Here is a 119,337-nt window from a genome sequence, read left to right on the forward strand (position 1 = left end):
GTTGCGCTAGAGTACGATCACCTTGTGGAACGGGGCCTTGCACCTCAAAGTTTACAATGACGTCACAATACCCGATGACGTAATTTGTTGAATTTTGTTGCAAGATCCATCGGCGAAACAATGCCATGTGACGTCAGCCTAGCAACAAGGTTGCTGGGGTCATCGAGTGTGCATAAGCTCCTCCCAATGATCTATCATCTCCACACACAATGTCGTTGAATACGCCAAGGGATGTTGAGAGCTTTCAATATTTGTTCGTGAAACGTGTTCCGAGAGTACATAAGCACGCGTTTTGGTATTAAACAATGTGTAATAAAGCTGTATGTTTATTAAACGGGTGATCTCTTCACGGGCAAGTAATAATAGGTTTAAAGCAACCCAGCTTGCCGTAAGGGGCGACTGTGCTTGTCGTAGGAGGCGACCAACAGGAACTGCTGTTCAGACTCGCTGACTTGGTTGATGCATGTCATCGTATCCTATTTGCGTAGATCGATGCTCATGATATCAATCACTGGATTGTCTGGTCCAGATTCGATTATTTACAGACCGGCAACATATAGCTGGGATATTGCTGAGTGAGGCGTTAAACAACAAACAAACAAACAAAAACCGTAGGTTACACACTGATCATGTACTGCTGAGGCTCAGTTCAGCCTTCTGGGTGTAGGCTCCGGAATAGAATAATTCCCCACTATCCACGTATGTGGAAAAAACCAACAAAGGGGATCGGGGGGTCATATTCTGGGGGTGATTTGACTGGGTTTCGGATGTATAATCTTTGCTGATCACGACATTGGTTTGTCTGGACAGTGATTATCAGGTATACTACTCTCCGCACACTTGTACTCCCAGTGAACTGCAATTGCGTTCATATCAATGTTTTCGAAAAACCTAACATATCAAATAGTAGGTCGTCTTGAACGAATGTCAATGTTACAAAGAGTGACGTGCTGATGCTCCATTGCTCAGTGTGCGCCGCTTTGTAAATTAAATACACATTATATTCTTCATCCGCTTTTAAAATGTTTCACGAACAGTTTTGAAAAAGGAGAAACCGCCCTTCCATGACTAGCCTTACAAATCTCATCAAAATAAAACCGCAGGTATTCAGTGGATAATTATGTTAGCATGTTCTGAAGTTGCACTGGGGTGGAGAAGCCTGTTATGTTTGTTTGTTTATTTGTTGTTTAACGCCGCACTAAGTAATATTCCAGCTATATGACGGTAGTCTGGAAAAAATCGAGTTAGTCGCCCTTTACGACAAGCATAGTCGCCTTGCCTGTTATGTACCCAAAGGGGCGATATAAGGTAAACATCTTAACAGATGAAACCAGTATTATAAACAAAAGGGTTATGACTGATTGGCGCCTTTGATGAGTTGATGGTATATAGGGGGTATGTAATAGCCATGGTCACGGTTCATTGGAGTCTTTTGATGTTGATCAACTGTATAAACACTGCCTGATACCTGTACATAAGCTTGTCAACCATACTCTGTACATCACTTGATAACGGTGTTAGAACCTACACCGAAACGTCGCTCCGAATTGTAATAAAGAAGTTGTTCATCTATACAGCTTATCCTTACTTAGTACTCCAACTTCTAAATGCCTCTGAAAGAAGTTATACATCCAGCGTTGATTGGTGTACCTGGTATCGACCACCTGTGTTTTGTCAAGATACGGGTACTGTGAGTTAGGAAGTCTTGTGAGTTGAGGTAAAATTGGGTTTAACGTCGCGTCCAAGATTATTGCACTTATATAGCGAAGTGCATGCACGTGTGTGTGTGTGTGTGTGTGTGTGTGTGTGTGTGTGCGTGTGTGTGTGGCTGCTTGTACTAGTCCGGACTGATGCCGATTTATAGTGCTACCTCACTGAGATACCATGCCGCAGTTTAACATGAATACCCCACTCAGACACAGTATACTGACTCCGAGCAGACCAGTCCTTGTTTTAGCCCCTTAATGACGAGCGCCAGACAGGGTAACAACAAGTACCATCTTTAAACGTCTTTTGGTAAGACGCGGCCGGGGATCGAACCCCGGACCTTCCGCTTTCCGGGCGGACCCTCTACCACTAGACCACGGAGGCGGTCTTAGGCAGTCTTGTTAAGCTCTGCGTTTAGCAATGCTCACACCGCAAACTAGCTTCAAACATTGACCCGTAAAGGTTATCAAAGCCTAGTTTTCGGCGTGACTAGAGAACCTTTAACCACTACGCTACTCCACTGCCCCGTATTCGGTCGGGTAGCCTTGTGGTTTAAGCGTTCCCTCGTCACGCCGAAGACCGGTTCGATTCCCACATGGGTACAATATGTAAAGTCCATTTCTGGTGTCCCCCGCCGTGATATTGCTGGAATATTGCTACAAGCGGCGTAAAACCATACTCACTCACTCACTCATATTCGGTTTAAAGTGATACAGGTGCCGTATCGGCGTATGATACCCGCCACCCGCTCTCTCCTTCAAGAATGTCAGATGAACGAAAAACAAACAAAAATTAGTGTCACTTTCATTAACATTAATAACAACGTGATACAAAATGATTGTGCTTCGGTTGTTGTTGGTTAGAATGAAAACAGAAAACAAAATGTGTAAAACATTTGAATAAGTAACATTTGCAGTAAGACAACACATGCTGCACACAAACAGAAACATGTGGGTTAGCCATGGCAAGTGAGTGATTATTGTTTTACGCCGCGTTCGGCAATATTCCAGCAACATGGGCCTCAAACATTGTACCCACCTTGGAATTGAACCGGGCTTTTGGCCTGACGAGCCAACGCTTTATCCACAGCGCTATCCCACCGCCTGTCAGGCAAGTGTTCACAGAGCAACACACCAGGGCAGCTGGACGCAAGACACAGCTGACGTGTCATTTTCCAATCGACTATATTTTTCATCTTCCCGAGGCAAGGTAGTTAAACTGACTTTATCATCCAAAACTGGCTCCTACAGGCGATATCGCATGGATTAGATCAAGCTATATCTACACTGTAGATATCGATGCAATAAAATTACATCACAATGCTTTGCAGACCATTGTGACGTCACAATTAAATGACATCACTACTGAAGCTGTTAGCAGTACTTTTTACACTGAAGACACTGCTAATTACTGCCTACAAATTGCAAAAGTTGGAAGAATGATATTGGATGATAAATTAAATCTCACCCCGTGTCTTTTGATATCAAATATATCAACACTCGTTGATAAAAGTGGCAAAAATCCTCGGCAAGCCTCGGAATGTTTCCACTTTTATCAACTCGTGTTGATATATTTGATATCAAAAGACACTCGGGTGAGATTCTCTTTATAAAAGTCCAGTTTCCACCCTTGCCGAACTAGGAAAGAAGTCCAGAGTTACATTTTGGCTGGACTAACGAGTCCATGCATTTTCCAATCAAAATCGCGAAACGAACTAGACATCCGGTTCGTAAACAACATGGACTTCAACGTGCACATTTCGGTCGACTGCAGGATTTGAAAAGCATTTGTACCGTCAACTGGGCGTCGACAGATATTTTGCAAATATTTTCATGTATTTAATCAAGGTGCTCAAGTGATCTGATGCACTTCGCGGGGTAAGACCCGTTTTATTACAATATAGATCTTCATTATCGATCAGATCGTCTTGACTGGTTGCCGCAAGTGATGGAATCTGATTGGTCAATAGGAGGGACATACCTCGGTATAGCCACTGGTGGCGCAACGATCGAGCCTGGACATTCGAGCGTAGTCGGCAAGGGTGGAAACAAAACTTTTATTGTCAGTTACATATATGTAACTCCTTTACTTCGCGAATATGGTATTTTGGGGATCTAATCATTTTATATACGCAAGACACTGTCGGCCGGCAAAATATTCAATTACTTGTTATTGATAGGGGTGATAGCACTTTTTTTTCAACGCGACGTTTCGTAACTGATGTCTATACCTTTCTCACGCAAGTGATCAACATCGAGGCAGGACATGGTGATATAAACTGCCAGGCAAAATGTCTGATAGTGGCTAAAATGAAACAAACAAGAAATGGCTATTCGATGGTAATATATGCTCATCGACAAAAAAAACGCGAATACCATACATGTTGGTTAATATATGAAGACTTACTCATATTCAAGAGACATTAGCTTCATTCGATGCACAAACGAACATACTGGTATGTTGTGTTAACCGACGCTCATGATCACATCACATGTGACGTCATAGATCCATAACTCGAGATGCACCATTTGCGTGTAAAGTTTGGAAATCACGTGCAGCATATTGTGGTAAAAATAAAGACACTCTTCGGTAACACTTGACTGATTGTTAGTTTTTTCATTAAATGATACACATTGGAAACATCTCTTATTAACGTACATACTTCTCTAAATGTTTCTGTGGTTCGCGTTTCTTTTGGCGGTGAGTATATATGACACAGATATCATAGGCAATATTAGACCTTACGTTCAAAGTTTCGGGGACGGTTTTCAGCCAAGTAACCTTTTGATAAGGTTTATTTATTGCTGGTTAAATCCAATTTTCAAGGGTATACTTTCCTTTGCCAGGCAGTGTAGGTCAAATTGCAGAGAATAAAAAAGGTTACAGTGCGTTGTTACAGTGCTGACAACACGTGATTCAAGTTGATAGCGTGTGGTAATCTGATGGGGAAAAGTTATTAATAACACGTGAAGATCCGGGTTAGAATAGCTCTTCAGCGAACCAGTTGAAAATATCAAGTAAGACATGAACTGAACTGGCACTTAGTCAACACTCCCACGAAATTCTATTTTTTAAATATAATTATATTAGAAACTTTTAAAGATGAAATTGGGTTTTTTTCATAATTATGCTGATTGGTATCTTAGATATGTTATCTTAAAAATCAATAAATCTTCATTTTTCGGCACAAAATTAAAACATTTCGAACATTGTAGGAGTCATGTGGATGCAAATTCATTTCATATCCAAGTCGTAACTGAACACACGTATTTTTACACAAAATTACCCAGCCACAGATTACTTTTAAAATTGCTGTTGCAGGAATAAGTAATGGTTAAATATTCGTAATCAAATTGAACAGTTATTTCACTTTTCAATTCTAAAAAAATTACAAAAATTAAACTAAATACTTATTTTGACCCTCGGTTTACATTCGTCACCACTCGCCCCTTTCCGTAACCTGCAAGAAGACTTGTCCCCCTATCGATGGATGTTATGTGCGAAAATACGACAAACCAATCAAAATGCGCGTATGATTTCAAGTTCTTCGTCAAAGAATCCCTCAGAAATAATTTTTGATTATACATATGTCTTGCATCTAAATATATACCCAGGACACAGTTAAATGTGTTTAATCATACTGTACAATACCGCATGTTCCGATGTGCTTTAAATTGCATCTGAAATATATAAAGAACATGCGAAAATATATGTGACCCATTATGTAACAAGTTGACAATTGTTTTAGGTATGCCCGTTTGCGCTAAGACGGAACCCGGTCGCAAAAATGGCCACGAGAGAGGCACGAGTCGCTATTCGGCTTGTCCCGGAATAACACGAGTTGGTCACGAATGCCTCGGTTTATACTGAAAAGATATCACGTGACGTCATGTCGTTTCGTCTACAGCTGCTTGGGAATGTCCATTTAGAAATTCTCCTTTGAAAAGCCGAACCCAAAGGATTCACACTGTTGTTTGATAGTTTTGGCCAGGGTGGGGTTTCCGCAGAAGAAGACGTTAACGTGTCCCTTCTTCTCCGCGGCAATCGTTCTGAACAGCTGAAAAATAACAATGCCACAGATTATAAAAGGCATACGTAAGGAGACAACTACCAATTTGACTTTGTGACAATGAATAACAAAAAATAAACGTCATCAATAGACTAACATGTAGTTTGTTTGTTTGTTTTTTAACGCCACACGCAGCAATATTCCAGCTTTGTAAATAATCCAATCCAGTGATTGACATCATGAGCATCGATCTACGCTATTGGAATACGATGACATGCATCAACAAGTGGGGGAGCCTGACCACCCGATTCCGTCAGTCGCCTCACGATCCCTGACGTCAGTCTTCAAGAGACCCACGGGAGTTAAAGGAACTCTCAAGTCATTGAATGTCAGGAGCTTAAAAGTTGATGAGCACATTGTACATCCTGTTAGAGTGGAGGGTGAATGCCACATAACATACCAGCACTGGGTCTGTCGAGAAGCTATCAATTTCTAGCTCTCGTCCATGTTAAGCACAAACTTAAATATCTATATTTGTCTCGTTTGTTTGTTGTTATGGCTAGGTTACGGCGGCAGAAGTCCGTCTCCCCCCTCCCCACCCATCCCAGTTCGCCCCGATTATGTTTCTAGGTTTGTCAGCACCATACCCGTGCAACCGAAGTGGTAAACGTCTAAGTATGTTATTTTCAAACATGTCTTTCAGAAAACATACTGCACATGAAGTTATTACACTTTAGTTTGTCTCCATTGACGTATAAATATTTAATTTCACGTCTCACTACCTTTCTGAAGTCGGGCCTCCCTGGCTGTGTGCGTGTTTTCAGCCCCGTCAACAGGTCTTTGTCTTGTTTCTTATGGATGAGGTCAAGGGCCATCTGTAAGCCGATTCCTTTCAGGTCCGTCTTGTTAAGTGCTGCAGTCATATACATGTGCATCTCGATCATGTTGCCCAGCCCGCCTTCCATAGTCTGTTCCATTTCTAACTGAGTGAGAAGACTGACGAACCACTCGAAGGACTTCTGGTCACGGTTGATCCAGATGAAGTCGACCTTGTAACGACACCAATGGAAGAAATATATTCGCCATATGCTTCAGTGTTAAAGACTGAGTTTCTAAAGTTGGGAAAATGATATTTTCATAGTAGTGAATATAACCTGTGGTATTTCACTGCAGTGAACAAAACACTTTGAAGGGTAATATTTTCTGTAAAAAGTTACCTCCCTTAATTATCTCCGCTTAATCAGTAAGTTTCTTCTGCTAGAAATCAGAGGATATTTCGGTTTACGTTAGTTTCCCCATTGAGTGAGTGAGTGAGTTGGGTTTAACGCCGCTTTTAACAGTATCATCATAATAATGATCTAAAACGGTCCACCCCCAATCACTGACCTTCTTGAGGTTCATGACGTGTGGCGGTACTTCATCATACCAGGAGTGGGTACAGCTGGGGCAGCATCTCTTGTAGGCCTTGAACCTGTACATGATGCTCTGTAGGATGGAGGCGTAGGGAGTCACGCCGATACCGGAGCCAATCAGAACAGCGTGCTCGGTTTCAAATAGTGCCCTAGACGAGGTTCCGTAGGGTCCGTCGATGAAACACTGCAAAAGAAACATTTGTAACAAATGTTATACAGTAAACTACGGTTAAAACGATCTCAAGGGGGCCACTAATTTTAGTTCGTTATAACCGTAGTTCGTTATAAGCATATACAGTATATGTACAGCAAATGGTCGGGACCAAAAAATAAGTTCGTTTTATCTGTCAGTTCGTTATGAGCGTTTTCGTTATAAACGTTGTTTACTATTTTTTGGATGACACTTTCTTTGTAAAGTACAGATTCTAATTCTGTTTGAGGTTCATTCCCGTCCGGGATTCCTACACACACTGCCAGAGTGAGACACCTAATCGCCAGCACACAAAGTCAGCGATCTAACCCACTCAGCCACCGAGGCTTCCACAAAAATGAAAGTGCGACTACTGGTATTCTAGATCACATACTTTGTGTACCCCTCTCACAAGTGAAAATTGGCACGGATCCAATGGCCGAAAGTTATGAACACAATGCCATTTAAAAAACGGTCAAATGTAACAAATGTTATATTTGGGATAACACTTTTTTTTCTTTTCTTTTTTTTCTTTTTTTTTTTTTTTTTTTGGGGGGGGGGGGAGGGGAGGTGACTCCCGTCCGTTACTCAAACTGACACTGCCAGAGTGAGGCATCTAATCGCCTGGTCGGGAATCAACCCCAAAAAGAACGATAATCTGTACTTTACTGAGGCGGTGTTATCTCAAATATAACATTTGTTGCATTTAACCACTCTCTAAATGGCATCGTGTGTTCAAAGAAAAAAAATGGCATTCAAACTCGCCAGACTGTTTAACCTGGGGTCTCTTTCACGTTAAAGTGAGTGAGTGAGTTGGGTTTAACGTCGCTTTTAACATTAATGCAGTTATATCACTGTGTGCCAGCTTAATGTGTGAGGCAAGCCCGAAGTTATTGAGGTCTCAGACGTTTACTACTTTGGTGAAACCCACGAGCACGGGTATGGTGCTGACAAACCTATAAACATAATCGGGGCGAACCGTGATTCGAACCCACAATCATAGGTTTCTGGCGTGCCTAAGGGTCGCAACTCTGAAGAGCGAATCGCGGCGCCTTAGACGACTGGCCACCCGTGCCCCCGTCACTACGGACAACACTATCCGTGATATTACTGAGTTGTAGTGGGTAACTGTTATAGGTATGGACAACACTATCAGTGACCGGATTGAGTTATTTTGGGTTACTGCTATGGGAACAGAAGGGGCGGTCGGGTAGCCTAGTGGTTAAAGCGTTCGCTCGTCACGCCGAAGACCCGGGTTCGATTCCCGACATGGGTACAATGTGTGAAGCCCATTTCCGGTGTCCCCCGCCGTGATATTGCTGGAATATTGCTAAAAGCGGCGTAAAACCATACTCACTTACTATGGGAGCAGACAACACTTTCCCTGATATGATTGTCTTGTATTGGGTATCTGTGATAGGTACGGAAACACTCTCCGTGAACTGACTGGATTATCTTGGTTAACTACTTATAGGTGTGGACAACACTATCAGTGACCTGAAATAGTTAAATTGGGTATCTGTGATAGGTACGGAAACACTCTCCGTGATCTGACTGGATTATCTTGGTTAACTGTGATAGGTATGGAAACACTCTCCGTGATCTGACTGGATTATCTTGGGTAACTGTGATAGGTACGGAAACACTCTCCGTGATCTGACCGGATTATCTTGGGTAACTGTGATAGGTACGGAAACACTCTCCGTGATCTGACTGGATTATCTTGGGTAACTGTGATAGCTACGGAAACACTCTCCGTGATCTGACTGGGATATCTTGGGTAACTGTTATAGGTATGGAAACACTCTCCGTGATCTGACTGATTTATCTTGGGTAACTCTGACAGGCACGGAAACACTCTCCGTGATCTGACTGGGATATCTTGGGTAACTGGTATAGGTATGGAAACACTCTCCGTGATCTGACTGGGATATCTTGGGTAACTCTGACAGGCACGGAAACACTCTCCGTGATCTGACTGGCTTATCTTGGGTAACTGTGATAGGTACGGAAACACTCTCCGTGATCTGACTGGATTATCTTGGGTAACTGTGATAGGTACGGAAACACTCTCCGTGATCTGACCGGATTATCTTGGGTAACTGTGATAGGTACGGAAACACTCTCCGTGATCTGACTGGGATATCTTGGGTAACTGTTATAGGTATGGAAACACTCTCCGTGATCTGACTGGGGTATCTTGGGTAACTCTGACAGGCACGGAAACACTCTCCGTGATCTGACTGGGATATCTTGAGTAACTGTTATAGGTACGGAAACACTCTCCGTGATCTGACTGGCTTATCTTGGGTAACTGTGATAGGTATGGAAACACTCTCTGTGATCTGACCGGATTATCTTGGGTAACTGGTATACATGTGGGTACGGAAACACTCTCTGTGATCTGACCGAATTATCTTGGGTAACTGTTATAGGTATGGAAACACTCTCCGTGATCTGACTGGATTATCGTGGGTAACTGTGATAGGTACGGAAACACTCTCCGTGATCTGACTGGGATATCTTGGGTAACTCTGACAGGCACGGAAACACTCTCCGTGATCTGACTGGGATATCTTGGGTAACTGTTATAGGTACGGAAACACTCTCCGTGATCTGACTGGCTTATCTTGGGTAACTGTGATAGGTACGGAAACACTCTCCGTGATCTGACTGGATTATCTTGGGTAACTGGTATACATGTAGGTACGGAAACACTCTCCGTGATCTGACCGGATTATCTTGGGTAACTGGTATACATGTAGGTACGGAAACACTCTCCGTGATCTGACTGGATTATCTTGGGTAACTGGTATACAAGTAGGTACGGAAACACTCTCCGTGATCTGACTGGCTTATCTTGGGTAACTGTGATAGGTACGGAAACACTCTCCGTGATCTGACTGGGATATCTTGGGTAACTCTGACAGGCACGGAAACACTCTCAGTTATCTGACTGGGATATCTTGGGTAACTGTTATAGGTACGGAAACACTCTCCGTGATCTGACTGGCTTATCTTGGGTAACTGTGATAGGTACGGAAACACTCTCCGTGATCTGACTGGATTATCTTGGGTAACTGTGATAGGTATGGAAACACTCTCTGTGATCTGACCGGATTATCTTGGGTAACTGGTATACATGTAGGTACGGAAACACTCTCTGTGATCTGACCGAATTATCTTGGGTAACTGTTATAGGTATGGAAACACTCTCCGTGATCTGACCGGATTATCTTGGGTAACTGGTATACATGTAGGTACGGAAACACTCTCCGTGATCTGACTGGATTATCTTGGGTAACTGTGATAGGTACGGAAACACTCTCCGTGATCTGACTGGATTATCTTGGATAACTGTGATAGGTACGGAAACACTCTCCGTGATCTGACTGGATTATCTTTGGTTACTGTTATAGGTATGGAAACAATCTCCGTGATCTTACCGGATTATCCTGGGTAACTGTTATAGGTATGGAAACAATCTCTGTGATCTGACCGGATTATCCTGGGTAACTGTTATAGGTATGGAAACAATCTCCGTGATCTGACCGGATTATCTTGGGTAACTGTGATAGGTACGGAAACACTCTCCGTGATCTGACTGGGTGATCTTGGGAAACCACTTACCCGCACATGTACCTTCTTCTGCTTCTTCCCACCGTGTAAATAGGTCGCCCGTCTCGACTGGAACGGAGAACGAAATGACATCAGCAAATGCGGTAGACATGACCCTGGTGTACCCTTGATGACACATTGAAGTTAATGTGCTTGAACTGTATCAGTAAACTGATTTGGAATCACAATTTTCCAAAACATGGCAATAACAACCCCAACTTACCTTGAAGCAGTGCTTGGGGATGTCAACCTTGCCAGAGTCTGAAGCATCAGTTTCAGCTCTTCCTTCCTGTTTATAGCTCAAGAGATGAACTGGATCGCGGAAGCCTGCAAACATGGCACCATCTTATACAGTAAACTAGTTTGTTATTCGCAGGAACAATGACGTCCGATCACATTACAATCAGATTTTTTTGCAGATACAACACCTCTCTGTATGACAGGTGCCACGGGTGCAGAGTTACATGTCTTGGACAAGCCATAAGCCTTTTACTGTGGGTTTAAATGCCTCTTCATTCTGTTGTTAGGTGTGCCAGCACCATAGCCGTGCTCGTGGGTTTCACCATAAAGGTAAACATCTGAGACCTGCATCACTGTCCTTCCATATTAAGCCGACACGCCGCGATATAACATGAATACTCTTCAAAGTGGCGTTAAAACTCATTCCCCTCCTCTGCTCCGAAGATCTCATATCCCTCGCAACAGATACACTTTCCAATAATCGACACCAGAAAGAGACCGGATATATGTATTCTGTGTCAGTTTCCTTTTCATCAAATCGAATTTTCTAAAGGTAAGGAACAAAGCCGAATTGTATGGGAGCAGGCTCAAGAGCCCACCATCTTTAGTTTAGATTGGGCGGCGAACATCCACTCAGGGGTCACTGTGCGCAGCCTTCTATTTAGGGGTTATCTTCATGCAAATAGCTATCGTATCAGGAAAAAAGAACTGAATTTAATGAGATTGTCTAACGTTGATCAAAAGTTGGTTTTACTGTTCTTCCTATATCTGGATTGAACAGAGTTCTCTTTAGAATACACAGAGCAACAGTTGGGGACTTCTGCGAAACGTCTGAGTGTATAGGGTTTGTCAGCCTCGGTTGACCCTGGGTATCAGTCAATGGACTGTGTAGTTCCGACTCGAATATGTAATTGTGAAATAGGTGGATTGTTGCTGTACATGTGTATCTGGATGGTCGGGTAGCCAAGTGGTTAAAGTGTTCGCTCGTCACGCCGAAGACCCGGGTTTGATTCTTCCCGACATGGGTACGATGTGTGAAGCCATTTCTGTTTTTTCCTGCCGTGATATTGCTGGAATATTGCTAAAAGTGGCGTAAAACCATACTCACTCACTCACATGTGTATCTCAAGCGACAAAGAACAACAGAACCCCTACCAGCGTTAACGTGTCCTTTGGACTCCTCTATTTCGGCGTCTCTTTCTTCCTCAAAGGAACTGAAGTACTCGTACAGCCTGTTGGTCCAATGTCCGGCCGATCGCACGTGTACCCATAACCTGTCTGTATTGAAAACGTAGGTGTAAAATAACACAGGAGTATCTTGACTCGGGGAATATAGGGCAGGGCAAACATAATATGCACCTTCTACCTTGTGTTTGTTTGTTGTTCAACGCCAATCTCTACAATATTCAACCTGTAGGACGGCGGTCTGTATGTAATCGACCCTGTCCACCCGATCCTGTTAGTCGCCACTTACGACGTGGGTTGCTGAAGACCAATTCTCACCCGGATTTTCACCGGGGAACCAAATGTTGCGCATCGTTTATGGGGTCCAGTTTCTCGAAGCAGTATCAGGTTGTTGACTGTAACTGTGAAACACATCCCAGTTTAGGCTACCTCAAGGCCAGCAATGCAGCTGTCATACTGTTAACAGCGAGCCAATAACTCGATATGACGAAACACAGGGAGAGAATTAACATTTGTGTTGTACTCCAACCCACGTTCCTCACTGGAGACACTGCTTCATGTATAGAAGGACCCAATTTCAAATTCGAGGGCGCTGCTTCATGGAGAGACCTACCTTCAGGTTCGGGGGCCCTTCTTCATGGGGAGACCTACCGCCAAGTTCGGGTGCGCTGCTTCCTGGGGAGACCTACCGCCAAGTTCGGGGGCACTACTTCATGGAGAGACCTACCATCTAGTTCGGAGCCACTACTTCATGAGGTGCCCTACCGTTTAGTTTTAGGGGCACTTATTCATGGAGAGACCTACCACCAAGTTCGGGGGCACTACTTCATGGGGTGACCTACCGACTAGATTGGGGGCACTTCTTCACAAGGAGACCTACCGTCTAGATCGGGGGCGATACTTCATGGGGTGACCTACCATCTAGTTTGGGGTCACTTCTTCATAAGGAGACCTACCGTCAAATTCGGGGGCACTACTTCATGGGGAGACCTACCTTTTAGTTCGGGCCACTACTTCATGGAGAGACCTACCGTCTAGTTCGGGTGCGCTGCTGATGGTGAAGGGATGCCACTCATATTTAGCGATGTCTGGGATCTGTAGGAAGAGGTAGTCCCCGGGTCGGAACTTCATACTGGTAGGTTTTGTTATAACAAGATGGGTCACCTGTAACATGGGAACATGACCAAGAGTCAGCATTGCAAACCTTTTAATAAAGTCAAATGTATTGAGTACTACAACGATGAACGATTTGTTTTCAACCACATATCGTGTTGTCGCATTGCGCATTGTTGCCCTTCCAAAACGAAGCTAAGAGTGTCAAAATTAGCCAAAGCGCGACATTGCGACAATGCAAATTAGTTCATATATCGTTATTGTCTGTGTCGGTTGTTATAAACCAAACGGGGTTTTTTAACAGCAAGAAACAACACTTAAAATACAATAAAAAAATTATCTAAGCGCTACAATGCAACAAATGGCCAAAATGTCACATTGTCGCAATGTTGCGCTTTGGCTAATTTTGACACCCTTTGCTTGTTTTTAGAAAGGCGACAACGCGACAATGTCCCATGTAGTATTCCATACAAATGGCATCAGCACACGATTCTTTTTTACACGAAAATAGTAACGTTTTGATAGGACAATCTTTATTTTCAAATATAATTCTCCGGACACTTATGATGACAAACTATCTGAAACCCTTTATATTTCATTATCAGATATTCACATTCTTTTAATCTAAAAATAAGGACCATGCAGGTCTAAAATCTTACCTGAGATGGTAGAAGGTTGATTTCTGTTATGAAGGTGTTCCCGTAAGTCATTTTCCCGATCAGTTTAGACCTCGACAATTTTTCCACTATAAATACAACGCCAGGAACCAGGAACCACTTCCAGAAATGGCGCCCGTGAAGAATTAATAAGATCCAGAAGACCACGTACAACATGTGGGTCCAGTAGAACACCTTAACAGAGAGGATGGATCATGCAAGTGTGGCAAACAGAGAGGATGCCGTCTGTTTAATGACGGGGGTCTTTTACCTTCAGCCTTGAATCATTTATGACAAAGTACATCCCACTGATCTTGTAGCTGTTAGTCGTTCACCTACCACATATAATAATCTGTGTAATCATTATTCATTATTGAGAAAGGTCTTACACCGAAACGTTGCTATCACAGCACATTAACGAAGCTTCTGTCCATAAAGTGTGCCTACTGTTAATTTGTTATCCGTCAACTTTTAACAAATACACAGCTCTCATAAGTAATAGTGTCGATACATTCTACAAGTTTTGGTCATCTTGTCATCTTTTGTTTTCCACATAATAATTCTGTCCTCAACTTTTGTTTACTGCCTATGTATTACATTGTATAGCCCATGTGTAAAAATGCAACAGAAATAAAGTTTTAAAAAACAAAAACAAATGCCCATCAAACACATTATTTATGTCAAAGAAAGACGCCAATAGCATGTATTCGTGATAAATATTACACCCCGTGTCCTCACGAATGCACGCCTTCTCGTTCTTTCTTCATTATGTGGTGAGGGTACATTGTTCACGAATACAAGCTTTTGACGTATTTCTTTGACTTAAATAATTTGGTAGATGGGCATCTCTTATAAATTGACGGATAACCTCTGAACAGCATTGTCTTATGGTTCATGAGACCATCTGCTGGAAAATATCATTGAAAATCTTCACCAGTTATCACGTTACCTGAAAATGTCCGCTCTTCCTGACGAAGGGCATGGAGCAGATGAACATGATGACGAAGACGACGACAAGCAGAACACCAGAGAGAGGAGCGAAGCCGGCCACCCAGCCAATGTCCGCTTCTGTGGTGAAGATGAAGGCAGGCACTGTCAGGTTGTACTGACTCTCGGCTACCATGACTGTAACAAAGATAAATACAGACACTGTCAGGTTGAACTGACTCTCAGCTACCATGACTGCAACAAACATAAAGACAGGCACTGTCAGGTTGAACTGACTCTCGGCTACCATGACTGCAACAAAGATAAAGACAGGCACTGTCAGGTTGTACTGACTCTCGGCTACCATGACTGCAACAAAGATAAAGACAGGCACTGTCAGGTTGAACTGACTCTCGGCTACCATGACTGTAACAAAGATAAATACAGACACTGTCAGGTTGAACTGACTCTCGGCTACCATGACTGCAACAAACATAAATACAGGCACTGTCAGGTTGAACTGACTCTCGGCTACCATGACTGTAACAAACATAAAGACAGACACTGTCAGGTTGAACTGACTCTCAGCTACCATGACTGCAACAAACATAAAGGCAGGCACTGTCAGGTTGAACTGACTCTCGGCTACCATGGCTGCAACAAACATAAATACAGGCACTGTCAGGTTGTACTGACTCTCGGCTACCATGACTGCAACAAACATAAAGACAGGCACTGTCAGGTTGAACTGACTCTCGGCTACCATGACTGCAACAAACATAGAGACAGGTACTGTCAGGTTGAACTGACTCTCGGCTACCATGACTGTAACAAACATAAATACAGACACTGTCAGGTTGAACTGACTCTCAGCTACCATGACTGCAACAAACATAAAGGCAGGCACTGTCAGGTTGAACTGACTCTCGGCTACCATGACTGCAACAAACATAAAGACAGGCACTGTCAGGTTGAACTGACTCTCGGCTACCATGACTGCAACAAACATAAAGACAGACACTGTCAGGTTGTACTGACTCTCAGCTACCATGACTGTAACAAACATAAAGACAGACACTGTCAGGTTGTACTGACTCTCAGCTACCATGACTGTAACAAACATAAAGACAGACACTGTCAGGTTGAACTGACTCTCAGCTACCATGACTGTAACAAACATAAAGGCAGACACTGTCAGGTTGTACTGACTCTCAGCTACCATGACTGCAACAAACATAAATACAGGCACTGTCAGGTTGAACTGACTCTCGGCTACCATGACTGCAACAAAGATAAATACAGACACTGTCAGGTTGAACTGAGTCTTGGCTACCATGACTTCAACAAACATAAATACAGACACTGTCAGCTTGAACTAAGTCTCCGGTATAATGGCTGGGATTGAAGTCAGAGACACACTCAAACACAAGGACATGACAAAGTACTACCTCTTTCCAAATCATCCCGTCAAATAGAAAATCGACCGTATTTCAGTCCTTTCAAAAAATGTCATTGCATGGGTCTATTTTGTTTGTTTCAAAACACCAAATGGATCGTATAAATAAAATGAGCTATTTTTCTGAGTTATGTTTTTTTTATCTAAATGTTGAGAGAATTATGTAGTGTTGTTTTATCAACTTACTTGCATTTCCAATATGCATGGCAGTATGAAGAACGGTAAACAGCATTATCAAGATGCCTGTCAACTTGTGGAATAAAATGTTCTGGTCCAGCGGAAGCAGGTGACCAACAGGCGTCGCACGCAGCCAGGTGATGCACTTCCGGAGCATGAGAACAACTATGAAGGTGCAGTCGAAGTTGAGACAGAGGCCGCATCCTCTGGCTACTATGATGCACCAGTTGGATGTCCGGTAGTTCCAGCAGCCCACAGCAAACAAGATGCAGTTGAGGAGCATCAAAAAGGCAAGGAAGGCTAGCTTCCGGAGGTTGTTGAAGATGTATGACTTCGAGAAATAGTGGTCATACCATGAACTTTTCTTTTTCGCTGGCGGGGGTAGCAACCATTGTTCGACACTGTAGAGGAAATAGCTAGTAGAACTGCGATCTTCAAGAATTATTATACTGATGGAAACGAATAAGGAAACAATAAGGGAAGTAAGTTTTACTGTCAGTACGTTTCTGAATCAAATGTTGAGATGTGTTTGTGTGCATTGTTTCAATCCCCAAATGTGGAAGACAAGGTTGGGAACCCATGATAGCTATAATTTTACTGTGTCTGAAACTATTTATTTCCATCAGTATTTCATGCATACAGGCCTCACATATTGTGAAGCTAGGGTTCCGGGACAATATGACAATATGACAATATATATATGTTTTCACATGCATCAGACATTCAACAATGTATTGATATATTTATTGTTAAGCAATCCCGACCATTTTATCACAGAACAGACGTTGGGGTAAGGTTCAATTGTGAATTTGTGAATATAGGTCTTTCTTTTAACACCAAGCTGACATGCCCTGATATAACTAATTTATAGTCATTCACTCACTTACTTACATGACATACAAATGATAAGGATGTGTGCAAATGTCGGATTCGAACTCGGGTCAATCTGATGAAGGCACGGATTTGCAATTTCGACCAATGGGCCATTCTCCATCCTCATCATTTTTTTATGTTAATGTGCATGTATTAATAGTAGTATAACAGACATATGTGTGATCATTTGTGACAAGGGCTCCTACGTGTGACACCCTCTCACCTGAGACACAGGTTTTCCTTCACTCCAGGATTCTTATCCATAACAGATTCAAGTTCTTCAAACGAAATTTCTCCGCTGTTGTCTTCATCTGCGTCCTCAAATAATGCCTGAGTCAGCATGTCCAGTTCCTCCTCTCCCAGTTTCACCGAGCTCTCCACCATACACGACCGCAACGCCGTCCGTAACTCCTCGATGTCGATAAAACCATCACCTAAAAGGAAGAACAGTGTATACAACATGTCGATATAACCATCACCTGGAAGGAAGAACAACGTATACAACATGTCGATATAACCATCACCTGGAAGGAAGAACAGTGTATACACCATGTCGATATAACCATCACATAGAAGGAAGAACAGTGTATACACCATGCCGATATAACCATCACCTAGAAGGAAGAACAGTGTATGCACCATGTCGATATAACCATCACCTGGAAGGAAGAACAACGTATACAACATGTCGATATAACCATCACCTGGAAGGAAGAGCAGTGTATACACCATGTCGATATAACCATCACCTAGAAGGATGAACAGTTTATACAGCATGTCTATATAACCGTCACCTGGAAGGAAGAACAACGTATACAACATGTCGATATAACCATCACCTGGAAGGAAGAACAGTGTATACACCATGTCGATATAACCATCACCTAGAAGGAAGAACAGTGTATACACCATGTCGATATAACCATCACCTAGAAGGAAGAACAGTATATACACCATGTCGATATAACCATCACCTAGAAGGAAGAACAGTGTATACACCATGTCGATATAACCATCGCCTGGTAGGAAGCACAGTATATACACCATGTCGATAAAACCATCACCTGGAAGGAAGAACAGTGTTTACACCATGTCGATATAACTGTCATCTCGAAAGAAGAACAGTGTATACATCATGTCGATATAACCATAAGCTAGAAGGAGGAACAGTGTATTCACCATGCCGATATAACCATCACATCGAAGTAAGAACAGTGTATACATCATATCGATATAACCATCACCTAGAAGGAAGAACAGTATATACACCATGTCGATATAACCATCACCTAGAAGGAAGAACAGTGTATTCACCATGCCGATATAACCATCACATCGAAGGAAGAACAGTGTATACATCATATCGATATAACCATCACCTAGAAGGAAGAACAGTCTATACACCATGTCGATATAACCATCACCTAGAAGGAAGAACAGTGTATACACCATGTCGATATAACCATCACATTGAAGGAAGACAGCGTATACACCATGTCGATATAACTATCATCTAGAAGGAAGGACAGTGTCTACAACATGTCGATATAACCATCACCTAGAAGGAAGAACAGTGTATACACCATGTTGATATAACCATCGCCTGGTAGGAAGCACAGTATATACACCATGTCGATATAACCATCACCTGGAAGGAAGAACAGTGTTTACATCATGTCGATATAAGTATCACCTCAAAAGAAGAACAGTGTATACATCATGTCGATATAACCATAACCTAGAAGGAAGAACAGTGTATACTCCATGTCGATATAACCATCGCCTGGTAGGAAGCACAGTATATACACCATGTCGATATAACCATCACCTGGAAGGAAGAACAGTGTATACACCATGTCGATATAACCATCACCAAGAAAGAAGAACAGTGTATACACCATGTCGATATAACCATAACCTAGAAGGAGGAACAGTGTATTCACCATGCCGATATAACCATCACATAGAAGGAAGACAGCGTGTACACAATGTCGATATAACCATCACCAAGAAGGAAGAACAGTGTATACATCATGTCGATATAACCATCACCTAGAAGGAGGAACAGTGTATACAACATGTCGATATAACCATCACCTAGAAGGAGGAACAGCGTATACACCATGTCGATATAACCATCATCAGAAGGAGGAACAGTGTATACATCATGTCGATATAACCATCACGTTGAAGGAAGAACAGTGAATACATTATGCCGATATAACCATCACCTGGAAGGAAGAACAACGTATACAACATGTCGATATAACCATCACCTGGAAGGAAGAGCAGTGTATACACCATGTCGATATAACCATCACCTAGAAGGATGAACAGTTTATACAGCATGTCTATATAACCGTCACCTGGAAGGAAGAACAACGTATACAACATGTCGATATAACCATCACCTGGAAGGAAGAACAGTGTATACACCATGTCGATATAACCATCACCTAGAAGGAAGAACAGTGTATACACCATGTCGATATAACCATCACCTAGAAGGAAGAACAGTATATACACCATGTCGATATAACCATCACCTAGAAGGAAGAACAGTGTATACACCATGTCGATATAACCATCGCCTGGTAGGAAGCACAGTATATACACCATGTCGATAAAACCATCACCTGGAAGGAAGAACAGTGTTTACACCATGTCGATATAACTATCATCTCGAAAGAAGAACAGTGTATACATCATGTCGATATAACCATAAGCTAGAAGGAGGAACAGTGTATTCACCATGCCGATATAACCATCACATCGAAGTAAGAACAGTGTATACATCATATCGATATAACCATCACCTAGAAGGAAGAACAGTATATACACCATGTCGATATAACCATCACCTAGAAGGAAGAACAGTGTATTCACCATGCCGATATAACCATCACATCGAAGGAAGAACAGTGTATACATCATATCGATATAACCATCACCTAGAAGGAAGAACAGTCTATACACCATGTCGATATAACCATCACCTAGAAGGAAGAACAGTGTATACACCATGTCGATATAACCATCACATTGAAGGAAGACAGCGTATACACCATGTCGATATAACTATCATCTAGAAGGAAGGACAGTGTCTACAACATGTCGATATAACCATCACCTAGAAGGAAGAACAGTGTATACACCATGTTGATATAACCATCGCCTGGTAGGAAGCACAGTATATACACCATGTCGATATAACCATCACCTGGAAGGAAGAACAGTGTTTACATCATGTCGATATAAGTATCACCTCAAAAGAAGAACAGTGTATACATCATGTCGATATAACCATAACCTAGAAGGAAGAACAGTGTATACTCCATGTCGATATAACCATCGCCTGGTAGGAAGCACAGTATATACACCATGTCGATATAACCATCACCTGGAAGGAAGAACAGTGTATACACCATGTCGATATAACCATCACCAAGAAAGAAGAACAGTGTATACACCATGTCGATATAACCATAACCTAGAAGGAGGAACAGTGTATTCACCATGCCGATATAACCATCACATAGAAGGAAGACAGCGTGTACACAATGTCGATATAACCATCACCAAGAAGGAAGAACAGTGTATACGTCATGTCGATATAACCATCACCTAGAAGGAGGAACAGTGTATACAACATGTCGATATAACCATCACCTAGAAGGAGGAACAGTGTATACACCATGTCGATATAACCATCATCAGAAGGAGGAACAGTGTATACATCATGTCGATATAACCATCACGTTGAAGGAAGAACAGTGAATACATTATGCCGATATAACCATCACCTAGAAGGAAGAACAGTGTATACATCATGTCGATATAACCGTCACCTTGAAAGAAGAACAGTGAATACATTATGCCGATATAACCACAACCTTGAAAGAAGAACAGTGTATACATCATATCGATATAACCATCACCTAGAAGGAAGAACAGTATAAAAATCATGTCGATATAACCGTCACCTTGAAAGAAGAACAGTGAATACATTATGCCGATATAACCACAACCTTGAAAGAAGAACAGTGTATACATCATATCGATATAACCATCACCTAGAAGGAAGAACAGTGTACGTTAATATAACCGTCACCTAACTATCACACAGGACGTAAACCAGTGTACACATCATTTTGATATCACCTGGAGGGGAGGGGAGGGGGTTGATCGTTGCTGGAGTGTTTATTAAGGAATGTTATGCCACTACTACAACCACTTTCACTGCCACTACAACTACCTCTGCCACTACCACTACGACGACGACACACGTTAGAACAGGAGAACAGGCGACTTGATGGATTGGTTTGTCAGACTCGGTGACTTGGTTGAGGGCGTTGCATCGTATCCCGACGTAGTGTGTCGTTGTTCGCAATATCAATCACGGGGTTTTCTCGTCCAGCCTCGATTATTTACCTTTTTCACAAACACCTGGTATCATCACTAATTTTCAATGGTCCATTCATACAACTGTCACAGCTATTTTGCACTTTGTGTCACATGGAATCTGTTTAGGGGGATAATCTGGACAAGTTCTTCTCTTGCATTGACAATTCATATTCAAAAGCCCGCCCGTGTGGCTGGAACATTGCCGAGTACAACAAGTTAAGACACATTACAACAAATGACACGTACATCAACATGGTAACTCAAACTCATTCAGGTATGAGCAAGATATAATTCCTTTCAGCTTTTTTTGTTTCGGTATTAATATCTTAAGTTACCGATACTATATCCACAAGATGAACTGTACTGACGCTTAGGCAGCACTTAAAGAATACTTCTACATGGTTGTATATTTTATTTATAGCTTGATTTTTTTTAAAGTAGTAAAAAGTAAAAAAAGGCTCACACTGCACAACTGCCGATGGACATCGTAAACGTTTTATCTTATCTATAAGAAAATGCTCTTTTCGGCACAAATTTGCAACACTTCAAACATAGTAGAGATATCGATCATGTGGTTACAAATTCAGTTCTTACCGCAGTCTTCATTGAAGATATAATTGTTATACACAAAATTACCCAGCCACAAAATATTTTTTACAAACTGTTGCAGGAATGGGTGATGGTTAAATAGACATCATCACACTTTGCAACAGTTCTTTTGTTTTTTGACGAACATGAAAATACAAAGTCCGTATGCTCATCTGACCCTAAGTTTAAATCGTTTTAAAAGGCTACGATTAATGTTATGATATCAGTTGACAAATATGATAAAACTATTTCCTTTTCTGTGTCTCTTATACAACAGCATCATACAGTAAACAACGGTTATAACGAACACGCTTATAACGAACTGACTGATATAACGAACTTACTTTTTAGTCCCGACTATTGGCTGTGGTTATGCTGTATATCTGCTTATAACGAACTACGGTTATAACGAACTAAAAATAGTAGTCCCTTTGAGTTCGTTATAACCGTAGTTTACTGTATATATGCGTCACGGGAACCGTTACTCAACGTAAGTAAATCTTATTACTATCATCAAAGGGAGGTACCACTCCAGTCAAAGTGGTGTCACAGCTATCTTATCAAAGGGCGATACCACTTACATCTCTAATCAAAGGGAAGTTACACCTACCACTCCAGTCAAAGTGGTGTAACAGCTATCTCATCTAAGGGAGATTACACTTACAACGATTTCATCAGATGTCGGATACATCGAGTCAACACTTATGGCTGCAGTCACAGAGAGGTAACACATACCACTTTCATAAAAAGTTTCGTCCACCTACGAGGGGGGGGGGGGGTCAATAAGTTTTGCAACTTCAATATATGACCAAGTCGCAGAATATCTTTTGCACTTTTATTTTTGCAATAAAATCTCATTTCACCTGAATACACTTATTCCATTTGTCCTCCAAGCTTTCAATACCACTTTTATAGAAATCCGCAGATTGGTCCTCTAACCACGCCTCTGTGGCTGCTTTATGTCCTCGTCATCCTGGAAGCGTCTTCCACGTTGGGCAGATTTCATTTGCCGGGACAGGAAACGACACCGGGGGCTAAGTCTGGGCTGTAGGGTGGGTGACTTAACTGTACAACATCATCTACGAAAGCACTACCTTCATTAAAGGGAGGCTTATTGCTCTCATCGAAGGGAGGTAACACCTACCACTCTCGTCAAAGGGAGATAACACCTGCCACTCTCGTCAAAGGGAGATAACACCTACCACTCTCGTCAAAGGGAGATAACACCTGCCACTCTCGTTAAAGGGAGGTAACACCTACCACTCTCATCAAAGGGAGGTAACACCTACCGCTCTCATCAAAGGGAGATAACACCTACCACTCTCGTCAAAGGGAGATAACACCTGCCACTCTCGTCAAATTGATGTTACATCTATCTCTGTCTGGTAAAACTTATCTCATCAAAGGGAGATAACACCTACCACTCTCGACAAAGGGAGATAACACCTACATCCTCAATCAAAGTGATATAGTAAATCTCATCTCAAGAAAGCAATGATGCCTATTGCTCTAAGTGAAGGTAGGTACCGCATACGACAGCCCTCAAAGTGGGTCACACCTACCGCTCTCATCGTAAACGTCAAAGAGAAATTTGAGCTTTTCTGTCGATGTTCCATCCCTCAAGCGTCTTATAGCACCCAGCATTTCTGCCACATCCACAGTCTCGCTCTTGTCAGTGTCAAACAACTTGAAGAACCGTCTGGCGAAGAAAGACTGAAAGAGGAGACAACGCCAATAACAGAAACATGAAACTCCGCCTAGTCAGCCTAGTCAGCAATTAATATCAGTTGTTGGACCCGTGAAGATCCGGGTTAGAACAGAACAGAACTTTATTACGCTAAGGGCGAGATCCTCGGCATATGAGGTACAAAATGACAGCAAAATACACATTATAATAGCGGATATGCGGTTAGCCGGAAGATTTTACAATTTGCATTACATATTTACAGAATTTACTAAGGTTTTTTAATACAGATATCTCTTTACAAGTGAAAAGTCTTTGAAATTTAATCATATTAGGTCTTTTAGAATATGTAGGTGGAATATACAAAATTCTTTCTTTAGTAAAATATGGACATTTAAAAATATAGTGAAATTCATCTCCAATATCATCAATAAAACACAGTTTACATTTTCTTTCACAAATAGGTATCCTATTCCATCTTCCTTTTTCAATTGGTAAGTGGTGGCATGAAGTACGAAATAAAAGAAGAGGGATAGCTTTATTTAGGGGTAGGGACGTCAGATAATTTTCTAATTCAAATTGTGGTTTCAAGAGAGAATAGACTACACTTTTTTTGGAATTTTCCACCTCAGAGCTCCAGGTTTGTTTAGAATAGGTCTTCAGCAACCCATGCTTGCCGTAAAAGGCGACTATGCTTGTCGTAACGGGATCGAGTAGTCAGGCTCGCTGACTTGGATGATGCATGTCATCGTATCCCAATTGCGAGGATCGATACTCATGATGTCAATCGTGGGTTCGAATCTTGGTTCGCCTTGATTTTGATTCTAAGTTTGTCAGCACAATACCTGTGCTCGTGGGTTTCAATAAAAATGGTTTGTTTCTTCAACACGTCGTTGTCTCTAGCTAATTGCAAAGGGGATTGTTTCATGATCTGGATTACAAATCAATTCAATGTGTGTTTCCCTCTTTTGTCTGTTAACCATTTCAGGGCGGAATTGGGGGCACGGGTGGCCAAGTCGTCTAAGGCGCTGTAATTCGCTGTGCAAAGTTGCGTCCCTTGGGCACGCCAGAAACCTATGATTGTGGGTTCGAATACCGGTTCGCCCCGATTGTGTTTCTAGGTTTGCCAGCACCATATCCGTGCTCGTGGGTTTCACGGAAGTGGTCCTGGACCTGCATCACTTCGCCCTTTTCTCCCACATTAAGCTGACACGCCGTGATATAACTGGAATACTGTTAAAAGCGGCGTTAAACCCAACTCACTCACTCACACACTCAGGGCGGAATGTCACCGATCTATATTTGACTGTTGCTTTCCCATTACTATGGACGACTATATTATCCGCGGGTGTGGATGAGTTAGGTTTAACGTCGCTTTTAACAGCAGATAACAGCGTGTCAGCTTAATGTGGGAGGAAAGCCCGAAGTGAAGCCGGTCTCAGGCGTTTTCCACTTTGGTGAAACCCACAAACCGGTATTAACCCACACTCACTGGTTTCTGGCCTCTGTATTTCACGTAAAAGGAGGATGGGACCTTTTTGGGGATGTTTTAAAATGTGGACAAATTTCAGCGCATATTTTCGACCCTTAGGTGAGCATGAAATCTATGATCGTTGGTTCAAATCCATGTCAGCCCTGATAATGTTATCATCGCCATAGCAAGTGGTTTTCACCGAAGTTGTAAACGCCTAAAACAAATATAACATCATCGAAAATCTCGCACTCACTAACAGCAAAGGGAAAGCTGATTGGCTCTCTGACAAGGGAAAGCTGACTCACTCACTCAATCACTCACAGACAAGGGAAAGCTGACTCACACAATCACTAACAGACAACGGAAAGCTGACTCACTCAATCAGTCACAGACAAGGGAAAGCTGACTCACACAATCAATCACAGACAAAGGGAAGCTGACTAACTCAAAAACAAGGGAAATCTGACTCACTAAATCATTCACAGACAAGGGAAAGCAGACCCACTCACTCACACACAAACAGGGGAAAGCTGACTCACACAATCACACACTAGGGAAAGCTGACTCACTCAGTCACTCACAGACAAGGGAAATCTGACCAACTCCATCACTCACAGACAAGGAAAAGCTGACACACAATCTCTTACAGACAAGGGAAAGCAGACCCACTCACTCACTTACTGACAAGGGACAGCTGACTCACACATTCACTGACAGACAAGAAAAAGATGTCTCAAAGAATCACTGACAGACAAGGGAAAGCTGACTCACACAATCACTCACAGACAAAGGAAAGCTGACTAACTCAAAGACAAGGAAAATCTGACTCACAAAATCACTCACAGACAAGGGAAAGCAGACCCACTCACTCACACACAAACAGGGGGGAGGTGACTCACACAATCACGCACTAGGGAAAGCTGACTCACACAATCACTCACAGACAAGGGAAAGCTGACTCACACATTCACTGACAGACAAGAAAAAGATGTCTCAAAGAATCACTCACAGACAAAGGAAAGCAGACCCACTCACTCACTCACACACAAACAGGAGAAAGGTGACTCACACAATCACACACTAGGGAAAGCTGACTCACTCAATCACAAACAGACAGGGGAAAGCTGACTCACTCAGTCACTCACAGACAAGGGAAATCTGACCAACTCCATCACTCGCAGACAAGGAAAAGCTGACACACACAATCACTTACAGACAAGGGAACGCTGACTAACTCAAAAACAAGGGAAATCTGACTCACTAAATCATTCACAGACAAGGGAAAGCAGACCCACTCACTCACACACAAACAGGGGAAAGCTGACTCACACAATCACACACTAGGGAAAGCTGACTCACTCAGTCACTCACAGACAAGGGAAATCTGACCAACTCCATCACTCACAGACAAGGAAAAGCTGACACACAATCTCTTACAGACAAGGGAAAGCAGACCCACTCACTCACTTACTGACAAGGGACAGCTGACTCACACATTCACTGACAGACAAGAAAAAGATGTCTCAAAGAATCACTGACAGACAAGGGAAAGCTGACTCACACAATCACTCACAGACAAAGGAAAGCTGACTCACACATTCACTGACAGACAAGAAAAAGATGTCTCAAAGAATCACTGACAGACAAGGGAAATCTGACTCACAAAATCACTCACAGACAAGGGAAAGCAGACCCACTCACTCACACACAAACAGGGGGGAGGTGACTCACACAATCACGCACTAGGGAAAGCTGACTCACACAATCACTCACAGACAAGGGAAAGCTGACTCACACATTCACTGACAGACAAGAAAAAGATGTCTCAAAGAATCACTCACAGACAAAGGAAAGCAGACCCACTCACTCACCCACACACAAACAGGAGAAAGGTGACTCACACAATCACACACTAGGGAAAGCTGACTCACTCAATCACAAACAGACAGGGGAAAGCTGACTCACTCAGTCACTCACAGACAAGGGAAATCTGACCAACTCCATCACTCGCAGACAAGGAAAAGCTGACACACACAATCACTTACAGACAAGGGAACGCTGACTAACACAATCACCAACAGACAAGGGAAAGCTGACCCACTCACTCACTCACAGACAAGGGACAGCTGACTCGCTCATTCACTCACAGACAAGGGAAAGCAGACCCACTCACTCACTCACAGACAAGGGAAAGCTGACCCACTCACTAACTCACAGACAAGGGAAAGCAGACCCACTCACTCACTGACAGACAAGGGAAAGCTGACCCACTCACTCAATCACTCACAGACAAGGGAAAGCTGACCCACTCACTCAATCACAGACAAGGGAAAGCTGACCCACTCACTCACTCACAGATACGGGAAAGCTGACTCACTCAATCACAAGCAGACAGGGGAAAGCCGACTCACTCAGTCACTCACAGACAAGGGAAATCTGACCCACTCCATCACTCACAGAAAAGAAAAAGCTGACACACACAATCACTTACAGACAAGGGACAGCTGACCCACTCACTAACTGACAGACAAGGGAAAGCAGACCCACTCATTCACTCACAGACAAGGGAAAGCAGACCCACTCACTCACTGACAGACAAGAGAAAGATGTCTCAAAGAATCACTCACAGACAAGGGAAAGCTGACTCACTCAATCACAGACAAGGGAAAGCTGACCCACTCACTCACTCACAGATACGGGAAAGCTGACTCACTAAATCACAAGCAGACAGGGGAAAGCCGACTCACTCAGTCACTCACAGACAAGGGAAATCTGACCCACTCCATCACTCACAGACACACACAATCGATTACAGACAAGGGACAGCTGACTCACACAATCACTCACAGACAAGGGAAAGCTGACTCACTCACAGACAAGGGAAAGCTGACTAACACAATTACCAACAGACAAGGGAAAGCTGACTCACACAATAACTCACAGACAAAGGAAAGCTGACTAACTCCATAACTCAAAGACAAGGGAAATCTGACTCACACAATCACTGACAGACAAGGGAAAGCTGACTAACTCACTCAATCACTTACAGACAAGGGAAAGCTGACTAACTCACTCAATCACTCTTAGACAAGGGAAAGATGACTCACACAGTCACTTACAGACAAGGGAAAGCTGACTCACCCACAGACAAGGGAAAGCGGACTCACTCAATTACTCACAGACAAGGGAAAGCTGACTCACTTAATCACTCACAGACAAGGGAAAGCTGACTCACTCAATCACTTACAGACAAGGGAAAGCTGACTCACTCAATCACTTACAGACAAGAGAAAGCTGACTCACTCAATCACTCACAGACAAGGGAAAGCTGACTCCCCCACAGACAAGGGAAAGCTGACTCACTCAATTACTCACAGACAAGGGAAAGCAGACCACTCACTAACAGACAAGAGGAAGCTGACCCACTCAATCACTCTCAGTCAAGGCAAAGCTGACTTACTCAATCACTCTCAGTCAAGGCAAAGCTGACTCACACAATCACTCACATACAAGGGAAAGCTGACTCACTCACTCACACACGGGATGAACCTGACTCACTCACATCTCTAACTTTGAGGCTCCTCTTGAACGTTTTGTAGTCAATCTCTGTGTCAAGGCCCACCGTCTCTGAGAGCTGCTTCTCAAGGGAACGAACCATGCTGTCCTGACTAGAACAAAGCAATTAAGATTGAGTGCATGAGCTGGGTTATCAGGGCTGAAGTATAAGGAGTAATCACCCCCTTGATTTGTTTGTTTCGCTCCATTATCGGGGGTAGCAGTGTACCCCGTAGACATGTAGTCCTCTTGTTGTCATGCATGTTGCATGTGGCCTTTGAATATTAATACACGTGTGTAGCCTGGAAGGGCGACAAATAACATGTTCAGACATGTGTAATTAGATAGCCACAGACTCGGTAATGTCTATTGTCTTCTATTCAAAAAACGTAAAGGACAACAACCTGTATTATCAGTTGTAGTTATGCTGATACGATAACAACAATAATTTATCTTTCATTGTGATTATTGTTATGCACAGATTAAAATATAAAATGCCGCAAAAAGGGTTTGGGTGATCCTGGCACAGTCAGGCTGGTTAGGCTCATCATCAGCTCAGGGCCCTTGCCCCCTCTACACACAGCCCAGACAGCGAATGGGACTTCCCCCAGGAGGCGCTGGCAAGTCAAACCCACCGAGAACTTTTCGGAGAATGTGAAGACTCCCCAACACTGCAGCCTTCTGCATTACCCAGATTGTCAGAAGGGCTGTATTCCTGGTAGCAAACCCGGGTACGCTCCCAATGTCAGTCAACAGATTGGGAGGTGCCAAACCTAAGGCACCGAGCCAATGTGCCTAGGGTAACAAAGCTGGCAGTTTAGTATTCTTATATACCATAATGTTCGTTGTCATGTCAATATGGGTTTTTTAAGCTTTTGAATATCATTTGGTCGGTTGATTCTTTTCAATTGCTGTAAATTTACCATAGTCATCTCACCAACCATTTTTGTTCGGAAAGTGTGTACGATTTTATAGGACAAACACGTATCACACATTTCCAGAGCATAAAGGATGTACTGAGGTGAAATAATTGCAATAGAAATGTAGTCCTCTTGTTGCCATGCGTGTTGCACAACCGGGTGCCTTTGAATATCAATGCACGCATGTTACCCGGTAGGGCGACATATTTTTGTCATGAAAAAAAATGATAAAAAATATGAGATGGAAATGACAGAAGCAGTATCTTTATTCCCAATATACATGTTCAGACATGTGTTATTGAATAGCCACAGACTCGGTAATGTTTATTGTCTTCTATTCAAAATAACGTAAAGGACAACAACCAGTATTATTAGTTACTTATTATTTACAGATTAAAATAAAAAATGCAGCAAAGAGGGTCTGGGTGATCCTGGCACAGTCAGGCGGGTTAGGCTAATCATCAGCTCAGGGCCCTTGGCAGCGAATGGGACTTCTCCCAGGAAGCGCTGCCAAGTCAAACCCACCCAGAACTTTTCGGAGAATGTGAAGACTCCCCAACACTGCAGCCTTCTGCATTACCCAGATTGTCAGAAGGGCTGTATTCCTGGTAGCAAACCCGGGTACGCTCCCAATGTCAGTCAACAGATTGGGAGGTGCCAAACCTAAGGCACCAAGAAGAATGTACCTAGGGTAACGAAGCTGGCAGTTTTGTATTCTTATATACCATAATGTTCGTTGTCATGTCAATATGGGTTTTTTTAAGCTTTTGAACATCATATGGTCGGTTGATTCTTTTCAATTGCTGTAAATTTACCATAGTCATCTCACCAACCATTTTTGTTCGGAAAGTGTGTACGATTTTATAGGACAAACACGTATCACACATTTCCAGAGCATAAAGGATGTACTGAGGGGAAATAATTGCAATAGAAATGTAGTCCTCTTGTTGCCATGCGTGTTGCACAACCGGGTGCCTTTGAATATCAATGCACGTATGTTACCCAGTAGGGCGACATATTTTTGTCATGAAAAGAAATGATAAAAAATATGAGATGAGATGACAGAAGCAGTATCTTTATTCCCAATATACATGTTCAGACATGTGTTATTGAATAGCCACAGACTCGGTAATGTTTATTTTCTTCTATTCAAAATAACGTAAAGGACAACAACCAGTATTATTAGTTACTTATTATTTACAGATTAAAATAAAAAATGCAGCAAAGAGGGTTTGGGTGATCCTGGCACAGTCAGGCTGGTTAGGCTCATCATCAGTTCAGGGCCCTCTACACGCAGCCCAGATAGCGAATGGGACTTCTCCCAGGAAGCGCTGCCTTGTCAAACCCACCCAGAACTTTTCGGAGAATGTGAAGACTCCCCAACACTGCAGCCTTCTGCATTACCCAGATTGTCAGAAGGGCTGTAATCCTGGTAGCAAACCCGGGTACTCTCCCATTGTCAGTCAACAGATTGGGAGGTACCAAACCTAAGGCACCGAGAACAATGGGGAGTCGGACAGCTTGGTACTTAGGATGCAAGCGTGACATTTCGAAAGCGAGGTCTGCATATTTGCCATGTTTTTCCTCAATCTTGTCAATCATATTAGTGTCAAAAGGGACAGAAAATAAATTCAATGATATAAATGATTTCATTGGATTTATCAAAAAGGACAAGATAAGGCTTGTTGGCCTGGATATGTCCGAGGGTGTATACGGGCCTATTCCAAAGGATTTTGTATTTATCATTTTCCATGACGCCCTCATATTCCGGGTCGTACCATGGATGGACCTCTGTGTCAAAGTTACAAGCATGGCGAAGACGGTAATAAAATGATTCAGCTACACCACCATGTCGCTTACGATAGTGTGTCTGTGAAAAAGTTAGGCATCCACTCACAATGTCTCGTTAAATTCATTACATAATCTACATTTCATATTCACATTTTGATGCAAAATAACACATTGACGGTTTCGAGTTGGAAGTGACTGGTCCTGAGAAGCAAACAGAAAGCCTTCTGTTTTACTTTTCAGGCCAGACGACTTCATCCAAACGAAGGAGTTGATGTACTTGTCAACACACTGCACATAAACTCGATGCATGGGTAGTTCAGATAGCCTTCCCTTCATAAACCGAACCTGTGCCGATTTGATATGGCACGTAGTAGTAGTAGCAGCAGTCCATGTCCAGTACTCCATGAATGCTATGGGTGAGGTGAAATTGGGTTTAACGTCGCGTCCAAGATTACTGCACTTATATGGCGACGTGCATGCACGTGTGTGTGTGTGTGTGTGTGTGTGTGTGTGTGTGTGTGTGTGTGTGTGTGTGTGTGTGTGTGTGTGTGTGTGTGTGTGTGTGTGTGTGTGTGTGTGTGTGTGTGTGTGTGTGTGTGTGTGTGCTTGTACTAGTCCGGACTGATGCCGATTTTTAGTGCTAGCCCACTGAGATACTATGCCGCAGCCGACCAGTCCTTGTTATAGCCCTTTAATACCGAGCGCCAGACAGGGTAACAACAAGTACCATCTTTTAACGTCTTTTGGTATGACGCGGCCGGGCGGACGCTCTACCACTAGACCACGGAGGCGGTCTCTATGAATGCTATAAAACACTCAGATACGGCATGATGATCTCACATATTGTTGTTAACTCTCAGCAGCATTCACCATCTGCATCGTGTTGGGTTTGAGGTGTGTTTGCCATGATTACCAGGAGGGCTGCTCCGCAACAAAGAATACTTTTTTCGTATCTTCAAACTATTAATTTCATCTTCACCACAAGAGCCTTATTTCACACAACGCTGATACCCGAACAACTGCGAACCACACCTACATCCAGGGGATTCTGGACGGTGGCATGTTACGACCACATTTAATATCTCAGCCCCATTGGGGTCTACTCTTAAGTCCCTTGTTTGTCTTAAGGGCCGACAACGGTGGTTGGATGGTAAGGCTCAGATAAATGGTTGATGTCAAGTTTTCTGACGGGTTGACTCATGCTCAGAATTCCACTCACTACCTTGATTTACTCACTCCCATTACTCACACCCTTTTCTCACACCCTTTTCTCACACCCTTTTCTCTCACCCTTTACTCACCCCTTTACTAAAATCCGTTGTTAACCCCTTTACTCACCCATTTACTCACCCCTTTACTAAAATCCGTTGTTAACCCCTTTACCCACCCATTTACTCACCCTTTACTCGACACTTTACTAACCCCTTTACTAATCCCCTTTACTCAACCACTTAACTAACCCCCTTTATTCACCCATTTACTCATCCCCTTAACTCACACCTTTACTTAGCCCCCCTTTTCTCACCCTTTTACTTAGCCCTTTTACCTACTCTTTACTCATGTCTTTTACTCACCCCTTTACTCACCCTTTACGTACCCTCTTTTCTGACCCCTTAATTACTCACCCCCTTTACTTACCACCTTTCCTAACCCCTTTACTCATCCTTTTTACCCACCCTTTACTAAAATCCTTTTCTAACCTCTTTACTCACCCCTTTACTAAAATCCGTTGCTTACCCCTTTACTCACCCACTTTACTAACCCCCTTTATTCACCGGTTTACTCACCCCCTTAACACACAACTTTTACTCACCCACTTTACTTACCCCCTTTATTCACCGGTTTACCCATCCCCTTAACTCACAACCATTACTAACCCCCTTTATTCACCTGTTTACCCATCCCCTTAACTCACAACCTTTACTCACTCCCTTTCCCACCACTTTACTCACCCCTGTACTTAGTCCCCTTTTCTCACCCTTTTATTTTGCCCTTTTACTTACTCTTTACTCGCCCCCTTTTCTCACCCCGTTTTCTCAACCCCTTTACTCAACCCTTTACTCACCCACTTTACTCACCCACTTTACTAACCCCCATTACTAACCCCCTTTACTCGCCCTTTACCCTGCCTTTTACTCGCCCCTTTACCCCTCCCCTTTACTCGACCCATTACTTCCCCTTTACCCACCCCCTTTACCCACCCCCTTTACTAACCCCTTTATTGTCAATCTTTATTTCACGTACTGAAAAGGCCATAGGCCTATAGTGCATATATACATACAGTAGCAATGGGTGCTATAGGAATTACATATATCGTAACTAAATATCACGTGTATAATGCAGAGAATATGGTACATTGAATATACATTGCAAGATATTTTGGGACTGTTTCATTTTGAGATGACATGAGGATATAAAATTTGTCTATTCTTGGATTTAGATAAAAATATGTATGTATGTATCTTTTCTGATATTTGCATACAATGGACAGACTAGCAAAAAATGGTATTCATCTTCTATCTCATGGCAAGTACAATATTTACACAATCGGTTTTCCCTTGATTTCGCTAAATGTCTACCTTTTTCTATTAGAAGGTCATGAGAACTACATCTGAAACGGAATAGTGCTGTTCGGAATTTCTTAACATTTATCCAAAAGATATTTTTCAGTAAGAATGACTTATTTAAAACAGGTGTAATGATTTAACTTATTGTGTAAACATAATGAAGAGTACCCCTTTTGAAAATACATATCTTTAAACGATCTGGTACTGTTACATGTTGCTCTCTCCAAATGTAATCATACCCGCAAGATTGGAGTATCTTTTTTACACCGGAGGCCAAGTTATTTTTACCTCTGCTATCGTAAAGAATCATCATGTTATAGCATTTCTTTGGGAATCTGGTACTTAGCATTTTAAGCAATATTGTCCAATATTTCATTACTTTTATGTAACTAAATATATACATAGGGTATCTCCCACATTCCCTGTAAACATTTGGAGTGTTGGAATTTACTCATAAAAATCTTTTCCACGCAAATAGATGTGCCTTCTCTATCGTATCATAGTTTCCTAGACCCCATACTTCAGCACCAAAGAGTAGAATAGGACTTATCTTAGTGTCGAAAATCTTGAAAAAGTTTCATAGCTAATATTTTCAAGGGGTTTTAGGTTTTGTAAAATGCCAATTAAAATCTTTTTGCCTTGCAGTGCGGCTTTGTTGCAATGCAGTGACCAAGTTAGTCGATTTGTAAAATGTACCCCCAAATATTGGTAACTTCTTACAACCTCAAGTGTTTTACCTTTATATAACCATTTTTCTCGTTTTGATAGTTTCCCTCCATATTTTAACTTCAATTTCCTTTTGTAACAACGGTACTCAAGTTCAGTTATTAACTTTTTAGGTCCATGTACTGTTCTCGAGAAAAAAAAATATATCATCAGCAAAAAGGAGCAGAAAAAGTTTAATAGTTTCCGGATGGAGTTGGCTGCCCCCGTTACAATTTACAGATAGTTGTATCGAAAGTTCATTTATGAAAAACGAAAACAGAAATGGACTTAGAATTCATCCTTGTCTAACCCCAATATTACAAGAGAAGGAATCAGATAAGGTGTTATTGTTTCGAACACAAACCTTCACATTGTGATATATGCAACATACCAATATACCAATCTTAGTATTGATACCTTGAGTTTTGCAAAGGGACCACAACATGTTTCTGTTATTTGAGTCAAACGCTTCAGCAAAATCAACAAATATAGCATACATCTTTTCTCGTTTACGTTCTTAATATCTCTGTACAAGTGTCTGCAATATAAATACATCATCAATTGTAGAGTATCCATGCCTGAAACCGGCTCGTGCTTCATCTAGCTTATTAAAGGAATCGGTCCAAAATACTAAACGTTTGTGTATAATACTGGTAAAAATCTCACTGAAAACACTCAAAAGAGTTATACCCCTATATATAGTTGTTGGTGACATTAGTTGATCCCTGTTTGTGCAAAGGAATTACAACCCCCGAAATCCACTGTTCTGGAAAATACGTCTTTTCAAGCATAACGTTAAAAAGGATTTCAAGGTAGGAGAGGAGAATTTCGGACGAATATTTAAAAATTTCACTAGCTGCTTTATTACTTTTTAAGTTTGCAATGCTTTCTGAAATTTCATTTCTTATTATAGGCGAATCAAGAATATCTGAGGTTAACTGACAAAAAGAGTTATCAAATTACTCTTTCAACACCAGTCAACCAGAAGTGTTTACTGCTGGGACACCGAGTTCCCAGAGACTCTTGTGTGATAGATGAAGCCAACATTTATCAAAGAAAATATCTGCTTGTAAAATATATTTGCTACTACATGTTATGCACCATTTGAAAGGTCTGATCCTATGGTTTATAAATATGAAAGTTATGTTTTTCACATTATTTAAAATAATGCATTTACAACTTAATTAAGTTCGTTGTGAATGAAAAATGTAAGCTAACACGTTGTTAACATCCAGATTACGGACCAAGGAAGCGAAAACTTGACGATTTTCGGCAAATATAAGATTTCATAAAATCCACTTACCTATTTCTGTTTTATTTTCATTGTTTACGAAATTGGAAAATCATTTTAAAAAGAATTATAAATAGTATATGTCATCACCCATTTCCCCATAACAGCGGCTGTCCGCTCAGTAAAATGAAGAAATACCCCCGTTTTCGAAACTGCGTATGAATAACACGTTCGTCGAAGAATAGCATATGACACATCGCTCGAAAGCTTATTCATTCATCTATACGCTTGTAACATCGCCTGTTAGTTTTTTTGTAGTTATAACTAGCGATTTCACTGGATTAAAATTGGTTTCTAATGACGCTTTCTTGCCGAAATCTGCTACAAGGTTCGGGATTGGTCAAATTTGAGCACGTGATCTAAGGCAGCCAATCAAATTACAGCTGTGATAGCAAGTTCGTGTTTGACAATTTTCAGAAGTTGACGAAAGATTTTTGTTAAATCGTGTTATTCTGAACGTTTTAAGCAGGAAATCACCATATATGTTAAAAAATATGGAACTTCGTGAATGTATCGTGCTAGGTTACGAGCTGTAACAAAGATTTTTCATGCATATATTTTTGCATTAAACATCGTGTCCGAGCCGAGAATTCAAGGCGACGAAAGCCGAGATGTCCTTTTGACTTACATTATACGCGATCGCACGAAAAGATGGAAATAATAACTTAGATGTAAGTTTGATTACTTTTAGATATATTTTTGTTGATTTCATTTATTCCTTTGTATAATATATTTAAAGATTTGTTTAAAACGTCTTTATTTTGCTCTTTGACATGTTCGATGCGGACCCGTTGTCGAAATGTGTGTCCGAGAATTTTATTTTCAATAACATAGCTGGAAATAGTGAATATTTTTTTAATTTATCGATAAAAAATGATAAATTGAAATGGAATACGTATCATCAGACATTGTGAAATGTGATAGATTTAATAAATGAATGATATTACAGGTAGGTCCATAAAAAATATATACTATTTTGACGTGACTACGGCTTGGCCGGTACACCGGCCTACGGTGTCTAGGGACTCAATGCTTCTTGGCCGGTATACCGGCCTTCGGTGTTGAAAGAGTTAAATGCATTCGATTCGTCGATATCAAAACGTCTTTCCTCGTTCTCTGTAGAAGTTGAAAATAGATCCTTGAAATAGTTAAACCAATCATCAATTGGAATATTGTTTTGTGTATAACAATTACTATTTAGACCTTTAAGAATGGTCCAAAATTGTTTAGAATCGCGTATGCAGTGTTCAGGTTTTTCTTGCTTCCCTTTGAACATAATCGCTTTCTTTTCTCTGCATACACTATTATATTTATTTCTAATATAATTATACTCACATTATGAGTTATTATCCTTTTATCTAATAAAAGTGTTTAAAGATTTACATCTTTCTTTTTTAAGTACTCACATTCACGGTCAAACCACTGTTAACTAGATGTGTTAAAAGTACACACTGTTTTCATGTCACTTGCTGCCGTGCACAAGGCCTCTGACATGTATCTAACACTTTCGTCTATAATGTGTAGCACTTCGTCAACAGCCTTTTCTAATAAAGAGTAGCATTCCCTGCTCAACAAATTGTACATGAAATGGTCAGCTTCATCATTGACCCAAACGAATTTGGAAGTCTACCATGAGCTTGCACGGTTTCAGTCTGTACAGAAGTATGTCAGCTAGCCATGACAGGAAGATGAGAGGATTCCATGCGTGATACTATGTTGAAATTACAGCATACGTCAAACAACCCAGATGAACAGATTATGTAATCTATGACGCTAGCATCTTGATTGCCAATAAGCGTATAGTCTCCAACTTCGGAGTCTGACCAACATCTTCCATTCATGATATGTATATTTAAGACACTGCATAAATTTATCAAACCTTTTCCAAAGTTGTTTAACACATTGTCTGCTGACGCTCGTACCATGTTAAAATGGTCGAGTAGGAAACTATCCACTGAAGAATTGTCATTATCTAAATATTCAAGAATGTCATCTTCAACAAAATCCGGCTCAGTACCCGTGCGTGCATTAAAATCTCCACCTAACATAACATGAAAGTTAACGCAGTGAGAACGAACGTCTAGTAGCTCCTCTTGCAACAATAACACACAGTTATGACAGTCAGGTGATAACGTACTGTACCAGGGTGACGATTCTGTGTGGATATACACACGTGAGTACACTACACCCTTATCTGTATTAAACATGGTTTTGTCTAATAACACAAATATTCGACTTTTACGGATTTTTGTCCATTTAACAAAATTCTCAAACTTGTTTTCTAATAAGAAGTAATATTCCACCTGAAAGGCGGCCAAAGTCAGATATTTTTTCTCCGTCTTTTGTTATAACTTTACAATCTGGATGTATGGAAAGTAAGTCAATATCTTTGGACCAAGAATCTGTCAATCCAATGACGTCGCATGTACATATAAAGCTTACAAAGTCACGATCCTGTAATTTAGCCATCAGCCCTGATGCATTCCAAAATAAAAATGTACATCATATAGTTGACAATACTGTGGGGTACAATTGTTTGAAGCACCCGTAAATTGTCATGGCCCTGGCCATACCCCTATCTCACAGCCTTCCGACCAGGGGTCTGCCAGCGAGAGTTTGACCTAAGATAACGTCTCCTTCGCTCCCCACTCCCAGAGTCATCCTGTGTTATCCGTGTGTCTCTCCTGTCGCCTTGTCTAATGTTAATGTCTCTACCTTTAATCCGCTGTGTGTTGTCATTTACTTTTTCGCGTCTAATATCCTCTACGATTTTGCCTCCTTTATAGAAAAAACTTTAAGTCGGATTTTCAATTCGTAATTTATTGAGTTCTTGTATTTGGTTATATGTCAAGTCATTTGTAACCCCTTTACTAACCTCTTTACCCAACCCTTTACTAACCCCCTTTACCCACCCCTTTACTCACCCCCATTACCCAACCCTTTACTCACCCCTTTACTAACCCCCTTTACCAAACCCTTTACGTACCCTTTACTAACCCCCTTTACCAAACTCTTTACTAACCCCTTTACTAACCCCCTTTACCCAGCCCTTTATTCACCCCTTTACTATCCCCCTTTACCCAACCCTTTACAAACCTCCTTTACCCAAACCCTTTACTAACCCCCTTTACCAAACTCTTTACTCACCCCTTTACTAACCCCCTTTTACCAAACCCTTTACTCACCCCTTTCCTAACCCCCTTTACCAAACCCTTTACTCACCCCTTTACTAACCCCCTTTACCAAACCCTTTACTCACCCCTTTACTTACCCCCTTTACCAAACCCTTTACTAACCCCCTTTACAAACCCTTTACTCACCCCTTTCCTAACCCCCTTTACCAAACCCTTTACTCACCCCTTTACTAACCCCCTTTACCAAACCCTTTACTCACCCCTTTACTTACCCCCTTTACCAAACCCTTTACTAACCCCCTTTTACCAAACCCTTTACTCACCCCTTTCCTAACCCCCTTTACAAACACTTTACTCACCCCCTTACTAACCCCCTTTACCAAACCCTTTACTCACCCCTTTACTAACCCCCTTTACCAAACCCTTTACTCACACCTTTACTAACCCCCTTACTCACCACAATGTCGTATTGACCACAGCCGATATACCACCGTCAAGGCGTTTTTTAGCAATGATAATTCCCATTTTTCCTTGACTTTTTAAAGATAATAGAACTAAGCCACAATGTCTGTAAAAAGAAATATTTTTAGAAACATTGTCTAACTTGTTCAAGACACATTTTGGCTGAAATATTGCCGACGTGACTTAAAATTTAACTCACATGCTCACTCACCCATTACTCACCCCCCTTATACACCCCTTTACTCACCCCTTTACTCACCCCTTTACTCACCCCTGTATTCGCCCCTTTACTCACCCCTTTAGTCGCCCCTTTCCTTACCCTCTTTACTCACCCTTTACTCACCCCATTACTCTCCCCTTTACTCACCCCCTTTACACTCCCCTTTACTCACCCCCTTTACTCGACCCTTTTCTCGACCCTTTTACTCTCCACTGTACTCGCCCCTTTACTCTACCCTTTACTCACCCTCTTTACTCGCCCCTTTACTCACCCCCTTTACTCACCCCCTTTACTCGCCCCCTTTACACGCCCTTTTACTCACCCCTTTACTCTCCCCTGTACTCGCCCCTTTACTCACCCCCTTTACAGGCCCCTTTACTCACCCTCTTTACTCGCCCCTTTACTCACCCCCGTTTACTCGCCCCCTTTACTCTCCCGCTTTACTCTCCACTGTACTCGCCCTTGTCCCCATCACCTTTCTCCTTCCCTCACCCCCTTTGCATGTGTTTGTGACGGGTGCCACCGATGGGGCAAGATACGCTGACCTTTTCGTGAACACCTGCTATCATCACTATTTAATAGTGATCCATATACATACGCTCATGATAAAGCCTGAATCTTACAATCGACTCTTGCTTTTAGCAGGTATTTATTGTGTCTCCGGCATGGGCCATAAAATTACGTACAGGATGCCGTCATTATAGCTCACCATTCGCACACTAACAATAAACTTTCAGCTCACAACTAAACAGTTTGAGACATTATTAAGTTTCATTACGCTTAGGAGATTTAAGTTCGCGATATGACGCATATAAAATCGCGATATGACGCAGGTAGTTTATTTGTGGTACTTTAGCCCTGACCAATACTCGAGTCTGGACCACCTTATTCAATGCGACAGCACAAGCATTCTATCAGTGGATCTATAGTTATCGCCCGTCTCGCTAGGGTACGTGCACCTGCACACCTCATCCACCCCAAACCCCCAGCCCCGATCTTCTGCAACCATTCTTCTTCTTTGTGACTCGCATGAAGTTGAAGCTCTCACAAGAAAGGGTGCATGAAGGTATGACTGGCAAATAGGTCGCGGAACAGCATGGCGTGCACACACTTGTCACGTATAACTAAAAGGTCACTTTCAGGATGAGGACTATTTTTATCATCGCATCTGCACCTAGACAATGTTTGTTTGTTGTTTAACCTCGCACCATTCCAGCTATATGACGGCGGCCTGTAAATAATCGAGTCTGGACCAGACAATCAGTTATTGACACCATGAACATCGATCCACGCAATTGTGATACTTTGACATGCATCAACCGATGCCCTTAGAAGCCTCTGACGACAAACATAGTCGCCTCTAACGGGAAGCAGAGTTGCCTTTTACGGCAAGCATGGGTTGCTGAAGACCTATTCTACCGTGGTTCTTCACGGGTCAATAGACAATGACGTAAGTGAGGTGAGGTGAAAGGGGGTTTAACGTCGCGTCCAAGATTATTGCACGTATAAAGCGACGTGCATGTACGTGGGTGTGTTTGTGTGGCTGCTTGTACTAGTCCGGACTGATGCCGATTTATAGTGCTAGCCCACTGAGATACATGTACCATGCCGTAGTTTAACATGAATACCCCACTCAGACACAGTATACTGACTCTGAGCCGATCAGTCCTTGTTTTAGCCCCTTATGCCGAGCGCCAGACAGGGTAACAACAAGTACCATCTTTTAACGTCTTTTGGTATGACGCGGCCGGGGATCGAACCCCGGACCTTCCGCTCTCCGGGCGGACGCTCTACCACTAGACCACGGAGGCGGTCCAATGACGTAAGTGATATGAGCAGGCTCCATATAGTTGAAACAGTATATTAAGGTGGGGAAGGAAATGTACAATATAACTCTAGCGAAAGACAGCCGTTATGGCGATGGCAATATTTTTAAGAACAATATTAATGTAAATAAAGCGACAAAACCCTTCCATATCCAAATGAAATCTCTGCAGACTCGCTGGTACGATTCCGACTATTTCATGAGCATGTGTTTATGAATCACTATCAAATAGTGATGCATCATATGTTCGCGAAAAGGTGAGCGTATCCTGCCCCACCGGTGGCACCCGTCACAAACACGTGCAAAGGCAAGTAAATTGTTTACCTGAAAAAAACACGAGAACATATGGTAGAAGTCAAAATAGGGAATTGCATCAGACATCATTTTTGTAACTGATGCGTTTAGACATGTCCTCCACGTGTCTATTGCTCGATATGAATGGAACGTTGATTATTGGAAAGTTGAAGTGAGGAAGAGCAAGTACAATATTTATGTTGGGAAGGATAAGAACAAAATCAATGTGGAGAAGGAGAAGAACAATATCAATGTAGAGAAAGATAAGAACAATATCAATGTAAGAAGGAGAAGAACAATATCAATGTAGAGAAGGATAAGAACAATATTAATGTAGTTAAGAATGAGAACAATATCAATGTAGAGAAGGATAAGAACAATATCAATGTAAGAAGAAGAAGAACAATATCAATGTAGAGAAGGATAAGAACAATATCAATGTAGAGAAGGAGAAGAACAATATTAATGTAGAGAAGGAGAAGAACAATATTAATGTAGAGAAGGATAAGAACAATATCAATGTAGAGAAAGATAAGAACAATATCAATGTAAGAAGGAGAAGAACAATATCAATGTAAGAAGGAGAAGAACAATATCAATGTAGAGAAGGATAAGAACAATATCAATGCAGAGAAAGAGTAGAACAATATTAATGTAGTTAAGGAGAACAACAATTATTGAAGTTAAGGAGAAGAACAATATTGATGTAGAGAAGGAACAGAACAATATTGATGTAGTTAAGGAGAATAACAATATTGATGTATAGAAGGAGAAGAACAATATTAATGTAGAGAATGAGAACAACAATATTAATGTAGAGAAGGAGAAGAACAATATTAATGTAGAGAAGGAGAAGAACAATATCAATGCAGAGGAGAACAACAATATTAATGTAGTTAAGGAGAACAACAATATTAATGTACAGAAGGTCAAGAACAGTATGGATGTAGTTTAGGAGAACAACAATATTAATGTAGTTAAGGAGAACAACAATATTAATGTAGTTAAGGAGAAGAACAATAACAATGCAGAGAAGGAGAACAACAATATTAATGTAGATAAGGAGAACAACAATATTAATGTAGTTAAGGAGAACAACAATAATAATGTACAGAAATCAAGAACAGTATGGATGTAGTTAAGGAGAACAACAATATTAATGTAGATAAGGAGAACAACAATAACAATGCAGAGGAGAACAACAATATTAATGTAGATAAGGAGAACAACAATATTAATGTACAGAAGATCAAGAACAGTATGGATGTAGTTAAGGAGAACAACAATATTAATGTAGATAAGGAGAACAACAATATTAATGTAGATAAGGAGAACAACAATATTAATGTAGATAAGGAGAACAACAATATTAATGTAGTTAAGGAGAACAACAATATTAATGTAGATAAGGAGAACAACAATATTAATGTAGGTAAGGAGAACAACAATATTAATGTAGATAAGGAGAACAACAATATTAATGTACAGAAGATCAAGAACAGTATGGATGTAGATAAGGAGAAGAACAATATAAATGTAGTCAAGGAGAACAACAATATTAATGTAGTTAAGGAGAACAACAATATTAATGTACAGAAGATCAAGAACAGTATGGATGTAGTTAAGGAGAACAACAATATTAATGTAGTTAAGGAGAACAACAATATTAATGTAGTTAAGAAGAACAACAATATTAATGTAGTTAAGAAGAACAACAATATTAATGTAGTTAAGGAGAACAACAATATTAATGTAGTTAAGGAGAACAACAATATTAATGTACAGAAGATCAAGAACAGTATGGATGTAGTTAAGGAGAACAACAATATTAATGTAGTTAAGGAGAACAACAATATTAATGTAGTTAAGGAGAAGAACAATAACAATGCAGAGAAGGAGAGAACAATATTAATGTAGTTAAGAAGAACAACAATATTAATGTAGTTAAGGAGAACAACAATATTAATGTAGTTAAGGAGAACAACAATATTAATGTAGATAAGGAGAACAACAATATTAATGTAGTTAAGGAGAACAATATTAATGTAGATAAGGAGAACAACAATATCAATGTAGTTAAGGAGAAGAACAATAACAATGCAGAGAAGGAGAACAACAATATTAATGTAGTTAAGGAGAACAACAATACTAATGTAGATAAGGAGAACAACAATATTAATGTAGATAAGGAGAACAACAATATTAATGTAGTTAAGGAGAAGAACAATATTAATGTAGATAAGGAGAACAACAATATTAATGTAGTTAAGGAGAACAACAATATTAATGTAGATAAGGAGAACAACAATATTAATGTAGATAAGGAGAACAACAATATTAATGTAGATAAGGAGAACAACAATATTAATGTAGATAAGGAGAACAACAATATTAATGTAGTTAAGGAGAACAACAATATTAATGTAGATAAGGAGAACAATAATATTAATGTAGATAAGGAGAACAACAATATTAATGTAGTTAAGGAGAACAACAATAACAATGCAGAGAAGGAGAAGAACAATATTAATGTAGTTAAGGAGAACAACAATATTAATGTAGTTAAGGAGAACAACAATATTAATGTACAGAAGATCAAGAACAGTATGGATGTAGTTAAGGAGAACAACAATATTAATGTAGTTAAGGAGAACAACAATATTAATGTAGTTAAGGAGAACAACAATATTAATGTAGATAAGGAGAACAACAATATTAATGTACAGAAGATCAAGAACAGTATGGATGTAGTTAAGGAGAACAACAATATTAATGTAGTCAAGGAGAACAACAATATTAATGTAGTTAAGGAGAACAACAATAACAATGCAGAGAAGGAGAAGAACAATATCAATGCAGGACATGCATACTACAGAGGGTTCTGCTAAGACATCATTTGCAGAATTTGTTTGTTAACAAGAATCCAGCACCGCAACATAATATTGGAACTTTCAAACTGCCAAATATTTTAGTGTTGTCTGCATATGAAAATATATTTCTTGTGATTATTATTGATGTTGAAGATTGATTTCTTGGCTTGAGCAGTGAGACAATAAAAGGTTTCACTCCAGTTAGGGATGATAACAGTCCCTTAGTATCTCTAGAAGTTAACCATTGCAACCACTGGGCGTCTTTTTATGGCTATGCTTTATTGTTCCAAATAGTGATGATACCAGGTGTTTGCGAAAAAGGAGAGCGTATCTTGCCCAACCCGTGACAACCCGTCACAAACACATGCAAAGGCAAGTCAATTGTTCACTTGACAGAAACACGGGAACTAAGGTACAAGTCAAAATAGGGAATTGCAAAAGCAACACATCAAATAACCTGTAAGGATAATCACACACGTCCATTAAATGGTCATAAACGTTGTTGAGGGACATTACCTGATTATTTCCACTCCATTTGAATTTCCACCATGTATACTTATCATGTTCCCTATGGTCATGACTAATACGATAACCATGTGTATGTAGTTCTCTTGGAGACATATCTATATATGTACCATGTTCACAGAAAAAGTTAAATTTAAGAGGAAATGGTTTGAGTCATGTCTGTAATTGATCCTAAAGTCACTGACGTATGGAAAAAGCTGAGAGCTAGCGATAATAGTCTACTAAACTTGCCCATTGTGTGTAATACATGTGAACAGTTTCCTCAAATAAGCTTCCATTTAGAGTGTGTCTATCAAGTGTAAAGCATAACTCAGCTGATTGTTTCCCAAATTGTTTATAGCTTTTCTTGTCTTTCGTTGATTTTGCAGATTAAAATCATCGCTTTGATAATCACCAGTCATTCATAATACGTGCGAGTGTATCATTAGGTCTTTCATTCTTGCAGTGAAATCTGTTAAAGGCATAAACGCATAATGTCATGATCAGCATACTCACTTTTGGCAGTTTCAGGATAAGATGTAACCGAACAAATCGAGATCTCTGTTCGTGTATGTTAGGCAAGGAAAACGACTGAGTCCTTTTTCATTTCTAATTAAAGCGCCAATACAGATGTTTTGAGTAACAGTTGAAGATCAACACAGTTTTCAAAGTTGTTGAAAATGCGTTTGATTATTCCGTAAACAACCTACCACTAATAGTGGCCCAGTCGTCTAAAGCGCCGCGATTCGCTATGCAGAGTTGGGCACGCCAGAAACCTGTGATTGTGGGTTCGAATCCCGGTTCGCCCCGATTCTGTTTCTAGGTTTGTCAGTACCATATCCGTGCTCGTGGGTTTCACCGAAGTGGTAAACGTCTCAGACCTGTATCACGTCGGGCTTTCCTCCCACATTAAGCTGACATGCCGCGAGATAACTGGAATACTGTTAAATGCGGCGTTAAACCCAACTCACTCACTCACTCTAATGACCATGTTTCTTTACCTTTCGTCTCACGCAATTATTTGATCAAACACCGAAAAACCCTTAAAATTAACATATCTTCAACAAAGTATTTTCAATGTTATATTATGCGAGAAATTCTTTACTTTACCAGATTATGTATATTTATTTACCGTATTCGACGTAATAAGCGCCCATGGCGATATTTGCTAATATATTTGCTAGTGAACAATCCCAATTAGCACCCCTTCCGATTGATCAATGTACACTAGACTTATTGATTCGTGTATAACACTCACTCGTGTGTTATATGCACCCTTAATTGTGGGCAATTAAATTCTGGAAAATATATCTGTCGTGTATGATACGTACATACTTTTCTTTTGTGTCATTTCAGGCTGTCAGCATAAACTACTGTACGAAATTTACAATTTTTCAACTCTGTTTTTGTTCTGACCAAAATTATATTCTAATAAGAGCCCACTATTTCCAATTTTAAGAGCACCCCGAGCGCTTAATACGTTGAATACGGTAATCCTTCCATATTCCATGAGAGAATATGAAGCTGTTGACAACACAAGGTCATATTTGTTAATCATATTGGCAGAAACTCTTAATGCATATTTGATAAACAATCTTTCATAAATGTTATGACATGAATATTACGAAGTGACCAATTGCAACGCTTGTGTTTTGTTTGTTTTTTATCTAAGATTGAGGACGTTTACCGGAGCAAACGTATATAATGAGCTGATTTCTCCTGTAAGTGTAGTTCGTTATATCCATGTAATTCGTTATATAACGAACAACGAATATAATGAACTGATTTCTCCAGTCCCCTGTAGTTCATTATATCCATGGAGTTCGTTCTATAACGAACAACGTATATAACGAACTGATTTCTCCAGTCACCTGTAGTTCGTTACATCCATAGAGGTTGTTCTATAACGAACAACGTATATAATATATAGTACAATTAAACCGATAGCTCAGCACAAACCAAATTCAACATTTTTAAGTAATAGTAATATAGCTTTTATCGTCTGTAACATCCACTCTGTTGGCTAATCTGCTATTTGCACGATAGCATGTTACAAATCACATCGCGGCATTCCGTACAAACCAATCCAAGCTCAGCACAAATAGATTTCAAGTCATTATAATATAGTCACCACCAGTGCAATCACCTCCGACTGCTAATCAGCTCTGTGCATTTGACCATAATGTCCACTCACATACCAAGCACCGCGCTAGGAAAAGTACCAGACGCCTCAACCGCTTACCCGTCAACAGTGTGGAGTACTAATTAAACATCTCAGTAATGTTACACGCCACTATATCAGTTTTATTTGTAACTTAATAATAATTTTGAGTGGCATTTTGAACATACAGAACAATTATATGACAATACGTAGCAATTATTCCCTTTTACCAACATAAAGCAACACAGTGCTCAACTAAAACACTTCATTTTGCACATTCATAATAATTATATACGAATACATAGCAAGTATCTCCCTTTAACAATATATACAAAGAAAAACAATTTTAAATACATTATATATACAAAATTGTATATTTTTGGATATCTCATCTATCCAAAGGGCCCGTGAAGATCCGGGGTAGAAAAGATCTTCAGCAACCAATGCTTGCCGTGAAAGGCGACTATGCTTGTCGTAATGGGCGACTAACGGGATCGGGTTGTCAGGCTCGCTGACTTGGTTGATGCATGTCATCGATCCTAATTGCGCTGATCGATGCTTATGTTGTCAATCACTGGATTGTCTTGTCCGGACTCGATTAATTACAGACCGCCGTCATATAGCTGGAATATTGCTGAGTGCGGCGTTTAACAACAAACAAACAGAACAAACACACATCTATCCAAAGCATATACAAGCTTGTATGTATGGATATTTTGGCAGTGTAACGAACCGATTTCTCCAAGGTGTTCGTTTAACTGTATTGTAATTGTACCTGCATACCTTAAGGAATGGTTCAATGGCGGACGTCCCTTCGAGTTCCTGCTTTTCTTATCATTCATCCCACCTTCAGTTTCCGTCGTCTTTCCACCCCCTACGTCTATAACACAATCCTGAAATCCACCATTTGAGCAGCCTTCGCCATCATGTGTCCTCGTACTCAGATCGCCTCCAAGAATTCCAGGATCTTCAGCATTACCTGGAGACTCCGTACGTGTGCCCATCTTTAGCGCTTGTCAGTGACTCAAGTGAACGGATCGTTCTTTTTCATACAGTGTCACCCAGATTGGTGTCAGTGCGCGGCAGTCACCCGTGTCTCGTGTAGCCTGTATTATCTAAATGTTGGTGACGAGGTGAGACAGAAATGAAATTTTTATGATTTTCATTTTATCTACAACGAGCGTCACGCTGACTTATGAAATATGATCACATGCTATATTCACCCTTAACTCTGTCAAAACGAACATTTACGGGAGTGTAGGGTAAACTTGACTGATTGTTATTTAATAGCACCGATTTAGTTTTTCGCCGCATTTAGCAATATTCCAGCAATGTCACAGTGAATATCACAAGCAATTGGCTTCACACAGTGTACACATGTTGGGGAATTGAAACCGGACCTTTGGCGTGACGGGCTAACGCTTTAACCACTAGGCCAACACCCACACTCACACCCCACCCCACACCCCAACAACCCAACACCCGACCCCCACCCCATCAGTGAGTGAGAGAACTAACTTTATTTCAGTGCTATCACGGTGTCAGCTTAATGTGAAGTGAGTATGGTTTTGCCACGCTTTTAGCAATATTCAAACAATATCACGACGGGGGACACCAGAAATGGGCTTTGCACATTGTACCCATGTGGGGACTCGAACCCGGGCCTTCGGCGTGAAGAGCTAACGCATCAACCACAAGGCTACACCTCCGCACCTTAAAAGCAAAAGGGAAATCGTTCTTCAAAATTTCTTAGCAGACAAATTTGACCTGAACCATTAGTCGTCAACCATTGCTATACTGCAGCAGAATAGACACAATACAAAATTAAATATATAAATACTTAAATGTTGTGGTTTTATCAGGCGTATCTTTAGTCCCACCAACACAACTGCTATGAACATAGTAACAATCCATATGCTTCTGATGATCACAGAATGTATTAATACCAATAATAATATAAAAAATTGTATTAATACCAGTGACAATATTTCGCTTGTATATGTAAGATAGCACGTTTACAAGTTAAGTAGCCGTTTTCCCATTCGTCCTATTTTCCTGCCAGTCAACCAAGCATGTCACAAACAAATATGCCCCATGACATCTGCGATGCTTTACGGGGGTTATATAGGTTCAAATATCAAGGTGATGATGCCTACTCCTTCATCATCATTCACCTGATGAAGGAGTAAGTAATACTCCGAAACATTGTGTTTCTCCTCATAAAGAAGTTGACATCCATACATTCTCTTCTTTATTTATCATCGGCAGATATCGAAAAAGTCAATGGACCGCATAGCTTAATATAACCCCTTTAGACGTTTAGAAACGTTTATAACAACGAACTTGAAACAGTAATCAATGATACATTTTTTGTCTTTTAGTCGTCTGGAACAGGTAAACTAAAACTTGATTAACATTATTAACAAGCTGAACAAACTTTGATGTCATAATGCCTTCATACAAAATTGACCAATCGCATCTGCTTGAGCCCATGCATATTCTTTGAACCTTACTTAGGTTAGCAACATAATCAGGATTTATGTAAACTGTGAATGTCTAATGTCCTTTTCATCACAGGTCAAATTAGTTGTATGTTCACGTGTGTCAATACATGATCATATTATAAATGTGTTCCGAACATTATGAGTGAGTGAGTGAGTTTGATTTTACGCCGACTTTAGCAATATTCCAGCAATATAGCAGCGGGGGACACCAGAAATGGGCTTCACACATTGTACCAATGTCGGGAATCGAACCCGGGTCTTCGGCAAGACGAGCGAATGCTTTAACCACTAGGCTACCCGACCGCCCCTCCGAAAGTTATGAATTCGGAAGTAACATCTATTGCAGTTAGATGAAATATATTGGCCAAACTAACTACATGCATATTGTCAGTAAATATTTTCATTTCACAAGATTAAATTGTAACAAAACCATTAACAACCCTTGAATCGTCAAATGTAAATTAAAAGTATTAAAGGTAAATGTTTCAAAAATAACAAATTAATGTCCCTACTGTTTCACATATCTTGTGGTTAAAAGTTAAGCTCCACCTGCAGTGAATATCTAAGTCAAAATATATACATTTTATTTAATACTTGATATTTTACTCAAACGAATTAAGCACTAATTGATACTTTAGAATCATTTTGCACAAACTGTTCCATTTTAGTGTCCCTACTGTTACACATATCAAATTGTCTGAAGTTAAGTTCCAACTCCGGTAAATATCTTAGTCAAAATATATACATTTTGATCAATATGGAGCAATTTACCTATGTACCTTTACAACAAACATTTGAAACTTTACCACAACGAACGAAGCAAAAATTGACATCTTAGAACCGTGACATTGTGAAATACATAGAGGATATTTCATGTGTCGAGTGAAATATCATGTTTCTCTCAGCGAGTGACGGGGGGGAAGGAGATATTTTCGTGAAAATATCTCCTTTCCCCCCGTCACGTGTAGGCCAACATAGTTCCGTCAACGTGTTGTGTTCACTGCAGTGAAATATCAGGTGTTATGTTCACTGCAGTGAAATATCAGGTGTTATGTTCACTGCAATGAAAATATCACTTTTCTCAACTTCAGAAAACTCAGTCTTTCACACTGAAGTATATAATAATCCTGATTGCTATATTAAATAGTCCACTCTGTTACATTCACTAAGTTCGGATAGGGCGGGCAGCCTCGTGGTTAAAGCGTTCCCTCATCACGCCGAAGACCCGGGTTCGATTCCCGACATGGGTACAATGTATGAAGCCCATTTATGGTGGCTCCCTGCGGGATATTGCTGGAATGTTGCTAAAAGCGGCGTAAAACCATATTCACTCACTCAAGAGAATGTGAACATTAATGTTACTGCATGTTATGATATATAAGATTATTTACTTTGAGTAGTTGGACGAGTCTTTAAAAGTGTATATTTAGGAATGCAAAACAATCAAATTTTGAAAGGGTATAATTCCTTCATTCACGCCTGTCCCTTCTGTTGCACTGCCATAAAATGAAGAACGGTAAAACACAAGTGACATTTTTCAGCACCTTTCAATTATGGGAAAAAGGATTCATCATCTAGAAAAAAGTTCATAATGTATTAGGGGGCGGTCGGGTAGCCTAGTGGTTAAAACGTTCCCTCATCACGCCGAAGACCCCGGTTCGATTCCCGACATGGGTACAATGTTTGAAGCCCATTAATGGTGTCTCCGCCGTGATATTGCTGTAATATTGCTAAAAGCGGTGTAAAATCATACTCACTCACTCATGATATGTAAATATACATTATAAACATTATTAATTAAACATGAAAAAACAAACACTGTTACTTTGGTACATAGTGTTACAGAATGTGTAATCGCCCTTATCCATCCTGCCTTTACTGTTCCGTAACAGTAGAGACATAACAGTAAAGACCAATCAGTCTTGTTTTCTATCCAAAATAGTTCATGCTCCCCGATGACTGGGTTTTTTCAACATTCCTTCTCAGTTACCTTTCTTGTTCATGCTTTGTATGAGTTAAAAAGATATATATTGGTTTTAGTTTTGATTTATGACCATATATCAGCAGAGATAAAACAATATACATGCTCGTTTTTACTTATGTTTGGACACGGGATGACTGTATTTCTGTATTCCACTCTCTGTGTTTTGGGTGGTCTTGGATGACATGAGATTTTCCCAAAGAGGAAGTACCCTCAGGTCAGCAGCAGGGAGAAATTATTGTTTTCAAATATAAATCAGTGATAACAGTAGGGACAGTAGTTTGTGACATGATTGTTTGGGTGTCATTTTGATGCAACATCTTGTTTTGCAATCTACAGGATATTTCTAACATTAGGGTAACATGATTTTCCGAAAATAAATGATAAGTTAATTAAAATTTGCATCGAAAGTTTGAAGGTCAGGCTTGAGGCAGACCCAAACCGGTCTTTTTAAGTGACTGTATAAATAAACTCTATCAAATTTTAGGATGAAATGAATCATCTCAATTTACTAGTACATCTTAACATATGTCAGAATATAACATTTAAATGAAAAAAAAATATTCCAAAATAAATTTATTTAAACATATTACCAAGTAACATCGTTGTTACAAAGTTTGAAAATGACTTAAAAATTAATGTTGACAAGTCTTGTCGCAGGATTCGGCAAGGGACGAGTGCTGACGAATATGGTAGGTTTTGTTTTTGCCATGAGCATATTGCGTCACCCATTGTGTCCTGAAGCTATATATAGTACCCCATGATGACGACATGTCTGTCTCATAAGTGTGGGAGCTTACGAAGAGTGTCATATATGAAAGGCCAGGGACCCGTTTCCCCAAGCGATCTTGGCGCTAACATGGCGCTACACTTTCAAAAAGACTTACGACTTAGACTTAATAGACTTATGTGTGTGTGTATGTGTGCGGTGTTCAAGAAAATCAGTCACTAACACCCTTGACTTTCTTATTATGTCACATTCAAGAAAGTCTCCCACTAACACCCTGGACTTTCTAATTATGTCACATTCAAGAAACTCACTCACTGACACCCTGGACTTTCTAATTATGACAGATTGAAGAAATTCATCCACAAACACCCTGGACTTTCTAATTATGTCACATTTAGAATATTCATCCATTAATACCCTGGACTTTCTTATTATGTCAGATTGACGAAAATCACCCACAAACACCCTGGACTTTCTTATTATGTCAGATTGAAGAAAATCACTCACTAACACCCTGGACTTTCTTATTATGTCAGATTGAAGAAAATCACCCACTAACACCCTGGACTTTCTAATTATGTCAGATTGACGAAAATCACCCACAAACACCCTGGACTTTCTTATTATGTCAGATTGAAGAAAATCACTCACTAACACCCTGGACTTTCTTATTATGTCAGATTGAAGAAAATCACCCACCAACACCCTGGACTTTCTCAGATTGACGAAAATCGCCAACTAACATCCTGGACTTTCTAATTATGTCACATTCAAAAAAATCACCCATAAACACCCTGGACTTTCTTATTATGTCAGATTGAAGAAAATCACCCACCAACACCCTGGACTTTCTTATTATGTCAGATTGAAGAAAATCACCCACAAACACCCTGGACTTTCTTATTATGTCAGATTGACGAAAATCACCAACTAACATCCTGGACTTTCTAATTATGTCAGATTGAAGAAAATCACCCACTAACACCCTGGACTTTCTTATTATGTCAGATTGACGAAAATCGCCAACTAACACCCTGGACTTTCTAATTATGTCACATTCAAAAAAATCACCCATAAACACCCTGGACTTTCTAATTATGTCAGATTGAAGAAAATCACCCACCAACGCCCTGGACTTTCTTATTATGTCCAATTGAAGAAAATCACCCACAAACACCCTGGACTTTCTTATTATGTCAGATTGACGAAAATCACCAACTAACATCCTGGACTTTCTAATTATGTCACATTCAAGAAAATCACCCCCTTACACCCTGGACTTTCTAATTATGTCAGATTGAAGAAAATCAGTCACTAACACCCTGGACTTTCTTATTATGTCAGATTGACGAAAATCGCCAACTAACACCCTGGACTTTCTAATTATGTCACATTCAAAAAAATCACCCATAAACGCCCTGGACTTTCTAATTATGTCAGATTGAAGAAAATCACCCACCAACGCCCTGGACTTTCTTATTATGTCCAATTAAAGAAAATCACCCACAAACACCCTGGACTTTCTAATTATGTCACATTCAAGAAAATCAACCACTAACACCCTGGACTTTCTTATTATGTCCAATTGAAGAAAATCACCCACTAACACCCTGGACTTTCTAATAATGTGAGATTGAAGAAAATCACCCGCTAACACCCTGGACTTCTAATTATGTCAGTTTGAAGAAAATCACCCACTAACACCCTGGAGTTTCTAATGATGTCACATACAAGAAAATCACCCACTAACACCCTGGACTTTCTTATTATGTCACATACATGAAAATCACGATCTTACACCCTGGACTTTCTAATTTTGTCAAATTGAAGAAAATCACCCACTAACACCCTGGACTTTCTAATTATGTCAGATTCAAGAAAATCACCCACCAACACCCTGGACTTTCTTATTATGTCAGATTCAAGAAAATCACCCACTAACACCCTGGACTTTCTTATTATGTCAGATTGAAGAAAATCACCCACTAACACCCTGGACTTTCTTATTATGTCAGATTGACGAAAATCGCCAACTAACACCCTGGACTTTCTAATTATGTCACATTCAAAAAAATCACCCATAAACACCCTGGACTTTCTAATTATGTCAGATTGAAGAAAATCACCCACCAACACCCTGGACTTTCTTATTATGTCAGATTGAAGAAAATCACCCACCAACACCTTGGACTTTCTAATTATGTCACATTCAAAAAAATCACCCAAAAACACCCTGGACTTTCTAATTATGTCAGATTGAAGAAAATCACCCACCAACACCCTGGACTTTCTTATTATGTCAGATTGAAGAAAATCACCCACAAACACCCTGGACTTTCTTATTATGTCAGATTGACGAAAATCACCAACTAACATCCTGGACTTTCTAATTATGTCACATTCAAGAAAATCACCCCCTTACACCCTGGACTTTCTTATTATGTCAGATTCAAGAAAATCACCCACTAACACCCTGGACTTTCTAATTATGTCAGAATGAAGAACATCACCCACTAACACCCTGGATTTTGAGTGAATACACTACCACAAAAGAAATGTCAGTTACATATGACATGCAGTCTTCATTTGTGATTGATGCAAGCATCCAGACATTGTTTGCGTCTCAAAGGAATTTCTTTTAAAATCATTTGAGTCCATATTCTATGAGTATGCATATTAGACGCTATTCATTTATTCATTAACTCTCACAGAAATGAGGTAGTGGTAGAGCGTCCGCCCGGAAAATGGAAGGTCCGGGGTTCGATCCCCGGCCGCGTCATACCAAAAGACGTTAAAAGATGGTACTTGTTGTTACCCTGTCTGGCGCTCGTCATTAAGGGGCTAAAACAAGGACTGGTCGGTTCGGAGTCAGAAAACTTTCTCTGGGTGGGGTATTCACGTTAAACTGCGACATAGTATCTAAGTGTGCCAGCACTATAAATCGGCATCAGTCCGGACTAGTACAAGCAGCCACACACACACACACACACACACACACACACACACACACACACACACACACACACAAACACGTGCACGTCGCTATATAAGTGCAATCATCTTGGACGCAACGTTAATCCCAATTTCACCTCACCTCACCTCCCAGAAATAAGAGTAACTCTGAATTCCGAAGATGTTTAAAATTACGACCCCGAGAGGATGCGTGACGGTGATGTCCAGCTACACGGCCTGACGGGATCATGTTTAACAACGCGACAAGGTATATTACGACCTGAGTGTGATAACACTCTACACTTAAAGTACCGTAAATACCTCTCTAAGAGGCGACTAACGGGATCGGGTGGTCAGGCTCGCTGATATGGTTGATGCATGTCATCGATCCCAATTGCGTGGATCGCTGCTCATGATATCAATCACTGGATTGTCTGGTCCAGACTCGATTATTTACAGACCGCCGCCATATAGCTGGAATATTGCTGAGTGCGGCGTTAAACAACAAACAAACAAACAAAACCTGTCTATTTATTTCAGAGATGTCTTACTCTCGGCGTCTGTTCAAAGCAGGAGTCCGTTTTAATGACCGTAAGCACTTTTAATTTTCATGGAGATGGGACGTGTAATTATAATAAAACGTGTATGAGTGAGTGAGTATGGTTTTACTCCAGCAATATTGCAGTGGGGGGAGGGACCAGAAATGGGCTTCGCACAGTGTTCCCATGTCGAGAATCGAACCCGGGTCTTCGGCGTGACGAGCGAACGCTTTAACCACTAGGCCACCTGACCGTCCCAAAACGTGTAGGATAACGGCTTTCGTTTCAATATCACTTTATTAAGTACCAAAGGGAATATCTAAGTTTAAAAAATATCTTGACCAGCGTCAATTCAAGGCAGGCGTTTATTCAAGGATTTACGGTAGCTATAATCACTGCAATAAGTGTTCTTAAGATGGGCCTCATTGAGTCACAAAGTGAAGCCTCATCCAAGCATGCTGTTAGTCGGGTAGGTTCTCAACCTCTGTTACCCTTTATTACCGCTGGTACTTAACTGATCAAAGAAACTCAGACGCCCAACAGGGACAGCAGTAATGTGCCTTTTCAAAAAAGAATGTTTATGACTTAAAGTAATGGGGAGTATATTAGTGGCACAGTTTCCAGTTGATATATAGAGCAGCGGGTCATGATGTATCATGTGAAACGATCACCACGAACGTCGCATCTTTTCCCCAAGATGCAGCTGTCCGCGCGGGTCTTGAAACACGCGGTTCTTTCATCACAGTTACCATGATGGGCTTAGTGGCCGGAATGATCGCTCATCACATCGGAGTCCCCACCTGGTCACAGCGTTCCCTGTTGTTTAACGCAGCATTACATTTGAACTGGGAATCTCCGATGGGGGGAAAGCATGGGCTGCTGGGAACCTTTTCTAAACCCCCAAGCCCCCAAGGAGAGACAACTAAAGGTTGCTGGGGACCTATTCTAACCACCAACCCCACGGGGAGACATGTATGGATTGCTGTGGACCTATTCTAACCACCAACCCCAGGGGGAGACAAGCATAGATTGCTGTGGACCTATTCTAACCACAAACACCACGGGGAGACAAGCATGGGTTGCTGGGGACCTATTCTAACCACCAACCCCACGGGGAGACAAGCATAAGTTGCTCTAGACCTATTCTAACCACCATCCCCACGGGGAGACAGGCATTAGTTGCTGTGGACCTATTCTAACCACCAACCCCACAGGGAGACAAGCATAGATTGCTGTGGACCTATTCTAACCACCAACACCACGGGGAGACAAGCATAGATTGCTGTGGACCTATTCTAACCATCAACCCTACTGGGAGACAAGTATGGGTTGCTGGGGACCTATTCTAACCACCAACCCCAGGGGGAGACAAGCATAAGTTGCTCTGGACCTATTCTAACCACCAACCCCACGGGGAGACAAGCATAGATTGCTGTGGACCTATTCTAACCACCAACCCCACGGGGAGACAAGCATAAGTTGCTCTGGACCTATTCTTACCACCAACCCCACGGGGAGACAAGCATAAGTTGATGTGCACCTATTCATACCACCAACCCCACGGGGAGACATGTATGGATTGCTGTGGACCTATTCTAACCACAACCCCACGGGGAGACAAGCATAGATTGCTGTGGACCTATTTTAACCACAACCCTACTGGAAGACAAGTATGGGTTGATGGGGACCTATTCTAACCGACAACCCCAGGGGGAGACAAGTATGGGTTGCTAGGGGCCTATTCTAACCCGACATCCCAACGGGGAGACAAGCATTGGTTGCTGGTGACCTATTCTAACCCGGAATCTCCACGGGAGTATAGATTTTCTTGAACTTAACTGAATTTCATGATTGACGGTGGAATGCGTTCCATATTCGGAACCAGTTTAAATCGTTACATTTGTGCTAACAGATTTCATACCTCCAATGCCCGTTTTTTCATCGCCAAAACAGTACGATGGTAAAACAAAAATATGAGATAATCTTTACAAAGCTGTATACAGCTATGAAAATAATTCTTGAGATTTTAGTTTGATAAAACAAAAGCTATGTTATAGTTTAAGAGTGAGTGAGTGAGTGAGTGAGTGAATATAGTTTTACGCCGCTTTTAGCCATATTCCAGCAATGTCACGGCAGGGGACACCAGAAATGGGCTTCACACATTGTACCCATGTCGAGAATCGAACCCGGGTCTTCGGCGTGACGAGCGAACACTTTAACCACTAGGCTACCCGACCGCCCTGTTTTAAGAGTGACTAGGGGATGTTGCATATATATACCATAGCTAACTTGGTATAATGTGTTTTGCTTACTTCGCACTGGTTAACTCACCTCATTTAACATCTAATATCAAATACATATCCAAGTATGTTTCATTTCTTATTCACAGATGCTATTGAGTGAGTGAATATGGTTTTACGCCGCTTTTAACAATATTCCAGCAATATCACGGCGGGGGACACCGGAAAATGGGCTTCACACATTGTACCCATCGACCCCGGGTCTTCGGCGTGACGAGCCAACGCTTTCACCGCAAGGCTACCCGACCGCCCCTTCAGAGATACTTACTTCCAGTTAATGTGAGGCTACCTCATCAGTTTAATTCATCTCGACTATGCCACTACATTAGTGGGAAATTTGCCTTTTACCCCGTTCACATGCGCATCTACAGTAAACTACGGTTATAACGAACACGCTTATAACGAACTGACGGATATAACGAACTTACCTTTTTAGTCCCGACTATTTGCTGTAGTTATGCGGTATATATGCTTATAACGAACTACGGTTATAACGAACTAAAATTAGTAGTCCCATTTAGTTCGTTATAACCGTAGTTTACTGTATACATGTGTGTATATGTGCATACGTGTAGAAATACTTGTCATGTGAACGCGTTTACTCATGTGTGTATATTTACACCAGAAGCAAATTTGCATCATGTCTGGAGCAGGTGCAAATGTAAAATTTAATTTGCACTGTGCGTATATGTTACAATGTGAACGTTTGTGTTCACGTAAGAGAATGATATAATTAATATCTGTTCTTTTGCAAACACCAAACAAATTGTCAACAGTTGCCAACTGTTATGAGTATATACTGGGTTGAGCGGACGGTGTTTTCTTTTGGTTTCAAGGAGTCAAAACTTTGTGTACAAATGAAATCAAACACTTGTTGCTTCACGCGAAAACTTTCGGTGAAGTAACTCTCTTCTCATTCAACTTCGATTGCAAAACAACCTGTTTTGTGTTGAAAGTCGTAAACAGAATGACGAATATGTGTGCCTTACACAATTTACATACTTTATTTACACTATTTTTTATGTTGATTTTCATATGAACGCATAGCAAACTTAAATATACACAGGTATGTATAGTTACACATGTGCAAAATTACTTACGTTAGTATATGCTGTTCATGTGAACGGGCTATTAGCTGTTTGTTTATTAATTTATACCCCTTTCACATGCACAACATTTACTAACTTAAGTACTGTTGCACGTGTGTAACTATACATACTGTGTATATGTAAATTTACTATGCGTTCACGTAAAAATCAACTGAGGTGTTCGGGTGGTGTAGGGGACAAATTTCCATCACTCAGTTCACGACTTTCAACATGAAAAGGCTTTTTTCGAATCAAAGTCGAATGTGAAAGGAGTCCCCGAAATATTTGTTTGATGTTATCTGTACATACATGCTTGACGCTTTGAAACCCAGAGAAAACACGGTTCGTCCAGCTCTGGATGTCCGGATAAAAGTTGGTATGACTGTATACTGAATAGCGTCAATTTCAGAATACAGAACTATGGACAATTTGTTTGGTGTTGGCAAATAGCCAAATATATTAATTAGATCATCCTCTGACGTTAACGTAAATGTTCACGTGACAACTAATAAATACAGAGAAAAAATTATATTTACATTTGCACCTGCTTCAGATAGCAGTAAACTTGCTCCTTGTATAAATATACACACATGAGCAATCGAATTCACATTATAAGTGTACTCACCTATGTATATTTACACAAATGTGTGCAAATATAAAGTTGAGATGCATGTGAACGGGGTATAAGTGAAATTTTGTTTGTTTGTTGTTTAACGCCGCACTCAGCAATATTCCAGCTATATTACGGCGGGCTGTAAATAATCGAGCCTGGACCAGACAATCCAGTGATTGATATCATGAGCATCGATCCACGCAATTGGGATACGATGACATGCATCAACCATATCAGCGAGCCTGACCACCCGATCGCCTCTTTCGACAAGCATAGTCACCTGTTATGGCAAGCATGGGTTGCTGAAGACCTTTTCTACCCCGGATCTCCACGGTTGGTATGAGTGTAGTGATTTTCTCATGTAGTGATTATGGGATGTAGCGATTATGGCATGTAGTGATTATGGGATGTAGCGATTATGGCATGTAGTGATTATGGGATGTAGCGATTATGGCATGTAGCTATTATGGCATGTAGTGAAAATGGCATGCAGCGATTATGCCATGTAGTGATTATGGCATGTAGCGATTATGGCATGTAGAGATTATGACATGTAGCGATTATGGCATGTGACGATTATGGCATGTAGTGATTATGGCATGTAGCGATTATGGCATGTAGTGATTATGGTTGGTAGCGATTATGGCATGTAGTGATTATGGCACGTAGTGATTATGGCGTGTAGCGATAATGGCATGTAGTGATTATGGCATGTAGCGATTATGGCATGTAAAGATTATGACATGTAGTGATTATGGTTGGTAGCGATTATGGCATGTAGAGATTATGACATGTAGCGATTATGGCATTTGGCGATTATGGCATGTAGTGATTATGGCATGTAGCGATTATTGCATGTAGTGATTATGGCATGTAGTGATTATGGGATGTAGCGATTATGGCATGTAGCGATTATGGCATGTAGCGAATATGGCATGTAGTGATTATGGTTGGTAGCGATTATGGCATGTAGCGATTATGGCATGTAGTGATTATGGCATGTAGTGATTATGGTTGGTAGCGATTATGGCATGTAGTGATTATGGCATGTAGCGATTATGACATGTAGCGATTATGGCATGTAGAGATTATGACATGTAGTGATTATGGTTGGTAGCGATTATGGCATGTAGAGATTATGACATGTAGCGATTATGGCATGTAGCGATTATGGCATGTAGTGATTATGGCATGTAGCGATTATTGCATGTAGTGATTATGGCATGTAGTGATAATGGGATGTAGCGATTATGGCTTGTAGCGATTATGGCATGTAGCGTTAATGGCATGTAGCGATTATGGCATGTAGTGAAAATGGCATGTTGCGATTATGGCATGTAGAGATTATGACATGTAGCGATTATGGCATGTAGCGATTATGGCATGTAGTGATTATGGTTGGTAGCGATTATCGCATGTAGTGATTATGGCATGTAGCGATTATGGCATGTGGCGATTATGGCATGTAGTGATTATGGCATGTAGCAATTATGGCATGTAGTGATTATGGCATGTAGCGATTATGGCATGTAGTGATTATGGTTGGTAGCGATTATGGCATGTGGCGATTATGGCATGTAGTGATTATGGCATGTAGCGATTATGGCATTTGGCGATTATGGCATGTAGTGATTATGGCATGTAGCGATTATTGCATGTAGTGATTATGGCATGTAGTGATTATGGGATGTAGCGATTATGGCATGTAGAGATTATGACATGTAGAGATTATGGCATGTGGCGATTATGGCATGTAGTTATTATGGCATGTAGTGATTATGACATGTAATGATTATGGTTGGTAGCGATTATGGCATGTAGTGATTATGGCATGTAGCGATTATGGCATGTAGTGATTATGACATGTAGCGATTATGGCATGTAGCGATTATGGCATGTAGTGATTATGGCATGTAGCGATTATGGCATGTAGTGATTATGGCATGTAGAGATTATGGCATGTAGCGATTATGGCATGTGGTGATTATGGCATGTAGTGATTATGGCGTGTATGGATTATGGCATGTATAGATTATGACATATAGCGATTATGGCGTGTAGCGATAATGGCATGTAGTGATTATGGCATGTAGTGATTATGGCATGTAGTGATTATGGCATGTAGTGATTATGACATGTAGTGATTATGGCGTGTTGCGATTATGCCATGTAGTGATTATGGCATGTAGCGATTATGGCATGTAGAGATTATGACATGTAGCGATTATGGCATGTGGCGATTATTGCATGTAGTGATTATGGCATGTAGCGATTATGGCATGTAGTGATTATGGCATGTAGTGATTATGGCATGTAGTGATTATGGCATGTAGCGATTATGGCGTGTAGCGATTATGGCGTGTAGCGATTATGGCATGTAGTGATTATGGTTGGTAGCGATTATGGCATGTAGTGATTATGGCACGTAGTGATTATGGCGTGTAGCGATAATGGCATGTAGTGATTATGGCATGTAGCGATTATGGCATGTAAAGATTATGACATGTAGTGATTATGGTTGGTAGCGATTATGGCATGTAGAGATTATGACATGTAGCGATTATGGCATTTGGCGATTATGGCATGTAGTGATTATGGCATGTAGCGATTATTGCATGTAGTGATTATGGCATGTAGTGATTATGGGATGTAGCGATTATGGCATGTAGCGATTATGGCATGTAGCGAATATGGCATGTAGTGATTATGGTTGGTAGCGATTATTGCATGTAGTGATTATGGCATGTAGTGATTATGGTTGGTAGCGATTATGGCATGTAGCGATTATGGCATGTAGTGATTATGGCATGTAGTGATTATGGTTGGTAGCGATTATGGCATGTAGTTATTATGGCATATAGCGATTATGGCATGTAGTGATTATGGTTGGTAGCGATTATGGCATGTAGTGATTATGGCATGTAGCGATTATGACATGTAGCGATTATGGCATGTAGAGATTATGACATGTAGTGATTATGGTTGGTAGCGATTATGGCATGTAGAGATTATGACATGTAGCGATTATGGCATGTAGCGATTATGGCATGTAGTGATTATGGCATGTAGCGATTATTGCATGTAGTGATTATGGCATGTAGTGATAATGGGATGTAGCGATTATGGCTTGTAGCGATTATGGCATGTAGCGTTAATGGCATGTAGCGATTATGGCATGTCGTGAAAATGGCATGTTGCGATTATGGCATGTAGAGATTATGACATGTAGCGATTATGGCATGTAGCGATTATGGCATGTAGTGATTATGGTTGGTAGCGATTATCGCATGTAGTGATTATGGCATGTAGCGATTATGGCATGTGGCGATTATGGCATGTAGTGATTATGGCATGTAGCAATTATGGCATGTAGTGATTATGGCATGTAGCGATTATGGCATGTAGTGATTATGGTTGGTAGCGATTATGGCATGTGGCGATTATGGCATGTAGAGATTATGACATGTAGTGATTATGGTTGGTAGCGATTATGGCATGTAGAGATTATGACATGTAGCGATTATGGCATGTGGCGATTATGGCATGTAGTGATTATGGCATGTAGTGATTATGGTATGTAGCGATTATGGCATGTAGCGATTATGGCATGTAGAGATTATGACATGTAGAGATTATGGCATGTGGCGATTATGGCATGTAGTTATTATGGCATGTAGTGATTATGACATGTAATGATTATGGTTGGTAGCGATTATGGCATGTAGTGATTATGGCATGTAGCGATTATGGCATGTAGTGATTATGACATGTAGCGATTATGGCATGTAGCGACTATGGCATGTAGTGATTATGGCATGTAGCGATTATGGCATGTAGTGATTATGGCATGTAGAGATTATGGCATGTAGCGATTATGGCATGTGGTGATTATGGCATGTAGTGATTATGGCGTGTATGGATTATGGCATGTATAGATTATGACATGTAGCGATTATGGCGTGTAGCGATAATGGCATGTAGTGATTATGGCATGTAGTGATTATGGCATGTAGTGATTATGGCATGTAGTGATTATGACATGTAGTGATTATGGCGTGTTGCGATTATGCCATGTAGTGATTATGGCATGTAGCGATTATGGCATGTAGAGATTATGACATGTAGCGATTATGGCATGTGGCGATTATTGCATGTAGTGATTATGGCATGTAGCGATTATGGCATGTAGTGATTATGGCATGTAGTGATTATGGCATGTAGTGATTATGGCATGTAGCGATTATGGCGTGTAGCGATTATGGCGTGTAGCGATAATGGCATGTAGTGATTATGGCATGTAGCGATTATGGCATGTAGAGATTATGACATGTAGCGATTATGGCATGTGGCGATTATGGCATTTAGTGATTATGGCACGTAGCGATTATGGCATGTAGTGATTATGGTTGGTAGCGATTATGGCATGTAGTGATTATGGCATGTAGCGATTATGGCATGTAGCGATTATGGCATGTAGTGACAATGGCATGTAGCGATTATGGCATGTAGTGATTATGGCATGTAGTGATTATGGCATGTAGTGATTATGGCATGTAGTGATTATGGCATGTAGCGATTATGGCATGTAGTAATTATGGTTGGTAGCGATTATGGCATGTAGCGATTATGGCATGTAGTGATTATGGCATATAGCGATTATGGCATGTAGTGATTATGGTTGGTAGCGATTATGGCATGTAGTGATTATGGCATGTAGCGATTATGGCATGTAGCGATTATGGCATGTAGAGATTATGACATGTAGTGATTATGGTTGGTAGCGATTATGGCATGTAGAGATTATGACATGTAGCGATTATGGCATTTGGCGATTATGGCATGTAGTGATTATGGCATGTAGCGATTATTGCATGTAGTGATTATGGCATGTAGTGATTATGGCATGTAGCGCTTATGGCATGTAGCGATTATGGCATGTAGCGATTAAGGCATGTAGTGAAAATGGCATGTAGCGATTATGGCATGTAGTTATTATGGCATGTAGTGATTATGACATGTAGTTATTATGGCATGTAGTGATTATGACATGTAATGATTATGGTTGGTAGCGATTATGGCATGTAGTGATTATAGCATGTAGCGATTATGGCATGTAGAGATTATGACATGTAGCGTTTATGGTTGGTAGCGATTATGGCATGTAGTGATTATGGCATGTAGCGATTATGGTTGGTAGCGATTATGGCATGTAGTGATTATGGCATGTAGCGATTATGGCATGTAGTGATTATGGCATGTAGTGATTATGGCATGTAGCGATTATGGCATGTGGTGATTATGGCATGTAGTGATTATGGCATGTAGTGATTATGGCATGTCGTGATTATGGCATGTATTGATTATGGCATGTATAGATTATGGCATGTATAGATTATGACATTTAGCGATTATGGCATGTATAGATTATGACATTTAGCGATTATGGCGTGTAGCGATAATGGCATGTAGTGATTATGGCATGTAGTGATTATGGCATGTAGTGATTATGACATGTAGTGATTATGGCATGTAGTGATTATGGCATGAAGCGATTATGGCATGTAGTGATTATGGCATGTAGTGATTATGGCGTGTAGCGATAATGGCATGTAGTGATTATGGCATGCCGTTCTTGTTGGAGACAACCGCGAAGAGTGGCGTAAAATCTAACCCACGAATTCACGCACTCACAATACACGTTGACACAATTAATTTAACGGAGAATTTCACTTTCAACCTCAAACCAACTTGTAGTTCCGGACAACTCACAGCGTCCAGAGTAAATGTATGAACTGGCCTAACGTCGTTATGTGCAACATTTAAGTCAGGCGGATATGGGAAGAAGCCCGAAGAATTGGAGGCCACATACGTATGGAGCTTTGGTGAAAATCTAGAAATATAATCAGTGCAAACCGGGATTTGAACTCATGATCAAAGCTTCCTGGCACGACTAAGGTACGCAACTCTGCACAGGAATTGGGCAAGCCGTGGCCCGAAACCTAGACCGTACTAAAGACGACTCAGCCACGACTTCGCTTATTACCAGAGGTCTCCGTGGTCTAATTGTAGAGCGTCCGCCGGGAGAGCTGAAGGCCCGGGGTTCGATCCCCGGCCGCGTCATACCAAAAGACGTTAAAAGATGGTACTTGTTGTAACCCTGTCTGGCGCTCGGTATTAAGGGGCTAAAACAAGGACTGGTCGGCTCGGAGTCAGCATACTGTGTCTGAGTGGGGTATTCATGTTAAACTGCGGCATAGTATCTCAGTGAGCTAGCACTATAAATCGGCATCAGTCCGGACTAGTACAAGCAGCCACACAAACACACACACGTACATGCACATCGCTATATAAGTGCAATAATCTTGGACGCGACGTTAAACCCCATTTCACCACCTCACCTTATTACCAGAACTGGCTGTCATACAAAAACGTATGTTCTGTAACCACGAATACAAGTGTGATTGATGCAAGGCTCAGTTTCATGTGTCGTGGGGATTTGCTTGGGGAGATATTGTTGTACAACAAAGCAACCAGCTTCCCACCTTGGTGGGTGCGAACCGGATCCCGCTCTCCAGGTCAGGGATCCGCCTCTATTCCATTTTGCTGACGTCAGATGAAGTGCAGGCGAGCGCAGATTTTCTAGACGCTGTTGAATAATTCTTGTAGGTTTTGAGTCAACAGGCTACCTTCCACACACGCACTGCAGGCTGTACCTTTGTGTTCACGGTTGAAGGAATGTGTGAAGGAACCTATCTCGGGAGGTCATACATACAAGGCGGCTCGGTTGTATAATAAAAGATGCTCGGTAATAAATGTAAAAATAGGAGCATCTAAGATTACATAGATTGTATGTGCTGTTTTGTCAGCAAGCGTAAAGTGATGCTGAAATGATTTCTGAATTCTGAATTTCGCAATGACATGAATTTTTATCCCCAGATGAAATGAATAATACTTTTTATTTCACAAATATTAACATCATTTGTACAAATTGAAATTATAGTAAACTACGGTTATAACGAACTCAAAGGGACTACTATTTTTAGTTCGTTATAACCGTAGTTCGTTATAAGCATATATACAGCATAACCACAGCAAATAGTCGGGACTAAAAAGTAAGTTCGTTATATCCGTCAGTTCGTTATAAGCGTGTTCGTTATAACCGTAGTTTACTGTACTATGATTTATGAAGACAGGCCGCTTTAATATGGCTTGAGCAGTGCTGAGTGCGGCTGTGAAAAGCAATGAAACGATCAAACAATTTACTAATGTCACAAATTAGTCGAAAACGGACCCGAATACAGTAAAAACATCGTCAGCCACTTAGAAGCCCGGCAGTATACAACCATATACCTTGAAGTAGTCGAGTTGTCATCCAGTGCGAGGACGGTATCCAATTATCCATTACAAACGTCGACAGAAAAACGAGGTCACAAGCAAACGGAATTCAATGATACGTTACGTGTGAACAACTTCCTTTTATTACGGTTAAGTTATGTTCTTACAAACGACTTAACACTCATACAAAAGAAATCTCGACATTTGAACAAGGCACACGCTTCGGTTACAGCCATTACCAACGAGGCCATGTACACTTGCATGTCAAAGCCCCAGCGAAACAAGGGTACTTCTCATCACATGGGGAGACCTGACCCCAATACATTAAAATTAGTTATTTTTCAACATTATCCCCTTCCACATTGAGGTACTTGAAAATTGTCGACGATGCAAGTAGAAGGTTCTTTCTCGTGGCTGTACGCGTAGTGCACAGCTGCTTTGACGTCATCGTTTGAGTCGAAATGAGTGAGGTGAGGGGAAATTGGGTTTAACGTCGTGTCCAGGATTATTGCACTTATATAGCGACGTGCATGTACGTGTGTGTGTTTGTGTGGCTGCTTGTACTAGTCCGGACTGATGCCGATTTATAGTGCTAGCTCACTGAGATACTATGCCGCAGTTTAACATGAATACCCCACTCAGACACAGTATACTGACTCCGAGCCGACCAGTCCTTGTTTTAGCCCCTTAATGCCGAGCGCCAGACAGGGAAACAACAAGTACCATCTTTTAACGTCTTTTGGTATGACGCGGTCGGGGATCGAACCCCGGACCTTCCGCTCTCCGGGCGGACGCTCTACCACAAGACCACGGAGGCGGTCGAGTCGAAATGAGTTCCGGCTTGGGCTTTTTTCGTGTTTTGGAACAGTTGGAAGACTGACGGAACCCGATCAGGAAAATAAGGTGGATGATGAAGGAGGCGGGGAAAAGAAGGAGTTGCTGATTTGTGCATAGGTGCTTTCTCCTGATGGAAGAGCGCACCTTTTCTCAGCTTTTAGTCTTAATCCCTCACAGTAATGACCTCAAAAGTGCAGTATTATATTGTTCCGTTTATTGACTGGTGTTTTGGTAGATAGTCTACCCTGGTGACTCCCTCGCATCCCAGAACAGATAGATCATTACTGTTCCAGAAGATGAAACAGTACGTTCCTTCTTTGGTGGTGGTGATGTCATATGCGTCCACTGTTTTGAGTGATGAGTGAGTGAGTGAGTGAGTTGGGTTTAACGCAGCTTTTATCAGTATTCCAGTTACATCACGGCGTGACAGCTTTATGTGGGAGGAAGTGGTGCAGGTCTCAGACGTTTAACACTTCGGTGAAACCCACGAGCACGGGTATGGTGCTTACAAAACTAGAAACATAATCAGGGCGAACAATCATCATAGGTTTCTGGCGTGTCCAAGGGACACAACTCTCCCCAGCTGGAAGTGGTGGACCTAGGTTTCATCTGTAGTCACAGATAGCTGCAAGAACCTTTCTGTATCAGCTTCAAACAGAGCTAGATTGTAACGTGATATGTTGTGTCTAGCGCTTTTTTATCCGATTTCAGGAGCTTTGGAACCATAAGAGATGATACTTTCTTTATTGCAAATTTTCTATCTCACGGGAAATGCCTACTGAACTAGTAATATGACGCTGTCATACGAAGGTTGGTCATCACCATATCATGGATTCTCTTAATCATTTCTGGTGTTGCAGACGTCACTGGCCTTCAGGGACTCGCTTCAATGCTCTCCCTGCCACGCTTCAACTCTGCTGCCCACAGTGTCATATAGGGCATCCTTCTCTTGTGTTGTGCACTTATTGTCATCGATGGCCTTTGGTGTTAAGCCCATTTTATGCAAGTACTTGATCACAGGACGTTCCTAAAGTTTGTCCTTTCTGCTAAGGTCACAGGCTCCTGCTTATTTTACTGGTTGTAGCAGCAACACAATTTGCCCAATTGACTCAAGATGTTTGCTTGTGCAGATATAATGCATGTAATGTCCGCAACAAAGTATTCCTTGTGTGAGGCCCAGATACAGACACTTGCATGATCGAAGTCCATGTATATATATATATATATATATATATATATATATATATATATATATATATATAGCTCTATAAATAGATATATAGATATAGATATATCGATATCATCTACTGATTACCTTACAGCTAAGTCACCCAGTGATTACCATACAGCTATATCATCCACTGATTACCATACAGGTATATTACCCAGTGATTACCCTACAGCTACATCACCCACTGATTACCATAAAGGTATATTACCCGGTGATTACCATACAGCTATATCACCCTACTGATTACCATACATCTATATTACCCGGTGATTACCATACAGCTATATCACCCACTGATTACCCTACAGCTATGTCACCCAGTGATTACCATACAGCTATATCACCCAATGATTACCATACAGCTATATTACCCGGTGATTACCATACAGCTATATCACCCACTGATTACCATACAGCTATATTACCCGGTGATTACCATACAGCAATATCACCAACCGATTACAATACAGCTATATCACCCAGTGATTACCCTACAGCTATATCATCCACTGATTACCATACAGCTATGTAAACCCAGTGATTACCATACAGCTATATCATCTACTGATTACCATACAGCAATATCACCCAGTGATTACCAGACAGCAACTTCACCCAATAATTACCATACAGCTATAATTACCTTGTGAGTACCATACACCTACATCACTCAGTGATTAACATATAATATCACCCAGTGATAACCATTCAACTATATTACCCACTTATTACCCCGCAGCTATATCACCCACTGATTACCATGCAACGATATAACCCACTGATTACCATACAGCTATATCACCCACTGATTACCATACAGCTATATCACCCAGTGATTACCATACGGCTATATCACCCACTAACTACAATGCAGCTACATCCCCCAGTGATTACCATAGAGCAGTATCACCCAATAATTACCATACATCTATAATTACCTAGTGATTACCATACAACTACACCACTCGGCGATTACCATACAGCTATATCACCCACCGATTACCAGGAGTACCAACCACTGATTACCATACAAATATATCACCCAATAATAATCATAGAGCAATAATTACCCAGGGATTACCATATAGCCATATTACCCACCGATTACCATACAGCTATATCACGCACTGAATAATGCAGCACTATATACACCTTGACTATTTGATAACAAGTCACGGAATAACCCCATTCAGCTTCACTGCATGTGTCTCTCCTTACTGCCTGTCAATACCGCCCCCGAGTTCTATATCACTTTATCACCCCCGGCGAAAACTCGATCTTAATGCTCTTTATCTTTGCTATCAACACGGTCGGGTGCACATACCTTCCGCTGGAATGAGCATAATGTGGTACGTTTGAACCAAGTTACGGCAACCATAGAGGTGCGATGCGATGCGTAGCGTTGCGTTGCGTTGCGTTGCCTTGCCTTGCCTTGCCTTGCCTTGCCTTGCCTTCATAAGACGTTCCAGAAGCCTATGACCGCAGGTTCGAATCCCGGTTTATAATGATTATGACCATATACCCGTGCTCATAACGTCTAAGACCTGGGGCTTCGTCTTTCCTCCGACCACAAGCTGCAGCTGTGTGATATGACTCAATCTTGTTCAAGGTGGCGTTAAACCCAACTCACTCACTCATTCGCTCACATTTCTCCCACTTCAAGCTGCTACGCTTTGATATGACTTCATGCACTTCGGAGCGGCGTTAAATTCAACTCACACACTCACCCCACAACATAACTCACTATACATGTTACATGTAACCCATAACATAACTCGCTAAACATGTTACATGTAACATAACATAACTCGCTATAATCTTACGTGTAACCCTAACATAACCCACCATACATGTTACATGTAACCACAACATAACTCGCTATACATGTTACATGTAACCACAACATAACTCACTATACATGTTACATGTAATCTACAACATAACTCACCATACATGTCACATGTAACCCATAACATTACTCGCTATATATGCTACCTGTAACCATAATATAACTCACTATACATGTTACATGTAACCATAACATAACTCATTATACATGTTACATGTAACCATAATATAACTCATTACACATGATACATGTAACCGTACTCTAACCCACTATACATGTTACATGTAACCACAACATAACTCACTATACACGTTACATGTAACCATAACTTAACTCACTATACATGTTACATGTAACCCATAACATAACTCGCTAAACATGTTACATGTAACATAACATAACTCGCTATACATGTTACATGTAACCATAACATAACCCACTATACATGTTACATGTAACCCACAACATAACTCGCTATACATGTTACATGTAACCATAATATAACTCACCATACATGTTACATGTAACCACAACATAACTCGCTATACATGTTACATGTAACCATAACATAACCCACTATACATGTTACATGTAACCCACAACATAACTCGCTATACATGTTACATGTAACCATAACATAATTCACTATACATGTTACATGTAACCCTAACATAACTCACTATACATTTTACATGTAACCATAACATAACCCACTATACATGTTACATGTAACCCACAACATAACTCGCTATACATGTTACATGTAACCATAACATAATTCACTATACATGTTACATGTAACCCTAACATAACTCACTATACATTTTACATGTAACCACAACATAACCCACTATTTATGTTACATGTAACCCATAACTTAACTCACTATACATGTTACATGTAACCCTAACATTATTCACTATACATGTTACATGTAACCCTAACATAACTCACCATACATGTTACATGTAACCACAACATAACTCATTATACATGTTACATGTAACCATACCATAACCCACTATACATGTTACATGTAACCCACAACATAACTCGATATTCATGTTACATGTAACCAAAATACAATTCACTATACATGTTACATGTAACCACAACATAACCCACTATTTATGTTACATGTAACCCATAACTTAACTCATTATACATGTTACATGTAACCATACCATAACCCGCTATACATGTTACATGTAACCCACAACATAACTCGATATTCATGTTACATGTAACCATAATACAATTCACTATACATGTTACATGTAACCACAACATAACCCACTATTTATGCTACATGTAACCCATAACAGAACCCGCTATACATGTTACATGTAACCATAATATAACTCATTATACCTGATACGTGTAACCATAACTTAACTCACTATACATGTTACATGTAACCATACCATAAACCACTATACATGTTACATGTAACCACAACATAACCCACTATACATGTTACATGTAACACAACATAAACCACTATACATGTTACATGTAACCACAACATAACCCACTATACATGTTACATGTAACCATACCATAAACCACTATACATGTTACATGTAACCACAACATAACCCACTATACATGTTACATGTAACACAACATAAACCACTATACATGTTACATGTAACCACAACATAACCCACTATACATGTTACATGTAACCATAACTTAACTCACTATAAATGTGACAAGTAACCCTCAACATAACTCACTATACATGTTACATGTAACCACAACATTACTCACGATACATGTTACACGCAACTCACTATACTCCGTTCTTCCAGGGTGTTACAGATAATAAACATGTCATTCCGGTTGATCAATGTTCACGGAAACTCTTTTCATGCACGAAAAAACAAACCACATTTATTCCAGTGGCCTTTGTGATGGCGGAAGAGAAAGGGAAGTAACTCTTTCTCGCTTAACGAACGATTTCAAAGGACAACTGCACACAGCAATATTCCAGCTATATGACGGCGGTCTGTAAATAGACGAATCTGGACCAGACAACCCAATGATTGACATCACGAGCATCGATCTGAGCAATTGGGATACGATGACATTCATCAACCAAATCAGCGAGCCTGACGACCCGATCCCGTTAGACGCCTCTTAGGACAAAGCATGTCTTTGTTATTTTTGGTACATTTTGTTTGACACTCAGGCCAGTGCCCATGTAAGGAATCGAACTAGGACCTTCGGCGTGACGAGCGAACGCTTTAACCACTAGGCTACCCTACCGCTCCTCTCAGCCGCTGAACTTGTAAGTTGTATATTAAAGGCCGGGGGGTTTGCCTGATGTAGGTAGTTTGCTACACCTGAACACGACCGTAATATATAGTCATGTGCAAAAACGTCTTTTCAAAAATTCTCCTTTGAAAAAGCAAAGCCGAAAGATTCACAGTGTCGTTTGATAGTTTTAGCCAACACAGGGTTCCCGCAGAAAAACACTTTTACTTGTCCTTTCTTCTTCATTGCAATATCGGCAAACAGCTGAAAAAAGACACACGAAAACAGTATTTAATATTCGTGAGGGAATTTAGTGAATGATGTTTACAGTGAGTGAGTACAGTTTTACGCCGCTTTTAGCAATATTACAGCAATATCACGGCGGTCGACACAGAAATGGGCTTCACACATTATACCCATGTCGGGAAACGAACCCGGATCTTTGGCGTGACGAGCGAACGCTTTAACCACTAGGCTCCCCGACCGCCCCGCATGTTGTTTACAAACCAAGTCTGTCAGTAAGTGTCCATTCATCAGGACAAACTAACAGCAAAGGTGCATGACTTTCTTCAAAACCTTCGTGCCGGCTCAAAAGTCTAGTGGTAGCGTCTCCGGATCCGCCTTGAGAGCGGAAAGTAAAGGGTTCGATCCCCGGCCACGTCACACCAAAAAGACGTTATAAAAAGATAAAATCAGGTTTGACGTCGCGTTCAACATTATTGCACTTATATAGCCCCGGGTCCCGGTGTATGTGGCTGCTTGTAATAGTCCGAACTGATGCCGGTTTTATGGTGCTAGCCCACTGAGATACCATGCCGCAGATTAACGTGGAGACCCCACTCAGACAGTACATTCAGCCGACCAGTCCTTGTTTTATCCACTTTTTGTCGAGCAACACGTACCGGGGATCGAACCTCCAACCTTTCGTTCTCCGGGCAGATGTTCTATCCTCTAGATCTCGGAGGCGGTCTCCGGGCAGACGCTCTAGCCACTGAACCATGGAGGTGGTCTCCGGGCAGACGCTCTATCCACTAGACCATGGAGGCGGTCTCCGGGCAGACGCTCTAACAACTAAACTACGGAGGCGGTCTCCGGACAGACGCTTTATCAACCACACCCCGGAGGCGGTCTCCGGACAGACGCTCCATCCACTACACCACGGAGGCGGTCTCCGGACAGACGCTCTATGCACTACACTATGGAGGCGGTCTCCGGACAGATGCTCTATCCACTACACCACGGAGGCGGTCTATCCACTAGGCCACTACGGAGGTGGTCTCCGGGTAGATGCTCTATCCTCTTGGCCACGGTGGCGGTCTCCAGACAGACGCTCTATCCACTACACTACGAGGCGGTCTCCGGACAGACGCTCTATCCACTACACCACGGAGGCGGTCTATCCACTACACTACACTATGGAGGTGGTCTCCGGGTAGATGTTCTATCCTCTTGGCCACGGAGGCGGTCTCCGGACAGATGCTCTATCAACTACACCACGGAGGCGGTCTCCGGACAGACGCTCTATCCACTACACTACGAGGCGGTCTCCGGACGGACGCTCTATCCACTACACCACGGAGGCGGTCTATCCACTACACTACACTACGGAGGTGGTCTCCGGGCAGACGCTCTATCCACCAGACCACGGAGGCGGTCTCCAGACAGACACTCTATCCACTAGGCCACGAAGGCGGTTTCTAGACGGATGCTCTATCAACTAGGCCACGGAGGCGGTCTCCAGACAGACAGATGCTCTATCCACTACACTATGGAGGCGGTCTCCGAGCAGACGCTCTATCCTCTTGCCCACGGAGGGGGTCTCCGGGCAGATGCTCTATCCACTAGGCCACGGAGGCGGTTTCTAGACGGATGCTCTATCAACTAGGCCACGGAGGCGGTCTTCAGACAGACAGATGCTCTATCCACTACACTATGGAGGCGGTCTCCGGGCAGATGCTCTATCAACTAGGCCACAGAGGCGGTCTCCAGACAGACAGATGCTCTATCCACTACACTATGGAGGCGGTCTCCGGGCAGACGCTCTATCCTCTTGCCCACGGAGGGGGTCTCCGGGCAGATGCTCTATCCACTAGGCCACGGAGGCGGTTTCTAGACGGATGCTCTATCAACTAGGCCACGGAGGCGGTCTTCAGACAGACAGATGCTCTATCCACTACACTATGGAGGCGGTCTCCGGGCAGATGCTCTATCAACTAGGCCACAGAGGCGGTCTCCAGACAGACAGATGCTCTATCCACTACACTATGGAGGCGGTCTCCGGGCAGACGCTCTATCCACTACACTATGGAGGCGGTCTCCGGGCAGACGCTCTATCCTCTTGCCCACGGAGGGGGTCTACAGACAGATGCTCTATCCACTAGGCCACGGAGGCGGTCTCCGGACAGATGCTCTATCCACTAGGCCACGGAGGCGGTCTCCGGGCAGATGCTCTATCCACTAGGCCACGGAGGCGGTTTCTAGACGGATGCTCTATCAACTAGGCCACGGAGGCGGTCTCCAGACAGACAGATGCTCTATCCACTACACTATGGAGGCGGTCTCCGGGCAGACGCTCTATCCACTACACTATGGAGGCGGTCTCCGGGCAGACGCTCTATCCTCTTGCCCACGGAGGGGGTCTACAGACAGATGCTCTATCCACTAGGCCACGGAGGCGGTCTCCGGGCAGATGCTCTATCCACTAGGCCACGGAGGCGGTTTCTAGACGGATGCTCTATCAACTAGGCCACGGAGGCGGTCTCCAGACAGACGGATGCTCTATCCACTAGGCCACGGAGGCGGTCTCCAGACAGATGCTCTATCCACTAGGCCACGGAGGCGGTCTCCGGGCAGATGCTCTATCCACTAGGCCACGGAGGCGGACTCCGGACAGACACTCTATCCACTACACCACGGAAGCGGTCTCCAGGCAGACGCTCTATCCACTAGGCCACGGAAGCGGTCTCCAGGCAGACGCTCTATCCACTACACCACGGAAGCCGTCTCCAGGCAGACGCTCTATCCTCTTGGCCACGGAGGCGGTCTCCGGGCAGACGCTCTATCCACTACACCACGGAGGCGGTCTCCAGGCAGACGCTCTATCCACTACACCACGGAGGCGGTCTCCAGGCAGACGCTCTATCCACTACACCACGGAGGCGGTCTCCGGACAGACGCTCTATCAACTACACCACGGAGGCGGACTCTGGACAGACACTCTATCAACTACACCACGGAGGCAGTCTCCGGACAGACGCTCTATCAACTATACCCCGGAGGCGGTCTCCGGACAGACGCTCTATCAACTACACCACGGAGGCGGACTCCGGACAGACACTCTATCAACTATACCCCGGAGGCGGTCTCCGGACAAACGCTCTATCAACTACACCACGGAGGCGGTCCCCGGACAGACGCTCTATCCACTACACCACGGAGGCGGTTTCTCGGCAGACGCTCTATCCACTACACCCCGGAGGCGGTCTCCGGACAGACGCTCTATCCACTACACCACGGAGGCGGTTTCTCGGCAGACGCTCTATCCACTACACCACGGAGGCGGACTCCGGATAGGCTCTCTATCCACGACACCACGAAAGCGGTCTCCAGGCAGATGCTCTATCCTCTTGGCCACGGAGGCGGTCTCTGGGCAGACGCTCTATCCACTACACCACGGAGGCGGTCTCCTGGCAAACACTCTATCCACTACACCACGAAGACATAACATTAAGCACCTCAAGAAAACACGAGTGTTAAACACGAGTAGATTGTAATGACAACCATTAATGTGAGTCTGGAAAATTTACATGCCACTGTGATATAAATTAGCTAGAGTACTGCTTGCTGTGACATAAAACAGAAAAACTCCTTTCAATTCAATCACAGATGTTCAAACATGCCTTTCAGAAAACATACTGCACATGAAGTTATTACACTTTAGTTTGTCTCCATCGATGTATAAATATTTAATTTCACGTCTCACTACCTTTCTGAAGTCGGGCCTCCCTGGCTGTGTGCGTGTTTTCAGCCCCGTCAACAGGTCTTTGTCTTGTTTCTTATGGATGAGGTCAAGGGCCATCTGTAAGCCGATTCCTTTGAGGTCCGTCTTGTTAAGTGCTGCAGTCATATACATGTGCATCTCGATCATGTTGCCCAGCCCGCCTTCCATAGTCTGTTCCATTTCCAACTGAGTGAGAAGGCTGACGAACCACTCGAACGACTTCTGGTCACGGTTGATCCAGATGAAGTCGACCTGGTAAGATATGATTAAGAACACGTATTTTGGCCCTTTTGCTATCCAATGGTAAATTTTAGGAATTTATTGTGATCATGGTATAGTTAGTTAAGGCTATATAAATGGCTGTGTTGCGAACGGGTTGCCAAGTCGTCAAAGGCGCCGCCGTTCGCGGTTTCAGAAATCTATGATCGTGTTTTGAATGGTGCTGACAAACCTAGAAACATAATCGGGGCGAACCGGGATTCGGACCCACAATCATAGGTTCATGGCGTGCCCAAGGGACAAAACTCTGCACAGCGAATCGCGGCGCCTTAGACGACTGGGACACCCGTGCCCCCACTTTGGTATAAACGGCATACAAACTATATTTAAATGTATAAAAAATATCAAAAATATAACAGCGATGTTATTACAGAAATTATGTACTCAATGATGCATATCATAAGCTATCCTCCGTGGAATTGGATCATTTTTAGACCTTTCTTTTAATTTCTTGATCAAGAAGTGATTTCTGTTTTAACGCTGTTAACATATTTTCGAACAAATGTCATGATCAATAAAAAAAACAAATTAAATGTTGAGACAACAACTCATGAATCCCTCGTTACTGCGGTGCTAACTACTATTACCAAGCTCCAACCACGCCATGCTGGTACTGACCTTCTTGAGGTTCATGACGTGTGGCGGTACTTCATCATACCAGGAGTGGGTACAGCTGGGGCAGCATCTCTTGTAGGCTTTGAACCTGTACATGATGCTCTGTAGGATGGAGGCGTAGGGAGTCACGCCGATACCGGAGCCAATCAGAACAGCGTGCTCGGTTTCAAATATTGCCCTAGAGCAAGTGCCATAAGGCCCGTCCATGTAACACTGCAAGAAAAAAGTTGAGTCACGATACGGACCGTACCTGAGTCATCATTCGGACCGTATCTAGGTCATCACTCGGACCGTATCTAGGTTATCATTCGGACCGTATCTGGGTCACCATTCGGACCGTATCTAGGTCATCATTCGGGCCGGAGCTGAGTCATCTTTCGGACCGTATCTAGGTCACCATTCGGACCGTATCTAGGTCATGACTCGGACCGTATCTAGGTTATCATTCGGACCGTATCTAGGTCATCATTCGGGCCGTACCTGAGTCATCTTTCGGACCGTATCTAGGTCACCATTCGGACCGTATCTAGGTTATCATTCGGACCGTATCCAGGACATCATTCGGGCCGGACCTGAGTCATTTTTCGGACCGTATCTAGGTCATCATTCGGGCCGTACCTGAGTCATCTTTCGGACCGTGTCAAGGTCATCATTCGGGCCGTATCTGAGTCATCTTTCGGACCGTATCAAGGTCATCATTCGGACCGTACCTGAGCATCATTCGGACCGTATCTAGGTCATCATTCGGACCGTATCCAGGTCATCTTTCAGACCGTATCTAGGTCATCATTCGGACCGTATCTAGGTCATCATTCGGACCGTACCTGAGTCGTCATTCGGGCCGTATCTAGGTCATCAAGCGGGCCGTACCTGAGTCTTTATTCGGGCCGTATCTAGGTCATCAAGCGGGCCGTACCTGAGTCGTTATTCGGGCCGTATCTAGGTCATCAAGCGGGCCGTACCTGAGTCGTTATTCGGGCCGTACCTGAGTCATACGGACCGTATCTAGGTTATAATTCGGACCGTATCCAGGTCATCATACGGGCCGTACCTGAGTAATCATTCGGACGGTATCTAGGTCATCATTCAGACCGTACCTGAGTCATCATTCGGGCAGTATCTAGGTCATCATTCGGACCGTATATAGGTCATGACTCGGACCGTATCTAGGTTATCATTCGGACCGTATCCAGGTCATCATTCGGGCCTCGCTGAGTCATCTTTCGGACCGTATCTAGGTCACCATTCGGACCGTATCTAGGTTATCATTCGGAGCGTATCCAGGTCATCATTCGGGCCGTATCTGAGTCATCTTTCGGACCGTATCCAGGTCATCATTCGGGCCGTATCTGAGTCATCTTTCGGACCGTGTCAAGGTCATCATTCGGACCGTACCTGAGCATCATTCGGACCGTATTTAGGTCATCATTCGGACCGTATCCAGGTCATCATTCGGGCCGTACCTGAGTCATCATTCAAATCACCATGTTGTGAGAAAAGACGTCATTATAGACAGGCCGCTGAGTGCAGCGTGAAACAAACAAACAAAATGTTGCACTACGTAGCTCTTACCTGCACGTGTACATCCTTGTGTGTATCACCAGCGCCACGGTCTCGTCTCTGTGAAATAACAACGACTCATACAGTGATGTACTCCACTCGTAAAGACGTAAAACATCTAATATGGTATACTTTCCTCGCTACAACCGTCCACCTTTCCTTACTCACTCACTCACTCACTCACTCACTCATTCTATTTATCACGCAAGTGTCACGTGTGCAAATATGTTTTATTAAGATTAGACCCGTGAAGATTCCGGGGTAGAATAGGTCTTCAGCAACCCATACTTGCCGTAAAAGGCGACTATGCTTGTCGTAAAAGGCGACTAACGGGATCGGGTGGTCAGGATCGCTGACTTGGTTGATGCATGTCATCGATCCCAATAGTAGGTCTAGATACATTCATGTCGACTTACCTTCAAGGTAACTGAGTAGGTCTAGATACATCCATGTCGACTTACCATAAAGAAGGCCCCTGAGTTGGTCTAGATACATCCATGTCGACTTACCTTAAAGAATGTCCCTGAGTAGGTCTAGAATACATCCATGTCGACTTACCTTAAAGAAGGCCTCTGAGTATGTCTAGAATACATCCATGTCGGCTTGCCTTCAAGGTCTCTGAGTAGGTCTAGATACATTCATGTCCACTTACCTTAAAGGAGGCCCCTGAGTTGGTCTAGATACATCCATGTCGGCTTGCCTTCAAGGCCCCTGAGTTGGTCTAGATACATCCATGTCGGCTTGCCTTCAAGGTCTCTGAGTAGGTCTAGATACATTCATGTCCACTTACCTTAAAGGAGGTCTCTGAGTAGGTCTAGATACATCCATGTCGACTGACCTTCAAGTCCTCTGAGTATGTCTAGAATACATCCATGTCGGCTTGCCTTCAAGGTCTCTGAGTAGGTCTAGATACATTCATGTCCACTTACCTTAAAGGAGGTCTCTGAGTAGGTCTAGATACATCCATGTCGACTTACCTTCAAGGTCTCTGAGTAGGTCTAGATACATCCATGTCGACTTACCTTCAAGGTCTCTGAGTAGGTCTAGATACATCCATGTCGACTTACCTTAAAGAAGGCCTCTGAGTATGTCTAGATACATCCATGTCGACTTACCATAAAGAAGGCCCCTGAGTTGGTCTAGATACATCCATGTCGACTTACCTTAAAGAATGTCTCTGAGTTGGTCTAGATACATCCATGTCGACTTACCTTAAAGAAGGCCTCTGAGTATGTCTAGATACATCCATGTCGACTTACCATAAAGAAGGCCTCTGAGTTGGTCTAGATACATCCATGTCGACTTGGCTTCAAGAAGGCCTCTGAGTTGGTCTAGATACATCCATGTCGACTTACCTTCAAGGTCTCTGAGTAGGTCTAGATACAACCATGTCGACTTACCTTCAAGGTCTCTGAGTAGGTCTAGATACATCCTTGTTGGTTACCTTTAAGGTCTCTGAGTAGGTCTAGATACATCCATGTCGACTTACCTTCAAGGTCTCTGAGTTGGTCTAGATACATCCATGTCGACTTACCTTTAAGGTCTCTGAGTAGGTCTAGATACATCCATGTCGACTTACCTTCAAGGTCTCTGAGTAGGTCTAGATACATCCATGTCGACTTACCTTCAAGGTCTCTGAGTAGGTCTAGATACATCCATGTCGACTTACCTTCAAGGTCTCTGAGTAGGTCTAGATACATCCTTGTTGGTTACCTTCGAGGTCTCGGAATATGTCTAGACACATCCATGTCGGCTTACCTTAAAGGGGGTCTCCGAGTAGGTCTCTGGCGGGGATGAAGATAAAGGGGTGTTTACCAGATTGATCGGCTTCATATTAACAGTTATAGATGTGTGACTCTGCATCTCTACCGGGGACAGGAGACCTGGAACAAAACAGAACGAGTGAATATGATTTTTCGCCGCTTTTAAACATTCTTTTAAATTTTGAAGTTTCTAGGTTTGTCAGCACCATACCCGTACTCGTGGTTTCAGCAAAGAGGTAAACGTCTGAAACCTGCATCACTTCGGGGTTTCCTCCCACATTAATCTGACGCGCCGTGATACAACTGGAATACTATTTAAAACGGCGTAAAATCCAGCTCACTCACCCACTCAAGCATTCTAAATATATCACCATAGGATCAGTTATACTTTTGTTAAATTTATTGACTAGACTAGAACCAATTACGATTATCAAAATATGCGGCTAAGGAAACTAATATTTAAAGCATACCTCCGTTGGTGGGGGCGGTCGGGTAGCCTAGTGGTTAAAGCGTTCGCTCGTCACGCCGAAGACCCGGGTTCGATTCGCGACATGGGTGCAATGTGTGAATTTTTGGTGTCCCCCGCCGTGATATTGCTGGAATATTGCTAAAAGCGGCGTATAACCACACTCACTCACTCACTCACCTCCGTTGTCGTGACTTTGAGAATACATAGTGGAATTTCTTCGTTCGTCATAGGCATTGAAATAGTCATTCAGTTTGTTAGTCCAATGTCCAGTGGATCGTACGTGCACCCATAGCTTGCCTGCAAACAGAGAATAACGGTAAAGTGAGTGAGTGAGTTGAGTTTAACGCCGCTTTTAACAGTATTACAGTTATATCGTGGCGTGTCAGCTTAATGTGGGAGGAAAGCCCGAAGTGATGCAGGTTTCAGACGTTTACCACTTCGGTGAAACCCACGAGCACGGGTATGGTGCTGACAAACCTAGAACAGAATCGGGGCGAACCGGGATTCGAACCCATAATCATAGGTTTCTGGCGTGCCCACGGGACGCAACTCTGCACAGCGAATCGCGGCGCCTTATATAATTAGACGCATGAATGTAGAAGCAAGAAAAATTACCTAGTCTCTATACAGTCAGATTCATGGTGAAACCTACCTTCCAGTTCAGGGGCGCTTTATGGTGAGGCCAACCTTATAGTTCAGGGACGCTTTATGGACAGATCTACCTTCCAGTTCAGGGACGTCTTATGGTGAGACCTACCTTACAGTTCAGGGACGCCTGATGGTGAAACTTACCTTCCAGTTCAGGGGCGCTTGATAGTGAGACCTACCTTCCTGTTAAGGGAAGTTTTATGGTGAGACCTACCTTCCAGTTCAGGGACGCTTTATGGTGAGACCTACCTTCCAGTTCAGGGACGCTTTATGGTGAGACCTACCTTCCGGTTCAGGGACGCTTTATGGTGAGACCTACCTTCCTGTTCAGGGGTGCTTTATGGTGAAACCTACCTTCCAGTTCAGGGACGCTTTATGGTGAGACCTACCTTCCTGTTCAGGGAAGCTTTATGGTGAGACCTACCTTCCGGTTCAGGGACGCTTTATGGTGAGACCTACCTTCCTGTTCAGGGGTGCTTTATGGTGAAACCTACCTTCCAGTTCAGGGGTGCTTTATGGTGAGACCTACCTTCCGGTTCAGGGACGCTTTATGGTGAGACCTACCTTCCTGTTCAGGGGTGCTTTATGGTGAAACCTACCTTCCAGTTCAGGGACGCTTTATGGTGAGACCTACCTTCCTGTTCAGGGGTGCTTTATGGTGAAACCTACCTTCCAGTTCAGGGACGCCTTTTAGTGAGACCTACCTTCCGGTTCAGGGACGCTTTATGGTGAGACCTACCTTCCTGTTCAGGGACGCTTTATGGTGAGACCTACCTTCCTGTTCAGGGGTGCTTTATGGTGAGACCTACCTTCCTGTTCAGGGGTGCTTTATGGTGAGACCTACCTTCCTGTTCAGGGACGCCTTTTAGTGAGACCTACCTTCCTGTTCAGGGGTGCTTTATGGTGAGACCTACCTTCCTGTTCAGGGACGCTTTATGGTGAGACCTACCTTCCTGTTCAGGGGTGCTTTATGGTGAGACCTACCTTCCAGTTCAGGGACGCCTTTTAGTGAGACCTACCTTCCTGTTCAGGGACGCTTTATGGTGAGACCTACCTTCCTGTTCAGGGACGCTTTATGGTGAAACCTACCTTCCAGTTCGGGGGCGCTGCTTATGGTAAAGGGATGCCACTCATATTTAGCGATGTCTGGGATCTGCAGGAACACATAGTCCCCGGGTCGGAATTTCATATTGGGAGGCTTCGAGATCACAAGATGAGTCACCTAATACCGAAAGTTCAGTTGCGTGTGTGAGTACAGTTCATAAATCAAGAGATCAATAGGGAAATGTTGCTATAAAGACAAGATTCTACTAATATTGTCACTTATTACTGGTAACCATGACATCACAATGAAATGACATCACTATTCTTCTTAATATATACTTAAACTGGTAAGCTGTATTAGCAACTCTTCTCCCATACGGGGATTCAAATAAATACATGAATATACATAGTCAAGCTATTTGTAAACTTACGAAACTGCTTGTTACTGTTCACAAACTGAAAACGTTGGAAGAATAATTTTGGATGATAAATGAAATCTCACCCGAGTGCGTTTTGAAGTTTCATCCACTTGAGTTGACATATGCGAGCTAGATAGAGCTAGAGCTAGAGCTAGATAGAGCTAGAGCTAGAGCTAGAGCTAGAAGTCTATTGCCGTGATAGGACCACGGAAGCAGCTTCAAATGTTAGCAGCGAGATTTGTAACTTGAAGTCATTCATTGATTTTGAAGTGTTAGCCAAACGAAAACTATAAAACACAAACTATAAAGAAGGAGTTCGACTCGTGAAGATTCGTGTTAGAATAGGTCTTCAGCAACCCATGCTTGCCGTAAATGGCGACTATGCTTGTCGTAAGAGCCGACTAACGGGATCGGGTGGTCAGGCTCGCTGACGTGGTTGATGCATATCATCGTATCCCAATTGCGTGGATCCATGCTCATGATATCAATCACTGGATTATCTGGTCCAGATTCGATTATTTACAGAAAGCCGTCATAGAGCTCGAATATTGCCGAGTGCGGCGTTAAACAACAAACCAACCAAACAAACGTCCGGTCAGCTCGTTTTCACAATTTACATTCATAAACCGGTAAATGACTTATTTCTTCAACTTTACCGTTTTGAATGATTTTTCGAAGTTGATTATTTGACGTGTTGGGCAAACACGGATCAAAAAAATCCATTTTATCAGGTCACGAGATGAGATGAAATATGACAAGAAACCCAAACGTCCTTTTAAGATGGCATCTCTTACTGATGGTATACAGTGTGAAAGAGAAACATCGAAGCGGGCTAAAAGTCTTTTTGTACAGAAGAAAACAGTCTCTATTTTCTGATTTGAGAACAACGAGCAAACGAAGGCAGAATATCTTATACAGCCTACCTGAGATGGCAGAAGGTTGATTTCCGTTATGAAGGTATTGCCGTAAGAAATTCTCTTGATCACTTTAGACCGGGATATTTTCTCCAGAATAAACATGGCGCCCGGCACGAGGAACCACTTCCAGAAATGGCGTGCGTGAAGAATCAAGAAGACCCAGAAGATCACGTACAACATGTGAGTCCAGTAGAAAACCTGAAGAGTGAGTGAGTGAGTGAGTGAGTGAGTGAGTGGGTGAGTGGGTGAGTGAGTGAGTGAGTGAGTGAGTGAGTGAGTGAGCATCAACAGTTCTATCGCGGCGTGTCAGCTTATTGTGGGAGGAAAGCCCGAAGTGATGCAGGTCTCAGACGTTTACCACTTTGATGAAACCCCACGAGCACAGGTCTGGTGCATCCATAATTAGGATGAAACAGGATTCAAACCTCGAGGAAACACCACTGTATGGCACGCCCGAGAGACACACCAGTATGTTTCGGCGTTTTGGTCAACACACTGAAAATGTCACCAAAACGCCTTAATGCTTAACAGACAATAATTGGATCATATGCTTCAGCCAACATATAAACAAAGAGGGTGCACGTGGATCATGTGCTTGTAGCTAACAAAGGGTATATTATGTGTTTGTAGTACGTCACCTTTACATGGTGATGCCAGAAAAACTACACATTAAAAAAAAAAATTAACCCATGTAACTGATGCTTTGTTCAGTGATCAGGTGTTAGGGGCTGACCATTTGATATTCTTGGTGGGGACCGCCTCTGTGGTCTAGTGGTAGAGCGGACGGTCCGGGGTTCGATCCCCGACCGCGTCATACCAAAAGCCGTTAAAAGATGGTACTTGTTGTTACCCTGTCTGGCGCTCGGCATTAAGGGGCTAAAACAAGGACTGGTCGGCTCGGAGTCAGTATACTGTGTCTGGGGTATTCATGTTAAACAGCGGCATGGCATCTCAGTGCGCTAGCACTATAAATCGGCATCAGTCCGGACTAGTACAAGCAGCCACACAAACACACACACGTACACGCACGTCGCTATATAAGTGCAATAATCTTGGACGCGACGTTAAACCCCATTTCACCACCTTCCTGCTGAGGCCTTGGATGTTATCGAAAAAATAAGTTTTCCCCGAAATTCTTGTCAAAACTATGCTTCAGACTGTTGAAACAAATGCAACAAAAACCATATTGTTGCAAGGTGTTTTTCTTAAAACAAATTCAGGCTAATAATTTTAAATTTTAAAAATATCTGCTTCTATAGCTGTGGCTGAAAAAATATATTATCTCGTCAAAAAAAAACCAGGCATCCCAAGAATATCAAATGGTCAGTTCCTCAGCCGCCCACTGGCTCAAACACTGTGGTATTTGACCTCAAAGTAGCCCCACTGTATCATCCTCTACCTGAAAATAGCCACTTCTCCTGACGAAGGGCATAGAGCAGATGAACATGATGACGAAGACGACGACGAGCAGAACACCAGAGAGAGGAGCGAAGCCGGCCACCCAGCCGATGTCCGCTTGTGTGGTGAAGATGAAGGCAGGCACTGTCAGGTTGTACTGACTCTCGGCTACCATGACTGCAACAAACATAAAGACAGACACTGTCAGGTTGTACTGACTCTTAGCTACCATGACTGCAAAAAACATAAATACAGACACTGTCAAGTTGTACTGACTCTTAGCTACCATGACTGCAAAAAACATAAATACAGACACTGTCAGGTTGAACTGACTCTCGGCTTCCATGACTGCAACAAACATAAAGACAGACACTGTCAGGTTGAACTGACTCTCGGCTACCATGACTGCAACAAACATAAAGACAGGCACTGTCAGGTTGTACTGACTCTTAGCTACCATGACTGCAAAAAACATAAATACAGACACTGTCAGGTTGAACTGACTCTCGGCTACCATGACTGCAACAAAGATAAATACAGACACTGTCAGGTTGAACTGACTCTTAGCTACCATGACTGCAAAAAACATAAATACAGACACTGTCAGGTTGAACTGACTCTTAGCTACCATGACTGCAAAAAACATAAATACAGACACTGTCAGGTTGAACTGACTCTCGGCTACCATGACTGCAACAAAGATAAATACAGACACTGTCAGGTTGAACTGACTCTTAGCTACCATGACTGCAAAACACATAAATACAGACACTGTCAGGTTGAACTGACTCTCGGCTACCATGACTGCAACAAAGATAAATACAGACACTGTCAGGTTGAACTGACTCTTAGCTACCATGACTGCAACAAAGATAAATACAGACACTGTCAGGTTGAACTGACTCTTAGCTACCATGACTGCAACAAACATAAAGACAGGCACTGTCAGGTTGTACTGACTCTTAGCTACCATGACTGCAAAAAAACATAAATACACACACTGTCAGGTTGAACTGACTCTCGGCTACCATGACTGCAACAAAGATAAATACAGACACTGTCAGGTTGAACTGACTCTTAGCTACCATGACTGCAAAAAACATAAATACAGACACTGTCAGGTTGAACTGACTCTTAGCTACCATGACTGCAAAAAACATAAATACAGACACTGTCAGGTTGAACTGACTCTCGGCTACCATGACTGCAACAAAGATAAATACAGACACTGTCAGGTTGAACTGACTCTTAGCTACCATGACTGCAAAAAACATAAATACAGACACTGTCAGGTTGAACTGACTCTCGGCTACCATGACTGCAACAAAGATAAATACAGACACTGTCAGGTTGAACTGACTCTTAGCTACCATGACTGCAACAAAGATAAATACAGACACTGTCAGGTTGAACTGACTCTTAGCTACCATGACTGCAAAAAACATAAATACAGACACTGTCAGGTTGAACTGACTCTCGGGTACCATGACTGCAACAAACATAAAGACAGACACTGTCAGGTTGAACTGACTCTTAGCTACCATGACTGCAAAAAACATAAATACAGACACTGTCAGGTTGAACTGACTCTCGGCTACCATGACTGCAACAAACATAAAGACAGGCACTGTCAGGTTGAACTGACTCTCGGCTACCATGACTGCAACAAACATAAAGACAGGCACTGTCAGGTTGTACTGACTCTCGGCTACCATGACTGCAACAAACATAAAGACAGACACTGTCAGGTTGAACTGACTCTCGGCTACCATGGCTGCAACAAACATAAAGACAGACACTGTCAGGTTGAACTGACTCTCGGCTACCATGACTGCAACAAACATAAAGACAGACACTGTCAGGTTGAACTGACTCTTAGCTACCATGACTGCAAAAAACATAAATACAGACACTGTCAGGTTGAACTGACTCTCGGCTACCATGACTGCAACAAACATAAAGACAGGCACTGTCAGGTTGAACTGACTCTCGGGTACCATGACTGCAACAAACATAAAGACAGACACTGTCAGGTTGAACTGACTCTCGGCTACCATGACTGCAACAAACATAAAGACAGACACTGTCAGGTTGTACTGACTGTCGGCTACCATGACTGCAACAAAGACAAATACAGACACTGTCAGGTTGTACTGACTCTCGGCTACCATGACTGCAACAAACATAAAGACAGACACTGTCAGGTTGAACTGACTCTCGGCTACCATGGCTGCAACAAACATAAAGACACACACTGTCAGGTTGAACTGACTCTCGGCTACCATGACTGCAACAAAGATAAAGACAGACACTGTCAGGTTGAACTGACTCTCGGCTACCATGACTGCAACAAACGTAAATACAGACACTGTCAGGTTGAACTGACTGTCGGCTACCATGACTGCAACAAACATAAAGACAGACACTGTCAGGTTGTACTGACTCTCAGCTACCATGACTGCAACAAACATAAAGACAGACACTGTCAGGTTGAACTGACTCTCGGCTACCATGACTGCAACAGAGATAAAGACAGACACTGTCAGGTTGAACTGACTCTCGGCTACCATGACTGCAACAAACGTAAATACAGACACTGTCAGGTTGAACTGACTGTCGGCTACCATGACTGCAACAAACATAAAGACAGACACTGTCAGGTTGTACTGACTCTCGGCTACCATGACTGCAACAAAGATAAAGACAGACACTGTCAGGTTGAACTGACTCTCGGCTACCATGACTGCAACAAAGATAAATACAGACCCTGTCAGGTTGAACTGACTCTCGGCTACCATGACTGCAAAGAAAAATAAATACAGACACTGTCAGGTTGTACTGACTCTCGGCTACCATGACTGCAACAAACATAAAGACAGACACTGTCAGGTTGTACTGACTCTCAGCTACCATGACTGCAACAAACATAAAGACAGACACTGTCAGGTTGAACTGACTCTTAGCTACCATGACTGCAACAGAGATAAAGACAGACACTGTCAGGTTGAACTGACTCTCGGCTACCATGACTGCAACAAACGTAAATACAGACACTGTCAGGTTGAACTGACTGTCGGCTACCATGACTGCAACAAACATAAAGACAGACACTGTCAGGTTGTACTGACTCTCGGCTACCATGACTGCAACAAAGATAAAGACAGACACTGTCAGGTTGAACTGACTCTCGGCTACCATGACTGCAACAAACGTAAATACAGACACTGTCAGGTTGAACTGACTCTCGGCTACCATGACTGCAACAAAGATAAAGACAGACACTGTCAGGTTGAACTGACTCTCGGCAACCATGACTGTAGTGTACAATTGACATCTCAAACACCACCTCACAACATGGAGACCCGTGAAGATCCGGGATAGAATAGGTCTTCAGCAACCCATGCTGGCCGTAAAAGGTGGATATGCTTGTCGTAAAAGGCGTCTAACGGGATCGGGTGGTCAGGCTCGCTGACTTGGTTGATGCATGTCATCGATCCCAATTGCGTGGATCGATGCTCATGACGTTCATCACTGGATTGTCTGTCAGACTCGACTATATACGGACCGCCGTCATACAACAAACAAACAAACACAACATGGTCATCTGCTCCCCAGATATACAATTATTATATTAAATCACTACCTACTATTAATTTTCTGAAATATCTGATGAAGTAAGATACCTTATTCGCTCGTTCGTTCGTTCGTTCGTTCACTCAGCTATGATACATGAACGTGGCTTTCATCAATATGGAACCCGAGCATTTGGCATTAATGCCAAGATGCATTTTTGTTAGTTCAATTTTTTATCAAGCATTAGTCTCATGCTGATTTCTAGATTTCTTGTCTTCTTACCTGCGTTTCCAATGTGCAAGGCGGTATGCACCACAGTGAACAGCATTATCAAGATGCCCGTTAGCTTATGAAATATAATATGCTGGTCGAGCGGAAGCACGTGGCTAGCAGGCGTCGCACGCAGCCAGGTGATGCACTTCCGGAGCATGAGGACAACTATGAAGGTGCAGTCGAAGTTGAGACAGAGGCCGCATCCTCTGGCTACAATGATGCACCAGTTGGATGTCCGGTAGTTCCAGCAGCCCACAGCAAACAGGATGCAGTTGAGGAGCATCAACATGGCGAAGAAGGATATCTTCCGGGGGTTGTTAAAGAAGTACTGCTTCGAGAAATAGTACTGGAGCAACGTCTGTTTTCTGCTTGTTAGTGGAGGTTTCAGCCACTGGTCCAGGCTTCAAAGAAAAGACGTATATTAAGTGAGTGAGTGAGTATGGTTTTACGCCGCTTTTAGCAATATTCCAGCAATATCACGGCAGGGGACACCAGAAATGGGCTTCACACATTGTACCCATGTCGGGAATCGAACCCGGGTCTTCGGCGTGACGAGCGAACGCTTTAAGTGAGTGAATGGTTTGGGCTTCACTCCGCTTCAAACAATTTTTCATGGTGCCGTTGTGAAAAAATCTATATGATGGTATGGAAATAATGATCACCTTAACGCTAAGTTCGCTTTGTACAATGGCGTGTCAGCTTAGTGTTGGAGGAAGGTGAGGTGAGTGAGTTGGTTTTAACGCCGCTTTTAACAGTATTACAGTTATATCGCGGCGTGTCAGTTTAATGTGGGAGGAAAGCCCGAAGTGATGCAGGTCTCAGACGTTTACCACTTCGGTGAAACCCACGAGCACGGGTATAGTGCTGACAAACCTAGAAACATAATCGGGGCGAACCGGGATTCGAAGCCATAATCATAGGAGGTGAGGTGAGGTGAGGTGAGGTGAGGTGAGGTGAGGTGAGTGTGTGTGTGTGTGTGTGTGTGTGTGTGTGTGTGTGTGTGTGTGTGTGTGTGTGTGTGTGTGTGTGTGTGTGTATGTGATTTATAGTGCAAGCCCACTGAGATACCATGCGGCAGTTTAACATGAATACCCCACTCTGACACAGTATACTGACTCCGAGCCGACCAGTCCTTGTTTTAGCCCCTTAAAGCCCTATGCCGAGCCATAGTCACGAGGTGATGCAGATTCGGGTCATAAAAGATGAAAGTTTGAGCAGCGTTCGGAAACAGAAATGACACCCGAAAAGACACACTTTACGCTACCCTCTCATAGAGTGTCATCATACAACCAAGGGAGACAATCAACTGTTTGATCCCTATTGAGTTTTTCATTCGTTTCAGGGACAATGGTGAAAACTACAGGTTAAAGCGTTCTCTCATCACACCAAAGGCCCGGGTTCGATTCCCCACATGGGTACAATGTGTGAAGCCCATTTCTGGTGTCCTCAATCGTGATATTGCTGGAATATTCCGAAAAGCGGCGTCAAACCCAACTCACTCAGTAGATTACTAATTCATTCCTTTTACGGAAGGCACGGGTTGGTCAGAGATCCTGGTTTCACCACGGTGCCAAACATTTGTGATGAGCGTCCTTTCTGGTTTTCCTCCTCAATGATGGTGGTCAGCCGTCATGGGTTTAAGTGCAACGTCCTCAGCAACACGCTCACCTCAGACACAAACTCTCCTTTAGCCCGGGATGTCTATCAATAGCAGATTCAAGTTCCTCGAAGGAAATTTCTCCGTTCTTGTCTTCATCTGCGTCCTCAAATAATGCCTGAGTCAGCATGTCCAGTTCCTCCTCCCCCAGCTTCACCGAGCTCTCCACCATACACGACCGCAACGCCGTCCGTAACTCCTCGATGTCGACATAACCATCACCTGGAAGGATGAACAGTGTCTACACCATGTCTATATAACCGTCACCTAAAAGGAAGCACAGCGTATACTCCATGTCGATATAACCATCACATAGAAGGAAGAACCATGTATACTCCATGTCGATATAACCATCACATAGAAGGAAGAACAGTCTATACACCATGTCGATATAACCATCACATAGAAGGAGGAACAGTCTATACTCCATGTCGATATAATCATCACCTAGAAGGAAGAACAGTCTATACACCATGTCGATATAACCATCACCTAGAAGGAAGAACAGTGTATACTCCATGTCGATATAACCGTCACCTAGAAGGAAGAACAGTGTATACACCATGTCGATATAACCATCACCTAGAAGAAAGAACAGTGTATACTCCATGTCGATATAACCATCACATAGAAGGAAGAACAGTCTATACACCATGTCGATATAACAATCACCTAGAAGGAAGAACAGTCTATACACCATGTCGATATAACCATCACATAGAAGGAAGAACAGTCTATACACCATGTCGATATAACAATCACCTAGAAGGAACAACCGTTTATACACCATGTCGATATAACCATCACATAGAAGGAAGAACAGTGTATACTCCATGTCGATATAACCATCACATAGAAGGAAGAACAGTCTATACACCATGTTGATATAACCATCACCTAGAAGAAAGAACAGTGTATACTCCATGTCGATAAAACCATCACATAGAAGGAAGAACAGTCTATACACCATGTCGATATAACCATCACCTAGAAGGAAGAACAGTGTATACACCATGTCGATATAACCATCACCTAGAAGGAAGAACAGTGTATACTCCATGTCGATATAACCATCACATAGAAGGAAGAACAGTCTATACACCATGTCGATATAACCATCACCTAGAAGGAAGAACAGTGTATACACCATGTCGATATAACCATCACATAGAAGGAAGAACAGTGTATACTCCATGTCGATATAACCATCACCTAGAAGGAAGAACAGTCTATACACCATGTCGATATAACCATCACCTAGAAGGAAGAACAGTGTATACACCATGTCGATATAACCGGCACATGGAAGGAAGAACAGTGTATACACCATGTCGATATAGCCGTCACCTAGAAGAAAGAACAGTATATACTCCATGTCGATATAACCATCACCTAGAAGAAAGAACAGTATATACTCAGTGTCCAAATAACCTCCACCTAGAAGAAAGAACAGTATATACTCTATGTCGATATAACCATCACCTAGAAGAAAGAACAGTATATACTACATGTCGATATAACCATCACCTAGAAAAAAGAACAGTATATACTCTATGTCGATATAACTGTCACATGGAAGGAAGAACAGTGTATACTCCATGTCGATATAACCATCACCTAGAAGAAAGAACAGTATATACTCTATGACGATATAACCGTCACCCGGAAGGAAGAACAGTGTATACACCATGTCGATATAACCGTCACCTAGAAGGAAGAACAGTGTATACACCATGTCGATATAACCGTCACCTAGAAGGAAGAACAGTCTATACACCATGTCGATATAACCATCACCTAGAAGGAGGAACAGTGTATACACCATGTCGATATAACCGTCACCTAGAAGGAAGAACAGTGGTAATACTATACATAATGTCGATATAACCATCACCTAGAAGGAAGAACAGTGTATACACCATGTCGATATAACCATCACCTAGAAGGAAGAACAGTGTATACTCCATGTCGATATAACCGTCACCTAGAAGGAAGAACAGTGGTAATACTATACATAATGTCGATATAACCATCACCTAGAAGGAAGAACAGTGTATACACCATGTCGATATAACCATCACCTAGAAGGAAGAACAGTGTATACACCATGTCGATATAACCGTCACCTAGAAGGAAGAACAGTGGTAATACTATACATAATGTCGATATAACCATCACCTAGAAGGAAGAACAGTGTATACACCATGTCGATATAACCATCACCTAAAAGGAAGAACAGTGTATACACCATGTCGATATAACCGTCACCTAGAAGGAAGAACAGTGTATACACCATGTCGATATAACCATCACGTAGAAGGAAGAACAGTGTATACTACATGTCGATATAACCATCACCTAGAAGGAAGAACAGTGTATACACCATGTCGATATAACCATCACCTGAAAGAAAGAACAGTGTATATATCATGTCGATATAACCATCACATAGAAGGAAGAACAGTCTATACTCCATGTCGATATAACCATCACCTGGACGGAAGAACAGTGTATACACCATGTCGATATAACCATCACCTGGAAGAAAGAACAGTGTATACACCATGTCAATATAACCGTCACCTAGAAGGAAGAACAGTGGTAATACTATACATAATGTCGATATAACCGTCTCAGAGAAGTGAGAGCAGTGTATACACCATGTCGATATAACCGTCACCTAGAAGGAAGAACAGTGGTAATACTATACATAATGTCGATATAACCATCACCTAGAAGGAAGAACAGTGTATACACCATGTCGATATAACCATCACCTAGAAGGAAGAACAGTGTATACACCATGTCGATATAACCGTCACCTAGAAGGAAGAACAGTGGTAATACTATACATAATGTCGATATAACCATCACCTAGAAGGAAGAACAGTGTATACACCATGTCGATATAACCATCACCTAAAAGGAAGAACAGTGTATACACCATGTCGATATAACCGTCACCTAGAAGGAAGAACAGTGTATACACCATGTCGATATAACCATCACGTAGAAGGAAGAACAGTGTATACTACATGTCGATATAACCATCACCTAGAAGGAAGAACAGTGTATACACCATGTCGATATAACCATCACCTGAAAGAAAGAACAGTGTATATATCATGTCGATATAACCATCACATAGAAGGAAGAACAGTCTATACTCCATGTCGATATAACCATCACCTGGACGGAAGAACAGTGTATACACCATGTCGATATAACCATCACCTGGAAGAAAGAACAGTGTATACACCATGTCAATATAACCGTCACCTAGAAGGAAGAACAGTGGTAATACTATACATAATGTCGATATAACCGTCTCAGAGAAGTGAGAGCAGTGTATACACCATGTCGATATAACCATCACCTAGAAGGAAGAACAGTGGTAATATACACCATGAATACACAAACACCTATCTCTCAAAGCTCCCCGCATCCCCGGAGCTCTCTTCACTTTCAATGCCATCAGTCCAAACTCTTTACTCTACTTTCTATTTGCAGTGAAATCGACTTGAGCTGGCGGACCAACAATATAGCTTTATTGTTGTGTTTTTCAACAGCTATTCTATTTCATATCAACTATCAGGTACCCAGTGTGATGAGAATTTGGTCTCCTTTCGTCTGGTCTGCGAGCCAATCCTTTAGCACAATGGAAGGAGTTGTGGGCGGTGACAGCGATAGTACAGAGAGGAGCTGGTTACCCCTCTCATTGAAGGAAGATAAGACTTACCACTCTCGTCATAAACGTCAAAGAGGAACTTGAGTTTTTGTGTACATGTGCCGTGTCTCAAACGTGTGATGGCGGCGAACAGCTCGAGCACCTCCAGTGAGTTACTGTGATCAGTGTCGAACAGCTTGAAGAACCGCTCCGCGAAGTAGGACTGAAATGGGAGGAAGCTGCTGCATGAACTGCTGCATGAACTGGATCAGGAACTGGATCAGGAACTGGATCAGGAACTGGATCAGGAACTGGATCAGGAACGTGCCGCGATTAAGAGGCAAACTTGAAAGAACAGAACGATATTGTGGCGAGGTGTTCACCCGTCGTGCGTACGGTTTGGGTAGATTCCCCACATGGTTTTCATGAAACAGTGAGTGAGTGAGTATGGATTTACGCCGCTTTTAGCAATATTCCAGCAATAAAACGACGGGGGACACCAGAAATGGGCTTCACACATTGAACCCATGTCGGGAATCGAACCCGGGTCTTCAGCGTGACGAGAGAACGCTTAAACAACTAAGCTACCCGACCGCCCCTTCAATAAACAGGGTTTTTGCATGGTTTAATCTGACTGAAATATCTGAGAAAGAAAAATACCTCATTCATTCATTCATTCATTCATTCATTCATTCATTCATTCATTCATTCATCAATTCATTCATTCGCCGACCGACGGGCCGACCGACGGGCCGACTGACCGACCGTCCTCCCGCAAACAAAATCATATTTCGGTGCTTTTTCTTTATGAATATAGAAGCAACCCAAATGAAAGGGGAACCACTCTAATGATCAATGATGACACACACTGCCGCGCTTTTTATATGACTATTTTGTGAAAGTCCAAAGCCGTGAACGAACAGCAAATGCAAGAGAATGTCGTAGAATTTTCTCGAAATAAAGACTTCTTCAACAACCAAAGACTTTTCTTATGAATACGGCCCCAGATCACAGAGATATAGCTACGGGACATCGTGCGCTGGTGGTTTTCCTGGTCGAGACTCGCTCCTTTACAAGCTGGTATAGCTGGAATATTGTTGACAATGCGACTTCTCTTCCTTACACACATTTTAACATATTCATATTTATTCATATTCACACCCACACACTCACATATTTTCACACCCACATTCACACTCACACATTCACATATTCTCACTCACACAAATATTTTTACACAAACACTGACATATTCTCACATTGACACACGCACACACATATTCTCACATTGACACACGCACGCACGCACGCACGCACGCACGCACGCACACACAGAAACACACACAGCGTGGGCAACTCACATCTCTAACTTGGAGTGACCGTTTGAAGGTGTCGTAGCCCATGCCCGTGTGGAGTCCCACGGTCTTCGACAGCTGACCCTCCAGTGCCGTCACCATGTCCTGGACACTGGACATAAACACACGACACTCTAGATGCGTTATCACTTGATAACAGTAGAAAACAATATATTTTAGCTTATTTTGATTTAAAAAATGCGATACCTGGCACGTGTGTGTACATCGTGCCCTGTCGTAGGATTCTTTGCAAAGGAATTAAAACCCGACCCTTTACGCCAATACGAGTAATATCTGAGGACACCGCAACATGGCCATCACTCTCCTACCCAGAGTTCCATGCGGCCGGGAGCCAGCTAGCATAGTACCTCTGCCACAGGCCAGCGCCATGTGACGATTCGTCACATCTTTCACAGTCCATTCAAGATATTGCATATGCTTTTCATCCGTTTCATGTTTGACAAGTCTACACATTTTCATAAACAAATGTCAAAGAATGGTTAACTTTCTTTGAGAAAGTATGCAAATACGTAAAAATCTACTTGTTTTTGCGTAGTTATCCTATGTTTACATTGGTTGTACGGCTCCACGTGCTGTCATCGAAGCCCAACGGAGAGCTAGCGATACGGTCACTTTGATGCATAAATATATATTGTCATGCAACTCACTGTCGCAGTTGTAGTAGCATATCTATATAGTTATGCAAAACAATATGTAAAGCGCCCCCAAATACTTGCATTAGTCCGTTCTATACTGATTTCTGAAAAAGCGCGTTTGTTTACAAACAAGAGAAAAGTCCGGTCACGTGATATGCAAATTAGCCTGTGGCAGTGGTGTTATGCTGAGTCACCACCGCGACGGAGTGTGCATGGCCATGTGAGAACAATCTTCTGAGGAAAAAGATTCTAACTTGCATAGGGGACCACGGAAAAACAACTTTTTCTAATAAATTCTGTTATTCTAAAGGTAACCAGCCATGCAAGGCATTTGCAATGTCAGATCTTGTACGGCGGGGTAGATTCTGTGCCATCTTGAGTGCAAAGCGCTGTTCTCTCTCAAGCGCTAGTATGGTCACGCTTGTCATGTTTGACTGTGCAAACTGTTTAAAGCTGTTTTCAACTTGTTATTGGGTTGAGCGCCAAGATGAGAAGTCCAGATTTGTCAAGTGCCATTGCTGAAGAACGTAGCTTGGAGCAACTATCCAGGGTTCTCGCCCTTGAGTTGTAGGTAGCGCTGAGGATGATGCTTACAAGTTTAATTTCACATGTTGTTGGTATTGGTTCAAGGGCGGATCCAGCATCTTTAAGAGGGAGGGGTCCAACGCATCAAAATCAAATTCCTCAGTCAATTTTACTGCTTACAAAGATAGTACATTTGTCATTCAAAAAGGCTGTGTGTGTGGGGGGGGGGAGGGGGGGGGGGATCCCTGCAACCCCCCGTCATAGCAGATAACATCTATCACAGATGCCTTGTGCCTTTAGAGTCCTTTGGTGACAGGGAGAACTTCTATAGAACACTATAGAACACTATAGAACACTACACTACACTACACTACACTACACTACACTACACTACACTACACTACACTACACTACACTACAGAACACTGGGGGCACGGGTGGCCCAGTCGTCTATTTGCTGTGCAGAGTTGTGTCCCTTGGGCATGCCAGAAACCTATGATTGTGGGTTCGCCCCAAATTATGTTTCTAGGTTTGTCAGCACCATACCCATGCTCGTGAGTTTCACCAAAGTGGTAAATGTCTGAGACCTGCATCACTTCGGGCTTTCCTCCCACGTTAAGCTGACACGCTGCGATATAACTGGAATACTGTTAAAAGCGGCGTTTAAGCCAACTCGCTCACTCACTCACTCTGATATTTGATCTAAAGAGAGTACTGATGTTGATGTTAGATAAGCGACAAAGCCCTTTCTATAATCATAAGAAATCCATGAGATATACATCACCTCGGCTTTCTTCCAACGTCAAGCTGACATGCCGCGATAGTACTTAATACTATTCAAGGCGCCATTAAACCGAACTTACTTACTCACTGTCAAGATCCGGGTTAGAACAGGTCTTCAACAACCCATGCTTGTCGTGATAGGCGACAATGCTTGTCGTAAGGGGCGACTAACGGGATCGGGTGGTCAAACTCGCTGACTTGGTTGATGCACGTCATCGTATCCCAATTGCGTGAATCGATGCTCATGATATCAATCACTGGATTGTCTGGTCCAGACTCGATTATTAACAGACCGCCGTCATATGGCTGGAATATTGCTGAGCGCGGCGTTAAACAAACAAACAAATAATTGGAATCAACTTGCTTTCAAATCAGTGTATACTTATTAAATTACCTTACAATAAATAATCAAGGCAAATAACGATTCAAACCCTCGTTCAAAGGTTCCTGTTACGCCTAACCCTGCACAATGACAGCACCACTCGCGGTTCGCTCAACAACAATGCTAAATGGCCATGACAGACACCCGTCAATATTCCAGACTTGACAAGGCGGGTAACAACGACAAAGAGCTTCATATAAGATAACACTATGTGAATCGAACCAAGTCTTCCCTGTGACAATCGAACACTTTACCCACTAGGCTATCCCTACTATTCAGTCTGTTGACACGAGAAGGTTTAAATGGAATTCATGTAACCTAGTACCCAATTACCTCAAGGAGATCAGGTGCACAATTCGAGAAAGTATGCCACACATTTGATAACATGTATTCAGTGTGGTATATGGAATACTATAAGGGACATTGTCGCGTTGTCGCGTTGTCACATTGTCGCCCTTGCAAAAATAAGCAAAAAGTGCCAAAATTAGCCAAAGCGCGACGATGCGACAACACGATATTTTGGTCATTTGTCGCATTGTCGCGTTGTCGCATTGTCGCGCTTTGAGGTTTTTTTATTTTACCAAAGCGCGACAATGCGTCAAGGTGACACTTTTCAAGGTCAATGTATGTCGCGTTGTCGCATTGTATCCCCATCAAAAACGTGTAAAAAAGGCGTTAAAATGGGCGACAACGCGACATTTGATAATGTCGCAGTGTCACATTGTTGCGTTGTCGCCCTTTTCGATTAATGGTGCGCATGCGTAGAAAGTGAATTAATCTTCGCATGCACCGAAATAGTTATACTCCTTTTCAAACTCCACACGTCCTATGTTAGTTCCAATGGTTTTTAAACCAAAGTAGCAAAGGCAAATGTGGTTTGCTTTTCTCAAAATGAAAACAAATCGTTCATCATTGCTATAGAAATTAGTTCATATATCCGTATTGTCTGTGTCGGTTTTCATAAACCAAACGTACTTTTACAGCAAAAAACAAACACTTTGCATTTCTGTTTAATTTAATTCCGGTCTTTTTTCAAATGACACACGGTTGGCCCTGTCGTTTTAGACGGCGCAGTTCGCTGTGCGCCTCCTAGAAGACACAGTTTAGGCTGGATCTATATGTACATTGGGGCATACCTTAACCATGTCTACTCAATATCACCCGCTCTCTCAGCATTCCTTGGATTGTATGGACGTATGTCATTAAAAACATTGAAAAAACTCTTACACTACAATCAATTGACACCCACAGAGCAAGAACTTATTAACTGCAGTATTTGTCAAACGAAAGTTGAATTTGGTACACTAAAACTTCTCTGTATTGTCGCGCGGTCAAACACATAACTCTATCTACGTTTTGATAATGTATTACGTGTATTTTGAACGTATTACTCATCGCAATTTTCCATAAGGCTGCGCTTACTAATTGAGTTACCGGTATGTACAAAAGGTGGGGAAGGTTTGTCGTTTTGAAAGCCAAATGTAAAATTCTAGTGTAATTCACCCCCAGATAATTTTGTATGAAGCAATTATAAATACATTGATCAAAGCTCCTGATAGGCATACATCGGAGGTGGGTTTGGACGATTCGGGGAGGGGGGGGGGGGGGGGGGGGGGCGTCTTTCATGCAATTCTTTTCTTTTGTCGTTGCTCTCGACGGCACGTCCTCGCATCTACTAACCTTGCGTTTATCTTTGAAAAGAACGAATGACGCCTTACATTGTGTTTTTTATGTTTACATGAAGAGCAATTATGATAGGAGACATTCTATATAGATAAATGTTTAGCATCCAGCGAAGGACATTCAGTGAGTAAGTGTTGTTTAATGCAGCAGTCACAATCCAACTGCATCTTTTATTAAATCTGGATGAAGCAAACCGCTGCCAGAGGTCGTAAACAAACTATCAATGCTATCGGAGTCCTATGACACGCAACCACTTGCCAAGTCCAGAATTAGACAAGCGGGTAGCTGACACTAAAAGTCCAGTTTCCACCCTTGCCGAACTCGGCTGGAATTATGGAGTGAGATCTTGGCTGGAATAACGAGTCAATATATAATCCAATCAAAATCGCGTAACGAAATCAACATCCGGTTCGTAAACTGACGTGCAGATTTCGGTAGATTGCAGGATTTGTAAAGCATGTGTACCGACAACTTAGCGTCAACAGATATTTACAAATCTTTTCATGATTTTAATCAAGGTGCTCACGTGATTTGTTGCACTTTGCGAAGTAAGACTTGTTATATTACAAAATAGATCTTGATTATCGATCAGATCGTCTTCACTGGGCGACGCCATATTATGTGATGCAATTGCATGTGGTATGAGAGGTGGAATCTGATTGGTCAGTAGGAGGGACAAAGAAGGGACATAACTCGTAATAGCCACTGGTGGCGCCACGATCGAGCCCAGAAATTCCATCTCCCTTGTTCGGGAAGATGTCATGGCAGCAGATGGTGAAAGACATAGCTGGTTCTCGGATTCGAGCTGGTCTTCAGCAACCCATCCTCGAACTTCGATTCCATTCAATCTCAGTTATAGCAATAATATCCAAATATGCCTTTCAGAAAACATACTGCACATGACATTGCAGCATTTAACCTTGTCTTTATCCCGTAAAGATCCGGGTTAGAATTGGTCTCCAGTAACCCATGTTGTGGTAGAGAACGACTTTGCATGTCGTAAGAGGCAACTAACGCAATCGGGTGGTCAGGCTCGCTGAGTTGGTTGATGTAGCCCAGTCGATGCTCATGAAGTCAATCACTGATTGTCTGGTCCAGACTCGATTATTTACAGACCGCCGTCATATAGCTGCAATATTGATGAGTGCGGCGTTAAACAACAAACAAACAAGGGATACTGTTCCAACAGGACAATGGCAGGGACACACAGCTCGCATAATCCAAGAGATCGTCTCTGGGATCATCCTGGCCAACAAGGTCAACGTCCAAACCTGCCATCAGCTGGAACGCGCGTTGTATTCATATATTATTCACCGCTATTTTGCTTTTCACGCCCAACGGAATCTGTTTCAGCGGATAATCGAAACTAGTTTTTCTCTGACGTTGGCGTAATAAATTTATTGAAGGAGTTGCACCACAAACACAATGACGTCATCAGGGGTCTCACGTCATCGACGAGGCGTCGCCCCAGGAAGCCATAGAAGATAGTCCGAGGTGGACGCATTCAGAAGACTTTCATTATCATGGTTTCTTTTAAAGTGACAGTTTTGCCCCAGATGTGTGGTTGTTTGTTTGTTGTTTAACGCTGCACTCATCAATATTGCAGCTATATGACGGCGGTCTGTAAATAATCGAGTCTGGACTAACGATTTTCTGGTCCAGATTCGATTATTTACAGACCGCCGTCATATAGCTGGAATATTGCTGAGTGGGCCGTAAAACAACAAACAACCCAAAAACAAACAAAACATCATGTCTAACATCGACATACGTGTAGATCAGCCAAACGTAATTTGAACATGGTATGTAAATAACATATTGCATGAAGAATTGATATTGTCAAAAACGATATTTACCTGGCGGTGCGGTTCAACTTAAAATGCTCAGTGACGTCATCTTTCGTTCCTTCATCCAGTTGTGTTCCTTCTTCTTTCTTTCCTACTGTGACACATCCCCTCAACTCGGCGTTGTTGGACCCGCAGTCCCTCTCTTCGCTCGTGTTCGATCCTAAGGCCCACAGAATTCCTGCTTCAAGACCTCCAGGAATTCCAGACGAATTCCCAGAAGTTTTGTCCATCACGGCGTAGCGGTACCAATGGTATATCGAAGGGGTGACTTTTTGTCTGGAAATCACTATTGCGATAACTATTGATATTGAAAGAAACTATTGCGATAACTATTGATATTGCAAGTAATTATTGCGATAAATATCGATAGTTTGTGATAACAATAACAACAAATAAAAAGTGAAGTTTGAGATATGACTGATTTGTATTTTCTTTACCCTAATGATTTAAGAAATAAAACTTCCACATTACTATGTATAAATTACTACCACTCATGATCAAAAGAAAAACAAATTTGAACAGCATTGCATGTATTTTACTGAATCTGTAAAACTACGGTAAATACAAGCGGAAACAGATTTAACAATCGATTTATTTACTTTAAGTGCTTACCAATAGCAATATATCGATATTTTGATTTATCGTGACACCCCTGGTATATCGCCAACCCCGAGTCTCTCCATATATGGCGTGACACTACACCTGTGTCACAGCCAGGTAATTATCAGCCTCTCGTATATTGTACTACCCATATACCAAAAGCCGTGATGATACATCTGTCAAACTGTTGAATGTTACTATACGATTTAATATAGGTACGTTTTCTATTTACTTTCCGAAGTGCAGAGGTTTTATTGGATGCGGCTGTGGATTGTTGGTCGTTCGCACTCCTGTGTATCATAATGCGTAACCCTAATGAGAGTACATCGACATTCATAATAAGGTTGGCAATTATTTGTTAAGGGCACAGATCTGCATAGCTTGATTTTTTTCGAAGTTGAGCGCTTTAACCACTAGGCTACCCACCGCCCACCGAACGTTGACGAAGGACAAATAAAAAAGTGGACTTAACATGTGTGAATATATAATTCTAAAATGTATTCTAATCAATCAAAAAAAGCATACTTACCAATCACGCTGAAACAAGCAAACCAACCATTCAAATCAAAACCAGCATACTAACCAATTGAATTAAAACAAGCACACAAACAAATTAAATTGAAACAAACATACTAACCAATCGAATTAAACAAAGCACTTATCCAATCAAATCAAAACCAGCATATTAATCAAATGAAAAAAGCAAACCAAGCAATCAAATTATACAAGCATACCGACCAATCAAGCTGAAACAAGCAAACCAACCATTCAAATCAAAACCAGCATACTAACCAATTGAATTAAAACAAGCACACAAACAAATTAAATTGAAACAAACATACTAACCAATCGAATTAAACTAAGCACTTATCCAATCAAATCAAAACCAGCATATTAATCAAATGAAAAAAGCAAACCAAGCAATCAAATTATACAAGCATACCGACCAATCAAGCTGAAACAAGCATACTAACCAATCAAATTAAAACAAGCATACTAACAAATCAAATTAAAACAAGCATTTAATTAAACCAATCAAATTGAAAGAAGCTTACCAACCAATCGAATTAAACTAAGCATACCAACCTATCAAATTAAAACAAGCATACTAACCAATCAAATTAAAACAAGCATTTAATTAAACCAATTAAATTGAAAGAAGCATACTATCAAATCGAAATAAGCAAAGCATACCAACCAATCAAACTAAAACAATCATACTAACCAATCAATTTTTTTTTTTTTAAACATACTTACCAATCAAATTAAAATAAGCATACCAACCAATCAAACCAAAACATGCATATCAACCAATCAAATTAAAACAATCATACGAATCGTGAGAGGCGACTAACGGGATCGGGTGGTCAGGCTCGCTGACTTTGTAGATGCATGTCATCGTATTCCAGTTGCGAAGATCAATCCCTATGATGTCGAGCAGCCGGTTTGGCTGGTCCAGACTCGATTACAGTAAACTACGGTTATAACGAACTCAAAGGGACTACTAATTTTAGTTCGTTATAACCGTAGTTCGTTATAAGTACATATACAGCATGACTACAGCAAGTAGTCGGGACCAAAAAGTAAGTTCGATATATTCGTCAGTTCGTTATAAGCGTGTTCGTTATAACCGTAGTCTCCTGTATTTACCGTCCGCGGTCATATAGCTGGACGGCTGATTGCGGCGTAAAACAACAAACACGCATAAAACAAACTTGCTAACATAGCAAATTAAGACAATTAAAATGAGACCAACATTATTGTAAAATGTTACTTTCCTGCCAATACATACCATATTCCCGCGTGGCAATAGTGAATGACTGAACATTTGACACTCATGACGGTGATTCATGATAACGACCAGGACACGCTACACTATTATTCTGTTCCTAGCCTGTTGTTCTTGTCGAGCTTGGAAATAAGAATATTGTACATCATAGCAACATTATTGATCCTGTATTTCACATGGTCAATGTCCAGATAAAGATTCCAGGTTTATTGTAAATATGTCAAATCTAATGCGTTTTCTCGTCGGGCAGGCAGAAATATATATCATGTTTATCGCCAAAATATGTTTATTATCATCGTGATTGGGAGACAGGTGGCGGAATACTTAACAGGTATGTCACCAGCGTGCAAGGTGGACATCGTTAAGCTGATGCTGATGGTGCAGACTCGCCGTGCTCAGTTCGATAAAGTAAAGCCAGAGGTGTGTACATCATTCAGGGGGCTGCATCAACATGTGGTTATCAGCAACTCTGTCATACTCTTATGTATCTCTTGAAAGCCACCCTCTTCAAAAGTACAACGTCCTTTTGGGTAAGGCAAATACTGCTTATACTATTACTGAATAATCTCATTTTAATTATGAGGGGGGCACAGGTGGCCCAGTGGTCTAAGGCGCCGCGATTCGCTGTGCAGAGTTGCGTCCCTTGGGCACGCCAGAAACCTATGATTGTGGGTTCGAATCCCGGTTCGCCCCGATTATGTTTCTAGGTTTGTCAGCACCGTACCCGTGCTCGTGGGTTTTCATCGAAGTGGTAAACGTCTGACACCTGCATCACTTTGGGCTTCCCTCCCACATTAAGCTGAGACGCCGCGATATAACTGGAATACTGTTCAAAGCGGCGTTAAACCCAACTCACTCACTCTAATAATGAATTGACGGAATACGTAAAATATGCACAGCGATAAACGCCTAAACGTAAATAAATTCTTATACAGTAAACTACGGTTATAACGAACTTAAAGGGACTACTAATTTTAGTTCGTTATAAATTATAACCGCAGTTTGTTACAAGCATATATACAGCATAACTACAGCATACAGTCGGGACCAAAAAGTAAGTTCGTTATATCCGTCAGTTCGTTATAAGCGTGTTCGTTTAAACCGTAGTCTGCTGTACACATCAATAATAAAGTCAATAATAAAGTCAGAGACTGCGTATGTATTCATAAACACACACAAATGTCACACACAATGTAGATAATAATACGAAACGACATCCTTCAGCGCCACCGTGCACGCAACTGCCGTGTGGCATACCACGTGACCATAATGTGTTCCTCTTGAGTCCCATACGTTTATGTTTATGTTTATCGTGATTCAAGAAATTTTGTTTGTTTGTTGTTTAACGCCGCACTCAGCAATTTTCCAGCTATATGACGGCGGTCTGTAAATAATCGAGTCTGGACCAGACAATCCAGTGATTGACAACATGAGCATCGGTCCACGCATTTGGGATACACTGACATGCATCAACCAAGTCAGCGATCCTGACCACCCGATCCCGTTAGTCGCCCTTTACGACAAGCATGGTCGCCTTAAGCTTTTACGGCAAGCAGGGGTTGCTGAAGACCTATTCTACCCCGGACTTCACGAACCGATTCAAGAAGTATTGGAGATAGTAATAAGAATGTATAACTTATATCTGAGACGCTTGTGGTATATAAAGTGATGGACAACCCTTATTCAATTACGACTTAGTGGCTCACAAACCGTGTTAAAGGACCAGTTTCTTCAAGAATGGCGATGCAGTATCATATCCAGTTCTAAAGGCAATCTTTATAAGTATAAGAAACCTGAACTCTTACTTAACCAAAACAGACTAACTCTGTATTAAAATGTAGAACTTGTAAAACTCACCCGAGAGAAGAACGAACATGCAAACTGCGTACCCCCCACCCCCGTGGTAGCTAATGCATATCATTACCTCTCTCTCTCTCTCTCTCTCTCTCTCTCTCTCTCTCTCTCTCTCTCTCTCTCTCTCTCTCTCTCTCTCTCACTCTCTCTCTCTCTCTCCTGACCTTATATCGGTCTGTCTGTCTGTCTGCATGACCTTATATCGGTCTGTCTGTCTGCATGGCCAGCTATCGGTCTGTCTGTCTATCAACATGACCTTATATCGGTCTTTCTGTCTGTCTGCATGACCTTATATCGGTCTGTCTGTCTGTCTGCATGGCCAGCTATCGGACTGTCTGTCTATCAACATGACCTTATATCGGTCTGTCTGTCTGTCTGCATGACCTTATATCGGTCTGTCTGTCTATCAACATGACCTTATATCGGTCTGTCTGTCTGTCTGCATGATCAGCTATCGGTCTGTCTGTCTGTCTATCAACATGACCTTATCTCTCTCTCTCTCTCTCTCTCTCTCTCTCTCTCTCTCTCTCTCTCTCTCTCTCTCTCTCTCTCTCTCTCCTGACCTTATATCGGTCTGTCTGTCTGTCTGCATGACATTATATCGGTCTGTCTGTCTGTCTGTCTGCATGACCAGCTATGGATCTGTCTGTCTGTCCATGACCATGACCTTATATCGGTCTGTCTGTCTGTCTGCATGACCTTATATCGGTCGGTCGGTCTGTCTGCATGACCTTATATCGGTCTGTCTGTCTGTCTGCATAACCTTATATCGGTCTGTCTGTCTGTCTGCATGACCTTATATCGGTCTGTCTGTTTGTCTGCATGACCTTATATCGGTCTGTCTGTCTGTTTGCATGACCTTATATCGGTCTGTCTGTCTGTTTGCATGACCTTATATCGGTCTGTCTGTCTGTTTGCATGACCTTATATCGGTCTGTCTGTCTGTCTGCATAACCTTATATCGGTCTGTCTGTCTATCAACATGACCTTATATCGGTCTGTCTGTCTGTCTGTCTGCATGACCAGCTATGGATCTGTCTGTCTGTCCATGACCATGACCTTATATCGGTCTGTCTGTCTGTCTGCATGACCTTATATCGGTCTGTCTGTCTGTCTGCATGACCTTATATCGGTCTGTCTGTTTGTCTGCATGACCTTATATCGGTCTGTCTGTCTGTTTGCATGACCTTATATCGGTCTGTCTGTCTGTTTGCATGACCTTATATCGGTCTGTCTGTCTGTTTGCATGACCTTATATCGGTCTGTCTGTCTGTCTGCATAACCTTATATCGGTCTGTCTGTCTATCAACATGACCTTATATCGGTCTGTCTGTCTGTCTGTCTGCATGACCAGCTATGGATCTGTCTGTCTGTCCATGACCATGACCTTATATCGGTCTGTCTGTCTGTCTGCATGACCTTATATCGGTCTGTCTGTCTGTCTGCATGACCTTATATCGGTCTGTCTGTTTGTCTGCATGACCTTATATCGGTCTGTCTGTCTGTTTGCATGACCTTATATCGGTCTGTCTGTCTGTTTGCATGACCTTATATCGGTCTGTCTGTCTGTTTGCATGACCTTATATCGGTCTGTCTGTCTGTCTGCATAACCTTATATCGGTCTGTCTGTCTGTCTGTATGATCAGCTGTCGGCCTGTCTGTCTATCAACATGACCAGCTATGGATCTGTCTGGCTGTCTATCAACATGCCCTTATATCGGTCTGTCTGTCTGTTTGCATGACCTAATATCGGTCTGTCTGTCTGCATGACCTTATATCGATCTGTCTGTCTGTCTGTCTGTCTGCATGACAAGCTATGGATCTGTCTGTCTGTCTGCATGACCTTATATCGGTCTGTCTGTCTGCATGACCTTATATCGGTCGGTCTGTCTGTCTGTCTGTCTGCATGGCCAACTATCGGTCTGTCTGTCTGTCTGTCTGCACGATAAGCTATCGATCTGTCTGTCTATCTACATGATCTTATATCGGTCTGTCTGTCTACATGACCTTATATCGGTCTGTCTGTCTATCTGTCTGCACGATCACCTATCGATCTGTCTGTCTATCTACATGACCTTATATCGGTCTGCCTATCTACATGACCTTATATCGGTCTGTCTGTCTGTCTGCATTGCCAGCTATCGGTCTGTCTGTCTATCTGTCTGCACGATCACCTATCGATCTGTCTGCCTATCTACATGACCTTATATCGGTCTGTCTGTCTGTCTGCATGGCCAGCTATCGGTCTGTCTGTCTATCTGTCTGCACGATCACCTATCGGTCTGTCTGTCTATCTACATGACCTTATATCGGTCTGTCTGTCTGCATGGCCAGCTATCGGTCTGTCTGTCTATCTGTCTGCACGATCACCTATCGATCTGTCTGTCTATCTACATGACCTTATATCGGTCTGTCTGTCTGTCTGCATTGCCAGCTATCGGTCTGTCTGTCTATCTGTCTGCACGATCACCTATCGATCTGTCTGTCTATCTACATGACCTCATAACGGTCTGTCTGTCTGCATGCCCAACTATCGGTCTGTCTATCTGTCTGCACGATCACCTATCGATCTGTCTGTCTATCTACATGACCTTATATCGGTCTGTCTGTCTACATGACCTTATATCGGTCTGTCTGTCTGCATGACCAACTATCGGTCTGTCTATCTGTCTGCATGATCAGCTATCGGTCCTTCTGTCTATCTATCTGTCTGCATGACCAGCTATAGGTTTGTCAGTCTACATGACCAGCAATCGGTCAGAATGCCCCCCAATCGGACTGCCTTTCCGTCTGGCTGTATGTCTGCATTGCCTCCTAGCTGTATGTCTGCATGGCCTCCTATCGGACTGCCTTTCTGTATGTCTGCATGATCTCCTAGCTGTCTGTCTGCATGACCTCCTAGCTGTCTGTATGTTTTCATGACCTCCTATCGCTCTATCAGTATGACATCATATCTGTCTGCCTGTATTGCGCGACCTCCTATCGCTCTGTCTAGTGTCTGTATGTCTCCTTGACCTCTTATCGGTCTGTCTGTGCACCTGTGTGGGCCTGACATGGTTATGGACATGGTGACAGGAAGTAAAGGTCAATGCTTGCTGTAATAATGGAACTCAAGGCAGTCGTCTCAGGCATTGAAAAATATATAACACCTTACTATGTCCTACGTAGGACTAACTATGTCCTACGTAAAACTTACTATGTCCTACGTAGGACTTACTATCACCTACGTAAGACTTACTATCTCCTACGTAGCTCTTAGTATGGCCTAGAATTACTATCTCCTACGTAGGACTTAGTATGGACTAGGGGCGGTCGGGTAGCCTAGTGGTTAAAGCGTTCGCTCGTCACGCCGAAGACCCGGGTTCGTGATATTGATGGAATATTGCTAAAAACGGCGTAAAGCTATACTCACTCACTCACTTAATATACGTCTTTTCTTTGAAGCCTGGACCAGTGGCTGAAACCTCCACTAGACTTGCCAGCAGAATAAATCTGGATGTTCTTTTTTTGTACTGAAAGACTAACTGTGCTTATAATTAGCTATGTGTATCTGGTATCCATAACCTAAAAAGAATTATAATAACCACTTGAGGACTTCTCGTCCATTATACTGCTAGGCTTTACTGCTCTTATCAAATCGACAAACCACAGGGTGCACGTCTCCCTGTATGAACTTCAAGGGGTGTGCGGATAATTACAGTTCCTTTTTATAATTTATGTTCTGTTTTTATGTTGCTGCCTGTTATCTACAAATGATCACAGTGACGTTTATTTCCAACAGGCAGGTGGGCTGGTGACTCATAAATGTAACTACTCCCTATTAAAGTGGAGATCCTTTTTTGTCAATACATGTTTGAGAAGATCATTGGTTTTCTCACATTTACTTTCCTCTATGCATTTTAACATTTACAGCTTTATAATCAATGAGGTAGCTCAAGCTCTCAGGTAAGTGAATCACATGTCTGTGTCTGATTCAAAGTTGACAGTGTCATTTGGCAATGAAAATTAATTGTCTGCAATAGGAATGTTGCGTAGCACGGAATGATTGTAAAAAATTATTTTATTTGCGATGAGCATGCAGTTTTAATATACTTAAAATAGATTCGTAACGTCTTACACAACATGAACAGAAAGCTTTCGTGCGTAATTATAATAATTATATTAGGAACAAAACTTCAGAATGCCCATATCAAAAACAAACTTCGGGCAGAGTACAAATGTAGACTTAAGAAAATCTGGCGTTCAGAGCTAAATTCACGTAATAAAGTCAAAGCCACTAATACTTATGCTGTACCCGTCCTTTCATGTTCTTTTGGAGTTGTTGATTGTACGAAACAAGAAATTCAGGGTATTGACACCCTCAAACGAAGAATCATGTCAGACAATAGATCCCACCACCCTCGCTCTTCCCTCAATCGCTTATGTTTACCAATCCTAATCGGAGGGCGTGGTGTTATTAACGTGGAGGCTCTTCGTGGTAGAATTGTTTTGTGCACTTTTGCACACATGTATTTGTCTGATGATCCTCCAGTGAAGCATGTCAAGACTCATGATGAAAACAAGGCATTCCACAGTTTTCTAAAACGAGCCAAGGATGTGGGACATAATCTCAATGACGGTGTTGATTTTGTTGATGGTTCTGTACTGCTGGGTGGTACAGAAATGAGTGCCAGCCAAGCGAAGTGCCATATCAAGTCGGCCCAGACTCAGTTTGTCAAGGAGAGGCTTTCTGAACGACCACTGCATCGAGTTTATGTGCAGTGTGTTGAGAAGATCAGCAATCCTGCAGACTCCTTCACTTGGATGAAGTCGTCTGACCTGAAAAGTGAAACAGAAGACTTTCTGTTTGCTGCTCAGGACCAGTCACTTCCAACTTGAAACCGTCAATGTGTGATTTTGCATCAAAATGTGAATATGAAATGTAGATTATGTAATGAATTTAACTAGACTGTCCAACACATTGTGAGTGGATGCCCAGCTTTGGCACAGACACAGTATCTTAAACGAGATAATGGGGTGGCTCAATCATTTTATTACCGTCTTCGCCATGCTTGTGGTTTTGACACAGAGGTCCATACATGGTACGACCCGGAATATGTAGAGGGCGTCATGGAAAATGATAAATACAAAATTCTTTGGAATAGGCCCGTATACACCCTCAGACATATCCAGGCCAACAAACCTGATCTTGTCCTTTTTGATAAATCCAATGAAATCATTTATATCATTGAATTTATTTTCTGTCCTTTTTGGCACTGATATGATTGACAAGATTGAGGAAATACATCGCAAATAGGCAGACCTCGATTTCGAAATGTCACGCTTGCATCCCAAGTACCAAGTTGTCCGACTCCCCATTGTTCTCGGTGCCTTAGGTTTGGTAGCTCCCAATCTGTTGACTGACATCGAGAGAGTACCCGGGTTTGCTACCAGGAATACAGCCCTTCTGACAATCTGGGTAATGCATGCAGAAGGCTGCAGTGTTGAGGAGGGCCCTGAGCTGATGATGAGCCTAACCAGCCTGACTGTGCCAGGATCACCCAAACCCTCTTTGCTGCATTTTTTATTTTAATCTGTAAATAATAATAATGATGATGATGATGATGATGATGATGATGATGATGATGATGATGATAAACTTTCCCACTTGATTTAATTAAATATCTGGGTAATTTTTGTCAAAGTTTCTAAAATTCAACATTACCTTGTCCTGTAAAAAGAAATTTGATGATAAAAAAAACCAAAGCAGATGACAATAAAACCGATCGCCAAAACGCATCACGGCCATGGTAACCCGAGGCACGTGAGTTCCGTGCAAATTGAAATGGACATGCGTTCCCCAAATTCCTGCCCTATACAAATCCACCCAGATCGGATAACATTCATTCGTTATTGAATTGCTGCTACATGCCAAGATTGACAAGAAATACGCGACACCAAGCCCCTGTGTGATTGCAAGCTGGACAAACCGTCCGGCAAGTAGCCAGTGCATTTCAAGTCCACATAAGGACCATATACAGCATCCAGCAATGGTACCAGACCACCAACACTACAGGCGACCGACCACGTAGTGGAAGACCAAGGGTCACAACCCGACATCAGGATCGTCATATTGCGCGACAGCATCGTCAAGATCGCTTTGTAACTGCTACGGAAACTGCTCGACAGACCATGGGGACACACCAGCGACACATTAGTGCGGACACCGTGCGTCGACGATTGACGAGCAGACACCTCCACTGTCAGAGGCCACACCGAGGACCCATTCTGACACCACGTCATCGCCGGGACCGTCTTCAGTGGGCAACACAGCACCAGCATTGACGCCACCAGCAGTGGAGAATAGTCCTTTTCTCAGACGAGAGCCGTTACTGTATCTCAACAGCAGATGGCAGAGAGAGAGTCTGACGACGCCGTGGGAAACGTTATTCGGATGCTTGTGTTGTTGAGAGAGACTCGTGGGGTAGTCCCAGCATCATGGTGTGGGGTGGAATTGATCTTGCACAGAGGGTCGGCCCTGTGGTCGTCCAGAACATCGGTCCAGGGAGAGGCAATGGTGTCATATCAGCTCGGTACATTGATCAAGTCTTGAGACCACACGCCTTACATCATTTGGCACGTCGCCGCAACCACGAGTTTCAGCAACGCCCGTGCCAACACTGCGAGAGCAACAAGAGACTTCCTCCAGCAGAATGGCATCAGAACCTTGCAGTGGCCTGCCCTCAGTCCCGATTTAAATCCCATTGAACACCTGTGGGACGAGATTCAAAGACGGCTGAATGACGTTTGACCAAGACCGACAACTGCAGCTGAACTGCATCAGCCGTTCCTCAGAGTGTGGGCTAAAGTGCCTATGGCCTTCATCAACCGCCTCCTCCATTCCATGTATCGACGTTGCACGACAGTCATCAATGCATATGGCGGACACACGAGATACTGATCTGCGATGCCATTTTCTCAGTGACTGGTGTTGTGTTTCACTTTAAGAACATTTGACACTTTAATTTCAACCATGATGATCAGTTTTGCCAAGTTTCAACTTTTTAATATGTCTCCAAATATCTTTACAGTGTTTGGACAAATAAGGTTTCTCATCTATCTATCCATGGTGGCGTTTCTTTTGTGGTTCAGTATATATGTAAGCATAAAATATCTCTCTCTCTCTCTCTCTCTCTCTCTCTCGAAGCTGAAGAAGCTGAAGAAGCCTTGTACGATTGTCACGATTCGTATCATACCGGGACGAGCCGTATGCCGTCATTTAGGTCACGGAAGGAGTGGTAACAAGTGAAGTGTAAAGATTCGGTCACTAAATATGTATAATAACCACATCAGATTGATGTCCATATACCATTCGTTTAACCTATTTGCAAAACATTTAAAAAGCTCCTTTCAAATTTTATCACAGATCACAATCAATGTAGGTCACATTTTAGAGATACGGACCAGTGTCCTTTAGACGCTCAAATGCACAACGATGGGGCTTTTGAGGTCAAAGCCCTCATCATTAGGAGACGTATCCGTCTGGGCTCGTTGTTGACTGTATCTGGTCTTGGTGAGAACGCGTACAAGCACACGAGTACAGATGAACGACTGTCCCACGAAGTCCCGGGGTGGAATAGATGTTCAGCAACCCATGCTTGCCGTAACAGGTGACTATGCTTGTCGTAAGAGGCGACTAACGGCATAGGTTGGTCAGGCTCGCTGACTTGGTTGATGCATGTCATCGTATCCCAATTGTGTAGATCGATGCTCATGATGTCAATCACTGGATTGTCTGGCCCAGATGCGATTATTTACGGACCGCCGTCATATAGCTGGAATGCGGCGACTGTACTGTAAAGGACACTTTTTTAGTTACGTCATTGTGGGCTGCCTGACGTCATACTTCTGCTTACCCTTCCCGCGACATAACGTATCCTTGGTAACGTCCACTGTTACGCAAGACAGCGCTTCCACATCAATCGTCGATTGGTGAAATACGTATGATTTCTTTAAACTTGTCAAACATTTGACATTTAGTACAGAAGAAGAAATATAGCAAAATCATGTCAACCGTGAGTTTTCCCAAACATCTTCATACCACTATGCCCCATGGGCGGATACAGAGGGGGGGTGCGGGGGTGCCCGTACCACACAGCTGTCTGAGATGGACGTTGATGTCCCGGAACTTATGGCTGACTCTGGACACTGGCTTCATCAATCCTTGAAGAGTTTCATACTCACATGTACATCTGTTGCTCAGTGAGTGCGTGAGTGAGTATGGTTTTATGCCGCTTTTAGCAATATTCCAGCAATATCACGGCGGGGGACACCAGAAATGGGCTTCACACGTTGTACCCATGTCGGGAATCGAACCCGGGTCTTCGGCGTGACGAGCGACCGCTTTAACCACTAGGCTACCCGACCGCCCCTCAGTGTCGGGCATTAAGCAACATACTGCAGTCAAACAAAACAATCGCTGTTGCTCTTCCTCCCATATGTTTGTCCCACGGCGAAAATGGTTGCCTCTGTCGTTCCAAGGTGGTACACAGGAGGTTCAGACATCGCCATGGACGCCATGGTCGCCGTGAATTTTTGAACATGTTCAAAACAGTCGTGCAAAGGTCGCCGAGAAGGTTTGTTGCTCAAAGGAGGCAGAAGGGAGGCACAAGCATTGCCGTTGTTGCAGAATGAAGGCACAGTGGTCGACCAATGGTCGCCAGGAAATAGATGTTTTCTGTTGCAAATATTTAGTCAATCTGGGCGACGCGTCTGCTTCCCTTGTGTCCCTTTGGGCGACTAACAGCGTGCATTGAACGATGACTGTGGCGACCGCCGTGCCTCCATTCGGCGACCACGGCAACCCTTGAGACACCATGACAATGCTTCTGCCTCTTTTCTGCCTCCTCTCAGCTACCTCTAGTGCCTCCTAAACCTGCCTATAAACAGAGGGCTTGTACCTGCAGTGTTTCATTGTGGTTGCAGACGCTGAACAACTCGAGCAGTTAGTGCTGGACCACTGCTGGAGCAGTTACATAAAAACATCATTTTATGGGCTTAGGCGACCCTTGAGCGTCCTGGCCAGTTTCTGATCGCTCAAAGGTGGCACAAAGGTCGCAGCCCTGTGCAACGGGGGCTTAAGCACAATATTTCATGGCTTGCAGGTCCTGCTGTATGCTAACAAAAGGGATGGAAACAAAGTTGCAACTTTTACGACAGAAAACCAGTCAACTAACAAGCGACCAAGAACGTCGGCTGTGTTTTCGTGTGTTAGATCGGCCATACAATGCACTCGTGGTATGTCCCGCGTCACTGGAGCAAACTATTATAAAAACATAATTTTTAAGTGTTATGAATAATCACACACTGAACGGATAATAAAATGCGGCTTAGTTAACAATACACTTACAATTTGAGTAGGGATTTATTATGTTTAAAAGGCATTTTTGTCTCTTAATGTCAGGGTACAGGCAATTAGCTGGAACGGCCCGTCAGGTACATGTAGCCCTGTTCGAGGATTTTCAATTTAAGGCACCGTTTGTTAATGATTTCATTTTAAACCCATCTCCAATAAGACATAAGGTTAGTCTTAAATTAGCCGTTTTTCAAAAGTAACAAAGTTTGCTCTACTGTAATAAAATATAGTTTTGCCCCGAACTTTTAAAACGTCACGGGAATAGGGTGCAGTTATGTGTCCTTGTTCCTTAACTATACTTTTTCAGGGCAAAACTATACATTGTTACACTACACATGCGGGTAGAGCAAACCTCATTTCTTTATACTAAAATGGTTTGCTAAAAGATCCAAGGCGTCGAGTGCACGTTATTTTGCGTTATAAACCTTAAGTAACGTCTCCTATTATTCGCCAGTCGGGTTGAATCTCATTAACAGGGATGTTATAATATCCCCGGGATTTTATCAATACATCCGTTTAAATTGTAACATATGAATGTTTATCGATATAAATTTATTTTGCATTTGAAGACAATGCAATGAAATGTAAAATCAAATGACAAATGTTTTCTTTATATTCCCTTCGTATCTGTAGCCCAGCGAGTCTACCACTAGGATGTTAAAAATGTTGATAAATGTTATTTTAAGTTGTTGTTTTTGTTGTTGTTGTTTGTTTGTTGTTTTGTTGTTTGTTTGTTTGTTTGTTTTTTTTGGGGGGTCTTGTTTTTTGTTGGGGTTTTTTGGGGAGGTTATGATATTTAAAACCCTCGGACATGCTTTATCCTTCACATTAAGGGCACTGTTTGAGTTACGTTGAGTTGCGAGAAAACTTGACCCAGTTTCCTTGTAGCGAGGTATTAGCACTTTTGTACAGCGTGAATAATTGACGTGTCAGGCGACAGGAGTAAATATACAACAAATGTTTCAGGCGACAGGAGTAAATATACAACAAATGTTTCCGAGTCATTGTTTTGAAAACGTATTACGAGGTTTGTTTCCATGATACGTTTGTTTTCTGTTTAAATATTACAAATGTATTTAAAATCAAATGTGACATATTCTCATTTCCTGATTTTGAAGGTACCACATCCAAATTACAATTTGTTTCACCTCCTGGGTTACATATGTCCACTTTATAGCAGTACAGATGCTTGTACAATAGGAAGGTATGCAACACCATTTCTTTCTGTTAATCCTCTGGACCAAAGTTATCCTGTGTAATGTATCCTTTGAAGGGCGTTGATGGCCTCGGAATTATGTCTGTTTCTGTTGAGTTCAGCATATCTATATCTACCATCAAAATCAAGGCCTCAAATGAGTGTCAGTGCTTTGAACACTATTTCAGTTATATCATGGTGTGCCCAACTAATGTGGGAGGAAAGCCCGAAGTGATGCAGGTCTCAGACCACGTTGGTGAAACCCAGGAGTAAGTGAGTGTGTATGGTTTTATGCAGCTTTTAGCAATATTCCAGCAGTATCACGGGGGGGGACACCAGAAATGGGCTTCACACATTGTACCCATGTCAGGAATCAAACCCGGGTCTTCGACATGACGTGTATATGCTTTAACCACTAGGCTACCCGACCGCCCATGAAACCCATGAGCACAGCATCAAACTGATCTGTCACTTCCGGCGAGGTTCTGTCTCTTCCGGTGAGATCTGGTCATTTCATGCGAGATTCCGTCACTTCTGGTGAGATTCTGTCACTTCCGCTGAGATCTAGTCACTTCCCTAAGCACAGACTGGGAAACATTGCACGTATTGGCTACTTCAGTTTCCAGCATGCCAATAGCCTCCAGACGCTCGGCGTGTTTCTGACGCCGCATTGCTTGTTCATACACAAACAATGAATGAAATCAAGTAAATAACAACAATGTGATCAGCAGAATAAGACTGACAGAAATAATGGTCCACAGA

At 42.2% G+C, this 119,337-nt stretch overlaps 2 protein-coding genes across 2 annotated transcripts; both read right to left on the minus strand.

Moving 5' to 3' along the window:
* Window positions 1-3,749: 3,749 nt before the first annotated feature.
* Window positions 3,750-49,090, minus strand: LOC124143344 (NADPH oxidase 5-like). The gene is made up of 14 exons (XM_048395281.1): window positions 48,796-49,090; window positions 29,276-29,381; window positions 24,118-24,268; window positions 17,787-17,997; window positions 16,700-17,091; window positions 15,080-15,255; window positions 14,134-14,325; window positions 13,393-13,525; window positions 12,332-12,454; window positions 11,160-11,263; window positions 10,949-11,005; window positions 7,103-7,312; window positions 6,499-6,765; window positions 3,750-5,764 (listed from the first exon to the last, which is right to left on the minus strand). The coding sequence occupies exons 1-14, from the start codon at window positions 49,014-49,016 to the stop codon at window positions 5,633-5,635; spliced, it is 2,475 nt and encodes an 824-aa protein (XP_048251238.1). The 5' UTR covers window positions 49,017-49,090; the 3' UTR covers window positions 3,750-5,632.
* Window positions 49,091-74,362: 25,272 nt separating this feature from the next.
* LOC124143372 (NADPH oxidase 5-like) lies at window positions 74,363-103,973 on the minus strand. Its single transcript, XM_048395475.1, has 14 exons — window positions 103,753-103,973; window positions 97,874-97,979; window positions 96,585-96,735; window positions 92,857-93,067; window positions 91,198-91,589; window positions 87,344-87,519; window positions 85,951-86,142; window positions 84,654-84,786; window positions 83,094-83,213; window positions 82,443-82,567; window positions 80,697-80,744; window positions 79,128-79,337; window positions 78,216-78,482; window positions 74,363-74,494 (listed from the first exon to the last, which is right to left on the minus strand). The coding sequence occupies exons 1-14, from the start codon at window positions 103,971-103,973 to the stop codon at window positions 74,363-74,365; spliced, it is 2,484 nt and encodes an 827-aa protein (XP_048251432.1).
* Between the last annotated feature and the right edge of the window lie 15,364 nt (window positions 103,974-119,337).

This window comes from Haliotis rufescens, unplaced genomic scaffold (assembly GCF_023055435.1).
Source record: "Haliotis rufescens isolate VD_foot unplaced genomic scaffold, xgHalRufe1.0.p SCAF_14, whole genome shotgun sequence".
Taxonomy (NCBI): Eukaryota; Metazoa; Mollusca; class Gastropoda; order Lepetellida; family Haliotidae; genus Haliotis; species Haliotis rufescens.

What these genes read in the sequence shown, in the direction of transcription:
- LOC124143344 (XM_048395281.1), bottom strand. Translation starts at nt 49,016, where the DNA reads ATGGGCACACGTACGGAGTCTCCAGGTAATGCTGAAGATCCTGGAATT. An exon ending in CCATTGAACCATTCCTTAAG is followed by an intron (nt 29,382 to 48,795) that starts GTATGCAGGTAC and finishes GCTTTGTTCTAG; the next exon opens with TCAGGACAGCATGGTTCGTT. An exon ending in CAGCGCACCCGAACTAGACG is followed by an intron (nt 12,455 to 13,392) that starts GTAGGTCTCTCC and finishes TTTTCAATACAG; the next exon opens with ACAGGTTATGGGTACACGTG.
- LOC124143372 (XM_048395475.1), bottom strand. Translation starts at nt 103,973, where the DNA reads ATGGACAAAACTTCTGGGAATTCGTCTGGAATTCCTGGAGGTCTTGAA. An exon ending in AAGGAGAGTTTGTGTCTGAG is followed by an intron (nt 91,590 to 92,856) that starts GTGAGCGTGTTG and finishes TTTTCTTTGAAG; the next exon opens with CCTGGACCAGTGGCTGAAAC. An exon ending in TCAACCTTCTGCCATCTCAG is followed by an intron (nt 84,787 to 85,950) that starts GTAGGCTGTATA and finishes TTTCGGTATTAG; the next exon opens with GTGACTCATCTTGTGATCTC.